Here is a 144,179-nt window from a genome sequence, read left to right as displayed (position 1 = left end):
TAAACTTCTTGATGACACTGCGCACGGAAGACACAGGAACATTCAGGTCTTTGGAGATGGACTTGTAGCCTTGAGATTGCTCATGCTTCCTCACAATTTGGTTTCTCAAGTCCTCAGTAGAGATGAGCGTTGTTCTACTCGAACTGTTCGCCAATCTCAAATTCGAGCTGTTTTGGGCGGTGTTCGAGCCGTTCGGCGAACACGAACAATTTGAGAAAAATTCGGCTGTTCGAGGTTATGTTCGATAACTGTTCGTGCACCAAAATCATAACTGGATTTTTTCTCAGTAATGATGAAAATTAATGTTAATACGCAGTTTGAGTGTACAGCGGGGTGGGGGGAGGGGCAGGGGATGGATCTCTGCAGGAACAATGAAGATCTCCATTTTTTTTTCTCTTTCCCGCATTTGCAGTGGGGAGGTGCAATCTGTCAGCCTATCAGCAGCGCACACACGGAGCGAAGTGCTTTTTTTCACACAAGCAAGGGCATGTGTCATTGGCAGTGTATGTCACATGTCCTTGCCCTATAAGACCAAGCCATTTTCCCCGTCGCCACCATTTTCTCACTGCTGCAGCTGCGTGTTAGACGGCACCGCTTTTGCTGTGTGCGCTATACCTTGTTAATTTCAAGCCAATTTTCGCACAAATCTACAGATAGCTTGGGAGTAGGGAATAGTTGTGATTGCAGTCCTTTTAAGGACTAGGTTACAGCATTTCCTACGACTTTTTTCAGGCAGGTCTGTGCTCTTAAATAGATAGATTGTGGGAGTAAAGACTAATTGTAATTGGAGTCCTTTTCAGGACTAGGTTACATCAGTTCCTATCAGTTTTTGCCAGGCAGGTCTGTGCCAGTGCTGTGCAAGTTTTTTTCACAGCATTTGGCTGAATCTAGCAAAGCTAATCCTTTTTGGCCTATTGCAGAGTGTGTTAGTCAGTGGAGTAGCCTATCTGTGTTGCAAGATATACCACCTGTGTATAGAATACCAATTTTTTTACTGCACCTAGTGAAGTAAAATCTTTTGGGCATAGCATCATTCTATTAGTCAATCTATACTGACCTCCATCAGGTTGCAAATTGAATATAATTTTTTTCTGCATCTAGCTCTGAAAAAATATTGGGCTTCTAGCTGTGTGTGGGACTTGTTCTATTAATCCATCTATACAGACCTCCATCAGGTTGCAAACTGAATATATTTTTTTCTGCATCTACTTCTGAAAAAATATTGGGCTTCTAGCTGTGTGTGGGACTTGTTCTATTAATCCATCTATACTGACCTCCATCAGGTTGCAAACTGAATATATTTTTTTCTGCATCTAGCTCTGAAAAAATATTGGGCTTCTAGCTGTGTGTGGGACTTGTTCTATTAATCCATCTATACAGACCTCCATCAGGTTGCAAACTGAATATATTTTTTTCTGCATCTACCTCTGAAAAAATATTGGGCTTCTAGCTGTGTGTGGGACTTGTTGTATTAGTCCATCTATACTGACCTCCATCAGGTTGCAAACTGAATATATTTTTTTCTGCATCTACCTCTGAAAAAATATTGGGCTTCTAGCTGTGTGTGGGACTTGTTCTATTAATCCATCTATACAGACCTCCATCAGGTTGCAAACTGAATATATTTTTTTCTGCATCTACCTCTGAAAAAATATTGGGCTTCTAGCTGTGTGTGGGACTTGTTCTATTAATCCATCTATACAGACCTCCATCAGGTTGCAAACTGAATATATTTTTTTCTGCATCTAGCTCTGAAAAAATATTGGGCTTCTAGCTGTGTGTGGGACTTGTTCTATTAATCCATCTATACAGACCTCCATCAGGTTGCAAACTGAATATATTTTTTTCTGGATCTACCTCTGAAAAAATATTGGGCTTCTAGCTGTGTGTGGGACTTGTTGTATTAGTCCATCTATACTGACCTCCATCAGGTTGCAAACTGAATATATTTTTTTCTGCATCTACCTCTGAAAAAATATTGGGCTTCTAGCTGTGTGTGGGACTTGTTCTATTAATCCATCTATACAGACCTCCATCAGGTTGCAAACTGAATATATTTTTTTCTGCATCTACTTCTGAAAAAATATTGGGCTTCTAGCTGTGTGTGGGACTTGTTCTATTAATCCATCTATACAGACCTCCATCAGGTTGCAAACTGAATATATTTTTTTCTGCATCTACCTCTGAAAAAATATTGGGCTTCTAGCTGTGTGTGGTTCTTGTTCTATTAATCCATCTATACAGACCTCCATCAGGTTGCAAACTGAATATATTTTTTCTGCATCTACCTCTGAAAAAATATTGGGCTTCTAGCTGTGTGTGGGACTTGTTGTATTAGTCCATCTATACTGACCTCCATCAGGTTGCAAACTGAATATATTTTTTTCTGCATCTACCTCTGAAAAAATATTGAGCTTCTAGCTGTGTGTGGGACTTGTTCTATTAATCCATCTATACAGACCTCCATCAGGTTGCAAACTGAATATATTTTTTTCTGCATCTACCTCTGAAAAAATATTGGGCTTCTAGCTGTGTGTGGGACTTGTTGTATTAGTCCATCTATACTGACCTCCATCAGGTTGCAAACTGAATATATTTTTTTCTGCATCTACCTCTGAAAAAATATTGGGCTTCTAGCTGTGTGTGGGACTTGTTGTATTAGTCCATCTATACTGACCTCCATCAGGTTGCAAACTGAATATATTTTTTTCTGCATCTACCTCTGAAAAAATATTGGGCTTCTAGCTGTGTGTGGGACTTGTTGTATTATTCCATCTATACTGACCTCCATCAGGTTGCAAACTGAATATATTTTTTTCTGCATCTACCTCTGAAAAAATATTGGGCTTCTAGCTGTGTGTGGGACTTGTTGTATTAGTCCATCTATACTGACCTCCATCAGGTTGCAAACTGAATATATTTTTTTCTGCATCTACCTCTGAAAAAATATTGAGCTTCTAGCTGTGTGTGGGACTTGTTCTATTAATCCATCTATACAGACCTCCATCAGGTTGCAAACTGAATATATTTTTTTCTGCATCTACCTCTGAAAAAATATTGGGCTTCTAGCTGTGTGTGGGACTTGTTGTATTAGTCCATCTATACTGACCTCCATCAGGTTGCAAACTGAATATATTTTTTTCTGCATCTACCTCTGAAACAATATTGGGCTTCTAGCTGTGTGTGGGACTTGTTGTATTAGTCCATCTATACTGACCTCCATCAGGTTGCAAACTGAATATATTTTTTTCTGCATCTACCTCTGAAAAAATATTGGGCTTCTAGCTGTGTGTGGGACTTGTTGTATTAGTCCATCTATACTGACCTCCATCAGGTTGCAAACTGAATATATTTTTTTCTGCATCTACCTCTGAAAAAATATTGGGCTTCTAGCTGTGTGTGGGACTTGTTCTATTAATCCATCTATACAGACCTCCATCAGGTTGCAAACTGAATATATTTTTTTCTGCATCTACCTCTGAAAAAATATTGGGCTTCTAGCTGTGTGTGGGACTTGTTCTATTAATCCATCTATACAGACCTCCATCAGGTTGCAAACTGAATATATTTTTTTCTGCATCTACCTCTGAAAAAATATTGGGCTTCTAGCTGTGTGTGGGACTTGTTCTATTAATCCATCTATACAGACCTCCATCAGGTTGCAAACTGAATATATTTTTTTCTGCATCTACCTCTGAAAAAATATTGGGCTTCTAGCTGTGTGTGGGACTTGTTGTATTAGTCCATCTATACTGACCTCCATCAGGTTGCAAACTGAATATATTTTTTTCTGCATCTACCTCTGAAAAAATATTGGGCTTCTAGCTGTGTGTGGGACTTGTTCTATTAATCCATCTATACAGACCTCCATCAGGTTGCAAATTGAATATAATTTTTTTCTGCATCTAACCCAGCCAATAGTTTTGGCCTAATACCACAGTTTGGCCACTCAGCTCTGCTCGGTTCCCATCCATTGTTTTTTTGTGCAAACAACTCCAGAGTTGTGAATTAGTTAACCACCAAAATGAGTGGAAAAAGGCCTGCTGCTGGTGGAAAGGGGAATAGGCGTGTTGGGAAGGGGAAAAAAGGTTGTGTCCGTGGGGTAGGTGTTAAAGCAACAGTAACATCTGCAGAAGAAAGACCATCTTCCAGCCAAACTAAAATGTCTACTTCGTTTAGAGGACAATGTGATAAGATCCCTTTCTTACGGCCACGCCAATCGCTACAAATTCCAGATGAGGCACAAAAACAGCAGGTGCTTCAACGGATATCAAGTGCTCCTTTAAGTGGGCTCTCCTCCACATCAACTTCAACATCACAAATACTCCAGTCCTCAAAGGTGTCACCCCAATCGCACTTGCTTCCTCACAGCTCCCAAATCTCCAGCTGCCCATCTGAGTATGAGGTAGAACAGATGGTTGAGTCTGCAGAGCTGTTTACTCATACTATAGCCTGGGAATCAGAGGTCGACTCCAGCACTTCTGTGAATCCAGACGAGGAAATGATCTGCACTGATGCCCAGAATCTTTATGAGTCGGATCCAGGACCAGACGCAGAAGGTTCTGACCATAATGTAGACCCTCATTCCCAAACTGTAACTCCTGTTGGTGGAGACAATGAGGAAGACGATGATAAGACTCAAATACCTGATTGGAGCGACAACTTTAGTTTTTTGTCAGGGCAGGAACAGGTTGGCTCTGAGGACGACGGGTGTGATAACGCACAGGGTGATGATGATGAGGTTGGAGATCCCACTTACTGTCAACCCACAGTCAGCCAAGAGATGAGGTCAGCAGAGGAGGTGGAGGAAGATGCTAGTGACGACGAGGTCAGGTTGCGCCTTCCTGGACAGAGACGTAGTACTGGAAGCACGTCAACAACTGCATCCTCAAACACAACTCTGCCTCTCACCACAAGTCGTGGTGGCTCTTCAGGTCGCATGGGTGCTAAGCCTTGCATAGCCTGGGCATTTTTTCAGATCGATAAAGATGACCCAACTCGTGTTATCTGTAACATTTGTCAGCAAAAGCTAAGTAGAGGCCAAAAAATACATAGTTTGAGTACTTCATGCATGAACCGGCACATGGACATGAAGCATAAGTTGCAGTGGGAAGCTCAGTGTGCTACAATGCGGCCTAGCCGGCCGGGCCAACCACCGTCTGCCATATCTTGTGCATCCGCGGCCTCTTCATCTTCTGTGACTGGGGGGACAGCAGTCACACCTGTTTTGGGGCGCAGACCTGCCACCTCTTTACCCGCAACAGCCAGCGTGATTGGCAGGTCATCATTTTCTTTGGAGGTGGTAACACCAGCTGGTGTTGAGCTCTGTCCGACATCGATAGCACCACCTTTGGATCAAGGCAACCTAACATGTCCGCCTGCATCTTCCTCACAGACCGGCAGTTTGCCGGGGACACCCTTATCAACCCCGTCTAAGCACAATAGCCAGCCCTCGGTCCCTCAGATGTGGACAAGTAAAAGACAATTTCCTCCTAGCCATGAGAAAGCTAAGAGGTTGAATTTCACCATCTGCAAGCTCTTGGCTACAGAAATGCTGCCTTTCCGCCTGGTGGACACAGAGGATTTTCGAGACCTTATGTCCGTCGCAGTGCCCCAGTACCAGATGCCCAGTCGGCACTACTTCTCAAAGAAAGGTGTGCCTGCGCTCCACCAGCATGTCGCACACAACATCACCGCTTCTTTGAGAAACTCTGTGTGTGACAGGGTGCATTTCACCACAGACACTTGGACGAGTAGGCATGGACAGGGGCGTTACATGTCGCTGACTGGGCACTGGGTAACTATGGTGACAGCAGGACAAGGGGCTGCTGTCCAAGTCTTGCCATTCCCACGAGTTGTGCGTCAATCCTCTTTATGTCAAAGTTCCTCCACTGCTTCTGCCTCCTCAACCTCCTCTCGGTCTTCCACCTGCACCCAAAGCCTGTCTGGTCATGCCACAAGCTTTCTAACTGCGCAGAAGGGATCCTGCACACCTCCTTACTATGCTGGCAGTAGGGCTCAACGTCATAAGGCGGTTTTTACATTGAAATGTCTGGGAAATGTGAGTCACACAGCTGAGGAGTTGTGGTCAGCTCTGGAGAACCAATTTCATGAATGGTTGTCTCTACTGGACCTGAAACCAGGGAAGGCCGTGTGCGACAATGCTGCAAACCTGGGTGCGGCCCTTCGCCGGGGCAATGTCACACACGTGCCTTGTATGGCTCACGTGTTGAACTGGTTGTCCAGCAATTTTTAGCCCACTATCCCAGACTAGATGGCCTTCTGCAGAGGGCACGGTCGCTGTGTGCTCACTTCCGCCGTTCGCATCCCGCAGCTGAGCGACTTACATCTCTACAGAAGTCGTTGGGCCTGCCACTTCACCGGCTAAAATGCGATGTGCCTACCCGGTGGAATTCAACTCTGCACATGTTGCAGCGACTGTGGCAGCACCGACAAGCCCTGGTGCAATACGTTCTGACGTATAGCCTGGGCCAACGAGATTCAGAGGTGGGGCAAATCACGCTGGAGGAGTGGTCTCAGATCAGGGACCTATGCACCCTTCTGCACAGTTTTGAAATGGCGACGAAGATGTTTAGTGCTGACGATGCCATTATCAGCATGACTATTCCGGTGATTTACATGCTGGAGCACATGTTAAACAGAATTCGGAGTCAGGTGGTGGCACAAGAGGAGGTGGAGGAAGTAGAGGAGGAGGAGTTGTATGCGGAAGGGCTAACATCTGCAAGGTCCAGACGGTCGGCAGCACCAAGGCGGCAGGCATGTGAGGGTGGGGGAGATGGTTTTACCAGGGCGCATGGTAGCAGCCAAACTAGTGAGGAAGGTGCAGGAGCCCAGGAAGAAGTGGAGGACGAACTGATGGAAGACTCATCAGATGAGGGAGACCTTGATCACATTTCTGTTGTGCGAGGTTGGGGGGAGAGGACAGAGGAAGGAAGCATGATTGTTACCTCGCCACCAACACAATAGGGACTTGGTGCTCCTGGATGCGCAACACACATGAGTGCCTTCTTGCTGCACTACCTGCAACATGACCCTCGAATTGTGAGAATTAGAAATAATCCTGACTACTGGGTTGCCACACTGTTAGATCCACGGTACAAAAGTAAATTTGCAGAAATTATTCCTGCCATAGAAAGGGATGCACGCATGCAGGAGTATCAGCAGAGACTGTTGCAGAATCTTACATGTGCTTTTCCACAAAATACCAGTGGTGCACGTAGTGAATCTCACAGTTCCAACTTGCCAACCGTGGGACCGTCAAGTGTTCAGCACTCAAACCGTAACAGAACCACAGTATCTGCTGGTAACATCAATTTTGCAGAATCATTTCACCACTTTTTTAGCCCATCCTTTGCAAGGCCACAGGAGACAAGAAGTCTGACACATAGTCAACGCCTAGAGACGATGGTACAGGAGTATCTCCAAGTAAACATTGAAGCCACGACTGTGTCACTGGACCCTTGCTCTTTTTGGGCTTCCAATCTGGATAAATGGCCGGAGCTAGCCACTTACGCCTTGGAGATCTTGTCATGCCCCGCAGCCAGCGTTCTGTCTGAACGTGTGTTCAGCGCTGCTGGTGGTGTGCTGACAGATAAGCGCACGCGGCTCTCCACTGATAATGTAGACAGACTCACGTTCATAAAGATGAACAAATCATGGATCCGAAATGACTTTTCTACCCCTGTGTCATCCTGGGGAGAGTAAAAGCTTGATGATTGGTTAAAATCACCCTATCAACCGTTTTAAGCTTTCAAATTACTAATCATGTTTATCTGTATCTTGGCTGGAAAATAATTTGGGCTTTGTAGCAGTGTGCAGCACTGATTCTATTAGGCCATCTATAATAAGCTCCACCAGATTTAAAATTACTAATCATGTTTATCTGTATCTTGACTGGAAAATAATTTGGGCTTTGTATCAGTGTGCAGCACTGATCCTATTAGGCCATCTATACTAAAGCTTCACCAGATTTAAAATTAATAATAATTTTTAGCTGCATCTAGCCCGGAAAATAATTTTGGGGCTCCGAGATGCGCAAGACACATAAGTGCCTTCTTGCTGCACTACCTGCAGCATGACCCTCATATTGTCAGAATTCGAAGTAATCATGACTACTGGGTTGCCACACTCTTAGATCCCCCAAACTTTTCGATCAACCTTTTCATTTTAATAAAGACCAAAAAAATGGTCATTTTTGAAATTATAAGCATTAGCAGGTTGTTAGAAACGGAAATCAAACAGTTTTCAACTCAAAACTTTATTCTAGGTGATGTTACATTTTCACATAGGACCCCTTGTTCGAAAGGAGCTTCTGAACTCTCTCGTCCATTGAATTTGTCAGGTTTTGGATGGTTTCTGCTTCAATTGTTTTGCATGAGGACAGAATACCCTCCCAGAGCTGTTGCTTAATGTGAACTGCCTCCCGCCATCATAGACACTCCTTTTAATGATGCTCCAAAGGTTCTGAATGGGGTAGAAGTCAGGGGAGCATGGGGGTCACACCATAAGTTTGTCCCCTTTTATGCCCATATCAGCCAGAGATGCAGATGTTTTATGTGCAGCATGAGATGGTGCATTATCATGCAGAAAAATGATCTTGCTGTGAAATACACGGTTCTTCTTCTTGAACCATGGCAGGAAGTGCTGTTTGAGAAAATCCACATACATTATGGAGTTCATCTTTAGCGCCTTCAGGGATCCTAAAGGGGCCGACAATCTCTCTCCCCATGATTCCAGCCCAAAACATTACTCCACCTCCTCCTTGTTGGCGCTGTAGCCGTGTTTGCGTGGGGTGTCCATCAACCAGCCATCCTCCACTCCATCCATCTGGACCATCAAGCGCTGCACGGCACTCATCCGTGAACAAAACAGTTTTGAAATCAGTCTTCATGTAATGTTTGGCCCACTGGAGCCGTTTCTGCTTGTGTGAAGTGGATAGAGGAGGTCGACAGGATGGCGTATGCACAGCTGCAAACCTCTGAAGGACCCTGCATCTTGTTGTTCGGGGGACGTTGGAGGCACAAGCAGCTTCAAAAACTTGTCTGCTGCTATGACAAGGCTTTTTTGCCGCTGCTCTTTCAACCTGACGTAATTGCCTGTAGGAAAGAGTCCTCAATTTGCCCTTATCAGCACGCACACGTGTGTACTGTGAATCAGCTACATACTTCTTGATTGCCAAGACACTTCATCCTGATCATCGCACAATGTTGATTGTAGTCATGCCTTGACCTAAACACTCCACAATTTGTTGCTTCTCAGCAGCCGACACATCCTTTTTCTTTCCCATTTTGGCAGAAAATGTAGGCTGCTTAATAATGTGAGAGAGCCTTCTTAAGTAGTCTTGCCTTTCATTGGACACACCTGCCAAACTAATTAGCACAGGTGTCTGCAATTGCTTACAGTGATATAAAGAGCCCTGACACACATCACCATCAATGAGTTTAACTGACAAACAAATTCTTCCCTTATCACTTCTAAACACTTTTTGCATAATAATTTGGAACGCAGTGTACATGTGCTTTTCCACAAAACACCAGTGGTTCACGTAGTGAATCTTACAGTTCTAACTTGCCAACCGTGGTCTGTATGGAGTTGTTCAATAAAGGGCCCAAAATTAAGATAACATAGATGGGAGAGGTCTCTATGAATAGGAATTCCTAAGTATTTGATACCCTGTGAGGGCCAGGCAAAGGGAAAGTTGGACTGGATGGAATCCTATATGGATTTGGGGAGGGAGACATCGAGGGCCTCAGACTTCGCTGCATTGATTTTAAAATTTGACCATGTAACAAAGTGATCTATTTCAGCCATAACAGCATGGATGGATATATGTGATTGAGTGATATATACTAGGACATCATCAGCAAATAGAGAGCACTTGTACTCGGTGCCTCCCACCTCAATCCACCTAATATTGGGGTTATGGCGAATTGATGAGAGCAGGTGCTCCGTCACTAGGATGTATAAGAGAGGGGACAGAGGACATCCCTGCCTTGTCCCATTGGTGATTGTGAAAGGTGATGAAAATGTTCTGACGCACCCCCTGGGCCTTGGGACACCCGGAGCAGGACCCTTTTTGGTGGATGCTGGTGGTTGTAGTCTTCGTGGCGGCGACCCGGTTCCGTGGCTCAGGGTGGTCAAACCAGTGGCGGAACTATTTATGTGGTTTTGACGTTTAAATGTCCGACTACGCCACCCGTGGATTGCGGTCAGAGTGAGCCGCCGCTACAGGGCAGACCGCTGAGGCTGGTGTTGTGGGTGCAGCAGAGCGTAGCATAACTCCCCACGGGAGGAGTATAGCCTCAGGGCAGTGTATGCGGAGGATGGGGGTGATGGTGCAGGGCAGCAGCAGTAACGACACGGAGTCAGTGATGCAGTTCAGGGCCTTTACTCACAGTTCTTATTATCCAGACCACGTCTGCAGGTAACGGCTGCCCACGTCGTACTGTGCTCACCAGGTGAGGGGCTCAGACAACTCCCAGATAACTTTGGAGCGCTTCACAGGACCCCCTTTGTGTGTCCTTTGTCTGGCCTTTCTTACCAACACTTCTGTCCGGCTGCCTCGGGCCTCCTCTTGGTAAACTTGGCGCCAGTTTCCCTGACCCTATGTGGTGCCTTCCTAGCGGGTGTAGCGAGGGGCTGCGCCACATAAAATGTCAGAGCCTCCGGTTTCTAGCTGAGGGTCTTTTCCTGCCTCCACTAGTTCGGGGACCGGTCTCCCCCTTTGGCCTGACCCCTCCACGCAGGTGGATTCGGGCGTGCGGTGGCGACTCGCCCGTCCGCACCCCTGGGATCCCTTCATTCCTCGTTCCTGGAGCCTTCTCCGCTCCTCTTCCTTCCTTCTCCCTCTTCCAGGCCTGGGCCTCTGTTACTAGGCCCACCTCCAGAGCAGAGCTCATGCAGAGCCCCTGCTCCCTGCCACTTCTGCTCAGACTTCTCTGCACTGAACTAAGATGGTGCCCACCTTTTATACTCCCTTCTCAATGCACCCAGGAACTGCTTCCTCCCTGCTCCTGCACTACAGGGTTCCCCTTCTTCAGTGTTCCCTCCCCCCACTCCAGCCAGGGACAGGGACTGTCGTGCCAATCTCAGGGGCATATTGGTCGCCCTGCCCCACGGCAATGTGGTGTAATGCATGCAGGTGTCGGGTCCTGATCCACACTCCATCCTTACCTGAGAGTGAGATATCAGATCTCTGGGTGAGGTGCAATACGTCTGTAGCAACCGAGCCCTCAGGGTGCTACAGTTCCATTTATCTTCAGCCTAGGTGACGTATTGTGATACAGGGCCGTGATTTTGGCTATAAAAGGGTCCCCTAGACCCCTACCCCAAGCTTTTTAAGAGAATCATATATGGCGTGCCAGGAGACTCTATGGAATGCTTTCTCAGCATCCAACGAGAGTATCTAATTACAAATTTTTAACTGCATCTAGCCCAGGAAATACTTTGTGCCTAGTAGCAGTGTCTGCTAGTCAGCGGATTATCCCGGCTGTTAAGCAAGCTACACCACCTGTAGTTTGGACACTTAATTTTTTCAAAGGAAATGCTTCGGGACCACGGGATACTCAGTGAAGAGCATCAGGAGGCACCCCAAGGCATAGGGGCTGGGACTGGCAGTAGGATGCCTTGCGGTGGACAGCCGAGCTCGATCCTTATAAAAGCTTTTTAACTGCAGCAGCTTTAGTGGACGCTACTGGAGCTGGAATTACGCGGCTGCTGGCATGAGACTTGCCCTCCAATAGATCCTTGTAAATGGATTTAAAGTGTATTCATTCAAATTAGAGAGACAATTTAAATTAAAAAGCTTAGAGCTGCCTCCACCACAGGGGGGCTCGCTCGACCCGCCAGCGGACAGGCACCAGTATTGGGAGAGGGGGGCTGGCCATCAGGGTTCACCGCGGCTCTGGCACAAACCCGGCGACACGGAGGTGGCACGGGCAGGAGCGGACTGGCCGTGTCGGCTTCTCACTTTTTGGATTTTAGAAGGGCATGACATGCCTATATCTGTGTCTCCCCCTCCTTTTACTCCTCCACCTCTTTTATTTTCGCATGACTATATGTACTTGTCATTTTTCCATGTGTTAGTTATGTCTTCTGAGCAGTTTGTCAGCTTTTGGACACCTTTGAAGGTGTTTTCTATGTGTTTCTATGTGTTTTTGTTTGCCTGCCATTGGTTTTAACGGTGTTCGAAGGTGTTCGACGAACACACGGGTGTTCGACAAACCGAACCGAACTCGAACACTACGGGGGTGGCTCAACACTAGTCCTCAGACAGTTCTTTGGTCTTCTTTCTTTTCTCCATGCTCAATATGGTACACACAAGGACACAGGACAGAGGTTGAGTCAACTTTAATCCATGTTAACTGGCAGCAAGTGTGATTTAGTTATTGCCAACACCTGTTAGGTGCCACAGGTAAGTTACAGATGCTGTTAATTACACGAATTAGAGAAGCATCACATGATTTTTCAAAGGGTGCCAATACTTTTGTCCACCCCCTTTTTTAGGTTTGGTATGGAATTATATCGAATTTGGCTTTAGGACAATTCTTTTTGTGTTTTTTTCATTGAAGACAAATTAAATGAAGAGAATAATAAGATTTATTGCCTTATAAATGGGGTTGGGACCATCAGTTGTGTTGTGCAGAAGTCTGATGGATACACAGCTGATAGTCCTACTGAATAGACTGTAGACTTCTTGTATTATGGCAAGAAAAAAGCAGCTAAGTAAAGAAAAACAAATGGCCATCATTACTTTAAGAAATGAAGGTCAGTCAGTCCAAAAAATTGGGAAAACTTTGAAAGTGTCCCCAAGTGCAGCTGCAAAAACCATCAAGTGCTACAAAGAATGTGGCTCACATGAGGACCGGCCCAGGAAAGGAAGACCAAGAGTCACCTCTGCTTCTGAGGCTAAGTTTATCCGTGTCACCAGCCTCAGAAATTGCAGGTTAACAGCAGCTCAGATTAGAGACCAGGTCAATGACACACAGAGTTCTAGCAGCAGACACATCTCTTCAACAACTGTTAAGAGGAGACTTTGTGCAGCAGGCCTTCATGGTAAAATAGCTGCTAGGAAACCACTGCTAAGGACAGGCAACAAGCAGAAGAGACTTGTTTGGGCTAAAGAACACAAGGAATGGACATTAGACCAGTGGAAATCTGTGCTTTTGTCTGATGAGTCCAAATTTGAGATCTTTGGTTCCAACCACCGTGTCTTTGTGCGAAGCAGAAAAGGTGAATGGATGGACTCTACATGCCTGGTTCCCACCGTGAAGCATGGGCCAACAAGTGCTAAGCTTCTCTGGGAACTCCTTCAAGATTGTTGGAAGACCATTTCCAGTGACTACCTCTTGAAGCTCATCAAGAGAATGCCAAGAGTGTGCAAAACAGTCATCAAAGCAAAAGGTGGCTACTTTGAAGAACCTAGAATATAAGACATAATTTCAGTTGTTTCACACTTTTTTGCTAAGTATATAACTCCACATGTGTTAATTAATAGATTTGATGCCTTCAGTGTAAATGTACAATTTTCAAAGTCATGAAAATACAGAAAAATCTTTAAATGAGAAGGTGTGTCCAAACTTTTGGTCTGTGCTGTACTCCTACCCAGGATGGATGGAGGGGCACATACATCTACCGAGGATGGATGGATGGAGAGGCATCTATGCCTTCCCAGGATGGATGGATGGCGGGGCATATACACATACCCAGGATGGATGGATGGGGCATATACACCTACCCAGGATGGATGCATGGATAGAGGGGAATATACTCCTACCGAGGATGGATGGATGAATGGAAAAGCATATACATCTACCCAGGATGGATGGCTAGCTAGAGGGGCATTTACACCTACCCAGGATGGATGGATGCAGGGGCATATACACCTACCCAGGATGGATGGATGCAGGGGCATATACACCTACCCAGGATGGATGGATGGAGGGGCATTTACACCTACCCAGGAGGGATGGATGGATGAAGGGGCATATACACCTACCCAGGATGCATGGATGGATGGAGGTGCATATACACCTACCCAGGATGGATGGATGGAGGTGCATATACACCTACCCAGGATGGATGGATGGAGGTGCATATACACCTACCCAGGATGGATGGATGGAGGTGCATATACACCTACCCAGGATGGATGGATGGAGGAGCATTTACACCTACCCTGGATGGATGGATGAAGGGGCATATACACCTACCCAAGATGGATGGATGCAGGGGCATATACACCTACCCAGGATGCATGGATGGATGGAGGGGCATATACACCTACCCAGGATGGATGGATGGAGGGGCATCTACACCCACCCAAGATGGGGACCTTATTCCATATACCAGGATGGGGCATATACAAGGATGAGGGGCATATACTGTAGGGCATATATTGGGCCATTACGCTGTAATGCAATATATAGGGCCATTGCGCTGTGGCTCACCATATGGTGTCATTACGCTTTGGCTCTTTTGATACCTGTGATACGTCTGACCTCATAGTATGTCCCCCCTTTTTACTCTTTTGAAGGAGGCTGTTTTACACTTGAAGCATATATGTGTTACAATCCATAACTAAATCGTGTATATTTTTTATTTTTCCTCTTTAGTGGTTAACTCTGGAATGAAGCACCGCTTTGTATTCATTTATATGAGATATTTTCATGTGCTGAGTGTCGGCTTATTTGTTACCCCCCCCTCTTTTTCTCAGATATGATTGTAATTTGATTTATCATGAGACGATGGATTTTCGTTTTTTATACAGTTCTTCCCATTTTTGTATTGTTTTAGATAAACCTTGATAAAGGCTGAGGCCGAAGTGTTGGTCATACATCTGTATAATGAACAATTTATTGTCTGAATAAATACCTTGATTTGCATCAATATCCATTGTGCCTAAAGGTTTTCTTTACTTTTTTATATAGTGTATGTAAACTTCTGGTTTCAACTGTGTGTATATATATATATATATTAAATATATATATAAAATAAGTATTTTTGCATGTGAGTTTTCTTATAATGTTTTTAAATAGAAGACCGTATTGCGATATCATTGAGATACAAATGTTTCTGTTGCGATCCTCAGCTCTACCTGAGAACACAATCTGCGTGGGACTGGGCCGAGTGGGGGGCATCTGGCCAACATATAGCGGCGGGCACTCTGCAGCAACTCAGCACTGTTGACTTTGGAGGTCCTCTTCATTCCCTGGTGGTCAGCGGCTGCATGCATCCCCTAGAACTGGATATGCGAAGACTGTTTGCTGTGGAGCCCTCTAGTTTCGATCAGATAAATGTGTAGGACAGCTCAACATATCTGTCATCATAGACAATCTGTGCCGAATCCGCACCCCTCACTGCTGAGCAGCTATCCTGTCTAGGTGGCAGCACACAGTGCTTTGTGTGTGTCCCATTGTGTTACTAGTGATACAGCAGTATACTAGGGATGCACCAACTCCACATTTGTATTAATATTACTCCAGATATGGATGAAACCCTCCAAGATGCAGGCTTTATTATACTACAGAATTTTGGTGCATCCATAATATATGCTCAAGCACTTTAATAGAAACCTGTTCCACCATGTCCATCCTTCACTACGTTACTGGTATTTATTTGGAAACACAGGGATATTCCAGGAAAACGTGTTTTATGCTTAATAAAAATAAACTGATCACATTTTCAAAGAATTTCCATTGGTGTTTATCTCCTTTTTGTATTTTACCTGTCTGGTTAATTCACACCTTTCATGTTTTTTCTACAACCAGTTAATGGGGTGGTCTCAGTTTCTTAAAGGGAGTCTGTCACCCCCAATACTCAAATCATTTATGGATTTGTATAGGAATCTTGGCCCCTATAAAAAAAATTATACTTTAGGTACAGATGATATTTTTATGCAAAAACAGCATTTACACCCCACGCTTAATTACCATTCTCTGACCCCTCCCCTTATGATGATTGACAGGACTGCCTATATTGAATCCTCAGCCCTGCACACACTGACACTGCAGGAGCTGAAAACTCAGTGTACGAGCTTGGGGGCATCCTCTGATCCCCTTGTCCAGTCTACAGTTGTCTCTTTCAGTGAGCAGAAACAAGCTTTTACTTAAAAATTGTAAGGCTCGATTTGAGTTTGCCAAAAGACATGTGGGAAACTCCCAAAATATATGGAGGAATGTGCTGTGGTCAGATGAGACCAAAATTGAACTTTTTGGCCACCAAGGTAAATGCTATGTCTGGCACCAAACCAACAGCTCATCACCCCAAGAACACCATCCCCACAGTGAAACATGGTGGTTGCAGTATCATGCTGTGGGTATGTTTTTCTGCAGCAGCCACCTCCATTATCTGAATGCAAGGAAGATTGTGAACTTGTGCTACTTGTGCAGTAACACTTTGTCATTTCTGCTCCATTCTGTCTTCAAGCACAGGGTTAACAATGCTCTGACTCCATATCCAGCTTCATGGCTTGATCATAGATGCTGGATCCTGATTCCCAAGAAAATCCCACCAACCCAAGATTGTGAAAGAAATGCACAAAACACTTTTAGTGAATGTTAAATAGACCAAATTTTATTACAAATCATATTATTTCATTCAGTGTCTGAAATTTAGAATCAGCCAATTGCTATGAAAAAGACACTGAAAATGGCAAACCTCCGACTCACGAAGAATCATCCGTCAGCACTCAGGAGAGGAAAACCCCCTGTGGAGGAAACCTCTAGGGAACCATGGCTGGAGGACTTGCCCATCCCTCGGGCTTAGAAGGATAGTGCCAACAAGTAACAGCAAATTGTACTAGAATTTGTACATTGTATCATATTTACAGTGAGACATAATATACATCCACTATAGATATGATAGCAGTGACATCACATAGTCACACAAGTTACACATTACATCATCAGAAAACAGACAGTAATGGAGAAGGTCAAAGTAGGTGCCCTGTGCGAGCACCATATGGAGAAGTCTAATGCGACATCTCCAGGCCGTACACATAAAGGTGAAGGCAACTAGTACCGGACGTGAGGGAGATCTGGCTGCAACATCTGTCACCCCATTGATCGCTAGGGTTAGTTTGATCTGGCTGGCTAGGCGGTATGGCTGATCTGGCTGGCTAGGCGATATGGCTGATCTGGCTGGCTAGGCGGTATGGCTGATCTGGCTGGCTAGGCCGTATCCCCTTCCTCCCTTACAGGTTGTGGAGTGATGAAGCTCCAGGTCTCCAGACACATCAAGTACGGTGCTTCATACGGCTGAATGACCTGTGGTTCCGGAATCATCTTCTATATCATAGATGTATGTGTTTATGACATCAGCACAGTTGCCGTAGTTACCACAGGTGTTCATTACTGGTGTTTCACTGGCTAGAAAGTCTCTCTCAGTGTTCCAAAGAATTAACCCTTGAATGACTGGCATTGTACATTTGTCCAGAATCCTGTAACATAATCTTGTCACTATGCAGGACCGTTATCAATATTATACTTTAAAATTGCCCTAAACAAAGTCTAATTAGTGAGCGCATCTACAGATTTGATGGGTAACAAGCACAATAATCCCCTTAAGCCCAACTAAATGCATAAATGTCCAATATGAGTACAGAGCAGTCCATACAGAATGGATGATATAGAGGGCAATACAGTTAGATAAAGAAGTAGAAAGCCAAACCAAGTAAATGTCTCCTGAGATCTCGGCTACTGAGGTCTCAATTGCGCATCTGCTGCCTCAGGCGGCCATTTGTGTAACACAAGCGATCGGAAGATCACAGCTTCTAGTCTGCTAAGGAGACTATTGAAGCAGGTAAAAAGTAAAAAAAAAAATATTTAAAAGTTCAAATCACCCCCCTTTTGCCCCATTCAAAATAAAACAATCAAAAACACACGTTTGGTATCGCCGCATTTAGAATCGCCCGATCTATCAATATATAAAAAGAATGACTTCGATCAGTAAACCGTATAACGAGAAAAAAAACAAAACTCCAGAATTAAGTTGTTTTGGTCGCCGCAACATTGCATTAAAATGTAATAACAGGCGATCATAACATCATATCTACACCAAAACGGTATCAATAAAAATGTCAGCTCAGTGCGCAAAAAATAACCCTTGACCCGGCTCTAGATCACGAAAAATGGAGACGCTACGGGTCTCGGAAAAATTATTTTTTTTTTTTTACAAGCTTTGAATTTTGATTTCACCACTTAAATAAAATAGAAGCTCCACATGTTTGGTAACTACGAACTCGTAATGACCTGGAGAATCATAATGGCAGGTCAGTGTTAGCATTTACTGAACATGGTAAAAAAAACTTTTGTGGAATTGCACTTTTTTTGCCATTTCACTGCACTTGGATATTTTTCCCATTTTCCAGTACACAATATGGTAAAATCAATGGTGGTGTTCAAAAGAATAACTCATCCCACAATAAAACAAGCCCTCACATGGCCATATTGACGGAGAAATAAAAAAGTTATGGCTCTGGGAAGAAGGGGAGCAAAACATGAAAGCGCAAAAACGGAAAAACCAGAGGTGATAAAGGGGTTAACTGGAATTTTCTGCCATGGACTCATTGGCAAATCTGAAATAAATATTTCTCGCTCCCTTATCAGGGTGTACACATATATCTTTGGCCTCATTCAGACGTCTGTTTTTCATGTTTGTGTCCTCTCCATATTTGTTACGGATAGATCACATACACAATATAATCTGTGGAGTCGTCCACATGTCATTTTTTTGTTGAAAACCGCGTAGTGTCCGTTTTTTATCCTAGTGGTTGATGAAAATTCTCCAGTCAGATCTATGGGTCCATGACATCGCTGACAGCTGGCATTGCCATCCATGTGCTGTCTGTGATAACACTGTCACCATAGGAGAAGCTTCTCAATTTATGGATTTATTTTGCATACAAGAAAAGCTGATGAAACGCTGAAGATAAAAACTGACCACTTTCAGACATTTTTTGCATATACGATAAGTCACTGACATCTGATTAAGGCCTAAGGCCCCGTTCACATGTCAGGTTTTAATCAGTGTTTTTTTTCTCATTTTCATCTGATTTTGCTCAGTGTGGCAGTTTTTATCCTCAGTGTGGCAATCGTCCACAAAAAATAGAGCTGTAAACCTGTGGCCGGTCTATAACGGAGCATATTCTACCTGTTAGAGAAATAACCAGACGTGAAAAGAGTCGTGTGCTATTCTTACAGGGAAGGGGCCACCATTTTATGTTTTGTATTAATAATTATGTAATCAATTATTTTTAATACAAAATTAAATGTCCCACTTTATTAGTTTTTTAGTTATTTATTTTTACATTGGCCACTGGGGGCTGCCATTTTTATTTGGGGTGTGTGTAAGAAGCGCTCTTACACACCTCATTTACGGCAGCCCTGGCCATAAGAGACAGTAGTCTGTCACCGACCCTATCTCTAATATTAGAGGCCGCTCTTCCTGCCTCTAGCTGTGACCTGGGCACGCCCCCTTGGCTGTTCAGGTCGCAGCCGTGGGAGGAGATTGCAGCCATCTTTGTGGAGCCTGCAGTGTAAGCTGTACATTCCCCCTGTCATCGCACGCACTGCTCAGTCAGAGCGTGCCATGACAGGAGCTGCCGGGGAGGAAATGCCTGGGAGTGGACGTCCCGAGTGAGTATCTGCGGCGGCGCCGTGCGGTGATCTCAGCCTCTCAGCTGTTATCACCGCCGACATCTTCAGGCAACACAGACACAGCGCTGCGTGGGAACGTGGAAGGTGAGTAGAAGCGTTTATTGTTTTGTTTTTTTTTTCCTTTGCATTGAATATATGGGGGCATAAACCCACCAGGATGGAGGAGGAGGCATAAACCCACCAGGATGGAGGAGGAGGCATATACCCACCAGGATGGAGGGGGCATATACCCACCAGGATGGAGGGGGCATATACCCACCAGGATTGAGGGGGCATAAACCCAACAGAATAGAGGAAGGGCGTATACCCACCAGGATGGATGGAGGGGGGGGGGCATATAAACCTACCCAGCATGGATGGATGGAGGGGCATATACACCTACCCAGGATGGATGGATGAGGGGGCATATAAGCCTACCAAGTATGGATGGATGGATGGAGGGGCATATACACCTACCCAGGATGGATGGATGGAAGGGCATATATACCTACCCCGAATGGATGGATTGGGGGGCATATACATCTAACCAGGATGGGGACCATATACCAAGATGTGGCCATATACAAGTATGGGGAGGGCATATACTGTGGGGCATATATAGGGCCATTACGCTGTAGAGCACTATATGGGGACACTACACTGTGGCTCACCATAAATATGGGAACAGAACCGAACTTACTACATAAATATGGGAACAGAACCGAGCTTACTACATAAATATGGGAACAGAACCGAGATTACTACATAAATATGGGAACAGAACCGAGATTACTACACAAATATGGGAACAGAACCGAGATTACTACATAAATATGGGAACAGAACCGAGCTTACTACATAAATATGGGAACAGAACCGAGCTTACTACATAAATATGGGAACAGGACCGAGCTTACTACATAAATATGGGAACAGAACCGAGATTACTACATAAATATGGGAACAGAACCGAGCTTACTACATAAATATGGGAACAGAACCGAGCTTACTACATAAATATGGGAACAGAACCGAGCTTACTACATAAATATGGAAACAGAACCGAACTTACTACATAAATATGGGAACAGAACCGAGCTTACTACATAATTATGGGAACAGAACTGAGCTTACTACATAATTATGGGAACAGAACCGAGCTTACTACATAAATATGGGAACAGAACCGAGCTTACTACATAAATATGGGAACAGAACCGAGCTTACTATACAAATATGGGAACAGAACCGAGCTTACTACATAAATATGGGAACAGAACCGATCTTACTACATAAATATGGGAACAGAACCGAGCTTACTACATAAATATGGGAACAGAACCGAGCTTACTACATAAATATGGGAACAGAACCGAGGTTACTACATAAATATGGGAACAGAACCGAGCTTACTACATAAATATGGGAACAGAACCGAGCTTACTACATAATTATGGGAACAGAACCGAGCTTACTACATAAATATGGGAACAGAACCGAGCTTACTACATAAATATGGGAACAGAACCGAGCATACTACATAATTATGGGAACAGAACCGAGCTTACTACATAAATATGGGAACAGAACCGAGCTTACTACATAAATATGGGAACAGAATCGAGCTTACTACATAAATATGGGAATAGAACCGAGCTTACTACATATTTATTGGAACAGAACCGAGCTCTCTACACAAATATGGGAACAGAACCAAGCTTACTACATAAATATGGGAACAGAACCGAGCTTATACATAAATATGGGAACAGAACCGAGCTTACTACATAAATATGGGAACAGAACCGAGATTACTACATAAATATGGGAACAGAACCGACATTACTACATAAATATGGGAACAGAACCGAGCTTGCTACATAAATATGGGAACAGAACCGAGATTACTACATAAATATGGGAACAGAACCGAGCTTACTGCATAAATATGGGAACAGAACCGAGCTTACTACATAAATATGGGAACAGAACCGAGCTTACTACATAAATATGGGAATAGAACCGAGCTTACTACATAATTATTGGAACAGAACCGAGCTTACTACACAAATATGAGAACAGAACCGAGCTTACTACATAAATATGGGAACAGAACCGAGCTTACTACATAAATATGGGAATAGAACCGAGCTTACTACACAAATATGGGAACAGAACCGAGCTTACTACATAAATATGGGAACAGAACCGAGATTACTACATAAATATGGGAACAGAACCGAGCTTACTACACAAATATGGGAACAGAACCGAGCTCTCTACACAAATATGGGAACAGAACCGAGATTACTACATAAATATGGGAACAGAACCGAGCTTACTACATAATTATGGGAACAGAACTGAGCTTACTACATAATTATGGGAACAGAACCGAGTTTACTACACAAATATGGGAACAGAACCGAGCTTACTACATAAATATGGGAACAGAACCGAGCTTACTACATAAATATGAGAACAGAACCGAGCTTACTACATAAATTTGGGAACAGAACCGAGCTTACTACATAAATATGGGAACAGAACCGAGCTTACTACATAAATATGGGAATAGAACCGAGCTTACTACACAAATATGGGAACAGAACCGAGCTTACTACATAAATATGAGAACAGAACCGAGCTTACTACATAAATTTGGGAACAGAACCGAGCTTACTACATAAATATGGGAACAGAACCGAGCTTACTACATAAATATGGGAATAGAACCGAGCTTACTACACAAATATGGGAACAGAACCGAGCTTACTACATAAATATGGGAACAGAACCGAGCTTAATACACAAATATGGGAAAAGAACCGAACTTACTACATAAATATGGGAACAGAACCGAGCTTACTACATAAATATGGGAACAGAACCGAGCTTACTACATAAATATGGGAATAGAACCGAGCTTACTACACAAATATGGGAACAGAACCGAGCTTACTACATAAATATGGGAACAGAACCGAGATTACTACATAAATATTGGAACAGAACCGAGCTTACTACATAAATATGGGAATAGAACCGAGCTTACTACACAAATATGGGAACAGAACCGAGCTTACTACATAAATATGGGAACAGAACCGAGCTTACTACACAAATATGGGAACAGAACCGAGCTTACTACATAAATATGGGAACAGAACCGAGATTACTACATAAATATGGGAACAGAACCGAGCTTACTACATAAATATGGGAACAGAACCGAGATTACTACATAAATATGGGAACAGAACCGAGCTTACTACATAAATATGGGAACAGAACCGAGCTTACTACATAAATATGGGAACAGAACCGAGCTTACTACACAAATATGGGAACAGAACCAAGCTTACTACATAAATATGGGAACAGAACCGAGATTACTACATAAATATGGGAACAGAACCGAGATTACTACATAAATATGGGAACAGAACCGAGCTTACTACATAAATATGGGAACAAAACCGAGCTTACTACATAAATATGGGAACAGAACCGAGCTTACTACATAAATATGGGAACAGAACCGAGCTTACTACATAAATATGGGAACAGAGCCGAGCTTACTACATAAATATGGGAATAGAACCGAGCTTACTACACAAATATGGGAAAAGAACCGAACTTACTACATAAATATGGGAACAGAACCGAGCTTACTACATAAATATGGGAACAGAACCGAGCTTACTACATAAATATGGGAATAGAACCGAGCTTACTACACAAATATGGGAACAGAACCGAGCTTACTACATAAATATGGGAACAGAACCGAGATTACTACATAAATATGGGAACAGAACCGAGCTTACTACACAAATATGGGAACAGAGCCGAGATTACTACATAAATATGGGAACAGAACCGAGCTTACTACATAAATATGGGAACAAAACCGAGCTTACTACATAAATATGGGAATAGAACCGAGCTTACTACATAAATATGGGAACAGAACCGAGCTTACTACATAAATATGGGAACAGAACCGAGCTTACTACATAAATATGGGAACAGAACCGAGATTACTACATAAATATGGGAACAGAACCGAGATTACTACATAAATATGGGAACAGAACCGAGCTTACTACATAAATATGGGAACAAAACCGAGCTTACTACATAAATATGGGAATAGAACCGAGCTTACTACATAAATATGGGAACAGAACCGAGCTTACTACATAAATATGGGAACAGAACCGAGCTTACTACATAAATATGGGAACAGAACCGAGCTTACTACATAAATATGGGAACAGAACCGAGCTTACTACATAAATATGGGAACAGAACCGAGATTACTACATAAATATGAGAACAGAACCGAGATTACTACATAAATATGGGAACAGAACCGAGCTTACTACATAAATATGGGAACAAAACCGAGCTTACTACATAAATATGGGAACAGAACCGAGCTTACTACATAAATATGGGAACAGAACCGAGCTTACTACATAAATATGGGAACAGAACCGAGCTTACTACATAAATATGGGAACAGAACCGAGCTTACTACATAAATATGGGAATAGAACCGAGATTACTACATAAATATGGGAACAGAACCGAGCTTACTACATAAATATGGGAACAGAACCGAGCTTACTACATAATTATGGGAACAGAACCGAGCTTACTACACAAATATGGGAACAGAACCGAGCTTACTACATAAATATGGGAACAGAACCGAGATTACTACATAAATATGGGAACAGAACCGAGCTTACTACATAAATATGGGAACAAAACCGAGCTTACTACATAAATATGGGAACAGAACCGAGCTTACTACATAAATATGGGAATAGAACCGAGCTTACTACACAAATATGGGAACAGAACCGAGCTTACTACATAAATATGGGAACAGAACCGAGCTTAATACACAAATATGGGAAAAGAACCGAACTTACTACATAAATATGGGAACAGAACCGAGCTTACTACATAAATATGGGAACAGAACCGAGCTTACTACATAAATATGGGAACAGAACCGAGCTTACTACATAAATATGGGAACAGAACCGAGCTTACTACATAAATATGGGAACAGAACCGAGATTACTACATAAATATGAGAACAGAACCGAGATTACTACATAAATATGGGAACAGAACCGAGCTTACTACATAAATATGGGAACAAAACCGAGCTTACTACATAAATATGGGAACAGAACCGAGCTTACTACATAAATATGGGAACAGAACCGAGCTTACTACATAAATATGGGAACAGAACCGAGCTTACTACATAAATATGGGAACAGAACCGAGCTTACTACATAAATATGGGAATAGAACCGAGATTACTACATAAATATGGGAACAGAACCGAGCTTACTACATAAATATGGGAACAGAACCGAGCTTACTACATAATTATGGGAACAGAACCGAGCTTACTACACAAATATGGGAACAGAACCGAGCTTACTACATAAATATGGGAACAGAACCGAGATTACTACATAAATATGGGAACAGAACCGAGCTTACTACATAAATATGGGAACAAAACCGAGCTTACTACATAAATATGGGAACAGAACCGAGCTTACTACATAAATATGGGAATAGAACCGAGCTTACTACACAAATATGGGAACAGAACCGAGCTTACTACATAAATATGGGAACAGAACCGAGCTTAATACACAAATATGGGAAAAGAACCGAACTTACTACATAAATATGGGAACAGAACCGAGCTTACTACATAAATATGGGAACAGAACCGAGCTTACTACATAAATATGGGAATAGAACCGAGCTTACTACACAAATATGGGAACAGAACCGAGCTTACTACATAAATATGGGAACAGAACCGAGATTACTACATAAATATTGGAACAGAACCGAGCTTACTACATAAATATGGGAATAGAACCGAGCTTACTACACAAATATGGGAACAGAACCGAGCTTACTACATAAATATGGGAACAGAACCGAGCTTACTACACAAATATGGGAACAGAACCGAGCTTACTACATAAATATGGGAACAGAACCGAGCTTACTACATAAATATGGGAACAGAACCGAGCTTACTACATAAATATGGGAACAGAACCGAGATTACTACATAAATATGGGAACAGAACCGAGCTTACTACATAAATATGGGAACAGAACCGAGCTTACTACATAAATATGGGAACAGAACCGAGCTTACTACACAAATATGGGAACAGAACCGAGCTTACTACATAAATATGGGAACAGAACCGAGATTACTACATAAATATGGGAACAGAACCGAGATTACTACATAAATATGGGAACAGAACCGAGCTTACTACATAAATATGGGAACAGAACCGAGCTTACTACATAAATATGGGAACAGAACCGAGCTTACTACATAAATATGGGAACAGAGCCGAGCTTACTACATAAATATGGGAACAGAACCGAGCTTAATACACAAATATGGGAAAAGAACCGAACTTACTACATAAATATGGGAACAGAACCGAGCTTACTACATAAATATGGGAACAGAACCGAGCTTACTACATAAATATGGGAATAGAACCGAGCTTACTACACAAATATGGGAACAGAACCGAGCTTACTACATAAATATGGGAACAGAACCGAGATTACTACATAAATATGGGAACAGAACCGAGCTTACTACACAAATATGGGAACAGAACCGAGCTTACTACATAAATATGGAAACAGAACCGAGATTACTACATAAATATGGGAACAGAACTGAGATTACTACATAAATATGGGAACAGAACCGAGCTTACTACATAAATATGGGAACAAAACCGAGCTTACTACATAAATATGGGAATAGAACCGAGCTTACTACATAAATATGGGATCAGAACCGAGCTTACTACATAAATATGGGAACAGAACCGAGCTTACTACATAAATATGGGAACAGAACCGAGCTTACTACATAAATATGGGAACAGAACCGAGCTTACTACATAAATATGGGAATAGAACCGAGATTACTACATAAATATGGGAACAGAACCGAGCTTACTACATAAATATGGGAACAGAACCGAGCTTACTACATAATTATGGGAACAGAACCGAGCTTACTACACAAATATGGGAACAGAACCGAGCTTACTACATAAATATGGGAACAGAACCGAGATTACTACATAAATATGGGAACAGAACCGAGATTACTACATAAATATGGGAACAGAACCGAGCTTACTACATAAATATGGGAACAAAACCGAGCTTACTACATAAATATGGGAACAGAACCGAGCTTACTACATAAATATGGGAACAGAACCGAGCTTACTACATAAATATGGGAACAGAACCGAGCTTACTACATGAATATGGGAACAGAACCGAGCTTACTACATAAATATGGGAACAGAACCGAGCTCACTACACAAATATGGGAACAGAACCGAGCTTACTACATAAATATGGGAACAGAACCGAGATTACTACATAAATATGGGAACAGAACCGAGATTACTACATAAATATGGGAACAGAACCGAGCTTACTACATAAATATGGGAACAGAACCGAGATTACTACATAAATATGGGAACAGAACCGAGCTTACTACATAAATATGGGAACAAAACCGAGCTTACTACATAAATATGGGAACAGAACCGAGCTTACTACATAAATATGGGAACAGAACCGAGCTTACTACATGAATATGGGAACAGAACCGAGCTTACTACATAAATATGGGAACAGAACCGAGCTTACTACATAAATATGGGAACAGAACCGAGATTACTACATAAATATGGGAACAGAACCGAGCTTACTACATAAATATGGGAACAGAACCGAGATTACTACATGAATATGGGAACAGAACCGAGATTACTACATAATTATGGGAACAGAACCGAGCTTACTACACAAATATGGGAACAGAACCGAGCTTACTACATAAATATGGGAACAGAATCGAGCTTACTACATAAATATGGGAACAGAACCGAGCTTACTACATAAATATGGGAACAGAACCGAGATTACTACATAAATATGGGAACAGAACCGAGCTTACTACATAAATATGGGAACAGAACCGAGCTTACTACATGAATATGGGAACAGAACCGAGCTTACTACATAAATATGGGAACAGAACCGAGCTTACTACATAAATATGGGAACAGAACCGAGCTTACTACATAAATATCGGAACAGAACCGAGCTTACTACATAAATATGGGAACAGAACCGAGCTTACTACATAAATATCGGAACAGAACCGAGCTGTTTCATCCAGAAAAGTGGGACGATTTCTTTCTCACTTGGTTTGTGATGTTACATGATTGCAATGTATCCGTAAAAATCAGATTTTTTTTTTTTTTGCAACCATAGACTTGAATGGGCGAGTCTCAACCGATATACTAAACTAGTGAACGCTGCCATTTTTTTCACATGCAGAATCTGTTAGTGAAAAAACATCGTTCATTTGCCCTGCCCCATTGAATAACATTGGTCGGAGTGTGATCTGCTTTTTCACGGACAGTACTCGGACAGAACATGCGTTGGTGTGCAGGACCCCTTAGAATCAGTGTCACATCTAATAAATGTCTCACACAACCAACCTCAGAGCCAACATTGCACAGTCAAGAGAAAAATATATCCACCACCATTGTAAAACATAAGAAAACAGTCCACTGAAACACCCTATCTATATATATAATCGTCTTATCCGTCTGTCTGTCTGTCTGTCTTTCTTTCTGTCTGTCCAGGAAATCCAGCGTTGCTGATTGGTCCGGCCGCGGCCAATCAGCGACGCGGGATTTCAGAAAAAGATGGCGGCCGTTAGCGGCTCATCTGACGGACGGAGGTCAGCGGCGATGCAGCAGGGAGATGAGGCGGCGCGAGGCGCTCATCTCCCCGCTGCTGGCAGCACAAGTACCCCGACAGGCGGCGCCGCTCACCTCCATGCTGCTAACGTCGGGAGATCAGCGGCTTGGCCCGCTGATCTCCGGAGGGCAAGTGTGAACAGAGGACCGGGGAGAGGTGCCGCCGGTCGGGATGCTTCTGCTGCGAGTAGCCGCTCATCTCCCGGCTTCTCGCAGCAGAAGGAGCCGCACAAGCAGCGCCGCTCCCCGGTCCTCACTAATACGACTCTGATTGGTCGCGGTCGACGCCCGCGACCAATCAGCGGAAAATTAAAACGCCGCTCTGCTGATTGGTTGCAGTCGCTGGCCGCGACCAATCAGCATTATTGGCGCCAAATTTAAACCAAGCTCTGCTGATTGGTCGCGACCGCCAGCTGCGACCAATCAGCGATATTGGCACCAAATTTAAACACCGCTCTGCTGATTGGTCGCGACCGCCAGCTTCAAACAATCAGCGATATTGGCGCCAAATTTAAACACCGCTCTGCTGATTGGTCGCGACCGCTATCTGCGACCAATCAGTGACATTGGCGCCAAATTTAAACACCGCTCTGCTGGTTGGTCGCGGTTGCCGGCCGCAACCAATCAGCATTATTGGCGCCAAATTTAAAATCCCGCTCTGCTGATTGGTCGCTAACACCGGCCGCGACCAATCGGCGATATTAGCGCCAAATTTAAATACCGTTTTGCGATTTTATCGCCAAATTTAAACAAGCTCTCCGGCCCTCACTAACACAGTTCGCTGGTTGGTCGCGGCCGCCACCCGCGACTAATCACCGATATTGCCGCCAAATTTAAACACCATTTTGCTGTTTGGTCGCGGTTGCCGGCCGCGACCAATCAGCGATTTTGGCGGCAAATTTAAACAATGTTCTACTGATTGCGCCCGGTCGGCCGCATACATATTCTAGAATACCCGATGCGTTAGAATCGGGCCACCATCTAGTGGTTTATATAAAGCGCAGATCCTGGTTTGTAAGGAACTTGGATATATTTAAAAACATGGCAGGAATCTAGAATAAAGGATTCTCCACATTACAATCGTAGCATCAGCCAAGTGAAGACATTTAGAAAAATACACAAAAAAGTCTTCAAAGGTAGCGCTCCGCAGACTGACTCCATCACACCAATAATACTTACATACAAACTATCAATCTATCATATTTGCCAGGTATACTGTACAGTATGTTTTGCTTCACTATACTTTTAAAAATAACCGTCTACCTGGCATGAATATGGTGAAACACAAGCAGGGCGTACTGTGCCCACCACAGTCCATGGCTCACCATCATGGCTCACCGCGCCTCTGATTACATCATTTGTCATTTTTCAAATGATCACGATCGGCCAAAGCCAGACCATAATGTCTGACCTTCTCATCTATTTTAGGAAGAGACGCGTGGAACTGATGTGCAAGACGCTGGACCCCTCTGCTTTTACTTGTGTCAGTAAGAGCTCATTCAGACGTCAGTTTTTCACCTACGAGTGCTATCATTCTTCTTCACGGATATTACTCGTACCTGTGATAGTCTATGGCGCTGTTCACATGTCAGTGATTTCTTGTGGACCGAGCAGTCTGTACAAAATCATGGAGACATGTCCGATATTGATCCAAGTGTCGGATTAAAATGGGCAAAATAAATCTGTGGGTCAGCGAAGAAAAAAAGAAAATGGGATGGCACTCGGATCCCATCACTGACTGATAGGAGAAGGTGGAGAAAACTGATGAAAATCACTGATGAAACGTGTAGGTTTTTCTAGTGTGTGAATAGAAACGTAGGCCTTGGTGTCATTCAGCACAGCTACAAACACGTTTATACAATGCAAGGTTGGAGTCCACCGCCTCTAGCACACAAACTCACAACAGTCCCCATACAATATCACCCTGGGGTGACACGAGCGTATGTCCTCTCCTGGGAGAGAATCGGGGCGATTATGCCAATGACAACTCTGCTGCGAGCGGGAGCCGAGCGTCAGTGCTCTGTGCTCCTATCGCTCGCATCAGAGGATCGCAGCACAGGTGCGGAGGAGAAGAAGAAAGTCATTCCTTCATCTCCTCCATTGCCTGTCTCGGCGTATATCGGACTGCACTGCGATGGCATCCGAGTGCAGTCCGATGTTTCACACGCACCCATAGACTTGTATGTGTGCGTGATCCCATTCTCGGATGCACTCGCAGCATGGTGTGATTGTTTTCTCATACTGAATCGGCGGCATGAGAAAATAATGGCTGATCTGCACTGCCCCATAGAATAACACTGGGCTGAGTGCTGTCTGATAACACATCACATAGCGCTCGGCCGTGTTATATGCTCGTGGGAGCGAGCCCTTTTACAAAGTGCGGTGCAAAAACATTTCTGTTTTACTTGGTCACTTATCAAGGCACAAAGAATTTTTTTAAAATTGAGAATGAATAGAGTGGAGGTGCGCGTGCTTGACCTCGGCTCCATTTGGATGGGACTCTTAATTAAATAAATTAATCAGATAGGTAAATGCCCAAAAAAGTTTTCATACAAATTTCACTTTTTTTTTCACCACTTTAATAAAAAATAAACTATACATGTTTGGTATCTGCATACTCGTACTGACCTGGGGAATCATATCGCCAGGTTAGTTTTACCATATAAAAAAAATGGTAAATAAAAAACCAAAAAAATTGTGGAACTGCATTTTTTTTGCAATTTCACTGCACTTAGAATTTTTTTCCCGTTTTCCAGTACACTATGTCGTAAAATCAATGCTGCCATTCAAAAGTACAACTCGTCCCACAAAAAACAAGCCTTCATACGGCTATGGGGACGGAAAAATAAAAAAATAGGGCACTTGGAAGAAGGGGAGAAAAAAACGAAAACGGAAAAGGTCCATGGCGTGAAGGGGTTGAATTTCATCCTAAATGTCTATCTCTTTAATGTAATAATTGAATCACTTTTCTAACATACTTTCAATAAAAATGTCCTACTGCTCATTCTCTACTGTTACTCCTGCTTTTTTAAAAAATTTTTTACTTCCATTCCAAAGTCCAAATCCCAAGTGCATGCTGGGATACTCAAACGGGACGTTATCAGGGGGCTTGGCTGCGGTCACTAGGGAATTTTTAATTCATGTATATTAGAAAAATGATTCTAATTATTAAATTAAAGGGGTTGTCCGGTCTTAGGCCACGGCCCCACTAAAAGTATTTGGTCAGTATTCGGTCAGTATTTTTTCTCAGGAGTGGGAGCCAAATCCAGGAGTGGGTGATAAATGCAGAATTGTTGCACTTGTTTCTATTATACCTTTTCTCTAAAAGATTAGCTGAATTTTTTCGTTTTTTCAAAATTTTTTACAAATCCTTTTTTTTTAGGGACCATTTCTCATTTTGAAGGTACTTTTAGGGGCTTTTATGTCAGAAAACGCCCAAAAGTGACCCCATTATAAAAACTGCACCCGTCAAGGTATTTACAAAGTTTAACTCTTTAGGTGACTCGCAGGAATTAACACAAATTGGAAGCCAAAAATTAAAAATTTGTATTTTCCCCACAAATGTTTTAGCCTCAAATTTTACATTTTCATAAGGTTAACAGGAAAAAATAGAGTCCACAATTTGTTGTGCAATTTCTCCTAAGCATGACAATACCCCATATGTGGTCAGAAACTACTATTTGGTCACACGACATGGCTAGGAAGGAAAGAAGCGCTATTTTAATTTTGGAACTCAATTTTGTCTGGAATAGATTGTAGATACCATATCACCTTTAAAGTGCCCCGGATATGCCAAAACAGCAGGAACCCCCTGACAAGTGTCCCCATTTTGCAATATAAACCAATCAAGGAATTCACCTAGGAATGTGGACAGCATATTGAACCCATAAGTGTTTCATAGAATTTTATAACATTAAAATGTGAAAATGAAAAATGACATTTTTTCTACAAAAATGTTGCTTTAGCCTCAAATTTTTCATTTTCACAAAGGTAACAGGAGAAAGTAGACTGTACAATTTGTTTTGCAATTTCTCCTGGGTACACAAATACCCCATATGTGGTGGAAAACTACTGTTTGCACGCATGGCAGGACTTGGAAGGGAAAGAGCACCATTTGACTTTTCTAGCACAAAATTGGCTGCAAAAGATAATGGATGCCATTTTGCATTTGCAAAGCCCCTGATGTGCCTAATCAGTGGAAACCGACCCACAAGTGAACCCATTTTGGAAACTACACCCTTCGAGAAACTTATCTAGAGGTGTGTTAAGCACCTTGAACCCGTAGGTGCTTCATTGAATTTTATAACGTTTAGCTGTGAAAAATAAAAAACACATTTTTCCCACAAAATTGTTGCTTTAGCCTAAAATTTTTCCTTTTCACATGGGTAACAGGAAAAAATGGCCCCCAAAATCTATTTTGCAATTTCTTTTGAGTACGTTCATACCCCATATGTGGTGGAAAATTACTATTTGGGCATACGATAGGGCTCAGAAGGGAAGGAGCACCAATTGTATTCTGGAGCACAATTTTGGCTGGAATAGATTGCAGATGCCATGTCACATTTGAAGACCCCAAACTTGCCACAACAGAAACACCCCCCCCTCCCCAAAGTGACGTCATTTTGAAAACTACACTTCTTGTAGAATTCATCTAGGGGTGTAGTGAGAATTTTAACCCTCAGGTGATTCACAGAATTGTATAACATTTGGCTGAGTCATTGGAAAATTACCGTATATACTCGAGTATAAGCCGATCCGAGTATAAGCCGAAGTACCTAATTTTACCACAAAAAAACTGGGAAAACTTATTGACTCGAGTATAAGCCTAGGGAGGGAAATGCAGCAGCTACTGGTAAATTTCCCCATCCTGGTGCTCATTGCTCCCTCATCCCCAATCCTGGTATGCATGGCCCCCTCATCTCCAATCCTGGTACGCATGGCCCCATCATCCCCAATCCTGATATGCATGGCCCCCTAATCCCCAATCCTGGTATGCATAGTCCCTCATCCCCAATCCTGGTATGCATATCCCCCAATCCTGGTATGCATGGCCTCCTCATCCCCCAATCCTGGTTTGTATGGCCTCCTCATCCCCTAATCCTGGTATGTATAGGACCCCTCATCCCCCAATCCTGCTATGCATGGTCCCCTCATCCCCAATCCTGGTATGCATGGTCCCCTCATCTCCAATCCTGGTATGCATGGTCCCCTCATCCCCAATCCTGGTATGCATATCCCCCAATCCTGGTATGCATGGCCTCCTCATCCCCCAATCCTGGTATGCATGGCCCCTTCATCCCCCAATCCTGGTATGTATGGCCTCCTCATCCCCCAATCCTGGTTTGTATGGCCTTCTCATCCCCCATTCCTGGTATGTATAGGACCCCTCATCCCCAATCCTGGTATGCATGTTCCCCTCATCCCCAATCCTGGTATGCATGGTCCCCTCATCCCCTATCCTGGTATGCATATCCCCCAATCCTGATATGCATGGCCTCCTCATCCCCCAATCCTGGTATGTATGGCCCCTTCATCCCCCAATCCTGGTATGCATGGCCTCCTCATCCCCCCAATCCTGGTATGTATAGGACCCCTCATCCCCCAATCCTGGTATGCATAGGACCCCTCATCCCCCAATCCTGGTATGCATGGTCCCCTCATCCCCAATCCTGGTATGCATGGTCCCCTCATCCCCAATCCTGGTATGCATGGTCTCCTCATCCCCAATCCTGGTATGCATATCCCCCAATCCTGATATGCATGGCCTCCTCATACTCCAATCCTGGTATGCATGGCCCCTTCATCCCCCAATCCTGGTATGCATGGCCTCCTCATCCCCCAATCCTGGTATGTACAGGACCCCTCATCCCCCAATCCTGGTATGCATAGGACCCCTCATCCCCCAATCCTGGTATGCATGGCCCTCCTCATACCCCAATCCTGGTATGTATGGCACCCCTCATCCTCCAATTCTGGTATGTATAGGACCCCTCATTCCAAAATCCTGGTATGCATGGCCCCCTCATCCCCCAATCCTGGTATGTATGGCCTTCTCATCCCTCAATCCTGGCATGTATGGCACTCCTCATACCCAAATCCTGGTATGTATGGCCTCCTCATCCCCCAATCCTAGTATGTATGGCACCCCTCATCCTCCAATTCTGGTATGTATAGGACCCCTCATTCCAAAATCCTGGTATGCATGGCCCCCTCATCCCCCAATCCTGGTATGTATGGCCTTCTAATCCCTCAATCCTGGTATGTATGGCACCCCTCATACCCAAATCCTGGTATGTATGGCCTCCTCATCCCCCAATCCTGGTATGCATGGCCTCCTCATCCCCCAATCCTGGTATGTATAGGACCCCTCATCCCCCAATCCTGGTATGCATAGGACCCCTCATGCCCCAATCCTGGTATGCATGGCCTCCTCATCCCCCGATCCGGGTATGTATGGCACCCCTCATCCTCCAATTCTGGTATGTATAGGACCCCTCATTCCGAAATCCTGGTATGCATGTCCCCCTCATCCCCCAATACTGATATGCATGGCCTCCTCATCCCCCAATCCTTGTATGTATGGCCTCCTCATCCCTCAATCCTGGTATGTATGGCACCTCTCATACCCAAATCCTGGTATGTATGGCACCTCATATCCCCCAATCCTGGTATGTATAGGACCCCTCATTCACCAATTCTAGTATGTATGGCCTCCTCATCCCCCAATCCTAGTATGTATGGCCCTCTCATCCCCCAATCCTGGTATGTATGGCCTCCTCATCCCCAAATCCTGGTTTGTATGGCCTCCTCATCCCCCATTCCTGGTATGTATAGGACCCCTCATCCCCCAATCCTGGTATGCATGGTCCCCTCATCTCCAATTCTGGTATGCATGGTTCCCTCCTCCCGAATCCTGGTATGCATTGTCCACTCATCGCCAATCCTGGTATGCATATCCCCCAATCCTGATATGCATGGCCTACTCATCCCCCAATCCTGGTATGCATGGCCCCTTCATCCCCCAATCCTGGTATGCATGGCCTCCTCATCCCCCAATCCTGATATGTATAGGACCCCTCATCCCCCAATCCTGGTATGCATAGGACCCCTCATCCCCCAATCCTGGTATGCATGGCCCGCCTCATCCCCCGATCCCCCGATTCGGGTATATATGGCACCCCTCATCCTCCAATTCTGGTATGTATAGGACCCCTCATTCCCAAATCCTGGTATGTATGGCCCCCTCATCCCCCAATCCTGATATGCATGGCCTCCTCATCCCCCAATCCTGGTATGTATGGCCTCCTCATCCCTCAATCCTGGTATGTATGGCACCCCTCATACCCAAATCCTGGTATGTATGGCACCTCATATCCCCCAATCCTGGTATGTATAGGACCCCTCATCCCCCAATCCTAGTATGTATGGCCTCCTCATCCCCCAATCCTAGTATGTATGACCCCCTCATCCCCCAATCCTGGTATGTATGGCCCCCTCATCCCCCAATCCTTGTATGTATGGCCCCATAACCGCACACATAAAAAAAATAAACACTTATACTCACCTCCCTTCCTCACCTCTGCTCCAGTGCTGCGTCCTGTTCTCCTGCTTCAGCTCATGTCAGCATCTGAGAGGGCATGGCATCACAGCCATGCACTCTCAGACGCTGATGTGAGCTGATGCCGGCATACTCACTCCTCTCCACGCCGGGACTATAGGCGTGGAGAAGAATGAATATGCATTCTCTTCAGTAGCGAGCACTGTCAGCAGGAGCCATGGCTCAGCGCTCCTCTGTGCCCGCTACTAAAGAGAATGAATATTCCCTCTTCTATTCATTTCCCTTCAGCAGCAGCCACACGAGGTAGCTGCAGCAGACGGCTACTGCATGTGCCCCACTCCGCCACCGCAACAATTTTTCGCACTAAAATGTTGCTTTGGTCCCAAGTTTTCAATTTTCATCAGGGATAATAGGAGAAAAAGCACCATACAATTTGTTGCTCAATTTCTCCTGAGTACCCCAATAAACCATATGTGATCAAAAACCACTTTTGAGGCACAGTGAAAAGCTCAGAAGGGAAGAAGTACCATTTTACTGGACTGGTTTGAGGGTGCCGTGTCACATTGGCAGAGCCCCTAAGGTGCCAGAACCCCTCCATAAGTGACTTCATTGTACAAACTACATCTCTCAATTAAGTCATCTAGGGGTGCAGAGATCATATTGACAAGACAGATGTATCACTGAATTTTGTACCATTGGGTGGTGAACAAAAAATATTCAATTTTTACCACAAAAATGTTGTTTTAGCTCCAGATTTTACATTTTCACATGGGAAAATGGGTAAAAACGGCACCAAAATTTGTCAATCAATTTCTGCTGAACGTGGAAATACCCCATATGCGGCTGTACAGTACTGCTCAGCCACACGGTGAGACTCAGTATTGAAGGAGCACTATTTGACTCTTGGAGAACAAATTATCATAGAATAGTTTGCAGACTGCATATACAGAGACCCTAAGTGCCAAAAGAGCAGAATCCCTCCTCAAGTGACCCCATTTTGGAAATTGCACCCCTTTGGGAATTTATCTACAGGTGTAGTGAAGATTTTGGCTCTATGAAAGTTTTTCAGAAAGCAGCAATGATTGTCGCTGAGTGAAAATTGCAAATTTTCCATTGTAGTGACCAGTATGTTGCAGTGCCCATACATTGTATTGCACATACATTGTGCACAGCTCGTGCTTCTGGAGACATGGACCCCATAAATTATGCAGGCTCTCATTGCTACAGAAATGCCAAAAATGTGGATGCTAAATGTGGTTTAGGTACACTGGGGCTCAGAAGGGAGAGGGACATTTAGGTTTGGGAGCGTCGAATTCGATGGATTTCTTTTGGAGGGCAAGGAGCCATAGCACTTTTCCAGAGCCTGTGCGCTACTAGTAACATGGAAGCCCCTATATTTTCATTGACAGATGATGAACCTGAATGGGGGCTTTTTTGTGGATGGAGTTGAAGCTTTTTTTGGGAACCTTTTTTCATAATATGTTGGACCACATTTATCCTGTGCTCTACGTTGAGCACTAACATCAGAGTTTCCATCTAAATCTCCAAATGACATGATGCAAATGCAGACTATAATGAGGCAGGAGAGTTACTCTGGACTTAGTCTTGCCTCTGTTCAGCAGTGTCCTTTTCAGAGGTGCACAAATCTGTGGCCGTCTTCACTTTAATTCTTAAAAATATGGACACCACCGGATCATAGGCCAGACGGCATCCACAGTGTCTCCATCTGCCTCATTACAGGGAATCTTCTGCCAGAGGCTCCGTCTGAGTCATGTACTTCAGAGATTTACATGGAAACCCCGGTGTAAGCGCTCAGCATAGAGCGCAGGATAAGGGCTCTTTCACACGTCAGTATGCCTGGTAAGAGTGGTAACATTTTCCACACGTACCGGAGACACTGACACACTGTGCACACATCAGTGTGTTTTCATGGACCGTGTGTTCGTGTGCTCTACATGGAGACAAGTCTGTTACTTTGCGGATACACGGTCCGCAAAAAGTACCACACGGATGACATCCGTGTGTCATCCGTGTGACACGTACTGGCGCCTGGGAATCAGCACTGCAGTTAGCGCTGTTCCCAAGCGCCGGTGCTGAACACTGCCCTCATCATGGTTCCCTGCCAGTGCTGCGATCAGCACCAGCAAGGGCAGTGATGAGGGTAGTGGTAGTCTTCTCCCTGTGTCCACCTGTGTAAAAATAAGAATAAAATAATAAAATCCATGTACTCACCTCTCCTTTGTGTCCCCACTGTAATTCATGTGACCGCTGCTGCAGAGGAGCCGGGGAGAATGAGCGGCTCCGGAGCTGCGCTCAGTGAGTGACAGAACACCGCTCCTGAATTGCAGCTCCGGAGCGGCTCATTCTCCCCGGATCCTCTGCAGCAGCAGTCGCTTGGATACAGCGGGGTACACCTAGGAGAGGTGAGTACATGGATTTTATTATTTTATTCTTATTTTTACACAGGTGGACACCAGGAGCAGACTAACACTAACCTCATCATAGTCCCTGCTGGTGCTGATTGCAGCGCCGGCAGGTATCCATGATGAGGGCAGTGTTCAGCACTGTCGCTTGGGAATAGCGCTACCTTTAGCGCTGATTTCCAGGCGCCTGTCTATGTGAACGTGATGCGGCACACGTGTGACACACGAATATCTCCGGTACCGTTTTTCCGGTACCAGAGACATGCGGACATGTGAAACCGGCCTTAATGTGAGCTGAGCCATAGTGTGATCTTTGGGAGGCAGAATAAACAAATAAACAGCAATTCAATAATTCTTTTTATCTATTTTTACGCTGTTCCTCGTGCGGTATAAGTGTTTAGACGGATTTTTTCTTCGGGTCGGTGTGATTACAGCGATTGAACAGTTTTCTATTGGAAAGCATGTAAAGACTGGTGGAAAGCATGGCAAGAAGCATGAAAGCTGTGATTAAAAATCATGGTTAGTCCACCAAATATTGATTTCTGAACTGTTCCTCAGTTAAAACATGAGTAATTTGAGGTCTGAAAGCACTGTTTCTTTTTTAGTATTTTGACGCTTTATCATTTTCTGCAAATAAATACTAACATTTTTAGCTTTGAATTTCGGAGACATGTTGTCAGTTGTTTATAGCAGTGGTCCCCAACCTTTTTTGCACCAGGGACCGGCTCGAAGCAAGATCATTTTTCCATGGCCCAGCAAGGAGGGGGTGGGGTGGGCGGGGCTTTGGTCATATGGGGGCGGGGTAATGGAGGGATTTGGAGTTTAGTGCATACTTATCATATAGTGTAGACCAGGTCCCCGCCAGGAGCTATGCCAGGAGCCCCACATAATGTGCTGTGCCAGGAGCCGCATCACTGAGGTCCCATCACGCCCTGCAGCAGGACAGGGCAGCTGTCCTGACAGCTGCTGTTCAGCTGCATTTACTTCATCACAGACTGTAGTGGGCCCCTGTGCAAGAAATTTTTGGGGGCCCCCCACCGCCCTTCATAAGGCAACAAAGTTATGTAGACATAACCCCCCCCATGTGCATCTCTCACCCCCCAATGTGCAGCTCACCCCCCGTGCATCTCTCATCCCCCTCCGTGCATCTCTCACCCCCCCGTGCATCTCTCATCCACCCCCCGTGCATCTCTCATCCACCCCCCGTGCATCTCTCATCCACCCCCCGTGCATCTCTCATCCCCCCCGTGCATCTCTCATCCACCCCCCGTGCATCTCTCATCCCCCCCGTGCATCTCTCATCCCCCCCGTGCATCTCTCATCCACCCCCCGTGCATCTCTCATCCCCCCCGTGCATCTCTCATCCCCCCCGTGCATCTCTCATCCACCCCCCGTGCATCTCTTATCCCCTCCGTGCATCTCTCATCCCCCCATGAATCTCTCATCCCCTCCGTGCATCTCTCATCCCCCTCCGTGCATCTCTCATCCACCCCCCGTGCATCTCTCATCCCCCCCGTGCATCTCTCATCCCCCCCGTGCATCTCTCATCCACCCCCCGTGCATCTCTCATCCCCTCCGTGCATCTCTCATCCCCCCCATGAATCTCTCATCCCCTCCGTGCATCTCTCATCCACCCCCGTGCATCTCTCATCCCCTCCGTGCATCTCTCATCCACCCCCCGTGCATCTCTCATCCCCTCCGTGCATCTCTCATCCCCTCCGTGCATCTCTCATCCCCCTCGTTCATCTCTCATCCCCCCCGTGCATCTCTCACCCCCCCGTGCATCTCTCATCTCTCCCCTCCCCCCATGTGCATCTCTCATCTCTCCCCTCCCCCCATGTGCATCTCTAATCTCTCCCCTCCCCCCATGTGCATCTCTCATATCTCCCCTCCCCCCCATGTGCATCTCTCATCTCTCCCCTCCCCCCCATGTGGATCTCTCATCTCTCCCCTCCCCCATGTGCATCTCTCATCTCTCCCCTCCCCCCATGTGCATCTCCCATTCCCCCCACTCCTAGTTAATTGTATTTAAAAAAAAATAAAACTTGTTATACTTACCCCCATGCGATCCCTGCAGAATCCTGGCGCTCGTCCAAATCGCTGACACCAGGTTCTCCTGCCTTCCGGTCATGTGACGGCGCCGGAAGTCAGAGGAATTATGAGATGTCCTGGACCCGGCGCTTTGCATGGGGCCTGGGGCCCCATGAGGAGAGAGACGCACAAGAGGGGGGCTCCGAGGGGGCTCCTACCGGCCGGGCCCCATACTGGAGTCAGGGCAGTCATGCCCTGATGGCGGCCCTGCTGGAGGGGGCCCCTCTCCCTCGGGGCCCCCGTTCAATGAACCGGCTGCACGGGCGGTAGTTCCGCCCCTGCTTCATCCTGCTTCAGGACCTGTGGTGACATCACAGTTATGTACCTTGATGTCATCACAGGTCCTCTACAGGTCTACCCTGCGGGAGTCTAGAACAGCGGACAGCATCCACCCCACACAGTGTGCTCTGAGCCACCGCAGACCAGAGCACACTGTCAATGTTTAGTGATTGTCTGTGGCGGTGCCGCGGACCGGCTGAAAAACCCCAACGGCCCGGTCCTGGTCCGCGGATCGGTGGTTGGGGACCCCTGGTTTATAGACTAAAACAACAATGTACATTTTACTCAAAAATATACCTATAAAGAGAAAAATCAGAGAAACTGAAAATTTTGCAGTGGCCTCTTAATTTTTGCCAGAGCTGTATATATATCTATCTGAACTAACAGTCCTTCTGAGGACTAATCCAGCTGCATATTTTCAGTGGTGAAGGTGATAGCAGGAGTTAGGCAGGAGGCAGACAGTGTATGTGGCAGACTGCAGTGCATATAGTGCAAGAGGGTCCATTGAACATCCTGTTAGTATAGGTATTACTCAACATATATATACAGTACAGACCAAAAGTTTGGACACACCTTCTCATTTAAAGATTTTTCTGTATTTTCATGACTTTGAAAATTGTACATTCACACTGAAGGCATCAAAACTATGAATTAACACATGTGGAATTATATACTTAACAAAAAAGTGTGAAACAACTGAAAATGTGTCTTATATTCTAGGTTCTTCAAAGTAGCCACCTTTTGCTTTGATGACTGCTTTGCACACTCTTGGTATTCTCTTGATGAGCTTCAAGAGGTAGTCACCGGAAATGGTTTTCACTTCACAGGTGTGTCCTGTCAGGTTTAATAAGTGGGATTTCTTGCCTTATAAATGGGCTTGGGATCATCAGTTGTGTTGTGCAGAAGTCTGGTGGATACACAGCTGATAGTCCTACTGAATAGACTGTTAGCTGCTTTTTTCTTGCCTTAATACAAATTCTAAGTAAAGAAAAACAAGTGGTCATCATTACTTTAAGAAATGAAGGTTAGTCAGTCCGAAAAATTGGGAAAACTTTGAAAGTGTCCCCAAGTGCAGTTGCAAAAACCATCAAGTGCTACAAAGAAACTGGCTCACATGAGGACCGCCCCAGGAAAGGAAGACCAAGAGTCACCTCTGCTTCTGAGGATAAGTTTATCCGAGTCACCAGTCTCAGAAATCGCAGGTTAACAGCAGCTCAGATTAGAGACCAGGTCAATGCCACACAGAGTTCTAGCAGCAGACACATCTCTACAACAACTGTTAAAAGGAGACTTTGTGCAGCAGGCCTTCATGGTAAAATAGCTGCTAGGAAACCACTGTTAAGGACAGGCAACAAGCAGAAGAGACTTGTTTGGGCTAAAGAACACAAGCAATGGACATTAGACCAGTGGAAATCTGTGCTTTGGTCTGATGAGTCCAAATTTGAGATCTTTGGTTCCAACCACCGTGTCTTTGTGCGACGCAGAAAAGGTGAACGGATGGACTCTACATGCCTAGTTCCCACCGTAAAGTATAGAGGAGGAGGTGTGATGGTGTGGGGGTGCTTTGCTGGTGACACTGTTGGGGATTTATTCAAAATTGAAGGCATACTGAACCAGCATGGCTACCACAGCATCTTGCAGCGGCATGCTATTCCATCCGGTTTGCGTTTAGTTGGACCATCATTTAGTTTTCAACAGGACAATGATCCCAAACACACATCCAGGCTGTGTAAGGGCTATTTGACCAAGAAGGAGAGTGATGGGGTGCTACGCCAGATGACCTGGCCTCCACAGTCACCAGACCTGAACCCAATCGAGATGGTTTGGAGTGAGGAGGACTGCAGAGTGAAGGCAAAAGGGCCAACAAGTGCTAAGCATCTCTGGGAACTCCTTCAAGATTGTTGGAAGACCATTTCCGGTGACTACCTCTTGAAGCTCATCTAGAGAATGCCAAGAGTGTGCAAAGCAGTCATCAAAGCAAAAGGTGGCTATTTTGAAGAACCTAGAATATAAGACATATTTTCAGTTGTTTCACACTTTTTTGTTAAGTATATAATTCCACGTGTTAATTCATAGTTTTGATGCCTTCGGTGTGAATGTACAATTTTCATAGTCAAGTAAATACAGAAAAATCTTTAAATGAGAAGGTGTGTCCAAACTTTTGGTCTGTACTGTACATATCCACCTAAACTAACAGTCCTTCTGAGGACTAATCCAGCTGCATATAATCAGTGCTAGACAGGAGTTAGGCAGGCAGGCAGTGTATGTGGCAGACTGCAGAGCATATAGCGCAAGAGGGTCTATTGAACGTCCTGTCTGCTGCTGCTGTAATAATTACAGATATTTGTAGACATTGCCCCAGATATCAGGGGCCAGGGCTATTTTTTTTTTTATCTTAATCCTGGTTATTTGCTTAAAAAGCAATCCAGAGTACACTATTTTTCTGCTCCATTTGCTTGTTAGCCCTGCAGAATACAGCCAGATCCGTTCCATATTTCAGCGATAAAAATCCAGAAATTTGAACTGAACATGGAAAATATCGGCCTCCTTTTACATTCTGTTGCAGTGTTTCGGTCAAGATATTCACAGTAGGTGTCTGTGAAGAATAGTATTAGTAAATTACAAGCCTGCTATTTAAAACCGTGGTTTTCTGTCAGACATATCATCTATACCAGTGTTCCAAAATCAGCCATTTCTTCCATTTTCATTTTGCTGCAGTGTGTCGGTCAAGCTATTCACACTAGGTCTCTGTGTAGAATAATATTAGTAAATTACAGGCCTATTATTTAAAACCGTGGTTCTCTGTCAGACGTATCACCTATAACAGTGTTCCAAAATCAGCTATTTCTTCCATTTTCATTTCGTTGCAGTGTGTCGGTCAAGCTATTCACACTAGGTCTCTGTGTAGAATAATATTAGTAAATTACAGGCCTGCTATTTAAAACCGTGGTTCTCTGTCAGACATATCACCTATAACAGTGTTCCAAAATCAGCCATTTCTGCCTTCCATTTCGTTGCCGTGTGTTGGTGAAGCTATTCACACTAGGTCTCTGTGTAGAATAATATTAGTAAATTACAGGCCTGCTATTTAAAACCGTGGTTCTTTATCAGACATATCATGTATAACTGCGTTCCTAAATCAGCCATTTCTCGTGAACGTGGAAAATATTGTCCTCCATTTAAAATGGGCAAGGTGCGTGGCAAGGGATGGGGAAGTGGACGTGATGGTGATGGTGCATGCACAGGCCGAGGACGTGGCCGTGGGAAGCTGAAATTGTGCCACAACAAACACCCACATCTTGTCGCTCCACCTTCCTGTCCCAATTGCTAAGGGACCGCAGAACACCACTATTGAACCCAGAGCAGTGTCAAAAGGTTGTTGGTTGGATAGCAGATAATGCTTCCAGTCACTTTGCCACCACCACCATCCTGTCTTCCACACAGTCAAGTCTCAGTAGCCGTAAGTCTGGAACGCATATTCCTCATCCTGATCCTCCTTCCTTCCTCCATGCCGAATGGATCCCACACTTGGACACTCAGAAGAGTTGTTCACTTTTCCATTTGCAGATTCGGGCCTATCGCTTGGCCAGCTTCAAGCGAGTCAAGAGGAGAAGGGTGTAGTAATACCCAAATATTGGAGCAGCCACGGTCAAACACAGGCAATGGTGGGAAAGTGCAATTACTGTCGCAAGAGGTGGATGATGATGATGATGAGACACAATTGCCAGAAAGTCAGGAGGAGGACCAGGGTGCGGAAGTGGAAGACAAGGTGGTTGATGATATAGTAACTGACCCAATCTGGCAGGGGGACATACAGAGCGAGGACAGCAGCACACAGGGGGAGGGAGGAGTAGCACGACAACAGACAGAAAGAAGCAGTGTGGTGGCCGCAGACACAAGGCGGGAGAGAACTCCTCGCAACGCCAGCATGACGGAAGTTGCCAGTACAACTGTTAGGTCTTCCTGAGTTTGGTTGTTTTTTAAAGACTCTGCAGATAACTCCAAAAAAGCCATTTGCACCACCTGCCAGACCAGCATCAACAGGGATAGCAAAACTAGCAACCTGACCACCACCAGCATGATCAGGCACATGACAGCAAAGCACACGACTAAGTGGGCCGAACCCCAGGGTCCAGAAACAGTGTCTACGGGTGACACCACTGCTTCTTCCGCTGTTGTGCGTGCACGCCAATCCCCTGTCCATGGGGCATGCGATGATGCCTCCCGCCCTGCACGTGTAGGTGCACACTCTCAACTAGCACCATCAGCAAGCATGTCCACTTCCTTGTCCCAGCGCAGCGTTCAGTTGTCCCTACCCCAATCCATGGAATGCAAGCACAAATAAGCAGCGTACGCCCCATAGGCCACACTGCTAAATTCACACATTTCACGAATGCTTACTCTAGAAATGTTGCCTTTTAAGCTCGTGTAGATGGAAGCTTTCCGCAACCTGATGGTGGCGGCCATCCCTTGGTACTCGGTCCCCAGCCGCCGCTATTTCTCCTGGTGTGCCGTCCCCACATTACATGAGCATGTGTCCCACAACATTAGCCGTGCCCTCAGCAACGCAGTTACTGGGAAAGTTCCCCTAACCACGAAGACTTGGACAAGTGCTTGTGGGCAAGGATGGTACATCTCACTGACAGTACACTGGGTTAATATAGTGGAAGCCGGGACCCAGTTGACCCTTTGTACAGAACACATCTTCCCGATGCCGAGGATTGCGGGACCTGGGTCAATCAGGGTTGCCCCCACATTCTACAGCTCCTGCGCCACCTCCTCCTTCTCCTCTTCAGCCTCCATCTCTGAAATGACCACATCAGTCTCAAGCTGGAAACACTGCAGTACTGCCTCGGCCAAGCGGCAACAGGCTGTGCTGAAGCTAATATGCGTAGGTGACAAACCGCAAAACGCTGAAGAGTTGTGGACAGCTCTGAAAGAGCAGGCAGATCTGTGGCTGACACCGCTGGCCCTACAGCCAGGCATGGTCGTGTGTGACAATGGTCGGAACCTGGTGGCAGCTCTGAGGCGAGGCGAGCTCACACACGCGTACCATGCTTGGCCTATGTGCTTAACCTCGTGGTTCAGCGGTTTCTCAAAACGTACCCAAATATGCCGGATCTGCTTTTTAAAATGCGTCACCCATGTGCCAGTTTTAGAAAGTCAGCTACAGCTTCCACCGCCCTTGCCGTACTTCAGCAGCGTTTGCAGCTTCCTGCTCACCTACTGATCTGTGATGTCCCCACACGTTGGAACTCTACATTGCAGATGTTGGGAAGTATTTGTGAGCAGACGAGGGCAGTTGTTAACTACCAGCATCAACAAGGCCGTCAGTATTCAGTTCAGACTCCACACATAAGACCTCAGGAGTGGACATGGATGTCAGACATATGTACCATCCTCCAAAACTTTGAGGACTCCACCAAGATGGTGAGCGGCGATGACGCCATAATTGGTCAGTCATCCTCTTGGTGAGGACATGGAAGTCTTGCCTGTTAGCAATCTGGCACACATGGCTGAGTTTATGCTACGCTGCCTTTCCCGTGATCCTTGCGTTGTCCAAATTTTGAGTGACAGTCCTTACTGGTTGGTGACACTTCTAGACCCACGCTACAAGGAGAACTTTCTGTCTCTTATTCCCTTGCAGGACAGGCCTAATGAAATGGTGCAGTCCGAGAAGGCTCTTGTTGCGGAATTATTTAAAAAATTCCCATCTGAAAACGCTGGCGGCAGAGGTCACAGTTCGTTGGACAGCCAAGGAGTACAAGCGAGAGACAAACAAATTCAATCCAGCAGAGGCAGGGGAACACTGTCAAAGTTCTGGGACAGTTTTCCCAGACCCTCCCATCTCACAGGTCCTGAGGCGCGGGGTACTCTCCCAAAGAGGGAAAAGTTTCGGAAGATGGTGAGGGAGTACCTTGCCGACCGTGCCAACGTAGTCCTTGATTCCTCTGTGCCTTATAATTATTGGGTATCCAAGCTGGACACGTGGCATGAACTGACTCTCTACTCCTTGGAGGTCCTGGCCTGCCCTGCCGCTGTCAACTGAAAATGCTGACAGGCTGACTCTTCTAAAAATGATCAAAGGCTGGTTTGGGCCAGACGTCTCAACACCACTGAATGATAGCAGCGTAACATAAACTCAAATACAGTGTCTTTTTTTTGGGAGGTCTAACTGTATTCCCATGCACCTCTGTCTTCACACCCAGACATGGGTATACGCTTCTTGATTTTGTCTATTTGCTCTTGTCCTCCTCCTTCTCCTCATCCTTCACATCCTCCTCCATATCACTACCATATCACCATATCTACGTCTCTTGCAAGGGGCATTGGAGTTCCTCCAAATTTTTGGCAGATGTTGCATTCACTGCATAGGCAAACAGTATGGGAGACCCAATTCCTAATAATGGGAACATTGTTTTCAGTAGGCCCTCCGACCTCTACGTCTCTTGCAAGGGGCATTGGAGTGCCTCCAAATTTTTGGCAGCCGTTGCATTCACTGCGTAGGCTTTCAGTATGGGAGACCCACTTCCTAATAATGGGAACATTGTTTTCAGGAGGCCCTCCAACCTCTATGTCTCTTACAAAGGGACACTGGAGTTCCTCCACATTTTTGGCAGCCGTTGCATTCACTGCATAGGCAAACAGTATGGGAGACCCACTTCCTAATCATAGGAACATTGATTTCAGGAGGCCCTCCAACCTCTACATCTCTTGCAAGGGGCATTGGAGTGCCTCGTAATTTTTGGCAGCCGTTGCATTCACTGCATACCCTATAACTGGATAGCAGGCCCTCTCCTTTCTAATGGCAACATGTCGTTACTGTGCCCAGCTCTATGTGTCTTTAAATTGTTAGTGCGGTTTTTCCTAAATTTGGCAGCTGTTGGACTCACTGCATACCCTATAACTGTATAGCAGATCCTTATCCTTTCTAATGGGAACATGTCATTACTGTGGCCCAGCTCTATGTGTCTTTAAATTGTTAGTGGGGTTTTTCCCAAATTTTGCCAGCCCTGGCAGTCACAGCATGGGCATTACCACTATAGGAGACCCACTCCTTTATAATGGGAACATTTTTTTAACTGAGACCCTCCTCTATGTCTCTTCAAAGGGGTATTGGGTTGCGTACAAATTTTTGGCAGCCCTTGCAGTCACTGCATACGCAATAACAGTATAGGAGACCCACTCTTTAATAATGGGAACAACAAAGCATAGCCAACTGCTGGCCCTTTAAGAATAGTAAGGCAGTAAAAACAGTGTTTGTGACTTTCACAATCCCTCCTTCATAAATGAAACAGGATGTGTCTGATGATATTTCACACACCACATGGCCAGATAAGGTTGTAAAATGTTGAAATGCCATTTCCCGGTGAATGCATTTGTCACGGTTGAAAGCAATGCAAAAGTGCAAAATGTTCCTTAACATATTTCCCAGGAAAATCCATTTTGGTTTAGTTTTTGGATGTTTTATTGTGAGTCCGTAAAAGTAGCGTAATACCTCTGACAACATTGTTGACATCATTGACCTGGGAGTCAGAGATGCTTCGAGGAGTCTTCCCCATGCTGTTCCCATTGTCGTTTGAGTACTGTTCCCATCGATTTGGGCAATTTTTAGGCCTTCTGCAGACCGACGGGGGGGGACCGGAAAAATGCTCGAGTTTCCCATAGACTTACATTGGTCTCGTTACTTGGACCGAGCACCCGAGTATTCCAATTTGCTCGACTCGAGCAACGAGCACCCGAGCATTTTAGTGCTCGCTCGTCACTAGTTTTCAGCTATACCATTTTTAATTCCATTCGACTTTTTGATCGTGTTTTATTCCACTCTTTGTTTGGTGGTAAGATGAAAAAGAATAGTTTTATTTTACAGTGTTCACTGAAGGCGTTAACTAATGTGACCGTTTTATAGGCCGTGGACGTGATGATAACAAATATGTGGACCTTTTTGGTTTATTTTAGTTTTCATATGAATATACCCATTTATTGATATAACATTATTTTAAGTTTTTTTCTGTTTATTTTTTGATTATTTTTTTTTTAAATATTTTTTCACATTCTTTTTTTTACTTTTTCATTTAGTCCCTCTATGGGACTAGCTTTTATTAGTATAATCGCTGTTATAAAGCATTGCAATGCACCAGCATTGCAATGAATTATACCTGTCAGTGTTACATTGATAGAAGCCTCTGAGACCATGCTCCTAGCTTGGTCTAAGCAGGCCACCGTCGCTGGGATACCTGGAGGCGCGGGTTGTCATGACAACAGGATCACTGACTAAGGGCGTAAGCCAGAAACGCGTCGAGATTGCATCTCCGCTATCATGGACTTTTATATATTCTAATATTTTGCACCAATAAAGTGAGAATTATTTTTTATTGGAGACTTTTCCCACTTTCTCCTTATGTACACTGGCCGTGAGTCACGGCATTGTGGGTCTGAGCCCAGAAGATATGAGCAGCAGGATGGATTAAATGCATGGTCAGGCATATATTGTTTTTTTCTAAAGAATTGTCAAATCAGTCAGTAAGGATTTAGGGCCCTTTTACATGGCGATATTTTGCATCAGTATTTGTTAACAGACGCCAGGAGTGGATCCAGGACACAGAAGAGGTGAGAGTGATTCAGTTATTATTTTTCTCTGTTTGTTCCTCTCTGGTTTTTAGCTTACAAATACTAATGTAAATTACTGCCCAAAATACTCACTGTGTGAATGAGGCGAGGAAGCTGCTTGTAATACTGTAATATAAGTCCTTATTCTGAGGATGAGCGCTCACTAGCAGGTGCTGTGCTGTAATGCTTATCTTCTCTGCTCCATCATACTCCCCAGAGCAGGGGCAACCCCTGGGGCTAAACTGCGGCCGGCAGATGTCAGACGTATCACTCAGTGATATGTGATGGAGCCCGACTCCCAAACAAAATGAATCAGACAGAAGCATACAAAATAAATACACAAAGCATTGCAATTAGGTGTCAAACGTTCTCAACTTTATTTAAATTTACATGACACCGAACCATCACCTATCAGGATAAAGAAGATTCTGTGTAGCCTCTGTTCCTATAGACCATCTTGCTCCTCCATCCATTGAAGACTACAGAAATTACAGGAATAGATGAGTAATCTGCTTATACTGCTGTAATACAATTCTTTTATCCAATGATGAGAGCATGCGTCCAGGAGTTGTGCTGTAATGTTTGTCTCCTCTTCACCATCATCATCAGAGCAGGGGCGACCCCTGGGGAAAAATGTGCTTACTGGGTTCTGTGTAGCTGGCAGATGTCCAGTCTTATGTGATAGACCCCGACCCCCAAACAAAGTTAATCAGACAGAAGCACACAAAATAAATGCACGAAGCATTGTAATTAGGTGTCAAATGGTCAAAATTTTATTTAAATTTACATGACACCGAAAATAGCACAACCCCCGACTCACGAAGAGTCACCCTCCAGCACTTAGGAGAGGAAAAACCCCCTGTGGAGGAAACCTCTTGGGAACCATGGCTGTAGGGCTGCCCATCCCTTGGGCTTAGAGAGTTAGTGCCGATATATAACAGATGTAACTGCAGAATTTTACAATTTGTACATTTTACCGGATTTATAGAGAACAACATGAATACAGACTATAAATGTGATAAACCGGATGTGGGAGAGATCTGGCTGCGATATCTGTCACCACATTGATTCATGGAGTGAATTTGATTGATCTGATTGGCCAGGTGGATGTATAATTTCTCCCTTACACATCCAGGTCCGCCTCTCAAAAAATTGGACATTTGGTTACAGTTCGTTATGCCTAATCCCTAATAGGATAAATAATCCCTCCCAATTTATCACCCATTAAAGTCATAGATCAGTCCATGAGCTCCCAAAGGAGAGCTGCTCTATATAGAGGGTAACAGAAGGGGATCCTGGTCTAGGGACCCCCTTTATTACCTTCCCATGCCCTAGGGGTGTCTAAAGCAGACAACCCCTTTCCCTGCTAGAACCTCCAAATTACACCAAGGTCGGCACATTACGTGGGATGGTCAAGCTCAAGGTCCTCAGGTGCATCAGTAATGGCACTGATCGTGGTAGCGCGGCATTCTTTTATGGAATCTTCTTTATGACACTTGTTTATGACCTCATAACAGTTGTCATGGTGACTACAGGGTCTATTACTGATGCAGGGCACAAGTATTAACCCTTTCATCATTTGGTAATTTGCTTTTGTTATAGAGGCAGATAACTGCACTTGTTACCAAGCAGGGGCCTTATCATTATGGCTTCCCTTAGGCACCATAAGAAATACAGATTACAAATTAAATGTGCAAGTTTGTCATGAGTGTTTTGCACTTTCTAGATCCATAGATTGGGCTTATAACTAGAACGTTACAAAGAAAAAAAAAGAGGAAATTACTTGTAAAATAATATTATTGGGAATTGCATTTCAAGCATTTTCCTAATGTGCATTCTACATAGTTACATAGGTTGAAAAAAGTTGGGGTGGACATTAACAGCTTGGGGCCCAAGTGCAAGAAATGTGTCCGAGCCCCCATCTTATTATGGCGACAAAGCTACAGATATACAGTATATATATATATATAAATATTTATATATATACAGTACAGACCAAAAGTTTGGACACACCTTCTCATTTAAAGATTTTTCTGTATTTTCATAACTATGAAAATTGTACATTCACACTGAAGGCATCAAAACTATGAATTAACACATGTGGAATTATATACTTAACAAAAAAGTGTGAAACAACTGAAAATATGTCTTATATTCTAGGCTCTTCAAAGTAGCCACCTTTTGCTTTGATGACTGCTTTGCACACTCTTGGCATTCTCTTGATGAGCTTCAAGAGGTAGTCACCGGAAATGGTCTTCCAACAATCTTGAAGGAGTTCCCAGAGATGCTTAGCACTTGTTGGCCCTTTTGCTTTCACTCTGCGGTCCAGCTCACCCCAAACCATCTCGATTGGGACTGCGGAGGCCAGGTCATCTGGTGTAGCACTCCATCACTCTCCATCTTGGTCAAATAGCCCTTACACAGCCTGGAGGTGTGTTTGGGGTCATTGTCCTGTTGAAAAATAAATGATGGTCCAACTAAACGCAAACCGGATGGAAAAGCATGCCGCTGCAAGATGCTGTGGTAGCCATTCTGTTTCAGTATGCCTTCAGTTTTGAATAAATCCCCAACAGTGTCACCAGCAAAGCACCACCACTCCATCACACCTCCTCCTCCATGCTTCACGGTGGGAACCAGGCATGTAGAGTCCATCCGTTCACCTTTTCTGCGTCGCAGAAAGACACGGTGGTTGGAACCAAAGATCTCAAATTTGGACTCATTAGACCTAAACACAGATTTCCACTGGTCTAATGTCCATTCCTTGTGTTCTTTAGCCCAAACAAGTCTCTTCTGCTTGTTGCCTGTCCTTAGCAGTGGTTTCCTAGCAGCTATTTTACCATGAAGGCCTGCTGCACAAAGTGTCCTCTTAACAGTTGTTGTAGAGATGTGTCTGCTGCTAGAACTCTGTGTGGCATTGACCTGGTCTCTAATCTGAGCTGCTGTTAACCTGCGATTTCTGAGGGTGGTGACTCGAATAAACTTATCCTCAGAAGCAGAGGTGACTCTTGGTCTTCCTTTCCTGGGGCGGTCCTCATGTGAGCCAGTTTCTTTGTAGCGCTTGATGGTTTTTGCAACCGCACTTGGGGACACTATCAAAGTTCGCCCAATTTTTCGCACTGACTGACCTTCATTTCTTAAAAGTAATGATGGCCCCTTGTTTTTCTTTACTTAGCTGTTTTTTTCGTGCCATAATACAAATTCTAACAGTCTATTCAGTAGGACTATCAGCTGTGCATCCACCAGACTTCTGCACAACACAACTGATGGTCCCATCCCCATTTATAAGGCAAGAAATCCCACTTATTAAACCTGACAGGGCACACCTGTGAAGTGAAAACCATTTCCGGTGACTACCTCTTGAAGCTCATCAAGAGAATGCCAAGAGTGTGCAAAGCAGTCATCAAAGCAAAGGTGGCTGCTTTGAAGAACCTAGAATATAAGACATATTTTCAGTTGTTTCACACTTTTTTGTTAAGTATATAATTCCACATGTGTTAATTCATAGTTTTGATGCCTTCAGTGTGAATGTACAATTTTCATAGTCATGAAAATACAGAAAAATCTTTAAATGAGAAGGTGTGTCCAAACTTTTGGTCTGTACTGTATATATATATATATATATATATATATATATATATATATACACATATATATATATATATATATATATATATACACATATATATATATATACTCACATACACAGTGGGGGAAATAAGTATTTGATCCCTTGCTGTTTTTGTAATTTTGCCCACTGACAAAGACATGAACAGTCTATAATTTTAAGGGTAGGTTAATTTTAACATTGAGAGATAGAATATCCCCCCCCAAAAAAAAAATCAAGAAAATCACATTGTATAAATTAGATAATTTTTTTTGCATTTTGCAGTGAGAAATAAGTATTTCATCCCCTACAAACCATTATGAGTTCTGGCTGCTACAGACCAGTTTGACGCTCCTAATCAACTCGTTACCTGCATTAAAGACAGCTGTCTTACATAGTCACCTGTATAAAAGACTCTTGTCCACAGACTCCATTAATCAGTCAGACTCTAACCTCTACAACATGGGCAAGACCAAAGAGATTTCTAAGGATGTAAGGGACAAGATCATAGACCTGCACAAAGCTGGAATGGGCTACAAAAACATAAGTAAAACGCTGGGTGAGAAGGAGAAAACTGTTGGTGCAATTGTAAGAAAATGAAAGAAATACAAAATGACTGTCAATCGACATCGATCTGGGGCACCATGCAAAATCTAACCTCGTGAGTTATCTTTGATCATGAGGAAGGTGAGAGATCAGCCTAAAACTACACGGGGGGAACTTGTTAATGATCTCCAGGCAGCTGGGACCACAGTCACCAAGGAAACCATTGGTAACACATTACGCCTTAAAGGTTTAAAATCCTGCAGTGCCCGCAAGGTCCCACTGCTCAAGAAGGCACATGTGCAGGCCCATCTGAAGTTTACCAATGAACACCTGGATGATTCTGTGAGTTATTGGGAGAAGGTGCTGTGGTCAGATGAGACAAAAATTGAGCTCTTTGGCATTAACTCAACTTGCCGTGTTTGGAGGAAGAAGAAGGAAGTACAACCCTAAGAACATCATTCCAACTGTGAAGCATGGTGGGGGAAACATACTTTGGGGGTGCTTTTCTGCAAAGGGGACATGACGACTGCACCGAATTGAAGGGAAGATGGCTGGCATCATGTATCGCGAGATTTTGGCCAACAACCTCCTTCCCTCAGTAAGAGCATTGAAGATAGGTCGTGGCTAGGTCTTCCGGCAAGGCAATGACCCAAAACATACAGCCAAAGCAACAAAGGAGTGGATCAAAAAGAAGCACAGTAAGGTCATGGAGTGGCCTAGCCAGTCTCCAGACCTTAATCCCATAGAAAACTTATGGAGGGAGTTAAAGCTCCGATTTGCCAAGCGACGACCTCAAAATCTTAATGATTTAGAGATGATCTGCAAAGAGGAGTGGACCAAAATTTCTCCCGACATGTGCGCAAACCTCATCATCAACTACAAAAACCGTCTGACTACTGTGCTTGCCAACATGTGTTTTACCACCAAGTATTAAGTGTGGTTTTCCAGAGGGAATGAAATACTTATTTCTCACAGCAAAATGCCAAAAAATTTATCTAATTTATAATATGGGATTTTATTGATTTTTTTTTGATATTCTATTTCTCAATGTTAAAATTAACCTACCCTTAAAATTATAGACTGTTCCTGTCTTTGTCAGTGGACAAATTAACAAAGACAGCAAGGGATCAAATAATTATTTCCCCCACCGTGTATATAACTTATATATATATATATATATACTAGATGGTGGCCCGATTCTAACGCATCGGGTATTCTAGAATATGTATGCGGCCGACTGGGAGCAATCAGTCAGCAGAGCGGTGGGTACTGGCAAGTCTCTGTTGCTGAGGAAGACCAGGAGAAGACAGCCTTCACCACCCCGATGGGATTATGCGAATTCAACAGCATGCCATTTGGACTCTGCAACGCACCCAGAACGTTCCAGAGGTTGATGGAGTGTTGCTTGGGACACCGGAACTTTGAGACAGTGCTGCTATACGTGGATGACGTTATCGTGTACTCGAGGACGTATGAACACCATCTAAAGCACCTGGCGGAGGTATTTAAGGCATTGTCCCGGCATGGGATGAAACTAAAACCTTCTAAGTGCCACCTGCTCAAACAGAAGGTTCAGTGCCTGGGACACGTAGTCAGCTCAGAGGGAGTAGCATCAGACCCGGAAAAGGTCACTGCCATCCAGAAGTGGCCTGAACCAAGGAACATCAAAGAGGCAAGTCAATTTCTGGGACTGGTCGGGTACTACAGGAAGTTCATTAAGGACCATACCAAAAAGGCAGCACCTCTACAAGATCTCCTGGTAGGACAGTCCAAAATAGGTAAAAGTACACATTCCAGTGGGGCAAAGAGCAGACTGAGTCCTTTGCATCAATGAAGGAAGTCCTAACCGGTGAGGAAATCCTGGCTTTCCCTGACTACAGCCAAACTTTCCTGTTGTACACCGACACCAGCAACGAGGGACTGGGAGCTGTGTTGTCCCAGAAGTAAAACGGCAGAGAAAAGGTCATTGCCTATGCCAGTAGGAAGCTTCGCCCTACTGAGAATTACAGTTCCTTCAAGCTGGAGTTCCTGGCCTTGGTCTGGGAAATCACTGAAAGATTCAAGCATTACCTAGCCTCAACTAAATTCACAGCCTTTACCGACAATAACCCCTTGACACACCTGGAGACAGCCAGGTTGGGAGCCATGGAACAGCGTTGGGTAGCCAGGTTGTCGAATTAATAGTTCACAATCAATTACCGGGCAGGTCACAAGAACACCAATGCTGATGCCCTATCAAGAATGTCCCACCAGTCGGACAGCGAGGATAAAGTGGATGACCTAGAAGAAATTGAATTACCTGCTTTCCACAGAAGCAGAATGGTCCACGAGCAACACGCCTCCAGAAGACGTCATGGTAAGACGCTAAATCCTTTACCTCATCACAGCTGGAAGGAGACCCAGGACAGTGACCCGGTTGTCAGCCTCATCAAAGGACTGACAATCCAAGAAGGTTCTCACCTGGAGAAGGATGCTCCTCTACAAGCCAAACATGTGTGGAATGAGAGAAGCCGGCTGTTCATCTACAGAGAAAAGCTGTGCAGAAGGTACAGTACAGACCAAAAGTTTGGACACACCTTCTCATTTAAAGATTTTTCTGTATTTTCATGAATATGAAAATTGTACATTCACACTGAAGGCATCAAAACTATGAATTAACACATGTGGAATTATATACTTAACAAAAAAGTGTGAAACAACTGAAAATATGTCTTATATTCTAGGTTCTTCAAAGTAGCCACCTTTTGCTTTGATGACTGCTTTGCACACTCCTGGCATTCGCTTGATGAGCTTCAAGAGGTAGTCACCGGAAATGGTTTTCACTTCACAGGTGTGCCCTGTCAGGTTTAATAAGTGGGATTTCTTGCCTTATAAATGGGGTTGGGACCATCAGTTGTGTTGTGCAGAAGTCTGGTGGATACACAGCTGATAGTCCTACTGAATAGACTGTTAGAATTTGTGCTACGGCAAGAAAAAAGCAGCTAAGTAAAGAAAAACTAGTGGCCTTCATTACTTTAAGAAATGAAGGTCAGTCAGTGCGAAAAATTGGGAAAACTTTGAAAGTGTCCCCAAGTGAAGTTGCAAAAACCATCAAGCGCTACAAAGAAACTGCCGCACATGAGGACTGCCCCAGAAAAGGAAGACCAAGAGTCACCTCTGCTTCTGAGGATAAGTTTATCCGAGTCACCACCCTCAGAAATCGCAGGTTAACAGCAGCTCAGATTAGAGACCAGGTCAATGCCACACAAAGTTCTAGCAGCAGACACATCTCTACAACAACTGTTAAGAGGAGACTTTGTGCAGCAGGCCTTCATGGTAAAATAGCTGCTAGGAAACCACTGCTAAGGACAGGCAACAAGCAGAAGAGACTTGTTTGGGCTAAAGAACACACGGAATGGACATTAGACCAGTGGAAATCTGTGCTCTGGTCTGATGAGTCCAAATTTGAGATCTTTGGTTCCAACCACCGTGTCTTTGTGCGACGCAGAAAAGGTGAACGGATGGACTCTACATGCCTGGTTCCCACCGTGAAGCATGGAGGAGGAGGTGTGATGGTGTGGGGGTGCTTTGCTGGTGACACTGTTGGGGATTTATTCAAAATTGAAAGCATACTGACTAGTGTTGAGCATTTCGATACTGAAATATCGGGTATCGACCGATATTCGCGGTATTGGAATTCCGTTACTGAGTTCCGATACTTTTACAATATCGGATACCGGAATCGGAAGTTCCAATAATGCAATGAGCCAGTGTGATTTTATTCAGCCAATGAGGATCCTAAGAAGTGTGGGCTCATCCTGCGGCATGTTAGGCATGTTAACTAATGGCATGGCTGTGATTGGCTGCTGAAATGATGTCATGATGCACTATAAAAGCTGCCGCCGCTGTTTTGGGCTCACTCTGCTGTGAATTCAGTTAGGGATAGGACGCTGTTGTTCTGAGGGACAGTTTTAGCTACCTATTTACTCTATTGTGCTTTACCCAAGCTACTTTATAAATCGCTGTGCCTTGCAGCGCTAGTGCACAGTGCTCTGTACTGTTCACAGTGCTCTGTACTGTTCACGGCTGTCTGCAAGGTCTCTGTGTGTGAGTGCAGCTCACGCTGTAGTGTGTGCTGCAGCCACGTCCGGTTGTAGTCTGCTCAGCGTGCGTCACTGCCTCATACATTGTCCTTTTTTGCTAATTGCTAATTTTTCCTTATTTCTCCTATTAGTGTGGTGGTTCCATCCGTATTCAGCTAGATTGGTTCGAAACACAATATATAGGAGTAGATAGAGGAGCCTTTCTGCTGCCTTGTGCCCTGCAGCCCTAGCCAGATTAGCTAATACTAACACCTATTTTTTGTAGCCTCATCTATTGCATTGTAGGTTACCTTCCTGCATTGTAATAGCTACAAAAAGTTTGTGATACTATCGGTATTACATCTTTGGGCACATCCAGTGTCTTTTTGTGACAAAAAAACCTAAATAAAGTTCACCAAACACTCCACTTTACAGTTGTGTAGGCCACATTAGCTCATATTAAAGTCTAGTCCACACTTTATAAAATTAGTGTTTCTTATACCTGTTAGCAGCTGTTCAGAAATAAGCACACTAAGCCCTTAGTACTTTTCTGCCTATCTTTATCAGTCTACCAAGATGAAGAAGGCAGGGAGTAAGGCATGTGGTCGTGGGCGTGCAGTTTCTGCAGGGAGAGGACGTGAGGATTCTGTGCCTGCAGGGAGAGGACGTGGGGATTCTGTGACTGCTGCGGGCACCAGTGACTCAGCATCCCCCAGTTTTACCAGGCAACAGTCCTTTATGCGCAGCTTTGTAGGAGGTCGCTCTACTCCACTGCTGCGGGAGGACCAAATTGAAGCAGTTTTCGGATGGATAGCAGCTAACGCATTGACTTCAATTAGTTCCAGATCCTCTCAGGTCCTGAGCACTGAAGAGCACCCATCTGTCTCTTCACCACCTGCCAAATTGCCCAGGCAGTCAGAGAGCCCTGGACAGGAGCCATCTCTACTTCTGTTCTCTGAATCTCTTGGCTTGGAAAGAGGGGGCCAGCCAAGCAGAATTCTAGAATTAGAAGAAGAGGTAGTATGAAGCTTTGTCTCTCTGAATCTGAAGAGGCGGGTAGGCCAGTGCCTATGGTCAGCACACCTCAGTACGCATCTGATGATGAGACTCAGGTGCCACTTTCTGGTGCGTACTGTGCTGTCGAGACTACCCATGAGAAGCAGTTGTCTGAAGAGGGTGGTGTAGATGATGAGGTCCTTGACCCATCATGGCGTGAGGGACAGGAAGGTGGTGGGAGCAATTAGAATCATAGAATCATAGAATGGTAGAGTTGGAAGGGACCTCCTGGGTCATCTGGTCCAACCCCCTGCTCAAAGCAGGATTCACTAAATCATCTCAGACAGATGTCTGTCCAGCCTCTGTTTGAAGACGTCCATTGAAGGGGAACTCACCACCTCTCGTGGCAGCCTGTTCCACTCATTAATCACCCTAACTGTCAAAAAGTTTTTTCTAATATCTAATCTGTGTCTCCTCCCATTTAGTTTCATCCCATTGCTTCTAGTCTTTCCTTGTGCAAATGAGAATAAAGATGATCCTTCTACAATGTGACAGCCCTTGACATATTTGTAGACAGCTATTAAGTCTCCTCTCAGTCTTCTTTTTTGCAAGCTAAACATTCCCAAATCCTGCAACCGTTCCTCATAGGACATGGTTTGCAGACCAGTCACCATTCTGGTCGCTCTTCTCTGAACTTGCTCCAGTTTGTCGATGTCTTTTTTAAAATGTGGTGCCCAAAACTGTACACAGTATTCCAGATGAGGTCTGACCAAAGAGGAGTAAAGACCGATAATGACTTCACGTGATCTAGACCAGAGGTCCCCAACCGCCGGTCCGCGGACCAGGACCGGGCCGTTGGGGTTTTTCAGCCGGTCCGCGGCGCCGCTGACCAGGGCCGACGTCAGCACCCGGGCAAATGCCGGGGCTCTGAGCAGGCAGAGGGGCCCACTGGCGGTCGCGCACCCCGCTGGGCTATGGGCGGAGGAGAGCGGTGTCAGCGCCCGCCCTTCTCTGCCGCTTGCTCAGGGCCCCGGCAGCCCGATACTTACCTCTCCCCGTGCCTCCGCAGATCAGCTGTCTTCCTGCTCTGCGCTCCCTGTGACGTCTCAGGTCAGAGGGCGCGGTGACGTCTTTACACCGCGCCCTCCCCTGAGCCGTCACAGGGAGCGCTGAGCGGGAAGAAACGACAACGCTGGAGTTCGGAGCCGAGCAGCGGACAGCAGGTAGCAGGTGAGGAGAAGGGAGGTGAGTATTTGATTTTTTTTTTTTTTTTTTTTTAATGTATGGAGGCATGGGGCAGTATAAAGAGGGGAGGGGGGGCATCCTGCTTGGGGCATTATAAAGAGGAGGGGTGACAGCCTGCATGGGGCATTATAAAGAGGGGGGGATTCCTGCTTGGGGCATTATAAAGAGGAGGGGTGACAGCCTGCATGGGGCATTATAAGGTGGGGACCAGCCTGCATGGGGCATTATAAGGTGGGGAACAGCCTGCACGGGGCATTATAAAGAGAGGGGGGGACATCCTGCATGGGGCAGTATAAAGAGGAGGGGTGACAGCCTGCATGGGGCATTATAAAGAGGGGGGGTGACAGCCTGCATGGGGCATTATAAAGAGGGGGGGTGACAGCCTGCATGGGGCAGTATAAAGAGGAGGGGTGACAGCCTGCATGGGGCAGTATAAAGAGGAGGGGTGACAGCCTGCATGGGGCATTATAAAGAGGGGGGGCAGCCTGTATGGGGCATTATGTGGGGGGTAACAGCCTGCATGGAGCATTAAAAGGGGGGGGCCTGTATGGGGCACTATGTGGGGGGGAACAGCCTGCATGGAGCATTATAAGGGGGGGGGGGCAGCCTGTATGGGGCATTATGTGGGGGTAACAGCCTGCATGGAGCATTAAAAGGGAGGGGCCTGTATGGGGCATTATGTGGAGGGTAACAGCCTGCATGGAGCATTATAAGGGGGGGACAGCCTGTATGGGGCATTATGTGGGGGGTAACAGCCTGCATGCAGCATTATAAGGGGACCGGTATCCTGTATGGAGCGTTATATGGGGGCCAGTATCCTGTATGGAGCGTTATATGGGGGCCAGTATTCTGTATGGAGCCTTATATGGGAGCCAGTATTCCGTATGGGGTCTTATATGGGGGCCAGTATTCCATATGGGGCCTTATATGGGGGCAAGTATTCCGTATGGAGCCTTATATGGGGGCCACTATTCTGTGTGGAGCGATTCACCGGTTTCTGAGCTATTGTAGAATTTACAATAGATATCACTCATGAAGTGAAATCTTTGCATTGTACTATATATATATATATTTCTCCGCCGTATCTCTGCATCATGAATCGTGGTATGTGTTAAAGGGGCCCACTGAGACTCTTTCGCCCGGGGCCCAGAAAAACCTGGAGCCGGCCCTGCCGCTGACAGCTAGCTCCGCGGCCCTGCGCCTGGTCAGAACTCGCTCTGTGTGGATTTATAATGTTTTCTGCCATAGCCGTGGCAGCTCGCAGCTCCCGGCAGAGAACATTATGCAGGACGGGGTGGGGCGTCGGGCGGGTCTTAGTGACGCAGCCCTCCACAGCACAGCATGGTACCTGTTGTACGTCACGGGGCGGGTCTTAGTGACGCGGCCCTCCTGCACAGCATGGTGTGTTCCTGACGGGGTGGGGCGGCAGGCTCTCCTCACTGACACGCCCCCGGCAGAACATGTTATGTGGGGCGTGCTGGGGCAGCAGACTGGCTTCAGTGACGCGGCTCCCGGTACCGGTGTTCAGTGTGTAGCGCTGCTAAGCAGCACCGCTGTATACACTGACGCTCAATGTACAATGCTGCTACTTAGCAGCGCTGTACACCGAGGTCCCGCCAGCATCCTCCCCATACAGCTCCACCCCTCCATAACCCCACCCCCATATGACCAAAGCCCCGCCCCCACCCCCACCGGGCCATGGAAAACTGGTCTTGCTTAAAGCCGGTCCCTGATGCAAAAAAGGTTGGGGACCTCTGATCTAGACTGTATGCTTCTGTTAATACATCCCAGAATTGTATTTGCCTTTTTTGCTGCTGCATCACACTGTTGACTCATGTTCAGTCTATGATCTATTAGTATACCTAAGTCTTTTTCACATGTACTGTTGCTTAGCTCTATTCCTCCCATTCTGTATATGCTTTTTTCATTTTTATTGCCCAGATGTAGTACTTTGCATTTTTCCCTGTTAAAAAACATTCTGTTGGTTGCTGCCCACTGCTCCAGTTTATTTAGGTCTTTTTGAATCCTCTCTCTCTCTTCTCTAGTATTAGCTACCCCTCCTAGCTTTGTGTCATCAGCAAATTTAATCAGTTTACCCTCAATTCCTTCATCTAAATCATTGATGAAGATGTTGAACAATACAGGTCCCAGGACAGAGCCCTGTGGTACCCCACTTGAGACATTCATCCAGCTGGATGTGAAGCCATTTACAACCACCCTTTGAGTCCGATCACTAAGCCAGTTATGAATCCACCTAACAGTTGCCTGGTCCATTGCATACTTGGTCATTTTTTCAATAAGGATGGTGTGAGATACTTTGTCAAATGCTTTGCTGAAGTCAAGATATACTATATCTACAGCATTTCCCTGATCCACCCAGTCAGTGATTCTGTCATAGAAGGAAATTAAGTTAGTCTGACATGACTTGTTAGTTACAAACCCATGCTGACTCTGGTTAATCACTTCATTCTTATCCAGGTACTTACATACATGTTGTTTAATAATTTGTTCAAAGATCTTTCCTGGTATAGAAGTCAGACTCACCGGCCTATAGTTCCCTGGGTCCACCTTCTTCCCCTTTTTGAAGATAGGAACAACATTTGCTCTTCTCCAGTCTTCTGGGACTTCTCCTGTTCTCCAAGAATTTTCAAAGATTATGGAGAGTGGTTCTAAAATTTCTTCTACGATCTCCTTCAGTACTCTGGGGTGTAATTCATCTGGACCTGGAGACTTGAACTCATTTATGTTAGCTAAATATTCCTTCACAATCTTTCTGTTTACAGATAACTTGGATTCTTCTATTCCTTTAAAAGGACAGTGAAGATCAGTTGATGTTACATTTTCTTTCTGAGAGAAAACAGATGCAAAATAGGAATTAAAAAGTTCGGCCTTCTCAACATCCTGTCTTACCATTTCTCCATTTTCATCCTGTAAAAATCCTATAGCATCTTTGACTTTTCTTTTACTTTTGACATACCCCCAAAATCCTTTTTTATTGCTTTTGACATCTCTTGCAAGCCTTAATTCATTGTCAGCTTTAGCTAACCTGATACGTGCCCTGCAGGATCTGCAGACTGCATTATAATCTTCTTTAGATATGCCTCCCTCTTTCCATTTAATAAACATTTCTTTCTTTCTTTTTAGCATGTGTTTAAGTTCTGTGTTCATCCATCCTGGTTTCCTTAAATGCTTCCCATTCTTCCTACTTTTCGGGATTGTTAACAATTGTGCTTTGAGAATCTCATTTTTAAAAATTTCCCATCCTTCCTGGACATTTTTGTCCTTAAGGACATCCAGCCATTGGATCCCTCCTATTCTCTTTCTGAGTCTCTTAAAATCTGCCTTTCTAAAATCTAACCTTGAAGTTTGAGTCTTCACATGTCTTCCTCCTCTAGTTATCCAAAATTCTATAATAGCATGATCGCTGCCTCCTAGGGTCCCAGCCACCTTTACCTCCTCAACCATTTCCTCCCTGTTTATAAGGATTAGATCCAAAGTAGCAGATCCCCTTGTTTTCTCCCCTACCTTTTGGAAGATAAAGTTGTCAGCAAGAGAGGATAAGAATTTGCTTGACCTGTTAGTTTTACTTGAGAGAGATTCCCAACAAATGTCTGGATAGTTGAAATCTCCCATGAACACTACGTCATATTTTTTGGAGAACTTGGTCATTTGATACATAAAGAGTTCATCCATATCTTCAGCTTGCCCAGGTGGCCTGTAGTAAATGCCTACAATGGTGTCCTTTCCGTTGTTCTCTCCTTGTATTCTTACCCAAAATTCTGAGGAAGAGATTCCCCTAACAGCCCAAAAAGGAGGGAGAGGGAGGGGGCAGACTTGGTTGCCTGTAGCCTCCACTTCGGCACCCATTAGGAGCATGCCTCTTCCAAAATCCAAAATGGGCGCTCCCAAGACTTGCAGTGCCTGGTTCTTTTTTGACACAGTTGCAGATGACATTTGCTTTGTCAAATGCAAGCTGTGTAATCAGAAGGTGAAAAGAGGGAAAAGTGTCAGCAACCTCAATACCATAAATATGTGGAAACATGTGCGGACCAAGCACGTGGTGGAGTTACAAAAACACACTGAAGACCTAGGCCAACCTACAGCGCCACCTACTACCTCTTCAGCTCGTGTTGTAGCCTCTTCCTCCAGCTCACACACAGCTGGTTCGGCTTCCTCAAAGGGGCGCCATGGAAGAACCTCTGGCACTGTTGTACAGAGACACAGTGTCATTCCACCCACAGCACCACGTTCCCTGTCATCCTCACACTCCCAGGCCAGTCTACAGCCATCGTTAGCACAGGCATGGGAGAAAAGGCGCCCATACTCGGCAAACCACCCCCGAGCACAGGCTCTGAATGCTGGCATTGCAAAACTACTGGCCCTTGAAATGCTATCATTCAGGCTGGTGGAGACTGACACCTTCCGTAACTTCATGGCATTGGCAGTCCCACAATACAAAGTGCTCAGCCGCTTTTATTTCAGCAGGCAAGCCGTCCCTGCCCTGCAACAGAATGTGGAGGGAAAAATTAAACATGCGCTACAAAATGCCGTCAGTAGCAAGGTCCACCTGACCACCGATGCGTGGACCAGTAAGCATGGACAGGGACGATACCTTTCCCTCTCTGCCCATTGGGTAAATGTTGTGGAGCCGGGTACAGATCTTGAGAGTGGCACTGTACGTGTTCTGCCAACTCCAAGGATTGCAGGAATCCAGTCTGTACACATTGACTCCTACTCATACTCCAGTTCCTCTGAATCAGCGCTGCAGGAGCCGTCACGGTCTACCTCCATATCGACCCATGAACGGTTGGCCAAACGTCAACAGGCCGTATTGAAATTAATTTCTTTGGGGAATCAAAGCCACACAGCGCAGGAGCTCTGGAATGCCATCAAGCAGCAGAGCGACGTGTGGTTTGTGCCAGCGATTCTCCAGCCAGGCATGGTAGTGTGTGACAATGGCCGAAATCTGGTGGCAGCTCTGGGCCTAGGCAACCTCACTCACATCCCATGTGTGGCACATGTGCTCAACTTGGTCGTGCAGAGTTTTTTGAGGGACTATCCGGATCTTGATGCACTGCTGCACAAGCTCCGCATAGAGTGAGCTCACTTGCGGCGTTCCAGCAACGCAAGATCGCGCATTGCAGCTCTGCAGCGCCGATTACGCCTTCCGGAACATCGCATCATATGTGACCTACCCACCAGGTGGAATTCACATTACATATGTTGGAGAGGTTGTGTAAGCAGCAGGCATCAGTAATGGAGTACCAGTTGCAGCAGGCGCAAACAAGTCGCAGTGCGCGCCGTTCACACTTCACCACCACTGAGTGGGCCTCTATGAAGGACATCTGCCACGTTTTGCGTGCCTTCGATTATTCCACGCGGATGGCGAGTGCAGATGATGCACTAGTGAGCATGACTATCCCCATTATCTGCCTGCTTGAAAAAACACTGCAAGCAGTAAGGGAGGAGGTTTTGGAAGAGGTGGAGGATGAGGAGTCACAAATGCCATCTACTTCTGTACATTCTGCGCAACGTGATGCCTCACAAAGGCCTAGGCAGGGGACACTTTGTGAGGAGGATGAGGAGGAGTCAATGGAGGAAGAAGACATCTGTCCAGAGGAGAGAGGAACACAATGCTCTAGTAGTCAGTATCTAGAGCGAGGGTGGGGTGATGCAGAGCAGGCAGAGATCACGTCTCAAGCAGGGGACAGTGTTTCTTGGCCAGTTGGCAGTCTGCAGCACATGGTTGATTTCATGCTGCAGTGCCTGAGAAACAACCGAAGCATCGCCCATATTCTCAACACGGCTGATTATTGGGTGTCCACCCTCCTAGATCCTCGCTACCGGGAGAACTTACAAAGCCTCATAACACCGTTGAACCGGGACCGTAAAATGCGGGAGTACCAAGACACACTGGTGCATTCCATCATGTTCTCCATTCCAACCGAGAGCAGTGCTGCTAGTGCTTTACAAAGCAGCTCAGTGCGTCGAGGCAGTGGAGGAAGCTCTGCACAAAGAGGGAGCAGAAGCAGCGCCTCAGCACAAGGCAAGACCAGTATGGCCCAAATGTGGCAAAGTTTTGTGTCCCCGCCGCCACAAATGTCTACACCATCACAGACGGCTCCAGTCAGCAGGAGGCAACGTTTCCGTCAGATGGTGACAGACTACATGTCTTGCCCTCTCAGTGTACTCCCAGACGGCTCTTCCCCCTTCAAGTTTTGGGTCTCTAAGCTGGATACATGGCCAGAGCTTAGCCAGTATGCATTGGAGGTGCTGGCTTGCCCTGCTGCTAGTGTATTATCAGAACGCGTCTTTAGTGGTGTACTAACAGACCGTCACATGCGCCTATCCTCCGATAACGTTGACCGGCTTACTTTTCTGAAAATGAGCAAGGCCTGGATCTCGCATGAATTTGCCAGTCCCCTTCCAGAATAAATAATTGGTTGGCAACAGTATCCAGGTCATCTGTTGTGTTCATGTTTCTACCACCTGAACTGTAATCCCTGAGCTCCAACACCGCCTGTTGCTGCTCAGAAGTGCCGTCTGCACAGTCAATACTTGGTCCAGTGTTATTGGGGTTCAGTAACGTCAGCTGATCCCCTGCTGTGTGTCCGGCAAATTCTCCTGCTCTGTCCACATCCACTCTGCTACTAATTTAAAACTTGCTCCAATTACACCTCTGGCTCCTCTGTTTTCAGTATTATCCCTGAGCTCCAACACCGCCAGTTGCTGCTCAGAAGTGCCGTCTGCACAGTCAACGCTTGGTCCAGTGTTATTGGGGTTCAGTAACGTCGGCTGATCCCCTGCTGTGTGTCCGGCAAATTCTCCTGCTCTGTCCACATTGTCACTACTACTGATTTTAAAGTTGCTCCAATTAGGCCTCTGTCTGGCTCCTCTCTGTTTTCATTATTTACCCTGGGCTCCAATACCGCCAGTTGCTGCCCAGAAGTGCCGTCTGCACAGTCAACACTTGGTCCAGTGTTATTGGGGTTCAGTAACGTCAGCTGATCCCCTGCTGTGTGTCCGGCAATTTCTCCTGCTCTGTCCACATTGTCACTACTACTGATTTTAAAGTTGCTCCAATTAGGCCTCTTTCTGGCTCCTCTCTGTTTTCAGTATTTACCCTGGGCTCCAACACCGCCAGTTGCTGCTCAGAAGTGCCGTCTGCACAGTCAACGCTTGGTCCAGTGTTATTGGGGTTCAGTAACGTCAGATGATCCCCTGCTGTGTGTCCGGCAATTTCTCCTGCTCTGTCCACATCCACTCTGCTACTAATTTAAAACTTGCTCCAATTACACCTCTAGCTCCACTGTTTTCAGTATTTACCCTGGGCTCCAACACCGCCAGTTGCTGCTCAGAAGTGCCGTCTGCACAGTCAACGCTTGGTCCAGTGTTCTTGGGGTTCAGTAATGTCAGCTGATCCCCTGCTGTGTGTCCGGCAATTTATCCTGCTCTGTCCACATCCACTCTACTACTAATTTAAAACTTGCTCCAATTAGGCCTCTGGCTCCACTTTGTTTTTAGTATTTACCCTGGGTTCCAGCACCGCCAGCTGTTTCCCAGCAGTGTCTTTGGCACGGGTACTCCCTCCTGCCCAGCCTGGTTCCAGCACGCCATCTGTTTCCAGGTAGTGTCAACGTCACTTTGCCTCCAATACGTTGTCCTGTTGTGTTGCGGTCGGGTTAGCCGACTCTATGGTGCCTGCAGTTTAGGTGACTCCTATGTGGGTTGCGGGATCTAGCAATGAAGGCTGGTTCCATAATGCCAATAGGACAAGTACCCCCTGTAGGACTGTGGGTTTCGGTAACTCCGGCCGGCTCGCGGCCTTGCAACTTTTTTTTACATAGGTACCTTCTGCTACCCATCCGCTTTCCAGTACCGTCAGCTGGTTCTCGGCAGTGCCTTTGGCTTAGGTGCCTCCTTCGCGGTATCCAAGTTCCACCAACGTCTGCTGGTCCTTGGTAGTGCTTTCTGGCACAGGTACCTCCTGCTTAGTAACCGAGTTCCAGTACCGTCAGCTGGTCTTCGGTAGTTCCATTGGCTCTTGTACCTTCTGCTACCCATCCGGGTTCCAGTACCATCAGCTGGTTCTCGGCAGTTCCTCAGCCTTCTTGTACCTTCTGCTACATTTCCAAGTTCAAGCTTTTTGAAATGGTTTTTGGTAATCACTCTGGATCTCGCTGACGACGACCCTGAAGACGACGACCCTGAAGACCACCTCGAAGAAGACAAGGACCCTGAAGACGACGACCCTGAAGACCACCCCAAAGAAGACGAGGACCCCGAAGACGATGACCCTGAAGATGACGACCCTGAAGACCACCCCGAAGAAGACGAGGACTCCGAAGACAACGACCCTGAAGACCACCCCGAAGAAGACGATGAGTCTGAAGACGACGACCCTGAAGACCACCCCGAAGAAGACGAGGACCCCGAAGACGACGACCCTGAAGACCACCCCGAAGAAGACAACGAGCCTGAAGACGACGACCCTGAAGACGACGACCCTGAAGACGACGACCCTGAAGACCACCCCGAAGAAGGCGAGGACCCCGAAGACAATGACCCTGAAGACGACGACCCTGAAGACCACCCCGAAGAAGATGAGGACCCCGAAGACGATGACCCTGAAGACCACCCCAAAGAAGACCAAGAAGATGACCCTGAAGAAGATGACCAAGACGACATAGAACAAGAAGACAACCACCAAGATACAGAAGAGCAAGAAACAGAAGACCAAGAAGCAGAAGAACAAGAAGATGCAGAACAAAAAGCAGAACATTAAGCATAAGACTAAAAATCAGAGCAAAATATATTATCTAAATTATAAGCAGGAGAAGACTAAGCAGTGTATGGGGGTGAGTCCGTTCCTCCTCGTGGTGCCCCTGGAAAAGACCTGCTGCTGCAGGCCAAACTGAACGCGGACAAGTCGGTGAGCAGGAAGCTGCAAACTCTGCTGAAGCACGGCAAGTGTGGCGGAAGCTGTAGCTGACTTTCTAAAATGAGCACACATGCGGCGCACTTTGACAAGCAGATGTGACAGATCTTGGTAGGTTTGAGAAACCGCTGAACCATGAGGTTAAGCACATGGGCCAGGCATGGTACGTGTGTGAGCTCGCCTTGCTTCAGAGCCACCACCAGGTTCCGGCCATTGTCACACATGACCATGCCTGGCTGTAGGTTCAGCGGTGTCAGCCACAGATATGCCTGCTCTTTCAGAGCTGTCCACAACTCTAAAGCGGTGTGCGGTTTGTCACCTAAGCATATTAGCTTCAGCACAACCTGTTGGCGCTTGACTGAGGCAGTGTTGCAGTGCTTCCAGCTTCTAACTGATGTGGTCATTTTGGAGATAGAGGCTGAAGAGGAGGAGGAGGTGCAGGAGCTGTAGAAAGTGGGAGCAACCCTGATTGACCCAGGGCCCGCAATCCTCAGCGTCAGGAGGACGTGCTCCGTCCCAAGGTCCGACTGGGTCCCGGCTTCCACTATATTAACCCAGTGTGCCGTCAGCGAGATGTACTGTCCCTGCCCACAAGCACTTGTCGACGTGTCCGTGGTTAGGTGGACTTTCCCTGTAACTGCGTTGTTGAGGGCATGGCCAATGTTGTGGGACACGTGCTCGTGTAATGCGGGGACGGCACACCTGGAGAAATAGTGGTGGCTGGGAACAGAGTAACGAGAGACAGCCGCCGCCATCAGGTTGCGGAAAGCTTCCGTCTCCACAAGCCTAAAAGGCAATATATTGAGTGCAAGCATTTGCAAAATGTGTGAATTTAGTACTGTGGCCTGTGGGGCGTTGACTGCATATTTGCGCTTGCATTCCAAGGACTGGAGTAGGGACAACTGAACACTGCGCTGGGACAAGGACGTGGATGTGCTTGCTGATGGTGCTAGTTGAGAGTGTGCAATGATACGTGCAGGGCGTGAGGCATCTCGCATTTGCCATGGTCAGGGGATTGGCGTGCACGAAAAACAGCGGAAAAAGCAGTGGTGTCACCCACAGACACTGTTTATGGACCCTGGGGTTCGTCCCACTTAGTCGGGTGCTTTGCTGCCATGTGCTTGATCATTCTGGTGGTGGTCAGGCTGCTAGTTTTGCTACCCCTGCTGATACTGGCCTGGCAGGTGGTGCAAATGGCCTTTTGGGGTTATCCGCAGAGTCTTTAAAAACCAACTAGACTCGGGAAGACCTAACAGTTGTACTGGCAACTTTCGTCGTATTGGCGTTTGCGAGGAACGCTTTCTCGCCTTGTGTCTACGGCCACCACACTGCTTCTTCCTGCCTGTTGTGGTGCTATGCCTTCCTCCCCCTGTGTGCTTCTGTCCTTGCTCTGCATGTCCCTCTGCCAGGTTGGGTCAGTTACTATATCATCCACCACCTCGTCTTCCACTTCCCCTCCCTGGTCCTCCTCCTGACTTTCTGGCAATTGTGTCTCATCATCATTCACCTCTTGTGACAGTAATTGCACTTTCCCACCATTGCCTTTGTGGCACGCCAGGGGTCCGGTTGCATTGCCTCCCTCACAAGGGGTGATGCCATGCCTTGAAGCAAGGGGGGGTCCCCTAATCATGTTTACCGGCATACAACACTTTCCTGGCTCCAGACCAGGAAGGGGAGCTCTTCCCCTTAGCAACTGGAATCTGGAGGTGGGGTTAGTAGTAGTGAGTTGAGAGGAGTGGAAGACAGGACAGCGACGAGGAAGGACCTGGGGAGTGGAGCTGTAAACCAGCTCACCCCAGAGGGAAGCGCAGAAGAACCGGACACCGCAGTCAGAGGTTGTGGGGCACTGAAGGCCCAGCATCAGAAACCGGAGGGCAGGAGACTGCAGGTCTCCTGGCCCCATCAGACGCCCCGAGGCTCAGCAGGACCATAGGACCCAGCACCACCACATGGGAGTGACACTCCAAGAAGGCCCGAGCTGCCTGCCATACGGGTGAGGAACAGACGTTTTACTCAGGGACGAAGGCCGCAGCATATCTACAAGCAGCAGGGCCAAAGAGATTAGCGCAGAGGGAATGCCTACAACTTCACCTGGCGAGGTGGATTCCCAACTTGCTTCCAGGCCGCCCGGACCTCTACTACCAGCTAGTTCCCTTGTCCTGGTCTGCTTAACAAACGGCAAGTAAAGATAAGAGGAAACTGCCATTAAGCTATGGACTGGTCATTATCTGCGCCATCACCTGCATTACACTGCACTAACCACATCTACCCTATAGTATCACTACATCCTGCCCTGGAGCTAAGCTCTGCCTGTGGAGAGCTGAACCAACTCTGCTGCGTGACCATCAGCTCCAGGGGATCTGCACCGCAGCGGCGGCCCCATATAGCCACATACCACAGGTGTCGTCGCGAACATTATCTCTATAAAAACTTTATTACCTTTTACTTTTCCCATTTTATTGACCGCCCTGGGTCACGGACCGGGTCACTGCCACTGTGACATCCCCCAGCATCGACCGGCCCGGCTACCGAGTACCCCACGGCCCAGGGGGCGCGTCACCTTCGTGTGACCGTGGCTGCTCAAATATTTGGGCATCGCTACACGCGTTCTCTTCTTGACTCGCTTGAAGCTGGCTGGGCGAGAGCCCCGAATCTACAAATGGAAAAGTGAACAGCTCTTCTGAGGGTCCAAGTGTGGGATCAGTTGTCTCCGGGCACTCGGCATGGTGGAAGGAAGGAGGATCAGGGTGAGGAATATGCAGTCCAGACTCACGGCTACTGAGACTTGACAGTGTGGAAGACAGGATGGTGGTGGCGGATAAATGACTGGAAGCATTATCTGCTATCCAACCAACAACCTTTTGACACTGCTCTATGTTCAATAGTGGGGTTCTGCGGTCCCCTATTAATTGGGAATGGAAGGTCGAGCGACAAGATGTGGGTGTTTGTTGTGGCACAATTTCAGCTTCCCACGGCCACGTCCTCGGCCTGTGCATGCACCATCACCATCACGTCCACTTCCCTGTCCCTTGCCACGCACCTTGCCCATTTTAAATGGAGGACAATATTTTCCATGTTCACTAGAAATGGCTGATTTAGGAACGCAGTTATATGTGATACGTCTGATAAAGAACCACGGTTTTAAATAATAGGCCTGTAATTTACTAATACTATTCTACACAGACAACTAGTGTGAATAGCTTGACCGACACACTGCAATGAAATGGAAGGCAGAAATGGCTGATTTTGGAACACTGTTATAGGTGATATGTCTGACAGAGAACCATGGTAATAAATAATAGGCCTGTAATTTAGTAATCTGTATGGCATTGCCTGTTCAGCAGTTGTCTTTAGTTTATGCCATACACCAAAGACAACTGCTTAACAGACAATGCCATACACCAAAGACAACTGCTTAACAGGCAATGCCATACACCAAAGACAACTGCTTAACAGACAATGCCATACACCAAAGACAACTGCTTAACATACACTGCCATGCACCAAAGACAACTGCTTAACAGACAATGCCATACACTAAAGACAACTGCTTAACAGACACTGCCATACACCAAAGACAACTGCTTAACAGGTAATGCCATACACCAAAGACAACTGCTTAACAAACAATGCCATACACCAAAGACAACTGCTTAACAAACAATGCCATACACCAAAGACAACTGCTTAACAGGCAATGCCATACACCAAAGACAACTGCTTAACAGGCAATGCCATACACCAAAGACAACTGCTTAACAGGCAGTGCCATAAACCAAAGACAACTGCTTAACAGACAATGCCATACACCAAAGACAACTGCTTAACAGACAATGCCATACACCAAAGACAACTGCTTAACAGACACTGCCATGCACCAAAGACAACTGCATAACAGACAATGCCATACACTAAAGACAACTGCTTAACAGACACTGCCATACACCAAAGACAACTGCTTAACAGGTAATGCCATACACCAAAGACAACTGCTTAACAAACAATGCCATACACCAAAGACAACTGCTTAACAAACAATGCCATACACCAAAGACAACTGCTTAACAGGCAATGCCATACACCAAAGACAACTGCTTAACAGGCAATGCCATACACCAAAGACAACTGCTTAACAGGCAATGCCATAAACCAAAGACAACTGCTTAACAGACAATGCCATACACCAAAGACAACTGCTTAACAGACAATGCCATACACCAAAGACAACTGCTTAACAGACAGTGCCATACATCAAATACAACTGCTTAACAGGCAATGCCAAACACCAAAGACAACTGCTTAACAGGCAATGCCATACACTAAAGACAACTGCTTAACAGGCAATGCCATACACTAAAGACAACTGCTTAACAGTCAATGCCATACACTAAAGACAACTGCTTAACAGGCAATGCCATACACTAAAGACAACTGCTTAACAGGCAATGCCATACACCGAAGACAACTGCTTAACATGCAATGCCATACACCAAAGACAACTGCTTAACAGACAATGCCATACACCGAAGACAACTGCTTAACAGGCAATGCCATACACCGAAGACAAATGCTTAACAGACAGTGCCATACACTAAAGACAACTGCTTAACAGGCAATGCCATACACTAAAGACAACTGCTTAACAGGCAATGCCATACACCGAAGACAACTGCTTAACAGGCAATGCCATACACCAAAGACAACTGCTTAACAGGCAATGCCATACACCAAAGACAAATGCTTAACAGGGAATGCCATACACCAAAGACAACTGCTTAACAGACAGTGCCATACACTAAAGACAACTGCTTAACAGGCAATGCCATACACTAAAGACAACTGCTTAACAGGCAATGCCATACACTAAAGACAACTGCTTAACAGACAATGCCATACACCAAAGACAACTGCTTAACAGGCAATGCCATACACCAAAGACAACTGCTTAACAGACAATGCCATACACCAAAGACAACTGCTTAACAGACACTGCCATACACCAAAGACAACTGCTTAACAGACAATGCCATACACTAAAGACAACTGCTTAACAGACACTGCCATACACTAAAGACAACTGCTTAACAGACACTGCCATACACCAAAGACAACTGCTTAACAGGTAATGCCATACACCAAAGACAACTGCTTAACAAACAATGCCATACACCAAAGACAACTGCTTAACAAACAATGCCATACACCAAAGACAACTGCTTAACAGGCAATGCCATACACCAAAGACAACTGCTTAACAGGCAATGCCATACACCAAAGACAACTGCTTAACAGGCAATGCCATAAACCAAAGACAACTGCTTAACAGACAATGCCATACACCAAAGACAACTGCTTAACAGACAATGCCATACACCAAAGACAACTGCTTAACAGACAGTGCCATACACTAAAGAAAACTGCTTAACAGGCAATGCCATACACTAAAGACAACTGCTTAACAGGCAATGCCATACACTAAAGACAACTGCTTAACAGGCAATGCCATACACTAAAGACAACTGCTTAACAGTCAATGCCATACACTAAAGACAACTGCTTAACAGGCAATGCCATACACTAAAGACAACTGCTTAACAGGCAATGCCATAAACCAAAGACAACTGCTTAACAGACAATGCCATACACCAAAGACAACTGCTTAACAGACAATGCCATACACCAAAGACAACTGCTTAACAGACAGTGCCATACATCAAATACAACTGCTTAACAGGCAATGCCAAACACCAAAGACAACTGCTTAACAGGCAATGCCATACACTAAAGACAACTGCTTAACAGGCAATGCCATACACTAAAGACAACTGCTTAACAGTCAATGCCATACACTAAAGACAACTGCTTAACAGGCAATGCCATACACTAAAGACAACTGCTTAACAGGCAATGCCATACACCGAAGACAACTGCTTAACATGCAATGCCATACACCAAAGACAACTGCTTAACAGACAATGCCATACACCGAAGACAACTGCTTAACAGGCAATGCCATACACCGAAGACAAATGCTTAACAGACAGTGCCATACACTAAAGACAACTGCTTAACAGGCAATGCCATACACTAAAGACAACTGCTTAACAGGCAATGCCATACACCGAAGACAACTGCTTAACAGGCAATGCCATACACCAAAGACAACTGCTTAACAGGCAATGCCATACACCAAAGACAAATGCTTAACAGGGAATGCCATACACCAAAGACAACTGCTTAACAGACAGTGCCATACACTAAAGACAACTGCTTAACAGGCAATGCCATACACTAAAGACAACTGCTTAACAGGCAATGCCATACACTAAAGACAACTGCTTAACAGACAATGCCATACACCAAAGACAACTGCTTAACAGGCAATGCCATACACCAAAGACAACTGCTTAACAGACAATGCCATACACCAAAGACAACTGCTTAACAGACACTGCCATACACCAAAGACAACTGCTTAACAGACAATGCCATACACTAAAGACAACTGCTTAACAGACACTGCCATACACTAAAGACAACTGCTTAACAGACACTGCCATACACCAAAGACAACTGCTTAACAGGTAATGCCATACACCAAAGACAACTGCTTAACAAACAATGCCATACACCAAAGACAACTGCTTAACAAACAATGCCATACACCAAAGACAACTGCTTAACAGGCAATGCCATACACCAAAGACAACTGCTTAACAGGCAATGCCATACACCAAAGACAACTGCTTAACAGGCAATGCCATAAACCAAAGACAACTGCTTAACAGACAATGCCATACACCAAAGACAACTGCTTAACAGACAATGCCATACACCAAAGACAACTGCTTAACAGACAGTGCCATACACTAAAGACAACTGCTTAACAGGCAATGCCATACACTAAAGACAACTGCTTAACAGGCAATGCCATACACTAAAGACAACTGCTTAACAGGCAATGCCATACACTAAAGACAACTGCTTAACAGTCAATGCCATACACTAAAGACAACTGCTTAACAGGCAATGCCATACACTAAAGACAACTGCTTAACAGACAATGCCATACACCGAAGACAACTGCTTAACAGGCAATGCCATAGACCGAAGACAAATGCTTAACAGACAGTGCCATACACTAAAGACAACTGCTTAACAGGCAATGCCATACACTAAAGACAACTGCTTAACAGGCAATGCCATACACCGAAGACAACTGCTTAACAGGCAATGCCATACACCGAAGACAACTGCTTAACAGACAGTGCCATACACTAAAGACAACTGCTTAACAGGCAATGCCATACACTAAAGACAACTGCTTAACAGGCAATGCCATACACTAAAGACAACTGCTTAACAGGCAATGCCATACACCGAAGACAACTGCTTAACATGCAATGCCATACACCAAAGACAACTGCTTAACAGACAATGCCATACACCAAAGACAACTGCTTAACAGACAATGCCATACACCAAAGACAACTGCTTAACAGGCAATGCCATACACCAAAGACAACTGCTTAACAGGCAATGCCATACACCAAAGATAACTGCTTAACAGACAATGCCATACACCAAAGACAACTGCTTAACAGACAATGCCATACACCAAAGACAACTGCTTAACAGACAATGCCATACACCAAAGACAACTGCTTAACAGGCAATGCCATACACCAAAGACAACTGCTTAACAGACAATGCCATACACCAAAGACAACTGCTTAACAGACAATGCCATACACCAAAGACAACTGCTCAACAGACAATGCCATACACCAAAGACAACTGCTTAACAGGCAATGCCATACACCAAAGACAACTGCTTAACAGACAGTGCCATACACCAAAGACAACTGCTTAACAGACAATGCCATACACCAAAGACAACTGCTTAACAGGCAATGCCATACACCAAAGATAAATGCTTAACAGACAATGCCATACACCAAAGACAACTGCTTAACAGACAATGCCATACACCAAAGACAACTGCTTAACAGGCAATGCCATACACCAAAGATAAATGCTTAACAGGCAATGCCATACATCAAAGACAACTGCTTAACAGACAATGCCGTACACCAAAGACAACTGCTTAAAAGACAATGCCATACACTAAAGACAACTGCTTAACAGGCAATGCCATACACTAAAGACAACTGCTTAACAGGCAATGCCATACACTAAAGACAACTGCTTAACAGGCAATGCCATACATTAAAGACAACTGCTTAACAGGGAATGCCATACACTAAAGACAACTGCTTAACAGGCAATGCCATACACCGAAGACAACTGCTTAACAGACAATGCCATACACCAAAGACAACTGCTTAACAGACAATGCCATATACCAAAGACAACTGCTTAAGAGACAATGCCATACACCAAAGACAACTGATTAACAGACAATGCCATACACCAAAGACAACTGCTTAACAGGCAATGCCATATACCAAAGACAACTTCTTAACAGACAATGCCATACACCAAAGACAACTGCTTAACATGCAATGCCATATACCAAAGACAACTGCTTAAGAGACAATGCCATACACTAAAGACAACTGCTTAACAGGCAATGCCATACACCAAAGACAACTGCTTAACAGGCAATGCCATACACCAAAGACAACTGCTTAAGAGACAATGCCATACACCAAAGACAACTGCTTAACAGACACTGCCATACACCAAAGACAACTGCTTAACAGGCAATGCCATACACCAAAGACAACTGCTTAACACGTAACGCCATGCAACAAAGACAACTGCTTAACAGACAATGCCATACACCGAAGACAACTGCTTAACAGACACTGCCATACACCAAGGACAACTGCTTAACAGGCAATGCCATACACCAAAGACAACTGCTTAACAGACAATGCCATACGCCAAAGACAACTGCTTAACAGACACATCCATACACCAAAGACAACAGCTTAACAGGCAACGCCATGCACCAAAGACAACTGCTTAACAGGCAATGCCATACACCAAAGACAACTGCTTAACAGGCAATGCCATGCACCAAAGACAACTGCTTAACAGACAATGCCATACACCAAAGACAACTGCTTAACAGACAATGCCATACACCAAAGACAACTGCTTAACAGGCAACGCCATACACCAAAGACAACTGCTTAACAGGCAATGCCATGCACCAAAAACAACTGCTTAACAGACAATGCCATACACCAAAGACAACTGCTTAACAGACAATGCCATACACCAAAGACAACTGCTTAACAGGCAACGCCATACACCAAAGACAACTGCTTAACAGGCAACGCCATACACCAAAGACAACTGCTTAAGACAATGCCATACACTAAAGACAACTGCTTAACAGGCAATGCCATACACCAAAGACAACTGCTTAACAGACAATGCCATACACAAAAGACAACTGCTTAACAGACAATGCCATGCACCAAAGACAACTGCTTAACAGACAATGCCATACACCAAAGACAACTGCTTAACAGACAATGCCATACACCAAAGACAACTGCTTAACAAACAATGCCATACATCAAAGACAACTGCTTAACAGACAATGCCGTACACCAAAGACAACTGCTTAACAGACAGTGACATACACTAAAGACAACTGCTTAACAGGCAATGCCATACACTAAAGACAACTGCTTAACAGGCAATGCCATACACTAAAGACAACTGCTTAACAGGCAATTCCATACACTAAAGACAACTGCTTAACAGGGAATGCCATACACTAAAGACAACTGCTTAACAGGCAATGCCATACACCGAAGACAACTGCTTAACAGACAATGCCATACACCAAAGACAACTGCTTAACAGACAATGCCATACACCAAAGACAACTGCTTAACAGGCAATGCCATACACCAAAGACAACTGCTTAACAGACAATGCCATACACCAAAGACAACTGCTTAACAGACAATGCCATACACCAAAGACAACTGCTTAAGAGACAATGCCATACACCAAAGACAACTGATTAACAGACACTGCCATACACCAAAGACAACTGCTTAACATGCAATGCCATATACCAAAGACAACTTCTTAACAGACAATGCCATACACCAAAGACAACTGCTTAACATGCAATGCCATATACCAAAGACAACTGCTTAAGAGACAATGCCATACACCAAAGACAACTGCTTAACAGGCAATGCCATACACCAAAGACAACTGCTTAAGAGACAATGCCATACACCAAAGACAACTGCTTAACAGACACTGCCATACACCAAAGACAACTGCTTAACAGGCAATGCCATACACCAAAGACAACTGCTTAACACGTAACGCCATGCAACAAAGACAACTGCTTAACAGACAATGCCATACACCGAAGACAACTGCTTAACAGACACTGCCATACACCAAGGACAACTGCTTAACAGGCAATGCCATACACCAAAGACAACTGCTTAACAGACAATGCCATACGCCAAAGACAACTGCTTAACAGACACATCCATACACCAAAGACAACAGCTTAACAGGCAACGCCATGCACCAAAGACAACTGCTTAACAGGCAATGCCATACACCAAAGATAACTGCTTAACAGGCAATGCCATGCACCAAAGACAACTGCTTAACAGACAATGCCATACACCAAAGACAACTGCTTAACAGACAATGCCATACACCAAAGACAACTGCTTAACAGGCAACGCCATACACCAAAGACAACTGCTTAACAGGCAATGCCATGCACCAAAGACAACTGCTTAACAGACAATGCCATACACCAAAGACAACTGCTTAACAGACAATGCCATACACCAAAGACAACTGCTTAACAGGCAATGCCATGCACCAAAGACAACTGCTTAACAGACAATGCCATACACCAAAGACAACTGCTTAACAGGCAATGCCATGCACCAAAGACAACTGCTTAACAGACAATGCCATACACCAAAGACAACTGCTTAACAGACAATGCCATACACCAAAGACAACTGCTTAACAGACAATGCCATACACCAAAGACAACTGCTTAACAGACAATGCCATACACCAAAGACAACTGCTTAACAGACAATGCCATACACCAAAGACAACTGCTTAACAGACAATGCCATACACCAAAGACACCTGCTTAACAGACAATGCCATACACCAAAGACAACTGCTTAACAGGCAATGCCATGCACCAAAGACAACTGCTTAACAGACAATGCCATACACCAAAGACAACTGCTTAACAGACAATGCCATACACCAAAGACAACTGCTTAACAGGCAACGCCATACACCAAAGACAACTGCTTAACAGGCAATGCCATGCACCAAAGACAACTGCTTAACAGACAATGCCATACACCAAAGACAACTGCTTAACAGGCAACGCCATACACCAAAGACAACTGCTTAACAGGCAACGCCATACACCAAAGACAACTGCTTAAGACAATGCCATACACTAAAGACAACTGCTTAACAGACAATGCCATACACCAAAGACAACTGCTTAACAGACAATGCCATACACCAAAGACAACTGCTTAACAGACAATGCCATACACCAAAGATAACTGCTTAGCAAACAATGCCATACACCAAAGACAACTGCTTAACAGACAAAGCCATGCACCAAAGACAACTGCTTAACAGACAATGCCATACACCAAAGACAACTGCTTAACAGACAATGCCATACACTAAAGACAACTGCTTAACAGACAATGCCATACACTAAAGACAACTGCTTGACAGGCAATGCCATACACAAAAGACAACTGCTTAACAGACAATGCCATGCACCAAAGACAACTGCTTAACAGACAATGCCATACACCAAAGATAACTGCTTAACAAACAATGCCATACACCAAAGACAACTGCTTAACAGACAATGCCATACACCAAAGACAACTGCTTAACAGACCATATCATACACCAAAGACAGCTGCTTAACAGACAATGACATACACCAAAGACAACTGCTTAACAGACAAAGCCATGCACCAAAGATAACTGCTTAACAGACCATATCATACACCAAAGATAACTGCTTAACAAACAATGCCATACACCAAAGACAACTGCTTAACAGACAAACCCATGCACCAAAGACAACTGCTTAACAGACAATGCCATACACCAAAGACAACTGCTTAACAGACAATGCCATACACCAAAGACAACTGCTTAACAGACAATGCCATACACAAAAGACAACTGCTTAACAGACAATGCCATGCACCAAAGACAACTGCTTAACAGACAATGCCATACACCAAAGATAACTGCTTAACAGACAATGCCATTCACCAAAGACAACTGCTTAACAGGCAATGGCATACACCAAAGACAACTGCTTAACAGACAACGCCATACACTAAAGACAACTGCTTAACAGACAATGCCATACACCAAAGACAACTGCTTAACAGACAATGCCATACACCAAAGACAACTGCTTAACAGGCAATGCCATACACCAAAGACAACTGCTTAACAGACAATGCCATACACCAAAGACAACTGCTTAACAGACAATGCCATACACCAAAGACAACTGCTTAACAGGCAATGCCATACACCAAAGACAACTGCTTAACAGGCAATGCCATACACCAAAGACAACTGCTTAACAGGCAATGCCATACACCAAAGACAACTGCTTAACAGACAATGCCATACACCAAAGACAACTGCTTAACAGACAATGCCATACACCAAAGACAATTGCTTAACAGGCAATGCCATACACCAAAGACAACTGCTTAACAGGCAATGCCATACACCAAATACAACTGCTTAACAGACAATGCCATACACCAAAGGCCACTGCTTAACAGACAATGCCATACACCAAAGACAACTGATTAACAGACAATGCCATACACCAAAGACAACTGCTTAACAGACAACGCCATAAACTAAAGACAACTGCTTACCAGACAACGCCATAAACTAAAGACAACTGCTTAGCAGACAATGCCATACACCAAAGACAACTGCTTAACAGGCAATGCCATACACCAAAGACAACTGCTTAACAGGCAATGCCATACACCAAAGACAACTGCTTAACAGACAATGCCATACACCAAAGACAACTGCTTAACAGACACTGCCATACACCAAAGACAACTGCTTAACAGACAATGCCATACACCAAAGACAACTGCTTAACAGACACTGCCATACACCAAAGATTACTGATTAACAGGCAATGCCATACACTATAGACAACTGCTTAACATGCAATGCCATACACCAAAGACAACTGCTTAACAGACAATGCCATACACCAAAGACAACTGCTTAACAGGCAATGCCATACACCAAAGACAACTGCTTAACAGACAATGCCATACACCAAAGACAACTGCTTAACAGACAATGCCATAGACCAAAGACAACTGCTTAACAGGCAATGCCATACACCAAAGATAACTGCTTAACAGACAATGCCATACACCAAAGATAACTGCTTAACAGGCAATGCCATACACCAAAGACAACTGCTTAACAGGCAATGCCATACACCAAAGATAACTGCTTAACAGACAATGCCATACACCAAAGACAACTGCTTAACAGACAATGCCATACACCAAAGACAACTGCTTAACAGGCAATGCCATATACCAAAGACAACTGCTTAAGAGACAATGCCATACACCAAAGACAACTGATTAACAGACACTGCCATACACCAAAGACAACTGCTTAACAGGCAATGCCATACACCAAAGACAACTGCTTAAGAGACAATGCCATACACTAAAGACAACTGCTTAACAGGCAATGCCATACACCAAAGACAACTGCTTAACAGGCAATGCCATACACCAAAGACAACTGCTTAAGAGATAATGCCATACACCAAAGACAACTGCTTAACAGACACTGCCATACACCAAAGACAACTGCTTAACAGGCAGTGCCATACACTATAGACAACTGCTTAACAGGCAATGCCATACACCAAAGACAACTGCTTAAGAGACAATGCCATACACCAAAGACAACTGATTAACAGACACTGCCATACACCAAAGACAACTGCTTAACAGTCAATGCCATACACAAAAGACAACTGCTTAACAGACAATGCCATACACCAAAGACAACTTCTTATCAGACAATGCCATACACCAAAGACAACTGCTTAAGAGACAATGCCATACACCAAAGACAACTGCTTAAGAGACAATGCCATACACCAAAGACAACTGCTTAACAGACACTGCCATACACCAAAGACAACTGTTTAACAGACACTGCCATACACCAAAGACAACTGCTTAACAGGCAATGCCATACACCAAAGACAACTGCTTAACAGGCAATGCCATACACCAAAGACAACTGCTTAAGAGACAATGCCATACACCAAAGACAACTGCTTAACAGACACTGCCATACACCAAAAACAACTGCTTAACAGACACTGCCATACACCAAAGACAACTGCTTAACAGGCAATGCCATACACCAAAGACAACTGCTTAACAGACACTGCCATACACCAAAGACAACTGCTTAACAGGCAATGCCATACACCAAAGACAACTGCTTAACAGGCAATGCCATACACCAAAAACAACTGCTTAACAGGCAATGCCATACACCAAAGATAACTGCTTAACAGACAATGCCATACACGAAAGACAACTGCTTAACAGACAATGCCATACACCAAAGACAACTACTTAACAGGCAATGCCATATACCAAAGACAATTGCTTAAGAGACAATGCCATACACCAAAGACAACTTCTTAACAGACAATGCCATACACCAAAGACAACTGCTTAACATGCAATGCCATATACCAAAGACAACTGCTTAAGAGACAATGCCATACACTAAAGACAACTGCTTAACAGGCAATGCCATACACCAAAGACAACTGCTTAACAGGCAATGCCATACACCAAAGACAACTGCTTGATAGGCAATGCCATACACCAAAGACAACTGCTTAACAGACAATGCCATACACCAAAGACAACTGCTTAACAGACACTGCCATACACCAAAGACAACTGCTTAACAGGCAATGCCATACACCAAAGACAACTGCTTAACAGACAATGCCATACACCAAAGACAACTGCTTAACAAACACTGCCATACACCAAAGACAACTGCTTAACAGACAATGCCATACACCAAAGACAACTGCTTAACAGACAATGCCATACACCAAAGACAACTGCTTAACAGGCAATGCCATACACCAAAAACAACTGCTTAACAGGCAATGCCATACACCAAAGATAACTGCTTAACAGACAATGCCATACACCAAAGACAACTGCTTAACAGACAATGCCATACACCAAAGACAACTACTTAACAGGCAATGCCATATACCAAAGACAATTGCTTAAGAGACAATGCCATACACCAAAGACAACTTCTTAACAGACAATGCCATACACCAAAGACAACTGCTTAACATGCAATGCCATATACCAAAGACAACTGCTTAAGAGACAATGCCATACACTAAAGAAAACTGCTTAACAGGCAACGCCATGCACCAAAGGCAACTGCTTAACAGGCAGTGCCATACACCAAAGACAACTGCTTAATAGGCAATGCCATACACCAAAGACAACTGCTTAACAGACAATGCCATACACCAAAGACAACTGCTTAACAGACACTGCCATACACCAAAGACAACTGCTTAACAGACAATGCCATACACCAAAGACAACTGCTTAACAGACACTGCCATACACCAAACATTACTGCTTAACAGGCAATGCCATACACCAAAGACAACTGCTTAACAGACACTGCCATACACCAAAGACAACTGCTTAACAGGCAATGCCATACACTATAGACAACTGCTTAACATGCAATGCCATACACCAAAGACAACTGCTTAACAGACAATGCCATACACCAAAGACAACTGCTTAACAGGCAATGCCATACACCAAAGACAACTGCTTAACAGGCAATGCCATACACCAAAGATAACTGCTTAACAGACAATGCCATACACCAAAGACAACTGCTTAACAGACAATGCCATACACCAAAGACAACTGCTTAACAGGCAATGCCATATACCAAAGACAACTGCTTAAGAGACAATGCCATACACCAAGGACAACTGAATAACAGACACTGTCATACACCAAAGACAACTGCTTAACAGACAATGCCATACACCAAAGACAACTGCTTAAGAGACAATGCCATACACCAAAGACAACTGATTAACAGACACTGCCATACACCAAAGACAACTGCTTAACAGGCAATGCCATACACCAAAGACAACTGCTTAAGAGACAATGCCATACACTAAAGACAACTGCTTAACAGGCAATGCCATACACCAAAGACAACTGCTTAACAGGCAATGCCATACACCAAAGACAACTGCTTAAGAGACAATGCCATACACCAAAGACAACTGCTTAACAGACACTGCCATACACCAAAGACAACTGCTTAACAGGCAATGCCATACACCAAAGACAACTGCTTAACAGACACTGCCATACACCAAAGACAACTGCTTAACAGGCAATGCCATACACCAAAGACAACTGCTTAACAGGCAATGCCATACACCAAAGATAACTGCTTAACAGACAATGCCATACACCAAAGACAACTGCTTAACAGACAATGCCATACACCAAAGACAACTGCTTAACAGGCAATGCCATATACCAAAGACAACTGCTTAAGAGACAATGCCATACACTAAAGACAACTGCTTAACAGGCAATGCCATACACCAAAGACAACTGCTTAACAGGCAATGCCATACACCAAAGACAACTGCTTAAGAGACAATGCCATACACTAAAGACAACTGCTTAAGAGACAATGCCATACACCAAAGACAACTGCTTAACAGACAATGCCATACACTAAAGACAACTGCTTAACAGGCAATGCCATACACCAAAGACAACTGCTTAACAGGCAATGCCATACACCAAAGACAACTGCTTAACAGACAATGCCATACACTAAAGACAACTGCTTAACAGGCAATGCCATACACCAAAGACAACTGCTTAACAGGCAATGCCATACACCAAAGACAACTGCTTAACAGGCAATGCCATACACCAAAGACAACTGCTTAAGAGACAATGCCATACACCAAAGACAACTGCTTAACAGACAATGCCATACACTAAAGACAACTGCTTAACAGGCAATGCCATACACCAAAGACAACTGCTTAACAGGCAATGCCATACACCAAAGACAACTGCTTAAGACAATGCCATACACTAAAGACAACTGCTTAACAGGCAATGCCATATACCAAAGACAACTGCTTAACAGACAATGCCATACACAAAAGACAACTGCTTAACAGACAATGCCATACACCAAAGACAACTGCATAACAGACAATGCCATACACCAAAGACAACTGCTTAACAGACAATGCCATACACCAAAGACAACTGCTTAACAGACAATGCCATACACCAAAGACAACTGCTTAACAGACAAAGCCATGCACCAAAGACAACTGCTTAACAGACAATGCCATACACAAAAGACAACTGCTTAACAGACAATGCCATGCACCAAAGACAACTGCTTAACAGACAATGCCATACACCAAAGATAACTGCTTAACAGACAATGCCATGCACCAAAGACAACTGCTTAACAGACAATGCCATGCACCAAAGATAACTGCTTAACAGACAATGCCATACACCAAAGACAACTGCTTAACAGGCAACGCCATACACTAAAGACAACTGCTTAACAGACAATGCCATACACCAAAGACAACTGCTTAACAGACAATGCCATACACCAAAGACAACTGCTTAACAGACAATACCATACACCAAAGACAACTGCTTAACAGGCAATGCCATACACCAAAGACAACTGCTTAACAGGCAATGCCATACACCAAAGACAACTGCTTAACAGGCAATGCCATACACCAAAGACAACTGCTTAACAGACAATGCCATACACCAAAGACAACTGCTTAACAGACAATGCCATACACCAAAGACAACTGCTTAACAGGCAATGCCATACACCAAAGACAACTGCTTAACAGGCAATGCCATACACCAAAGACAACTGCTTAACAGACAATGCCATACACCAAAGACCACTGCTTAACAGACAATGCCATACACCAAAGACAACTGCTTAACAGACAATGCCATACACCAAAGACAATTGCTTAACAGACAATGCCATAAACTAAAGACAACTGCTTAACAGACAACGCCATAAATTAAAGACAACTGCTTAGCAGACAATGCCATACACCAAAGACAACTGCTTAACAGGCAATGCCATACACCAAAGACAACTGCTTAATAGGCAATGCCATACACCAAAGACAACTGCTTAACAGACAATGCCATACACCAAAGACAACTGCTTAACAGACACTGCCATACACCAAAGACAACTACTTAACAGACAATGCCATACACCAAAGACAACTGCTTAACAGACACTGCCATACACCAAAGATTACTGCTTAACAGGCAATGCCATACACCAAAGACAACTGCTTAACAGACACTGCCATACACCAAAGACAACTGCTTAACAGACACTGCCATACACCAAACACAACTGCTTAACAGGCAATGCTATACATTATAGACAACTGCTTAACATGCAATGCCATACACCAAAGACAACTGCTTAACAGACAATGCCATACACCAAAGACAACTGCTTAACAGGCAATGCCATACACCAAAGACAACTGCTTAACAGGCAATGCCATACACCAAAGATAACTGCTTAACAGACAATGCCATACACCAAAGACAACTGCTTAACAGACAATGCCATACACCAAAAACAACTGCTTAACAGGCAATGCCATATACCAAAGACAACTGCTTAAGAGACAATGCCATACACCAAAGACAACTGATTAACAGACAATGCCATACACCAAAGACAACTGCTTAACAGGCAATGCCATATACCAAAGACAACTTCTTAACAGACAATTCCATACACCAAAGACAACTGCTTAACAGGCAATGCCATATACCAAAGACAACTTCTTAACAGACAATGCCATACACCAAAGACAACTGCTTAACATGCAATGCCATATACCAAAGACAACTGCTTAAGAGACAATGCCATACACTAAAGACAACTGCATAACAGGCAATGCCATACAACAAAGACAACTGCTTAACAGACAATGCCATACACCAAAGACAACTGCTTAACAGACAATGCCATACACCAAAGACAACTGCTTAACAGGCAACGCCATACACCAAAGACAACTGCTTAACAGGCAATGCCATACACCAAAGACAACTGCTTAACAGACAACGCCATAAACTAAAGACAACTGCATAAGACAATGCCATACACTAAAGACAACTGCTTAACAGGCAATGCCATACACCAAAGACAACTGCTTAACAGGCAACGCCATACACCAAAGACAACTGCTTAATACAATGCCATACACTAAAGACAACTGCTTAAGACAATGCCATACACTAAAGACAACTGCTTAACAGGCAACGCCATACACCAAAGACAACTGCTTAACAGGCAACGCCATACACCAAAGACAACTGCTTAATACAATGCCATACACTAAAGACAACTGCTTAAGACAATGCCATACACCAAAGACAACTGGTTAACAGACAATGCCATACACCAAAGACAACTGCTTAACAGGCAATGCCATACACCAAAGACAACTGCTTAACAGACAATGCCATACACCAAAGACAACTGCTTAACAGGCAACGCCATACACCAAAGACAACTGCTTAACAGACAATGCCATACACCAAAGACAACTGCTTAACAGGCAATGCCATACACTAAAGACAACTGCTTAACAGACACTGCCATACACCAAAGACAACTGCTTAACAGGCAACGCCATACACCAAAGACAACTGCTTAACAGACAATGCCATACACCAAAGACAACTGCTTAACAGACACAGCCATACACCAAAGACAACAGCTTAACAGGCAACGCCATGCACCAAAGACAACTGCTTAACAGGCAATGCCATACACCAAAGACAACTGCTTAACAGGCAACGCCATACACCAAAGACAACTGCTTAACAGACAATGCCATACACCAAAGACAACTGCTTAACAGACACAGCCATACACCAAAGACAACAGCTTAACAGGCAACGCCATGCACCAAAGACAACTGCTTAACCGCAATGCCATACACCAAAGACAACTGCTTAACAGGCAATGACATGCACCAAAGACAATTGCTTAACAGACAATGCCATACACCAAAGACAACTGCTTAACAGACAATGCCATACACCAAAGACAACTGCTTAACAGGCAACGCCATACACCAAAGACAACTGCTTAACAGGCAATGCCATACACCAAAGACAACTGCTTAACAGACAACGCCATAAACTAAAGACAACTGCTTAACAGACAATGCCATACACCAAAGACAACTGCTTAACAGGCAATGCCATACACTAAAGACAACTGCTTAAGACAATGCCATACACTAAAGACAACTGCTTAACAGGCAATGCCATACACCAAAGACAACTGCTTAACAGGCAACGCCATACACCAAAGTCAACTGCTTAAGACAATGCCATACACTAAAGACAACTGCTTAACAGGCAATGCCATACACCAAAGACAACTGCTTAACAGGCAACGCCATACACCAAAGACAACTGCTTAATACAATGCCATACACTAAAGACAACTGCTTAAGACAATGCCATACACTAAAGACAACTGCTTAACAGGCAACGCCATACACCAAAGACAACTGCTTAACAGGCAACGCCATACACCAAAGACAACTGCTTAATACAATGCCATACACTAAAGACAACTGCTTAAGACAATGCCATACACCAAAGACAACTGCTTAACAGACAATGTCATACACCAAAGACAACTGATTAACAGACAATGCCATACAACAAAGACAACTGCTTAACAGGCAATGCCATACACCAAAGACAACTGCTTAACAGACAATGCCATACACCAAAGACAACTGCTTAACAGGCAATGCCATACACCAAAGACAACTGGTTAACAGACAATGCCATACAACAAAGACAACTGCTTAACAGACAATGCCATACACTAAAGACAACTGCTTAACAGACAATGCCATACACCAAAGACAACTGCTTAAGAGACAATGCCATACACCAAAGACAACTGATTAACAGACAATGCCATACACCAAAGACAACTGCTTAACAGGCACTGCCATATACCAAAGACAACTTCTTAACAGACAATGCCATACACCAAAGACAACTGCTTAACAGGCAATGCCATATACCAAAGACAACTTCTTAACAGACAATGCCATACACCAAAGACAACTGCTTAACATGCAATGCCATATACCAAAGACAACTGCTTAAGAGACAATGCCATACACTAAAGACAACTGCATAACAGGCAATGCCATACAACAAAGACAACTGCTTAACAGGCAATGCCATACACCAAAGACAACTGCTTAAGAGACAATGCCATACACCAAAGACAACTGCTTAACAGACACTGCCATACACCAAAGACAACTGCTTAACAGGCAACGCCATACACCAAAGACAACTGCTTAATACAATGCCATACACTAAAGACAACTGCTTAAGACAATGCCATACACCAAAGACAACTGCTTAACAGACAATGCCATACACCAAAGCCAACTGATTAACAGACAATGCCATACAACAAAGACAACTGCTTAACAGGCAATGCCATACACCAAAGACAACTGCTTAACAGACAATGCCATACACCAAAGACAACTGCTTAACAGGCAATGCCATACACCAAAGACAACTGGTTAACAGACAATGCCATACAACAAAGACAACTGCTTAACAGACAATGCCATACACTAAAGACAACTGCTTAACAGACAATGCCATACACCAAAGACAACTGCTTAACAGGCAATGCCATACACCAAAGACAACTGCTTAACAGGCAATGCCATACACCAAAGACAACTGCTTAACAGACAATGCCATACACAAAAGACAACTGCTTAACAGACAATGCCATACACCAAAGACAACTGCTTAACAGACAATGCCATACAACAAAGACAACTGCTTAACAGGCAATGCCATGCACCAAAGACAACTGCTTAACAGACAATGCCATACAACAAAGACAACTGCTTAACAGGCAATGCCATACACCAAAGACAACTGCTTAAGACAATGCCATACACTAAAGACAACTGCTTAACAGGCAATGCCATACACCAAAGACAACTGCTTAACAGGCAACGCCATACACCAAAGACAACTGCTTAATACAATGCCATACACTAAAGACAACTGCTTAAGACAATGCCATACACTAAAGACAACTGCTTAACAGGCAACGCCATACACCAAAGACAACTGCTTAACAGGCAACGCCATACACCAAAGACAACTGCTTAATACAATGCCATACACTAAAGACAACTGCTTAAGACAATGCCATACACCAAAGCAATTGCTTAACAGACAATGTCATACACCAAAGACAACTGATTAACAGACAATGCCATACAACAAAGACAACTGCTTAACAGGCAATGCCATACACCAAAGACAACTGCTTAACAGACAATGCCATACACCAAAGACAACTGCTTAACAGACAATGTCATACACCAAAGACAACTGCTTAACAGACAATGTCATACACCAAAGACAACTGCTTAACAGACAATGCCATACACCAAAGACAACTGCTTAACAGGCAATGCCATACACCAAAGACAACTGGTTAACAGACAATGCCATACAACAAAGACAACTGCTTAACAGACAATGCCATACACTAAAGACAACTGCTTAACAGACAATGCCATACACCAAAGACAACTGCTTAAGAGACAATGCCATACACCAAAGACAACTGATTAACAGACAATGCCATACACCAAAGACAACTGCTTAACAGGCACTGCCATATACCAAAGACAACTTCTTAACAGACAATGCCATACACCAAGGACAACTGCTTAACAGGCAATGCCATATACCAAAGACAACTTCTTAACAGACAATGCCATACACCAAAGACAACTGCTTAACATGCAATGCCATATACCAAAGACAACTGCTTAAGAGACAATGCCATACACTAAAGACAACTGCATAACAGGCAATGCCATACAACAAAGACAACTGCTTAACAGGCAATGCCATACACCAAAGACAACTGCTTAACAGACAATGCCATACACCAAAGACAACTGCTTAACAGACACTGCCATACACCAAAGACAACTGCTTAACAGGCAACGCCATACACCAAAGACAACTGCTTAATACAATGCCATACACTAAAGACAACTGCTTAAGACAATGCCATACACCAAAGACAACTGCTTAACAGACAATGCCATACACCAAAGACAACTGATTAACAGACAATGCCATACAACAAAGACAACTGCTTAACAGGCAATGCCATACACCAAAGACAACTGCTTAACAGACAATGCCATACACCAAAGACAACTGCTTAACAGACAATGCCATACAACAAAGACAACTGCTTAACAGGCAATGCCATGCACCAAAGACAACTGCTTAACAGACAATGCCATACAACAAAGACAACTGCTTAACAGACAATGCCATACACCAAAGACAACTGCTTAACAGACAATGCCATACACAAAAGACAACTGCTTAACATGCAATGCCATGCACCAAAGACAACTGCTTAACAGACAATGCCATACAACAAAGACAACTGCTTAACAGACAATGCCATACACCAAAGACAACTGCTTAACAGACAATGCCATACACCAAAGACAACTGCTTAACAGACAAAGCCATGCACCAAAGACAACTGCTTAACAGACAATGCCATACACCAAAGACAACTGCTTAACAGACAATGCCATACACCAAAGACAACTGCTTAACAGACAATGCCATACACAAAAGACAACTGCTTAACAGACAATGCCATGCACCAAAGACAACTGCTTAACAGACAATGCCATACACCAAAGATAACTGCTTAACAGACAATGCCATACACCAAAGACAACTGCTTAACAGGCAATGGCATACACCAAAGACAACTGCTTAACAGACAACGCCATACACTAAAGACAACTGCTTAACAGACAATGCCATACACCAAAGACAACTGCTTAACAGACAATGCCATACACCAAAGACAACTGCTTAACAGGCAATGCCATACACCAAAGACAACTGCTTAACAGACAATGCCATACACCAAAGACAACTGCTTAACAGGCAATGCCATACACCAAAGACAACTGCTTAACAGGCAATGCCATACACTAAAGACAACTGCTTAACAGGCAATGCCATACACCAAAGACAACTGCTTAACAGACAATGCCATACACCAAAGACAACTGCTTAACAGACAATGCTATACACCAAAGACAACTGCTTAACAGACACTGCTATACACCAAAGACAACTGCTTAACAGACAACGCCATAAACTAAAGACAACTGTTTAACAGAAAACGCCATAAACTAAAGACAACTGCTTAGCAGACAATGCCATGCACCAAAGACAACTGCTTAACAGACAATGCCATACACCAAAGACAACTGCTTAACAGGCAATGCCATACACCAAAGACAACTGCTTAACAGGCAATGCCATACACCAAAGACAACTGCTTAACAGACAATGCCATACACCAAAGACAACTGCTTAACAGACAATGCCATACACCAAAGACAACTGTTTAACAGACAATGCCATAAACTAAAGACAACTGCTTAGCAGACAATGCCATACACCAAAGACAACTGCTTAACAGACAATGCCATACACCAAAGACAACTGCTTAACAGGCAATGCCATACACCAAAGACAACTGCTTAACAGGCAATGCCATACACCAAAGACAACTGCTTAACAGACAATGCCATACACCAAAGACAACTGCTTAACAGACAACGCCATAAACTAAAGACAACTGTTTAACAGACAACGCCATAAACTAAAGACAACTGCTTAACAGACAATGCCATACACCAAAGACAACTGCTTAACAGGCAATGCCATGCACCAAAGACAACTGCTTAACAGACAATGCCATACACCAAAGACAACTGCTTAATAGGCAATGCCATACACCAAAGACAACTGCTTAACAGACAATGCCATACACGAAAGACAACTGCTTAACAGACACTGCCATACACCAAAGACAACTGCTTAACAGACAATGCCATACACGAAAGACAACTGCTTAACAGACACTGCCATACACCAAAGACAACTGCTTAACAGACAATGCCATACACCAAAGACAACTGCTTAACAGACACTGCCATACACCAAAGATTACTGCTTAACAGGCAATGCCATACACCAAAGACAACTGCTTAATAGGCAATGCCATACACCAAAGACAACTGCTTAACAGACAATGCCATACACGAAAGACAACTGCTTAACAGACACTGCCATACACCAAAGACAACTGCTTAACAGACACTGCCATACACCAAAGACAACTGTTTAACATACACTGCCATACACCAAAGACAACTGCTTAACAGGCAATGCCATACACTATAGACAACTGCTTAACAGGCAATGCCATACACAAAAGACAACTGCTTAACAGACAATGCCATGCAGCAAATACAACTGCTTAACAGACACTGCCATACAGCAAAGACAACTGCTTAACAGGCAATGCCATACACCAAAGACAACTGCTTAACAGGCAATGCCATACACCAAAGACAACTGCTTAACAGACAATGCCATACACCAAAGACAACTGCTTAACAGACAGTGCCATACACTAAAGACAACTGCTTAACAGACAATGCCATACACCAAAGACAACTGCTTAACAGACAGTGCCATACACTAAAGACAACTGCTTAACAGACAATGCCATACACCAAAGACAACTGCTTAACAGACACTACCGTACACCAAAGATGACTGCTTAACAGGCAATGCCATACACCAAAGACAACTGCTTAACAGACAATGCCATACACCAAAGACAACTGCTTAACAGACAATGCCATACACCAAAGACAACTGCTTAACAGACAATGCCATACACCAAAGACAACTGCTTAACAGACAATGTCATACACCAAAGACAACTGCTTAACAGACAGTGCCATACACTAAAGACAACTGCTTAACAGACAATGCCATACACCAAAGACAACTGCTTAACAGACAGTGCCATACAATAAAGACAACTGCTTAACAGACAATGCCATACACCAAAGACAACTGCTTAACAGGCAATGCCATACACCAAAGACAACTGCTTAATAGGCAATGCCATACACCAAAGAAAACTGCTTAACAGACAACGCCATACACGAAAGACAACTGCTTAACAGACACTGCCATACACCAAAGACAACTGCTTAACAGACAATGCCATACACGAAAGACAACTGCTTAACAGACACTGCCATACACCAAAGACAACTGCTTAACAGACAATGCCATACACCAAAGAGAACTGCTTAACAGACACTGCCATACACCAAAGATTACTGCTTAACAGGCAATGCCATACACCAAAGACAACTGCTTAACAGACACTGCCATACAACAAAGACAACTGCTTAACAGGCAATGCCATACACCAAAGACAACTGCTTAACAGACAATGCCATACACCAAAGACAACTGCTTAACAGGCAATGCCATACACCAAAGACAACTGGTTAACAGACAATGCCATACAACAAAGACAACTGCTTAACAGACAATGCCATACACTAAAGACAACTGCTTAACAGACAATGCCATACACCAAAGACAACTGCTTAACAGGCAATGCCATACACCAAAGACAACTGCTTAACAGGCAATGCCATACACCAAAGACAACTGCTTAACAGACAATGCCATACACAAAAGACAACTGCTTAACAGACAATGCCATACACCAAAGACAACTGCTTAACAGACAATGCCATACAACAAAGACAACTGCTTAACAGGCAATGCCATGCACCAAAGACAACTGCTTAACAGACAATGCCATACAACAAAGACAACTGCTTAACAGACAATGCCATACACCAAAGACAACTGCTTAACAGACAATGCCATACACAAAAGACAACTGCTTAACAGGCAATGCCATGCACCAAAGACAACTGCTTAACAGACAATGCCATACAACAAAGACAACTGCTTAACAGACAATGCCATACACCAAAGACAACTGCTTAACAGACAATGCCATACACCAAAGACAACTGCTTAACAGACAAAGCCATGCACCAAAGACAACTGCTTAACAGACAATGCCATACACCAAAGACAACTGCTTAACAGACAATGCCATACACCAAAGACAACTGCTTAACAGACAATGCCATACACAAAAGACAACTGCTTAACAGACAATGCCATGCACCAAAGACAACTGCTTAACAGACAATGCCATACACCAAAGATAACTGCTTAACAGACAATGCCATACACCAAAGACAACTGCTTAACAGGCAATGGCATACACCAAAGACAACTGCTTAACAGACAACGCCATACACTAAAGACAACTGCTTAACAGACAATGCCATACACCAAAGACAACTGCTTAACAGACAATGCCATACACCAAAGACAACTGCTTAACAGGCAATGCCATACACCAAAGACAACTGCTTAACAGACAATGCCATACACCAAAGACAACTGCTTAACAGGCAATGCCATACACCAAAGACAACTGCTTAACAGGCAATGCCATACACTAAAGACAACTGCTTAACAGGCAATGCCATACACCAAAGACAACTGCTTAACAGACAATGTCATACACCAAAGACAACTGCTTAACAGACACTGCTATACACCAAAGACAACTGCTTAACAGACAACGCCATAAACTAAAGACAACTGTTTAACAGACAACGCCATAAACTAAAGACAACTGCTTAGCAGACAATGCCATGCACCAAAGACAACTGCTTAACAGACAATGCCATACACCAAAGACAACTGCTTAACAGGCAATGCCATACACCAAAGACAACTGCTTAACAGGCAATGCCATACACCAAAGACAACTGCTTAACAGACAATGCCATACACCAAAGACAACTGCTTAAAAGACAATGCCATACACCAAAGACAACTGTTTAACAGACAATGCCATAAACTAAAGACAACTGCTTAGCAGACAATGCCATACACCAAAGACAACTGCTTAACAGACAATGCCATACACCAAAGACAACTGCTTAACAGGCAATGCCATACACCAAAGACAACTGCTTAACAGGCAATGCCATACACCAAAGACAACTGCTTAACAGACAATGCCATACACCAAAGACAACTGCTTAACAGACAACGCCATAAACTAAAGACAACTGTTTAACAGACAACGCCATAAACTAAAGACACCTGCTTAACAGACAATGCCATGCACCAAAGACAACTGCTTAACAGACAATGCCATACACCAAAGACAACTGCTTAATAGGCAATGCCATACACCAAAGACAACTGCTTAACAGACAATGCCATACACGAAAGACAACTGCTTAACAGACACTGCCATACACCAAAGACAACTGCTTAACAGACAATGCCATACACGAAAGACAACTGCTTAACAGACACTGCCATACACCAAAGACAACTGCTTAACAGACAATGCCATACACCAAAGACAACTGCTTAACAGACACTGCCATACACCAAAGATTACTGCTTAACAGGCAATGCCATACACCAAAGACAACTGCTTAATAGGCAATGCCATACACCAAAGACAACTGCTTAACAGACAATGCCATACACGAAAGACAACTGCTTAACAGACACTGCCATACACCAAAGACAACTGCTTAACAGACACTGCCATACACCAAAGACAACTGTTTAACATACACTGCCATACACCAAAGACAACTGCTTAACAGGCAATGCCATACACTATAGACAACTGCTTAACAGGCAATGCCATACACAAAAGACAACTGCTTAACAGACAATGCCATGCAGCAAATACAACTGCTTAACAGACACTGCCATACAGCAAAGACAACTGCTTAACAGGCAATGCCATACACCAAAGACAACTGCTTAACAGGCAATGCTATACACCAAAGACAACTGCTTAACAGACAATGCCATACACCAAAGACAACTGCTTAACAGACAGTGCCATACACTAAAGACAACTGCTTAACAGACAATGCCATACACCAAAGACAACTGCTTAACAGACAGTGCCATACACTAAAGACAACTGCTTAACAGACAATGCCATACACCAAAGACAACTGCTTAACAGACTCTACCGTACACCAAAGATGACTGCTTAACAGGCAATGCCATACACCAAAGACAACTGCTTAACAGACAATGCCATACACCAAAGACAACTGCTTAACAGACAATGCCATACACCAAAGACAACTGCTTAACAGACAATGCCATACACCAAAGACAACTGCTTAACAGACAATGTCATACACCAAAGACAACTGCTTAACAGACAGTGCCATACACTAAAGACAACTGCTTAACAGACAATGCCATACACCAAAGACAACTGCTTAACAGACAGTGCCATACAATAAAGACAACTGCTTAACAGACAATGCCATACACCAAAGACAACTGCTTAACAGGCAATGCCATACACCAAAGACAACTGCTTAATAGGCAATGCCATACACCAAAGACAACTGCTTAACAGACAACGCCATACACGAAAGACAACTGCTTAACAGACACTGCCATACACCAAAGACAACTGCTTAACAGACAATGCCATACACGAAAGACAACTGCTTAACAGACACTGCCATACACCAAAGACAACTGCTTAACAGACAATGCCATACACCAAAGAGAACTGCTTAACAGACACTGCCATACACCAAAGATTACTGCTTAACAGGCAATGCCATACACCAAAGACAACTGCTTAACAGACACTGCCATACACCAAAGATTACTGCATAACAGGCAATGCCATACACCAAAGACAACTGCTTAACAGACAATGCCATACACCAAAGACAACTGCTTAACAGACACTGCCATACACCAAAGACAACTGCTTAACAGACAGTGCCATTCACTAAAGACAACTGCTTAACAGGTAATGCCATACACTAAAGACAACAGCTTAGCAGACAATGACATACACCAAAGACAACTGCTTAACAGGCAATGCCATACACTAAAGACAACAGCTTAGCAGACAATGACATACACCAAAGACAACTGCTTAACAGGCAATGCCATACACCAAAGACAACTGCTTAACAGGCAATGACATACACTAAAGACAACTGCTTAACAGGCAATGCCATACACTAAAGACAACAGCTTAGCAGACAATGACATACACCAAAGACAACTGCTTAACAGGCAATGCCATACACCAAAGACAACTGCTTAACAGACAATGCCATACACCAAAGACAACTGCTTAACAGGCAATGCCATACACCAAAGACAACTGCTTAACAGACAATGCCATAAACTAAAGACAACTGCTTAACAGACAATGCCATACACCAAATACAACTGCTTAACAGACAATGCCATACACTAAAGACAACTGCTTAACAGGCAATGCCATACACCAAAGACAACTGCTTAACAGGCAATGCCATACACCAAAGACAACTGCTTAACAGACAATGCCATACACCAAAGACAACTGCTTAATAGACAATGCCATACACCAAAGACAACTGCTTAACAGACACTGAAAAACACCAAAGACAACTGCTTAACAGGCAATGCCATACACCAAAGACAACTGCTTAACAGACAACGCCATAAACTAAAGACAACTGCTTAGCAGACAATGCCATACACCAAAGACAACTGCTTAACAGGCAATGCCATACACCAAAGACAACTGCTTAATAGGCAATGCCATACACCAAAGACAACTGCTTAACAGACAATGCCATACATGAAAGACAACTGCTTAACAGACAATGCCATACACCAAAGACAACTGCTTAACAGGCAATACCATACACCAAAGACAACTGCTTAACAGACACTGCCATACACCAAAGACAACTGCTTAACAGACAATGCCATACACCAAAGACAACTGCTTAACAGACAATGGCATACACGAAAGACAACTGCTTAACAGACACTACCATACACCAAAGACAACTGCTTAACAGGCAATGCCATACACTAAAGACAACTGCTTAACAGGCAATGCCATACACCAAAGACAACTGCTTAACAGACACTGCCATACACCAAAGACAACTGCTTAACAGACAATGCCATACACCAATGACAACTGCTTAACAGACAATGGTATACACTAAAGACAACTGCTTAACAGGCAATGCCATACACCAAAGATTACTGCTTAACAGGCAATGCCATACACCAAAGACAACTGCTTAACAGACAATGCCATACACCAAAGACAACTGCTTAACAGACAATGCCATACTCCAAAGACAACTGCTTAACATACAATGCCATACACCAAAGACAACTGCTTAACAGGCAATGCCATACACCAAAGACAACTGCTTAACAGGCAATGCCATACACCAAAGACAACTGCTTAACAGGCAATGCCATACACTAAAGACAACTGCTTAACAGGCAATGCCATACACAAAAGACAACTGCTTAACAGACAATGCCATGCAGCAAATACAACTGCTTTACAGACACTGCCATACACCAAAGACAACTGCTTAACAGGCAATGCCATACACCAAAGACAACTGCTTAACAGACACTACCGTACACCAAAGATGACTGCTTAACAGGCAATGCCATACACCAAAGACAACTGCTTAACAGACAATGCCATACACCAAAGACAACTGCTTAACAGACAATGCCATACACCAAATACAACTGCTTAACAGACAATGCCATACACTAAAGACAACTGCTTAACAGGCAATGCCATACACCAAAGACAACTGCTTAACAGGCAATGCCATACACCAAAGACAACTGCTTAACAGACAATGCCATACACCAAAGACAACTGCTTAACAGACAATGCCATACACCAAAGACAACTGCTTAACAGACACTACCGTACACCAAAGATGACTGCTTAACAGACAATGCCATACACCAAAGACAACTGCTTAACAGACAATACCATACACCAAATACAACTGCTTAACAGACAATGCCATACACTAAAGACAACTGCTTAACAGGCAATGCCATACACCAAAGACAACTGCTTAACAGGCAATGCCATACACCAAAGACAACTGCTTAACAGACAATGCCATGCACCAAAGACAACTGCTTAACAGACAATACCATACACCAAAGACAACTGCTTAACAGACAACGCCATACACCAAAGACAACTGCTTAACAGACAATGCCATACACTAAAGACAACTGCTTAACAGACAATGCCATACACCAAAGACAACTGCTTAACAGACAATGCCATACACTAAAGACAACTGCTTAACAGGCAATGCCATACACCAAAGACAACTGCTTAACAGGCAATGCCATACACCAAAGACAACTGCTTAACAGACAATGCCATACACCAAAGACAACTGCTTAACAGACAATGCCATACACCAAAGACAACTGCTTAACAGACAATGCCATACACCAAAGACAACTGCTTAACAGACAATGCCATACACCAAAGACAACTGCTTAACAGACAACGCCATACACCAAAGACAACTGCTTAACAGACAACGCCATAAACTAAAGACAACTGCTTAGCAGACAATGACATACACCAAAGACAACTGCTTAACAGGCAATGCCATACACCAAAGAAAACTGCTTAACAGGCAATGTCATACACTAAAGACAACTGCTTAACAGGCAATGCCATACACTGAAGACAACTGCTCAACAGGCAATGCCATACACCAAAGACAACTGCTTAACAGACAACGCCATAAACTAAAGACAACTGCTTAACAGACAACGTCATACACCAAAGACAACTGCTTAACAGACAACGCCATAAACTAAAGACAACTGCTTAGCAGACAATGACATACACCAAAGACAACTGCTTAACAGGCAGTGCCATACACCAAAGACAACTGCTTAACAGGCAATGCCATACACCAAAGACAACTGCTTAACAGGCAATGACATACACCAAAGACAACTGCTTAACAGACACTCAAATACACCAAAGACAACTGCTTAACAGGCAATGCCATACACGAAAGACAACTGCTTAACAGACACTGCCATACACCAAAGACAACTGCTTAACAGACAATGCCATACACCAAAGACAACTGCTTAACAGACAATGCCATAAACTAAAGACAACTGCTTAACAGGCAATGCCATACACCAAAGACAACTGCTTAACAGACAATGCCATACACCAAAGACAACTGTTTAACAGACACTCAAATACACCAAAGACAACTGCTTAACAGGCAATGCCATACACGAAATACAACTGCTTAACAGACACTGCCATACACCAAAGACAACTGCTTAACAGACAATGCCATACACCAAAGACAACTGCTTAACAGACAATGCCATACACCAAATACAACTGCTTAACAGACAATGCCATACACTAAAGACAACTGCTTAACAGGCAATGCCATACACCAAAGACAACTGCTTAACAGGCAATGCCATAAACCAAAGACAACTGCTTAACAGACAATGCCATACACCAAAGACAACTGCTTAACAGACAATGCCATACACTAAAGACAACTGCTTAACAGACAATGCCATACACCAAAGACAACTGCTTAACAGACAATGCCATACACCAAAGACAACTGCTTAACAGACAATGCCATACACCAAAGACAACTGCTTAACAGACAATGCCATACACCAAAGACAACTGCTTAACAGACACTACCGTACACCAAAGATTACTGCTTAACAGGCAATGCCATACACCAAAGACAACTGCTTAACAGACAATGCCATACACCAAAGACAACTGCTTAACAGACAATGCCATACAACAAAGACAACTGCTTAACAAGCAATGCCATACACGAAAGACAACTGCTTAACAGGCAATGCCATACACCAAAGACAACTGCTTAACAGGCAATGCCATACACCAAAGACAACTGCTTAACAGACAACGCCATAAACTAAAGACAACTGCTTAGCAGACAATGCCAAAAACTAAAGACAACTGCTTAACAGGCAATGCCATACACCAAAGACAACTGCTTAACAGACAATGCCATACACTAAAGACAACTGCTTAACAGGCAATGCCATACACCAAAGACAACTGCTTAACAGGCAATGCCATACACCAAAGACAACTGCTTAACAGACAATGCCATACACCAAAGACAACTGCTTAACAGACAATGCCATACACCAAAGACAACTGCTTAACAGACAATGCCATACACCAAAGACAACTGCTTAACAGACAACGCCATACACCAAAGACAACTGCTTAACAGACAACGCCATAAACTAAAGACAACTGCTTAGCAGACAATGACATACACGAAAGACAACTGCTTAACAGGCAATGCCATACACCAAAGACAACTGCTTAACAGGCAATGACATACACTAAAGACAACTGCTTAACAGGCAATGCCATACACCAAAGACAACTGCTTAACAGGCAATGCCATACACCAAAGACAACTGCTTAACAGGCAATGCCATACACCAAAGACAACTGCTTAACAGACAATGCCATAAACTAAAGACAACTGCTTAACAGGCAATGCCATACACCAAAGACAACTGCTTAACAGACAATGCCATACACCAAAGACAACTGCTTAACAGACTCTGAAATACACCAAAGACAACTGCTTAACAGGCAACGCCATAAACTAAAGACAACTGCTTAGCAGACAATGCCAAAAACTAAAGACAACTGCTTAACAGGCAATGCCATACACCAAAGACAACTGCTTAACAGACAATGCCATACACCAAAGACAACTGCTTTACAGACAATGCCATACACCAAAGACAACTGCTTAACAGACAATGCCATACACCAAAGACAACTGCTTAACAGGCAATGCCATACACCAAAGACAACTGTTTAACAGACACTGCCATACACCAAAGACAACTGCTTAACAGGCAATGCCATACACTATAGACAACTGCTTAACAGGCAATGCCATACACAAAAGACAACTGCTTAACAGACAGTGCCATACACCAAAGACAACTGCTTAACAGACAATGCCATACACCAAAGACAACTGCTTAACAGACAATGCCATACACCAAAGACATCTGCTTTACAGACAATGCCATACACCAAAGACAACTGCTTAACAGACACTGCCATACACCAAAGACAACTGCTTAACAGGCAATGCCATACACCAAAGACAACTGCTTAACAGACAATGCCATACACCAAAGACAACTGCTTAACAGACAATGCTATACACCAAAGACAACTGCTTAACAGACAACGCCATAAACTAAAGACAACTGCTTAACAGACAAAGCCATAAACTAAAGACAACTGCTTAGCAGACAATGCCATGCACCAAAGACAACTGCTTAACAGAAAATGCCATACACCAAAGACAACTGCTTAACAGGCAATGCCATACACCAAAGACAACTGCTTAATAGGCAATGCCATACACCAAAGACAACTGCTTAACAGACAATGCCATACACGAAAGACAACTGCTTAACAGACACTGCCATACACCAAAGACAACTGCTTAACAGACAATGCCATACACCAAAGACAACTGCTTAACAGACACTGCCATACACCAAAGATTACTGCTTAACAGGCAATGCCATACACCAAAGACAACTGCTTAACAGACACTGCCATACACCAAAGACAACTGTTTAACAGACACTGCCATACACCAAAGACAACTGCTTAACAGGCAATGCCATACACTATAGACAACTGCTTAACAGGCAATGCCATACACAAAAGACAACTGCTTAACAGACAATGCCATGCAGCAAATACAACTGCTTAACAGACAATGCCATACACTAAAGACAACTGCTTAACAGGCAATGCCATACACTAAAGACAACTGCTTAACAGACAATGCCATACAGCAAAGACAACTGCTTAACAGACAATGCCATACACCAAAGACAACTGCTTAAAAGACAATGCCATACACCAAAGACAACTGCTTAACAGACACTACCGTACACCAAAGATGACTGCTTAACAGGCAATGCCATACACCAAAGACAACTGCTTAACAGACAATGCCATACACCAAATACAACTGGTTAACAGACAATGCCATACACTAAAGACAACTGCTTAACAGGCAATGCCATAAACCAAAGACAACTGCTTAACAGGCAATGCCATACACCCTCGACAACTGCTTAACAGACAATGCCATACACCAAAGACAACTGCTTAACAGACAATGCCATACACCAAAGACAACTGCTTAACAGACAATGCCATACACCAAAGACAACTGCTTAACAGACAACGCCATACACCAAAGACAACTGCTTAACAGACAACGCCATAAACTAAAGACAACAGCTTAGCAGACAATGACATACACCAAAGACAACTGCTTAACAGGCAATGCCATACACCAAAGACAACTGCTTAACAGGCAATGACATACACTAAAGACAACTGCTTAACAGGCAATGCCATACACCAAAGACAACTGCTTAACAGGCAATGCCATACACTGAAGACAACTGCTCAACAGGCAATACCATACACCAAAGACAACTGCTTAACAGGCAATGCCATACACCAAAGACAACTGCTTAACAGACAATGCCATAAACTAAAGACAACTGCTTAACAGGCACTGCCATACACCAAAGACAACTGCTTAACAGACAATGCCATACACCAAAGACAACTGCTTAACAGACACTGAAAAACACCAAAGACAACTGCTTAACAGACAACGCCATAAACTAAAGACAACTGCTTAGCAGACAACGCCATACACCAAAGACAACTGCTTAACAGGCAATGCCATACACCAAAGACAACTGCTTAACATTCAATGCCATACACCAAAGACAACTGCTTAACAGACAATGCCATACACGAAAGACAACTGCTTAACAGACACTGACATACACCAAAGACCACTGCTTAACAGACAATGCCATACACCAAAGACAACTGCTTAACAGACACTGCCATACACCAAAGATTACTGCTTAACAGGCAATGCCATACACCAAAGACAACTGCTTAACAGACACTGCCATACACCAAAGACAACTGCTTAACAGACACTGCCATACACCAAAGACAACTGCTTAACAGGCAATGCCATACACTATAGACAACTGCTTAACAGGCAATGCCATACACAAAAGACAACTGCTTAACAGACAATGCCATGCAGCAAATACAACTGCTTAACAGACACTGCCATACACCAAAGACAACTGCTTAACAGGCAATGCCATACACCAAAGACAAGTGCTTAACAGACAATGCCATACCCCAAAGACAACTGCTTAACAGACACTACCGTACACCAAAGATGACTGCTTAACAGGCAACGCCATACACCAAAGACAACTGCTTAACAGACAACACCATACACCAAAGACAACTGCTTAACAGACACTGCCATACACCAAAGACAACTGCTTAACAGACACTGCCATACACCAAAGACAACTGCTTAACAGACAACGCCATACACCAAATACAACTGCTTAACAGACACTGCCATACACCAAAGACAACTGCTTAACAGACACTGCCATACACCAAAGACAACTGCTTAACAGACACTGCCATACACCAAAGACAACTGCTTAACAGGCAATGCCATACACCAAAGACAACTGCTGAACAGACACTGCCATACACCAAAGACAACTGCTTAACAGGCAATGCCATACACCAAAGACAACTGCTTAACAGACAATGACATACACCAAAGACAACTGCTTAACAGGCAATGCCATACACCAAAGACAACTGCTTAACAGACACTGCCATACACCAAAGACAACTGCTTAACAGGCAATGCCATACACCAAAGACAACTGCTTAACAGACAATGCCATACACCAAAGACAACTGCTTAACAGACACTGCCATACACCAAAGATTACTGCTTAACAGGCAATGCCATACACCAAAGACAACTGCTTAACAGACACTGCCATACACCAAAGACAACTGCTTAACAGACACTGCCATACACCAAAGACAACTGCTTAACAGGCAATGCCATACACTATAGACAACTGCTTAACAGGCAATGCCATACACAAAAGACAACTGCTTAACAGACAATGCCATACACCAAAGACAACTGCTTAACAGACAATGGCATACACTAAAGACAACTGCTTAACAGACAATGCCAAACACCAAAGACAACTGCTTAACAGGCAATGCCATACACCAAAGACAAGTGCTTAACAGACAATGCCATACACCAAAGACAACTGCTTAACAGGCAATGCCATACACCAAAGACAAGTGCTTAACAGACAATGCCATACACCAAAGACAACTGCTTAACAGACACTACCGTACACCAAAGATGACTGATTAACAGGCAATGCCATACACCAAAGACAACTGCTTAACAGACACTGCCATACACCAAAGACAACTGCTTAACAGACACTGCCATACACCAAAGACAACTGCTTAACAGGCAATGCCATACACCAAAGACAACTGCTTAACAGACAATGCCATACACCAAAGACAACTGCTTAACAGGCAATGCCATACACCAAAGACAACTGCTTAACAGACAATGCCATACACCAAAGACAACTGCTTAACAGGCAATGCCATACACCAAAGACAACTGCTTAACAGACAATGCCATACACCAAAGACAACTGCTTAACAGGCAATGCCATACACCAAAGACAACTGCTTAACAGACAATGACATACACTAAAGACAACTGCTTAACAGGCAATGCCATACACCAAAGACAACTGCTTAACAGACAATGCCATACACCAAAGACAACTGCTTAACAGGCAATGCCATACACCAAAGACAACTGCTTAACAGACACTGCCATACACCAAAGACAACTGCTTAACAGACACTGCCATACACCAAAGACAACTGCTTAACAGGCAATGCCATACACCAAAGACAACTGCTTAACAGACACTGCCATACACCAAAGACAACTGCTTAACAGGCAATGCCATACACCAAAGACAACTGCTTAACAGACACTGCCATACACCAAAGACAACTGCTTAACAGGCAATGCCATACACTAAAGAGAACTGCTTAACAGACACTGCCATACACCAAAGACAACTGCTTAACAGGCAATGCCATACACCAAAGACAACTGCTTAACAGACACTGCCATACACCAAAGACAACTGCTTAACAGGCAATGCCATACACCAAAGACAACTGCTTAACAGACAATGCCATACACCAAAGACAACTGCTAAACAGACACTACCGTACACCAAAGAAGACTGCTTAACAGGCAATGCCATACACCAAAGACAACTGCTTAACAGACAATGCCATACACCAAAGACAACTGCTTAACAGACAATGCCATACACCAAAGACAACTGCTTAACAGACAACGCCATACACCAAAGACAACTGCTTAACAGACAACGCCATAAACTAAAGACAACTGCTTAACAGACAATGCCATACACCAAAGACAACTGCTTAACAGACAACGCCATACACCAAAGACAACTGCTTAACAGACAACGCCATAAACTAAAGACAACTGCTTAACAGACAACGCCATAAACTAAAGACAACTGCTTAACAGACAATGCCATACACCAAAGACAACTGCTTAACAGACAATGCCATACACCAAAGACAACTGCTTAACAGACAATGCCATACACCAAAGACAACTGCTTAACAGGCAATGCCATACACCAAAGACAACTGCTTAACAGACAATGACATACACCAAAGACAACTGGTTAACAGGCAATGGCATACACCAAAGACAACTGCTTAACAGGCAATGACATACACTAAAGACAACTGCTTAACAGGCAATGCCATACACTGAAGACAACTGCTCAACAGGCAATGCCATACACCAAAGACAACTGCTTAACAGGCAATGCCATAAACTAAAGACAACTGCTTAACAGGCAATGCCATACACCAAAGACAACTGATTAACAGACAATGCCATACACCAAAGACAACTGCTTAACAGACACTCAAATACACCAAAGACAACTGCTTAACAGGCAACGCCATAAACTAAAGACAACTGCTTAGCAGACAATGCCAAAAACTAAAGACAACTGCTTAACAGGCAATGCCATACACCAAAGACAACTGCTTAACAGAAAATGCCATACACCAAAGACAACTGCTTAACAGACAACGCCATACACCAAAGACAACTGCTTAACAGACAACGCCATAAACTAAAGACAACTGCTTAACAGACAATGCCATACACCAAAGACAACTGCTTAACAGACAACGCCATACACCAAAGACAACTGCTTAACAGACAACGCCATAAATTAAAGACAGCTGCTTAACAGACAATGCCATACACCAAAGACAACTGCTTAACAGACAACGCCATACACCAAAGACAACTGCTTAACAGACAACGCCATAAACTAAAGACAACTGCTTAACAGACAACGCCATAAACTAAAGACAACTGCTTAACAGACAATGCCATACACCAAAGACAACTGCTTAACAGACAATGCCATACACCAAAGACAACTGCTTAACAGGCAATGCCATACACCAAAGACAACTGCTTAACAGACAATGACATACACCAAAGACAACTGGTTAACAGGCAATGGCATACACCAAAGACAACTGCTTAACAGGCAATGACATACACTAAAGACAACTGCTTAACAGGCAATGCCATACACTGAAGACAACTGCTCAACAGGCAATGCCATACACCAAAGACAACTGCTTAACAGGCAATGCCATAAACTAAAGACAACTGCTTAACAGGCAATGCCATACACCAAAGACAACTGATTAACAGACAATGCCATACACCAAAGACAACTGCTTAACAGACACTCAAATACACCAAAGACAACTGCTTAACAGGCAACGCCATAAACTAAAGACAACTGCTTAGCAGACAATGCCAAAAACTAAAGACAACTGCTTAACAGGCAATGCCATACACCAAAGACAACTGCTTAACAGAAAATGCCATACACCAAAGACAACTGCTTAACAGACAATGCCATACACCAAAGACAACTGCTTAACAGACAATGCCATACACTAAAGACAACTGCTTAACAGACAATGCCATAAACTAAAGACAACTGCTTAACAGGCAATGCCATACACCAAAGACAACTGATTAACAGACAATGCCATACACCAAAGACAACTGCTTAACAGACACTCAAATACACCAAAGACAACTGCTTAACAGGCAACGCCATAAACTAAAGACAACTGCTTAGCAGACAATGCCAAAAACTAAAGACAACTGCTTAACAGGCAATGCCATACACCAAAGACAACTGCTTAACAGAAAATGCCATACACCAAAGACAACTGCTTAACAGACCATGCCATACACCAAAGACAACTGCTTAACAGACAATGCCATACACCAAAGACAACTGCTTAACAGACAATGCCATACACCAAAGACAACTGCTTAACAGGCAATGCCATACAGCAAAGACAACTGCTTAACAGGCAATGCCATACACTAAAGACAACTGCTTAACAGGCAATGCCATACAGCAAAGACAACTGCTTAACAGGCAATGCCATACACCAAAGACAACTGCTTAACAGGCAATGCCATACAGCAAAGACAACTGCTTAACAGGCAATGCCATACACCAAAGACAACTGCTTAACAGACACTGCCATACACCAAAGACAACTGCTTAACAGGCAATGCCATACACTATAGACAACTGCTTAACAGGCAATGCCATACACAAAAGACAGCTGCTTAACAGACAATGCCATGCACCAAATACAACTGCTTAACAGACACTGCCATACACCAAAGATTACTGCTTAACAGGCAATGCCATACACCAAAGACAACTGCTTAACAGACAATGCCATACACCAAAGACAACTGCTTAACAGACAATGCCATACACCAAAGACAACTGCTTAACAGACAATGCCATACACCAAAGACAACTGCTTAACACACAATGCCATACACCAAAGACAACTGCTTAACAGACACTGCCATACACCAAAGACAACTGCTTAACAGGCAATGCCATACACCAAAGACAACTGCTTAACAGACAATGCCATACACCAAACACAACTGCTTAACAGACAATGGCATACACTAAAGACCACTGCTTAACAGGCAATGCCATACACCAAAGACAACTGCTTAACAGACAATGCCATACACCAAAGACAACTGCTTAACAGGCAATGCCATACACCAAAGACAACTGCTTAACAGGCAACGCCATAAACTAAAGACAACTGCTTAGCAGACAATGCCAAAAACTAAAGACAACTGCTTAACAGGCAATGCCATACACCAAAGACAACTGCTTAACAGACAATGCCATACACTAAAGACAACTGCTTAACAGGCAATGCCATACACCAAAGACAACTGCTTAACAGGCAATGCCATACACCAAAGACAACTGCTTAACAGACAATGACATACACTAAAGACAACTGCTTAACAGGCAATGCCATACACCAAAGACAACTGCTTAACAGACAATGCCATACACCAAAGACAACTGCTTAACAGACAATGCCATACACCAAAGACAACTGCTTAACAGGCAATGCCATACACCAAAGACAACTGCTTAACAGACACTGCCATACACCAAAGACAACTGCTTAACAGACACTGCCATACACCAAAGACAACTGCTTAACAGGCAATGCCATACACCAAAGACAACTGCTTAACAGACGCTGCCATACACCAAAGACAACTGCTTAACAGGCAGTGCCATACACCAAAGACAACTGCTTAACAGACACTGCCATACACCAAAGACAACTGCTTAACAGGCAATGCCATACACTAAAGACAACTGCTTAACAGACAATGCCATACACCAAATACAACTGCTTAACAGGCAATGCCATACACCAAAGACAACTGCTTAACAGACACTGCCATACACCAAAGACAACTGCTTAACAGGCAATGCCATACACCAAAGACAACTGCTTAACAGACAATGCCATACACCAAAGACAACTGCTTAACGCACACTACCGTACACCAAAGATGACTGCTTAACAGGCAATGCCATACACCAAAGACAACTGCTTAACAGACAATGCCATACACCAAAGACAACTGCTTAACAGACAATGAAATACACCAAAGACAACTGCTTAACAGACAACGCCATACACCAAAGACAACTGCTTAACAGACAACGCCATAAACTAAAGACAACTGCTTAACAGACAATGCCATACACCAAAGACAACTGCTTAACAGACAACGCCATACACCAAAGACAACTGCTTAACAGACAACGCCATAAACTAAAGACAACTGATTAACAGACAACGCCATAAACTAAAGACAACTGCTTAACAGACAATGCCATACACCAAAGACAACTGCTTAACAGACAATGCCATACACCAAAGACAACTGCTTAACAGACAATGCCATACACCAAAGACAACTGCTTAACAGGCAATGCCATACACCAAAGACAACTGCTTAACAGACAATGACATACACCAAAGACAACTGGTTAACAGGCAATGCCATACACCAAAGACAACTGCTTAACAGGCAATGACATACACTAAAGACAACTGCTTAACAGGCAATGCCATACACTGAAGACAACTGCTCAACAGGCAATGCCATACACCAAAGACAACTGCTTAACAGGCAATGCCATACACCAAAGACAACTGCTTAACAGACAATGCCATAAACTAAAGACAACTGCTTAACAGGCAATGCCATACACCAAAGACAACTGATTAACAGACAATGCCATACACCAAAGACAACTGCTTAACAGACACTCAAATACACCAAAGACAACTGCTTAACAGGCAACGCCATAAACTAAAGACAACTGCTTAGCAGACAATGCCAAAAACTAAAGACAACTGCTTAACAGGCAATGCCATACACCAAAGACAACTGCTTAACAGAAAATGCCATACACCAAAGACAACTGCTTAACAGACAATGCCATACACCAAAGACAACTGCTTAACAGACAATGCCATACACCAAAGACAACTGCTTAACAGGCAATGCCATACACCAAAGACAACTGCTTAACAGACACTGCCATACACCAAAGACAACTGCTTAACAGGCAATGCCATACACTATAGACAACTGCTTAACAGGCAATGCCATACACAAAAGACAACTGCTTAACAGACAATGCCATACACCAAAGACAACTGCTTAACAGACAATGCCATGCACCAAATACAACTGCTTAACAGACACTGCCATACACCAAAGATTACTGCTTAACAGGCAATGCCATACACCAAAGACAACTGCTTAACAGACAATGCCATACACCAAAGACAACTGCTTAACAGACAATGCCATACACCAAAGACAACTGCTTAACAGACAATGCCATACACCAAAGACAACTGCTTAACACACAATGCCATACACCAAAGACAACTGCTTAACAGACACTGCCATACACCAAAGACAACTGTTTAACAGACACTGCCATACACCAAAGACAACTGCTTAACAGGCAATGCCATACACTATAGACAACAGCTTAACAGGCAATGCCATACACCAAAGACAACTGCTTAACACACAATGCCATACACCAAAGACAACTGCTTAACAGACACTGCCATACACCAAAGACAGCTGTTTAACAGACACTGCCATACACAAAAGACAACTGCTTAACAGACAATGCCATGCAGCAAATACAACTGCTTAACAGACAATGCCATACACTAAAGACAACTGCTTAACAGGCAATGCCATACACTAAAGACAACTGCTTAACAGACAATGCCATACAGCAAAGACAACTGCTTAACAGACAATGCCATACACCAAAGACAACTGCTTAAAAGACAATGCCATACACCAAAGACAACTGCTTAACAGACACTACCGTACACCAAAGATGACTGCTTAACAGGCAATGCCATACACCAAAGACAACTGCTTAACAGGCAATGCCATACACCCTCGACAACTGCTTAACAGACAATGCCATACACCAAAGACAACTGCTTAACAGACAATGCCATACACCAAAGACAACTGCTTAACAGACAATGCCATACACCAAAGACAACTGCTTAACAGACAACGCCATACACCAAAGACAACTGCTTAACAGACAACGCCATAAACTAAAGACAACAGCTTAGCAGACAATGACATACACCAAAGACAACTGCTTAACAGGCAATGCCATACACCAAAGACAACTGCTTAACAGGCAATGCCATACACTGAAGACAACTGCTCAACAGGCAATACCATACACCAAAGACAACTGCTTAACAGGCAATGCCATACACCAAAGACAACTGCTTAACAGACAATGCCATAAACTAAAGACAACTGCTTAACAGGCAATGCCATACACCAAAGACAACTGCTTAACAGACAATGCCATACACCAAAGACAACTGCTTAACAGACACTGAAAAACACCAAAGACAACTGCTTAACAGACAACGCCATAAACTAAAGACAACTGCTTAACAGGCAATGCCATACACCAAAGACAACTGCTTAACAGACAATGCCATACACCAAAGACAACTGCTTAACAGGCAATGCCATACACCAAAGACAACTGCTTAACAGACAATGCCATACACCAAAGACAACTGCTTAACAGACAATGCCAAACACGAAGGACAACTGCTTAACAGACACTGCCATACACCAAAGACAACTGCTTAACAGACACTGCCATACACCAAAGACAACTGCTTAACAGGCAATGCCATACACCAAAGACAACTGCTTAACAGACAATGCCATACACCAAAGACAACTGCTTAACGCACACTACCGTACACCAAAGATGACTGCTTAACAGGCAATGCCATACACCAAAGACAACTGCTTAACAGACAATGCCATACACCAAAGACAACTGCTTAACAGACAATGAAATACACCAAAGACAACTGCTTAACAGACAACGCCATACACCAAAGACAACTGCTTAACAGACAACGCCATAAACTAAAGACAACTGCTTAACAGACAATGCCATACACCAAAGACAACTGCTTAACAGACAACGCCATACACCAAAGACAACTGCTTAACAGACAACGCCATAAACTAAAGACAACTGATTAACAGACAACGCCATAAACTAAAGACAACTGCTTAACAGACAATGCCATACACCAAAGACAACTGCTTAACAGACAATGCCATACACCAAAGACAACTGCTTAACAGACAATGCCATACACCAAAGACAACTGCCTAACAGGCAATGCCATACACCAAAGACAACTGCTTAACAGACAATGACATACACCAAAGACAACTGGTTAACAGGCAATGCCATACACCAAAGACAACTGCTTAACAGGCAATGACATACACTAAAGACAACTGCTTAACAGGCAATGCCATACACTGAAGACAACTGCTCAACAGGCAATGCCATACACCAAAGACAACTGCTTAACAGGCAATGCCATACACCAAAGACAACTGCTTAACAGACAATGCCATAAACTAAAGACAACTGCTTAACAGGCAATGCCACACACCAAAGACAACTGATTAACAGACAATGCCATGCACCAAAGACAACTGCTTAACAGACACTCAAATACACCAAAGACAACTGCTTAACAGGCAACGCCATAAACTAAAGACAACTGCTTAGCAGACAATGCCAAAAACTAAAGACAACTGCTTAACAGGCAATGCCATACACCAAAGACAACTGCTTAACAGAAAATGCCATACACCAAAGACAACTGCTTAACAGACAATGCCATACACCAAAGACAACTGCTTAACAGACAATGCCATACACCAAAGACAACTGCTTAACAGGCAATGCCATACACCAAAGACAACTGCTTAACAGACACTGCCATACACCAAAGACAACTGCTTAACAGGCAATGCCATACACTATAGACAACTGCTTAACAGGCAATGCCATACACAAAAGACAACTGCTTAACAGACAATGCCATACACCAAAGACAACTGCTTAACAGACAATGCCATGCACCAAATACAACTGCTTAACAGACACTGCCATACACCAAAGATTACTGCTTAACAGGCAATGCCATACACCAAAGACAACTGCTTAACAGACAATGCCATACACCAAAGACAACTGCTTAACAGACAATGCCATACACCAAAGACAACTGCTTAACAGACAATGCCATACACCAAAGACAACTGCTTAACACACAATGCCATACACCAAAGACAACTGCTTAACAGACACTGCCATACACCAAAGACATCTGTTTAACAGACACTGCCATACACCAAAGACAACTGCTTAACAGGCAATGCCATACACTATAGACAACAGCTTAACAGGCAATGCCATACACCAAAGACAACTGCTTAACACACAATGCCATACACCAAAGACAACTGCTTAACAGACACTGCCATACACCAAAGACAGCTGTTTAACAGACACTGCCATACACAAAAGACAACTGCTTAACAGACAATGCCATGCAGCAAATACAACTGCTTAACAGACAATGCCATACACTAAAGACAACTGCTTAACAGGCAATGCCATACACTAAAGACAACTGCTTAACAGACAATGCCATACAGCAAAGACAACTGCTTAACAGACAATGCCATACACCAAAGACAACTGCTTAAAAGACAATGCCATACACCAAAGACAACTGCTTAACAGACACTACCGTACACCAAAGATGACTGCTTAACAGGCAATGCCATACACCAAAGACAACTGCTTAACAGGCAATGCCATACACCCTCGACAACTGCTTAACAGACAATGCCATACACCAAAGACAACTGCTTAACAGACAATGCCATACACCAAAGACAACTGCTTAACAGACAATGCCATACACCAAAGACAACTGCTTAACAGACAACGCCATACACCAAAGACAACTGCTTAACAGACAACGCCATAAACTAAAGACAACAGCTTAGCAGACAATGACATACACCAAAGACAACTGCTTAACAGGCAATGCCATACACCAAAGACAACTGCTTAACAGGCAATGCCATACACTGAAGACAACTGCTCAACAGGCAATACCATACACCAAAGACAACTGCTTAACAGGCAATGCCATACACCAAAGACAACTGCTTAACAGACAATGCCATAAACTAAAGACAACTGCTTAACAGGCAATGCCATACACCAAAGACAACTGCTTAACAGACAATGCCATACACCAAAGACAACTGCTTAACAGACACTGAAAAACACCAAAGACAACTGCTTAACAGACAACGCCATAAACTAAAGACAACTGCTTAACAGGCAATGCCATACACCAAAGACAACTGCTTAACAGACAATGCCATACACCAAAGACAACTGCTTAACAGGCAATGCCATACACCAAAGACAACTGCTTAACAGACAATGCCATACACCAAAGACAACTGCTTAACAGACAATGCCAAACACGAAGGACAACTGCTTAACAGACACTGCCATACACCAAAGACAACTGCTTAACAGACACTGCCATACACCAAAGATTACTGCTTAACAGGCAATGCCATACACCAAAGACAACTGCTTAACAGACACTGCCATACACCAAAGACAACTGCTTAACAGACACTGCCATACACCAAAGACAACTGCTTAACAGGCAATGCCATACACTATAGACAACTGCTTAACAGGCAATGCCATACACAAAAGACAACTGCTTAACAGACAATGCCATGCAGCAAATACAACTGCTTAACAGACAATGCCATACACCAAAGACAACTGCTTAACAGGCAATGCCATACACCAAAGACAAGTGCTTAACAGACAATGCCATACACCAAAGACAACTGCTTAACAGACACTACCGTACACCAAAGATGACTGCTTAACAGGCAACGCCATACACCAAAGACAACTGCTTAACAGACAACGCCATAGACCAAAGACAACTGCTTAACAGACACTGCCATACACCAAAGACAACTGCTTAACAGACACTGCCATACACCAAAGACAACTGCTTAACAGACAACGCCATACACCAAAGACAACTGCTTAACAGACACTGCCATACACCAAAGACAACTGCTGAACAGACACTGCCATACACCAAAGACAACTGCTTAACAGGCAATGCCATACACCAAAGACAACTGCTTAACAGAAAATGCCATACAGCAAAGACAACTGCTTAACAGACAATGCCATACACCAAAGACAACTGCTTAAAAGACAATGCCATACACCAAAGACAACTGCTTAACAGACACTACCGTACACCAAAGATGACTGCTTAACAGGCAATGCCATACACCAAAGACAACTGCTTAACAGACAATGCCATACACCAAATACAACTGGTTAACAGACAATGCCATACACTAAAGACAACTGCTTAACAGGCAATGCCATACACCAAAGACAACTGCTTAACAGGCAATGCCATACACCCTCGACAACTGCTTAACAGACAATGCCATACACCAAAGACAACTGCTTAACAGACAATGCCATACACCAAAGACAACTGCTTAACAGACAATGCCATACACCAAAGACAACTGCTTAACAGACAACGCCATACACCAAAGACAACTGCTTAACAGACAACGCCATAAACTAAAGACAACAGCTTAGCAGACAATGACATACACCAAAGACAACTGCTTAACAGGCAATGCCATACACCAAAGACAACTGCTTAACAGGCAATGACATACACTAAAGACAACTGCTTAACAGGCAATGCCATACACTGAAGACAACTGCTCAACAGGCAATACCATACACCAAAGACAACTGCTTAACAGGCAATGCCATACACCAAAGACAACTGCTTAACAGACAATGCCATAAACTAAAGACAACTGCTTAACAGGCAATGCCATACACCAAAGACAACTGCTTAACAGACAATGCCATACACCAAAGACAACTGCTTAACAGACACTGAAAAACACCAAAGACAACTGCTTAACAGACAACGCCATAAACTAAAGACAACTGCTTAGCAGACAACGCCATACACCAAAGACAACTGCTTAACAGGCAATGCCATACACCAAAGACAACTGCTTAACAGACAATGCCATACACCAAAGACAACTGCTTAACAGACACTGCCATACACCAAAGACAACTGCTTAACAGACACTGCCATACACCAAAGATTACTGCTTAACAGGCAATGCCATACACCAAAGACAACTGCTTAACAGACACTGCCATACACCAAAGACAACTGCTTAACAGACACTGCCATACACCAAAGACAACTGCTTAACAGGCAATGCCATACACTATAGACAACTGCTTAACAGGCAATGCCATACACAAAAGACAACTGCTTAACAGACAATGCCATGCAGCAAATTCAACTGCTTAACAGACAATGCCATACACCAAAGACAACTGCTTAACAGGCAATGCCATACACCAAAGACAAGTGCTTAACAGACAATGCCATACACCAAAGACAACTGCTTAACAGACACTACCGTACACCAAAGATGACTGCTTAACAGGCAACGCCATACACCAAAGACAACTGCTTAACAGACAACGCCATACACCAAAGACAACTGCTTAACAGACACTGCCATACACCAAAGACAACTGCTTAACAGACACTGCCATACACCAAAGACAACTGCTTAACAGACAACGCCATACACCAAAGACAACTGCTTAACAGACACTGCCATACACCAAAGACAACTGCTTAACAGACACTGCCATACACCAAAGACAACTGCTTAACAGACACTGCCATACACCAAAGACAACTGCTTAACAGGCAATGCCATACACCAAAGACAACTGCTGAACAGACACTGCCATACACCAAAGACAACTGCTTAACAGGCAATGCCATACACCAAAGACAACTGCTTAACAGACAATGACATACACTAAAGACAACTGCTTAACAGGCAATGCCATACACCAAAGACAACTGCTTAACAGACACTGCCATACACCAAAGACAACTGCTTAACAGGCAATGCCATACACCAAAGACAACTGCTTAACAGACAATGCCATACACCAAAGACAACTGCTTAACAGACACTGCCATACACCAAAGATTACTGCTTAACAGGCAATGCCATACACCAAAGACAACTGCTTAACAGACACTGCCATACACCAAAGACAACTGCTTAACAGACACTGCCATACACCAAAGACAACTGCTTAACAGGCAATGCCATACACTATAGACAACTGCTTAACAGGCAATGCCATATACAAAAGACAACTCCTTAACAGACAATGCCATACACCAAAGACAACTGCTTAACAGACAATGGCATACACTAAAGACAACTGCTTAACAGACAATGCCAAACACCAAAGACAACTGCTTAACAGGCAATGCCATACACCAAAGACAAGTGCTTAACAGACAATGCCATACACCAAAGACAACTGCTTAACAGGCAATGCCATACACCAAAGACAACTGCTTAACAGACACTGCCATACACCAAAGACAACTGCTTAACAGACACTGCCATACACCAAAGACAACTGCTTAACAGGCAATGCCATACACCAAAGACAACTGCTTAACAGACAATGCCATACACCAAAGACAACTGCTTAACAGGCAATGCCATACACCAAAGACAACTGCTTAACAGACAATGCCATACACCAAAGACAACTGCTTAACAGGCAATGCCATACACCAAAGACAACTGCTTAACAGACAATGCCATACACCAAAGACAACTGCTTAACAGGCAATGCCATACACCAAAGACAACTGCTTAACAGACAATGACATACACTAAAGACAACTACTTAACAGGCAATGCCATACACCAAAGACAACTGCTTAACAGACAATGCCATACACCAAAGACAACTGCTTAACAGGCAATGCCATACACCAAAGACAACTGCTTAACAGACACTGCCATACACCAAAGACAACTGCTTAACAGACACTGCCATACACCAAAGACAACTGCTTAACAGGCAATGCCATACACCAAAGACAACTGCTTAACAGACACTGCCATACACCAAAGACAACTGCTTAACAGGCAATGCCATACAACAAAGACAACTGCTTAACAGACACTGCCATACACCAAAGACAACTGCTTAACAGGCAATGCCATACACTAAAGACAACTGCTTAACAGACAATGCCATACACCAAATACAACTGCTTAACAGGCAATGCCATACACCAAAGACAACTGCTTAACAGACACTGCCATACACCAAAGACAACTGCTTAACAGGCAATGCCATACACCAAAGACAACTGCTTAACAGACAATGCCATACACCAAAGACAACTGCTTAACAGACACTACCGTACACCAAAGATGACTGTTTAACAGGCAATGCCATACACCAAAGACAACTGCTTAACAGACAATGCCATACACCAAAGACAACTGCTTAACAGACAATGCCATACACCAAAGACAACTGCTTAACAGACAACGCCATACACCAAAGACAACTGCTTAACAGACAACGCCATAAACTAAAGACAACTGCTTAACAGACAATGCCATACACCAAAGACAACTGCTTAACAGACAACGCCATACAAAAAAGACAACTGCTTAACAGACACCGCCATAAACTAAAGACAACTGCTTAACAGACAACGCCATAAACTAAAGACAACTGCTTAACAGACAATGCCATACACCAAAGACAACTGCTTAACAGACAATGCCATACACCAAAGACAACTGCTTAACAGACAATGCCATACACCAAAGACAACTGCTTAACAGGCAATGCCATACACCAAAGACAACTGCTTAACAGACAATGACATACACCAAAGACAACTGGTTAACAGGCAATGGCATACACCAAAGACAACTGCTTAACAGGCAATGACATACACTAAAGACAACTGCTTAACAGGCAATGCCATACACTGAAGACAACTGCTCAACAGGCAATGCCATATACCAAAGACAACTGCTTAACAGGCAATGCCATAAACTAAAGACAACTGCTTAACAGGCAATGCCATACACCAAAGACAACTGATTAACAGACAATGCCATACACCAAAGACAACTGCTTAACAGACACTCAAATACACCAAAGACAACTGCTTAACAGACACTCAAATACACCAAAGACAACTGCTTAACAGGCAACGCCATAAACTAAAGACAACTGCTTAGCAGACAATGCCAAAAACTAAAGACAACTGCTTAACAGGCAATGCCATACACCAAAGACAACTGCTTAACAGAAAATGCCATACACCAAAGACAACTGCTTAACAGACAATGCAATACACCAAAGACAACTGCTTAACAGACAATGCCATACACTAAAGACAACTGCTTAACAGACAATGCCATAAACTAAAGACAACTGCTTAACAGGCAATGCCATACACCAAAGACAACTGATTAACAGACACTCAAATACACCAAAGACAACTGCTTAACAGGCAACGCCATAAACTAAAGACAACTGCTTAGCAGACAATGCCAAAAACTAAAGACAACTGCTTAACAGGCAATGCCATACACCAAAGACAACTGCTTAACAGAAAATGCCATACACCAAAGACAACTGCTTAACAGACAATGCCATACACCAAAGACAACTGCTTAACAGACAATGCCATACACTAAAGACAACTGCTTAACAGACAATGCCATAAACTAAAGACAACTGCTTAACAGGCAATGCCATACACCAAAGACAACTGATTAACAGACACTCAAATACACCAAAGACAACTGCTTAACAGGCAACGCCATAAACTAAAGACAACTGCTTAGCAGACAATGCCAAAAACTAAAGACAACTGCTTAACAGGCAATGCCATACACCAAAGACAACTGCTTAACAGAAAATGCCATACACCAAAGACAACTGCTTAACAGACAATGCCATACACCAAAGACAACTGCTTAACAGACAATGCCATACACCAAAGACAACTGCTTAACAGGCAATGCCATACACCAAAGACAACTGCTTAACAGACACTGCCATACACCAAAGACAACTGCTTAACAGGCAATGCCATACACTATAGACAACTGCTTAACAGGCAATGCCATACACAAAAGACAACTGCTTAACAGACAATGCCATGCACCAAATACAACTGCTTAACAGACACTGCCATACACCAAAGATTACTGCTTAACAGGCAATGCCATACACCAAAGACAACTGCTTAACAGACAATGCCATACACCAAAGACAACTGCTTAACAGACAATGCCATACACCAAAGACAACTGCTTAACAGACAATGCCATACACCAAAGACAACTGCTTAACACACAATGCCATACACCAAAGACAACTGCTTAACAGACACTGCCATACACCAAAGACAACTGCTTAACAGGCAATGCCATACACCAAAGACAACTGCTTAACAGACAATGCCATACACCAAACACAACTGCTTAACAGACAATGCCATACACCAAAGACAACTGCTTAACAGACACTGCCATACACCAAAGACAACTGCTTAACAGGCAATGCCATACACCAAAGACAACTGCTTAACAGGCAATGCCATACACCAAAGACAACTGCTTAACAGACAATGCCATACACCAAAGACAACTGCTTAACAGGCAATGCCATACACCAAAGACAACTGCTTAACAGGCAACGCCATAAACTAAAGACAACTGCTTAGCAGACAATGCCAAAAACTAAAGACAACTGCTTAACAGGCAATGCCATACACCAAAGACAACTGCTTAACAGACAATGCCAAAAACTAAAGACAACTGCTTAACAGGCAATGCCATACACCAAAGACAACTGCTTAACAGGCAATGCCATACACCAAAGACAACTGCTTAACAGACAATGACATACACTAAAGACAACTGCTTAACAGGCAATGCCATACACCAAAGACAACTGCTTAACAGACACTGCCATACACCAAAGACAACTGCTTAACAGACACTGCCATACACCAAAGACAACTGCTTAACAGGCAATGCCATACACCAAAGACAACTGCTTAACAGACACTGCCATACACCAAAGACAACTGCTTAACAGGCAATGCCATACACCAAAGACAACTGCTTAACAGACACTGCCATACACCAAAGACAACTGCTTAACAGGCAATGAAATACACTAAAGACAACTGCTTAACAGACAATGCCATACACCAAATACAACTGCTTAACAGGCAATGCCATACACCAAAGACAACTGCTTAACAGACACTGCCATACACCAAAGACAACTGCTTAACAGGCAATGCCATACACCAAAGACAACTGCTTAACAGACAATGCCATACACCAAAGACAACTGCTTAACAGACACTACCGTACACCAAAGATGACTGCTTAACAGGCAATGCCATACACCAAAGACAACTGCTTAACAGACAATGCCATACACCAAAGACAACTGCTTAACAGACAATGCCATACACCAAAGACAACTGCTTAACAGACAACGCCATACACCAAAGACAACTGCTTAACAGACAACGCCATACACCAAAGACAACTGCTTAACAGACAACGCCATAAACTAAAGACAACTGCTTAACAGACAACGCCATAAACTAAAGACAACTGCTTAACAGACAATGCCATACACCAAAGACAACTGCTTAACAGACAATGCCATACACCAAAGACAACTGCTTAACAGACAATGCCATACACCAAAGACAACTGCTTAACAGGCAATGCCATACACCAAAGACAACTGCTTAACAGACAATGACATACACCAAAGACAACTGGTTAACAGGCAATGCCATACACCAAAGACAACTGCTTAACAGGCAATGACATACACTAAAGACAACTGCTTAACAGGCAATGCCATACACTGAAGACAACTGCTCAACAGGCAATGCCATACACCAAAGACAACTGCTTAACAGGCAATGCCATACACCAAAGACAACTGCTTAACATACAATGCCATAAACTACAGACAACTGCTTAACAGGCAATGCCATACACCAAAGACAACTGATTAACAGACAATGCCATACACCAAAGACAACTGCTTAACAGACACTCAAATACACCAAAGACAACTGCTTAACAGGCAACGCCATAAACTAAAGACAACTGCTTAGCAGACAATGCCAAAAACTAAAGACAACTGCTTAACAGGCAATGCCATACACCAAAGACAACTGCTTAACAGAAAATGCCATACACCAAAGACAACTGCTTAACAGACAATGCCATACACCAAAGACAACTGCTTAACAGACAATGCCATACACCAAAGACAACTCCTTAACAGGCAATGCCATACACCAAAGACAACTGCTTAACAGACACTGCCATACACCAAAGACAACTGCTTAACAGGCAATGCCATACACCAAAGACAACTGCTTAACAGACAATGCCATACACCAAAGACAACTGCTTAACAGGCAATGCCCTACACCAAAGACAACTGCTTATCAGACACTGCCATACACCAAAGACAACTGATTAACAGACAATGCCATACACCAAAGACAACTGCTTAACAGGCAATGCCATACACCAAAGACAACTGATTAACAGACAATGCCATACACCAAAGACAACTGCTTAACAGACACTCAAATACACCAAAGACAACTGCTTAACAGGCAACGCCATAAACTAAAGACAACTGCTTAGCAGACAATGCCAAAAACTAAAGACAACTGCTTAACAGGCAATGCCATACACCAAAGAAAACTGCTTAACAGAAAATGCCATACACCAAAGACAACTGCTTAACAGACAATGCCATACACCAAAGACAACTGCTTAACAGACAATGCCATACACCAAAGACAACTGCTTAACATGCAATGCCATACACCAAAGACAACTGCTTAACAGACACTGCCATACACCAAAGACAACTGCTTAACAGGCAATGCCATACACTATAGACAACTGCTTAACAGGCAATGCCATACACAAAAGACAACTGCTTAACAGACAATGCCATGCACCAAATACAACTGCTTAACAGACACTGCCATACACCAAAGATTACTGCTTAACAGGCAATGCCATACACCAAAGACAACTGCCTAACAGACAATGCCATACACCAAAGACAACTGCTTAACAGACAATGCCATACACCAAAGACAACTGCTTAACAGACAATGCCATACACCAAAGACAACTGCTTAACAGACAATGCCATACACCAAAGACAACTGCTTAACACACAATGCCATACACCAAAGACAACTGCTTAACAGACACTGCCATACACCAAAGACAACTGCTTAACACTCAATGCCATACACCAAAGACAACTGCTTAACAGACAATGCCATACACCAAACACAACTGCTTAACAGACAATGGCATACACTAAAGACAACTGCTTAACAGGCAATGCCATACACCAAAGACAACTGCTTAACAGACAATGCCATACACCAAAGACAACTGCTTAACAGGCAATGCCATACACCAAAGACAACTGCTTAACAGGCAACGCCATAAACTAAAGACAACTGCTTAACAGGCAATGCCATACACCAAAGACAACTGCTTAACAGACAATGCCATACACTAAAGACAACTGCTTAACAGGCAATGCCATACACCAAATACAACTGCTTAACAGGCAATGCCATACACCAAAGACAACTGCTTAACAGACAATGCCATACACCAAAGACAACTGCTTAACAGACAATGCCATACACTAAAGACAACTGCTTAACAGACAATGCCATACACCAAAGACAACTGCTTAACAGGCAATGCCATACACCAAAGACAACTGCTTAACAGACAATGCCATACAACAAAGACAACTGCTTAACAGACAATGCCATACACCAAAGACAACTGCTTAACAGACAATGCCATACACCAAAGACAACTGCTTAACAGACAATGCCATACACCAAAGACAACTGCTTAACAGACAACGCCATACACCAAAGACAACTGCTTAACAGACAACGCCATAAACTAAAGACAACTGCTTAGCAGACAATGACATACACCAAAGACAACTGCTTAACAGGCAATGCCATACACCAAAGACAACTGCTTAACAGGCAATGACATACACTAAAGACAACTTCTTAACAGGCAATGCCATACACTGAAGACAACTGCTCAACAGGCAATGCCATACACCAAAGACAACTGCTTAACAGACAATGCTATACACCAAAGACAACTGCTTAACAGGCAATGCCATACACCAAAGACAACTGCTTAACAGGCAATGCCATACACCAAAGACAACTGCTCAACAGGCAATGCCATACACCAAAGACAACTGCTTAACAGACAATGCTATACACCAAAGACAACTGCTTAACAGGCAATGCCATACACCAAAGACAACTGCTTAGCAGACAATGACATACACCAAAGACAACTGCTTAACAGGCAGTGCCATACACCAAAGACAACTGCTTAACAGGCAATGACATACACTAAAGACAACTGCTTAACAGGCAATGCCATACACTGAAGACAACTGCTCAACAGGCAATGCCATACACCAAAGACAACTGCTTAACAGGCAATGCCATACACCAAAGACAACTGCTTAACAGGCAATGCCATACACCAAAGACAACTGCTTAACAGACAATGCCATACACCAAAGACAACTGCTTAACAGACACTGAAATACACCAAAGACAACTGCTTAACAGGCAACGCCATAAACTAAAGACAACTGCTTAGCAGACGATGCCAAAAACTAAAGACAACTGCTTAACAGGCAATGCCATACACAAAAGACAACTGCTTAACAGACAATGCCATACACCAAAGACAACTGCTTAACAGGCAATGCCATACACCAAAGACAACTGCTTAACAGACAATGCCATACACCAAAGACAACTGCTTAACAGACAATGCCATACACCAAAGACAACTGCTTAACAGACAATGCCATACACCAAAGACAACTGCTTAACAGACAATGCCATACACCAAAGACAACGGCTTAACAGGCAATGCCATACACCAAAGACAACTGCTTAACAGACACTGCCATACACCAAAGACAACTGCTTAACAGGCAATGCCATACACTATAGACAACTGCTTAACAGGCAATGCCATACACAAAAGACAACTGCTTAACAGACAATGCCATGCACCAAATACAACTGCTTAACAGACAATGCCATACACCAAAGACAACTGCTTAACAGGCAATGCCATACACCAAAGACAACTGCTTAACAGACAATGCCATACACCAAAGACAACTGCTTAACAGACAATGCCATACACCAAAGACAACTGCTTAACAGACAATGCCATACACCAAAGACAACTGCTTAACAGACAATGCCATACACCAAAGACAACTGCTTAACAGACAATGCCATACACCAAAGGCAACTGCTTAACAGACAATGCCATACACCAAAGACAACTGCTTAACATGCAATGCCATACACCAAAGACAACTGCTTAACAGACATTGCCATACACCAAAGACAACTGCTTAACAGACAATGCCATACACCAAAGACAACTGCTTAACAGACAATGCCATACACCAAAGGCAACTGCTTAACAGACAATGCCATACACCAAAGACAACTGCTTAACAGGCAATGCCATACACCAAAGACAACTGCTTAACAGACACTGCCATACACCAAAGACAACTGCTTAACAGACAATGCCATGCACCAAAGACAACTGCTTAACAGACAACGCCATACACCAAAGAAAACTGCTTAACAGACAACGCCATAAACTAAAGACAACTGCTTAGCAGACAATGACATACACCAAAGACAACTGCTTAACAGGCAATGCCATACACCAAATACAACTGCTTAACAGACAATGCCATACACCAAAGGCAACTGCTTAACAGACAATGCCATACACCAAAGACAACTGCTTAACAGACAATGCCATACACCAAAGGCAACTGCTTAACAGACAACGCCATACACCAAAGACAACTGCTTAACAGACAACGCCATACACCAAAGAAAACTGCTTAACAGACAACGCCATAAACTAAAGACAGCTGCTTAGCAGACAATGACATACACCAAAGACAACTGCTTAACAGGCAATGCCATACACCAAAGACAACTGCTTAACAAGCAATGCCATACACCAAAGACAACTGCTTAACAGACAATGCCATAAACTAAAGACAACTGCTTAACAGGCAATGCCATACACTAAAGACAACTGCTTAACAGACAATGCCATACACCAAAGACAACTGCTTAACAGACAATGCCATACACTAAAGACAACTGCTTAACAGGCAATGCCATACACTAAAGACAACTGCTTAACAGGCAATGCCATACACTAAAGACAACTGCTTAACAGGCAATGCCATAAACTAAAGACAACTGCTTAACATGCAAAGCCATACACCAAAGACAACTGCTTAACAGACAATGCCATACACCAAAGACAACTGCTTAACAGACAATGCCATACACCAAAGACAACTGCTTAACATGCAATGCCATACACCAAAGACAACTGCTTAACAGACAATGCCATACACCAAAGACAACTGCTTAACAGACAATGCCATACACCAAAGACAACTGCTTAACAGGCAATGCCATACACCAAAGACAACTGCTTAACAGACAATGCCATACACCAAAGACAACTGCTTAACAGGCAATGCCATACACCAAAGACAACTGCTTAACAGGCAATGCCATACACCAAAGACAACTGCTTAACAGGCAATGCCATAAACCAAAGACAACTGCTTAACAGACAATGCCATACACCAAAGACAACTGCTTAACAGACAATGCCATACACCAAAGACAACTGCTTAACAGGCAATGCCATACACTAAAGACAACTGCTTAACAGGCAATGCCATACACCAAAGACAACTGCTAAACAGACAATGCCATACACCGAAGACAACTGCTTAACAGGCAATGCCATACACCGAAGACAACTGCTTAACAGACAGTGCCATACACTAAAGACAACTGCTTAACAGGCAATGGCATTCACCAAAGACAACTGCTTAACAGACAATGCCATACACCAAAGACAACTGCTTAACAGGCAATGCCATACACTGAAGACAACTGCTTAACAGGCAATGCCATACACTAAAGACAACTGCTTAACAGGCAATGCCATACACTAAAGACAACTGCTTAACAGGCAATGCCATACACTAAAGACAACTGCTTAACATGCAATGCCATACACCAAAGACAACTGCTTAACAGACACTGCAATACACCAAAGACAACTGCTTAACAGACAATGCCATACACCAAAGACAACTGCTTAACAGGCAATGCCATACACCAAAGACAACTGCTTAACAGACAATGCCATACACCAAAGACAACTGCTTAACAGACAATGCCATACACCAAAGACAACTGCTTAACAGGCAATGCCATACACTAAAGACAACTGCTTAACAGGCAATACCATAAACTAAAGACAACTGCTTAACAGACAATGCCATACACTAAAGACAACTGCTTAACAGGCAATGCCATACACTAAAGACAACTGCTTAACAGGCAATGCCATACACTAAAGACAACTGCTTAACATGCAATGCCATACACCAAAGACAACTGCTTAACAGACAATGCCATACACCAAAGACAACTGCTTAACAGACAATGCCATACACCAAAGACAACTGCTTAACAGACAATGCCATACACCAAAGACAACTGCTTAACATGCAATGCCATACACCAAAGACAACTGCTTAACAGACAATGCCATACACCAAAGACAACTGCTTAACAGGCAATGCCATACACCAAAGACAACTGCTTAACAGGCAATGCCATATACCAAAGACAACTGCTTAACAGACAATGCCATACACCAAAGACAACTGCTTAACAGACAATGCCATACACCGAAGACAACTGCTTAACATGCAATGCCATACACCAAAGACAACTGCTTAACAGACAATGCCATACACCAAAGACAACTGCTTAACAGGCAATGCCATACACCAAAGACAACTGCTTAACAGGCAATGCCATACACCAAAGACAACTGCTTAACAGGCAATGCCATAAACCAAAGACAACTGCTTAACAGACACTGCCATACACCAAAGACAACTGCTTAACAGACAACGCCATGCACCAAAGACAACTGCTTAACAGACACTGCTATACACCAAAGACAACTGCTTAACAGACAATGCCATACAGCAAAGACAACTGCTTAACAGACAATGCCATACACCAAAGACAACTGCTTAACAGACAATGCCATACACCAAAGACAACTGCTTAACAGACAATGACATACACCAAAGACAACTGCTTAACAGACAATGCCATACACTAAAGACAACTGCTTAACAGGCAATGCCATACACTAAAGACAACTGCTTAACAGGCAATGCCATACACTAAAGACAACTGCTTAACATGCAATGCCATACACCAAAGACAACTGCTTAACAGACACTGCCATACACCAAAGACAACTGCTTAACAGACAATGCCATACACCAAAGACAACTGCTTAACAGGCAATGCCATACACCAAAGACAACTGCTTAACAGATAATGCCATACACCAAAGACAACTGCTTAACAGACAATGCCATACACCAAAGACAACTGCTTAACAGGCAATGCCATACACTAAAGACAACTGCTTAACAGGCAATGCCATACACTAAAGACAACTGCTTAACAGGCAATGCCATACACTAAAGACAACTGCTTAACATGCAATGCCATACACCAAAGACAACTGCTTAACAGACAATGCCATACACCAAAGACAACTGCTTAACAGACAATGCCATACACCAAAGACAACTGCTTAACAGACAATGCCATACACCAAAGACAACTGCTTAACATGCAATGCCATACACCAAAGACAACTGCTTAACAGACAATGCCATACACCAAAGACAACTGCTTAACAGGCAATGCCATACACCAAAGACAACTGCTTAACAGGCAATGCCATACACCAAAGATAACTGCTTAACAGACAATGCCATACACCAAAGACAACTGCTTAACAGACAATGCCATACACCAAAGACAACTGCTTAACAGACAATGCCATACACCGAAGACAACTGCTTAACATGCAATGCCATACACCAAAGACAACTGCTTAACATGCAATGCCATACACCAAAGACAACTGATTAACAGACAATGCCATACACCAAAGACAACTGCTTAACAGGCAATGCCATACACCAAAGACAACTGCTTAACAGGCAAAGCCATACACCAAAGATAACTGCTTAACAGACAATGCCATACACCAAAGACAACTGCTTAACAGACAATGCCATACACCGAAGACAACTGCTTAACATGCAATGCCATACACCAAAGACAACTGCTTAACAGACAATGCCATACACCAAAGACAACTGCTTAACAGACAATGCCATACACCAAAGACAACTGCTTAACAGGCAATGCCATACACCAAAGACAACTGCTTAACAGGCAATGCCATACACCAAAGACAACTGCTTAACAGACACTGCCATACACCAAAGACAACTGCTTAACAGGCAATGCCATACACCAAAGACAACTGCTTAACAGACAATGCCATACACCAAATACAACTGTTTAACAGACAATGCCATACACCAAAGACAACTGCTTAACAGGCAATGCCATACATCAAAGACAACTGCTTAACAGACAATGCCATACACCAAAGACAACTGCTTAACAGGCAATGCCATACACCAAAGACAACTGCTTAACAGGCAACGCCATAAACTAAAGACAACTGCTTAGCAGACAATGCCAAAAACTAAAGACAACTGCTTAACAGACAATGCCATACACCAAAGACAACTGCTTAACAGACAATGCCATACACCAAAGACAACTGCTTAACAGACAATGCCATACACCAAAGACAACTGCTTAACAGACAATGCCATACACCAAAGACAACTGCTTAACAGGCAATGCCATACACCGAAGACAACTGCTTAACAGGCAATGCCATACACCGAAGACAACTGCTTAACATGCAATGCCATACACCGAAGACAACTGCTTAACAGACAATGCCATACACCGAAGACAACTGCTTAACAGGCAATGCCATACACCGAAGACAACTGCTTAACAGACAGTGCCATACACTAAAGACAACTGCTTAACAGGCAATGCAATACACTAAAGACAACTGCTTAACAGGCAATGCCATACACTAAAGACAACTGCTTAACAGGCAATGCCATACACTAAAGACAACTGCTTAACAGGCAATGCCATACACTAAAGACAACTGCTTAACAGGCAATGCCATACACTAAAGACAACTGCTTAACAGGCAATGCCATACACCAAAGACAACTGCTTAACAGACAATGCCATACCCCAAAGACAACTGCTTAACAGGCAATGCCATGCACCAAAGACAACTGCTTAACAGGCAATGCCATACACCAAAGATAACTGCTTAACAGACAATGTCATACACCAAAGACAACTGCTTAACAGACAATGCCATACACCAAAGACAACTGCTTAACAGACAATGCCATACACCGAAGACAACTGCTTAACATGCAATGCCATACACCAAAGACAACTGCTTAACAGACAATGCCATACACCAAAGACAACTGCTTAACAGACAATGCCATTCACCAAAGACAACTGCTTAACAGGCAATGCCATACACCAAAGACAACTGCTTAACAGGCAATGACATACACCAAAGACAACTGCTTAACAGACACTGCCATACACCAAAGACAACTGCTTAACAGGCAATGCCATACACCAAAGACAACTGCTTAACAGACAATGCCATACACCAAAGACAACTGTTTAACAGGCAATGCCATACACCAAAGACAACTGCTTGACAGGCAACGCCATAAACTAAAGACAACTGCTTAGCAGACAATGCCAAAAACTAAAGACAACTGCTTAACAGACAATGCCATACACCAAAGACAACTGCTTAACAGACAATGCCATACACCAAAGACAACTGCTTAACAGGCAATGCCATACACCAAAGACAACTGCTTAACAGGCAATGCCATACACCAAAGACAACTGCTTAACAGACACTGCCATACACCATAGACAACTGCTTAACAGGCAATGCCATACACTATAGACAACTGCTTAACAGACAATGCCATACACCAAAGGCAACTGCTTAACAGACAATGCCATGCACCAAATACAACTGCTTAACAGACAATGCCATACACCAAAGACAACTGCTTAACAGGCAATGCCATACACCAAAGACAACTGCTTAACAGACAATGCCATACACCAAAGACAACTGCTTAACAGACAATGCCATACACCAAAGACAACTGCTTAACAGACAATGCCATACACCAAAGGCAACTGCTTAACAGACAATGCCATACACCAAAGACAACTGCTTAACAGACAACGCCATACACCAAAGACAACTGCTTAACAGACAACGCCATACACCAAAGACAACTGCTTAACAGACAATGCCATAAACTAAAGACAACTGCTTAACAGGCAATGCCATACACCAAAGACAACTGCTTATCAGGCAACGCCATAAACTAAAGACAACTGCTTAGCAGACAATGCCAAAAACTAAAGACAACTGCTTAACAGACAATGCCATACACCAAAGACAACTGCTTAACATACAATGCCATACACCAAAGACAACTGCTTAACAGGCAATGCCATACACTATAGACAACTGCTTAACAGACCCTGCCATACACCAAAGACAACTGCTTAACAGACAATGCCATAAACTAAAGACAACTGCTTAACAGGCAATGCCATACACCAAAGACAACTGCTTATCAGGCAACGCCATAAACTAAAGACAACTGCTTAGCAGACAATGCCAAAAACTAAAGACAACTGCTTAACAGACAATGCCATACACCAAAGACAACTGCTTAACAGACAATGCCATACACCAAAGACAACTGCTTAACAGACAACGCCATACACCAAAGACAACTGCTTAACAGACAACGCGATAAACTAAAGACAACTGCTTAGCAGACAATGACATACACCAAAGACAACTGCTTAACAGGCAATGCCATATACCAAAGACAACTGCTTAACAAGCAATGCCATACACCAAAGACAACTGCTTAACAGACAATGCCATAAACTAAAGACAACTGCTTAACAGGCAATGCCATACACCAAAGACAACTGCTTATCAGGCAACGCCAAAAACTAAAGACAACTGCTTAGCAGACAATGCCAAAAACTAAAGACAACTGCTTAACAGACAATGCCATACACCAAAGACAACTGCTTAACAGACAATGCCATACACCAAAGACAACTGCTTAACAGACACTGCCATACACCAAAGACAACTGCTTAACAGGCAATGCCATACACTATAGACAACTGCTTAACAGACCCTGCCATACACCAAAGACAACTGCTTAACAGACAATGCCATAAACTAAAGACAACTGCTTAACAGGCAATGCCATACACCAAAGACAACTGCTTATCAGGCAACGCCATAAACTAAAGACAACTGCTTAGCAGACAATGCCAAAAACTAAAGACAACTGCTTAACAGACAATGCCATACACCAAAGACAACTGCTTAACAAACAATGCCATACACCAAAGACAACTGCTTAACAGGCAATGCCATACACCAAAGACAACTGCTTAACAGGCAATGCCATACACCAAAGACAACTGCTTAACAGGCAATGCCATACACCAAAGACAACAGCTTAACAGGCAATGCCATACACCAAAGACAACTGCTTAACAGGCAATGCCATACACCAAAGACAACTGCTTAACAGACAATGCCATACACCAAAGGCAACTGCTTAACAGACAGTGCCATACACTAAAGACAACTGCTTAACAGGCAATGCCATACACTAAAGACAACTGCTTAACAGGCAATGCCATACACTAAAGACAACTGCTTAACAGGCAATGCCATACACTAAAGACAACTGCTTAACAGGTAATGCCATACACTAAAGACAACTGCTTAACAGGCAATGCCATACACCGAAGACAACTGCTTAACATGCAATGCTATACACCAAAGACAACTGCTTAACAGACAATGCCATACACCGAAGACAACTGCTTAACAGGCAATGCCATACACCGAAGACAACTGCTTAACAGGCAATGCCATACACTAAAGACAACTGCTTAACAGGCAATGCCATACACTAAAGACAACTGCTTAACAGGCAATGCCATACACTAAAGACAACTGCTTAACAGGCAATGCCATACACTAAAGACAACTGCTTAACAGGCAATGCCATAAACTAAAGACAACTGCTTAACAGACAATGCCATACACTAAAGACAACTGCTTAACAGGCAATGCCATACACTAAAGACAACTGCTTAACAGGCAATGCCATACACTAAAGACAACTGCTTAACATGCAATGCCATACACCAAAGACAACTGCTTAACAGACAATGCCATACACCAAAGACAACTGCTTAACAGACAATGCCATACACCAAAGACAACTGCTTAACAGACAATGCCATACACCAAAGACAACTGCTTAACATGCAATGCCATACACCAAAGACAACTGCTTAACAGACAATGCCATACACCAAAGACAACTGCTTAACAGGCAATGCCATACACCAAAGACAACTGCTTAACAGGCAATGCCATATACCAAAGACAACTGCTTAACAGACAATGCCATACACCAAAGACAACTGCTTAACAGACAATGCCATACACCGAAGACAACTGCTTAACATGCAATGCCATACACCAAAGACAACTGCTTAACAGACAATGCCATACACCAAAGACAACTGCTTAACAGGCAATGCCATACACCAAAGACAACTGCTTAACAGGCAATGCCATACACCAAAGACAACTGCTTAACAGGCAATGCCATAAACCAAAGACAACTGCTTAACAGACACTGCCATACACCAAAGACAACTGCTTAACAGACAACGCCATGCACCAAAGACAACTGCTTAACAGACACTGCTATACACCAAAGACAACTGCTTAACAGACAATGCCATACAGCAAAGACAACTGCTTAACAGACAATGCCATACACCAAAGACAACTGCTTAACAGACAATGCCATACACCAAAGACAACTGCTTAACAGACAATGACATACACCAAAGACAACTGCTTAACAGACAATGCCATACACTAAAGACAACTGCTTAACAGGCAATGCCATACACTAAAGACAACTGCTTAACAGGCAATGCCATACACTAAAGACAACTGCTTAACATGCAATGCCATACACCAAAGACAACTGCTTAACAGACACTGCCATACACCAAAGACAACTGCTTAACAGACAATGCCATACACCAAAGACAACTGCTTAACAGGCAATGCCATACACCAAAGACAACTGCTTAACAGATAATGCCATACACCAAAGACAACTGCTTAACAGACAATGCCATACACCAAAGACAACTGCTTAACAGGCAATGCCATACACTAAAGACAACTGCTTAACAGGCAATGCCATACACTAAAGACAACTGCTTAACAGGCAATGCCATACACTAAAGACAACTGCTTAACATGCAATGCCATACACCAAAGACAACTGCTTAACAGACAATGCCATACACCAAAGACAACTGCTTAACAGACAATGCCATACACCAAAGACAACTGCTTAACAGACAATGCCATACACCAAAGACAACTGCTTAACATGCAATGCCATACACCAAAGACAACTGCTTAACAGACAATGCCATACACCAAAGACAACTGCTTAACAGGCAATGCCATACACCAAAGACAACTGCTTAACAGGCAATGCCATACACCAAAGATAACTGCTTAACAGACAATGCCATACACCAAAGACAACTGCTTAACAGACAATGCCATACACCAAAGACAACTGCTTAACAGACAATGCCATACACCGAAGACAACTGCTTAACATGCAATGCCATACACCAAAGACAACTGCTTAACATGCAATGCCATACACCAAAGACAACTGATTAACAGACAATGCCATACACCAAAGACAACTGCTTAACAGGCAATGCCATACACCAAAGACAACTGCTTAACAGGCAAAGCCATACACCAAAGATAACTGCTTAACAGACAATGCCATACACCAAAGACAACTGCTTAACAGACAATGCCATACACCAAAGACAACTGCTTAACAGACAATGCCATACACCGAAGACAACTGCTTAACATGCAATGCCATACACCAAAGACAACTGCTTAACAGACAATGCCATACACCAAAGACAACTGCTTAACAGACAATGCCATACACCAAAGACAACTGCTTAACAGGCAATGCCATACACCAAAGACAACTGCTTAACAGGCAATGCCATACACCAAAGACAACTGCTTAACAGACACTGCCATACACCAAAGACAACTGCTTAACAGGCAATGCCATACACCAAAGACAACTGCTTAACAGACAATGCCATACACCAAATACAACTGTTTAACAGACAATGCCATACACCAAAGACAACTGCTTAACAGGCAATGCCATACATCAAAGACAACTGCTTAACAGACAATGCCATACACCAAAGACAACTGCTTAACAGGCAATGCCATACACCAAAGACAACTGCTTAACAGGCAACGCCATAAACTAAAGACAACTGCTTAGCAGACAATGCCAAAAACTAAAGACAACTGCTTAACAGACAATGCCATACACCAAAGACAACTGCTTAACAGACAATGCCATACACCAAAGACAACTGCTTAACAGACAATGCCATACACCAAAGACAACTGCTTAACAGACAATGCCATACACCAAAGACAACTGCTTAACAGGCAATGCCATACACCGAAGACAACTGCTTAACAGGCAATGCCATACACCGAAGACAACTGCTTAACATGCAATGCCATACACCGAAGACAACTGCTTAACAGACAATGCCATACACCGAAGACAACTGCTTAACAGGCAATGCCATACACCGAAGACAACTGCTTAACAGACAGTGCCATACACTAAAGACAACTGCTTAACAGGCAATGCAATACACTAAAGACAACTGCTTAACAGGCAATGCCATACACTAAAGACAACTGCTTAACAGGCAATGCCATACACTAAAGACAACTGCTTAACAGGCAATGCCATACACTAAAGACAACTGCTTAACAGGCAATGCCATACACTAAAGACAACTGCTTAACAGGCAATGCCATACACCGAAGACAACTGCTTAACATGCAATGCCATACACCAAAGACAACTGCTTAACAGACAATGCCATACACCAAAGACAACTGCTTAACAGACAATGCCATACCCCAAAGACAACTGCTTAACAGGCAATGCCATGCACCAAAGACAACTGCTTAACAGGCAATGCCATACACCAAAGATAACTGCTTAACAGACAATGTCATACACCAAAGACAACTGCTTAACAGACAATGCCATACACCAAAGACAACTGCTTAACAGACAATGCCATACACCGAAGACAACTGCTTAACATGCAATGCCATACACCAAAGACAACTGCTTAACAGACAATGCCATACACCAAAGACAACTGCTTAACAGACAATGCCATTCACCAAAGACAACTGCTTAACAGGCAATGCCATACACCAAAGACAACTGCTTAACAGGCAATGACATACACCAAAGACAACTGCTTAACAGACACTGCCATACACCAAAGACAACTGCTTAACAGGCAATGCCATACACCAAAGACAACTGCTTAACAGACAATGCCATACACCAAAGACAACTGTTTAACAGGCAATGCCATACACCAAAGACAACTGCTTAACAGGCAACGCCATAAACTAAAGACAACTGCTTAGCAGACAATGCCAAAAACTAAAGACAACTGCTTAACAGACAATGCCATACACCAAAGACAACTGCTTAACAGACAATGCCATACACCAAAGACAACTGCTTAACAGGCAATGCCATACACCAAAGACAACTGCTTAACAGGCAATGCCATACACCAAAGACAACTGCTTAACAGACACTGCCATACACCATAGACAACTGCTTAACAGGCAATGCCATACACTATAGACAACTGCTTAACAGACAATGCCATACACCAAAGGCAACTGCTTAACAGACAATGCCATGCACCAAATACAACTGCTTAACAGACAATGCCATACACCAAAGACAACTGCTTAACAGGCAATGCCATACACCAAAGACAACTGCTTAACAGACAATGCCATACACCAAAGACAACTGCTTAACAGACAATGCCATACACCAAAGACAACTGCTTAACAGACAATGCCATACACCAAAGGCAACTGCTTAACAGACAATGCCATACACCAAAGACAACTGCTTAACAGACAACGCCATACACCAAAGACAACTGCTTAACAGACAACGCCATACACCAAAGACAACTGCTTAACAGACAATGCCATAAACTAAAGACAACTGCTTAACAGGCAATGCCATACACCAAAGACAACTGCTTATCAGGCAACGCCATAAACTAAAGACAACTGCTTAGCAGACAATGCCAAAAACTAAAGACAACTGCTTAACAGACAATGCCATACACCAAAGACAACTGCTTAACATACAATGCCATACACCAAAGACAACTGCTTAACAGGCAATGCCATACACTATAGACAACTGCTTAACAGACCCTGCCATACACCAAAGACAACTGCTTAACAGACAATGCCATAAACTAAAGACAACTGCTTAACAGGCAATGCCATACACCAAAGACAACTGCTTATCAGGCAACGCCATAAACTAAAGACAACTGCTTAGCAGACAATGCCAAAAACTAAAGACAACTGCTTAACAGACAATGCCATACACCAAAGACAACTGCTTAACAGACAATGCCATACACCAAAGACAACTGCTTAACAGACAACGCCATACACCAAAGACAACTGCTTAACAGACAACGCGATAAACTAAAGACAACTGCTTAGCAGACAATGACATACACCAAAGACAACTGCTTAACAGGCAATGCCATATACCAAAGACAACTGCTTAACAAGCAATGCCATACACCAAAGACAACTGCTTAACAGACAATGCCATAAACTAAAGACAACTGCTTAACAGGCAATGCCATACACCAAAGACAACTGCTTATCAGGCAACGCCAAAAACTAAAGACAACTGCTTAGCAGACAATGCCAAAAACTAAAGACAACTGCTTAACAGACAATGCCATACACCAAAGACAACTGCTTAACAGACAATGCCATACACCAAAGACAACTGCTTAACAGACACTGCCATACACCAAAGACAACTGCTTAACAGGCAATGCCATACACTATAGACAACTGCTTAACAGACCCTGCCATACACCAAAGACAACTGCTTAACAGACAATGCCATAAACTAAAGACAACTGCTTAACAGGCAATGCCATACACCAAAGACAACTGCTTATCAGGCAACGCCATAAACTAAAGACAACTGCTTAGCAGACAATGCCAAAAACTAAAGACAACTGCTTAACAGACAATGCCATACACCAAAGACAACTGCTTAACAAACAATGCCATACACCAAAGACAACTGCTTAACAGGCAATGCCATACACCAAAGACAACTGCTTAACAGGCAATGCCATACACCAAAGACAACTGCTTAACAGGCAATGCCATACACCAAAGACAACAGCTTAACAGGCAATGCCATACACCAAAGACAACTGCTTAACAGGCAATGCCATACACCAAAGACAACTGCTTAACAGACAATGCCATACACCAAAGGCAACTGCTTAACAGACAGTGCCATACACTAAAGACAACTGCTTAACAGGCAATGCCATACACTAAAGACAACTGCTTAACAGGCAATGCCATACACTAAAGACAACTGCTTAACAGGCAATGCCATACACTAAAGACAACTGCTTAACAGGTAATGCCATACACTAAAGACAACTGCTTAACAGGCAATGCCATACACCGAAGACAACTGCTTAACATGCAATGCTATACACCAAAGACAACTGCTTAACAGACAATGCCATACACCGAAGACAACTGCTTAACAGGCAATGCCATACACCGAAGACAACTGCTTAACAGGCAATGCCATACACTAAAGACAACTGCTTAACAGGCAATGCCATACACTAAAGACAACTGCTTAACAGGCAATGCCATACACTAAAGACAACTGCTTAACAGGCAATGCCATACACTAAAGACAACTGCTTAACAGGCAATGCCATACACCGAAGACAACTGCTTAACAGGCAATGCCATACACCAAAGACAACTGCTTAACAGACAATGCCATACACCAAAGACAACTGCTTAACAGACAATGCCATACACCAAAGACAACTGCTTAACAGACAATGCTATACACCAAAGACAACTGCTTAACAGACAATGCCATACACCAAAGACAACTGCTTAACAGGCAATGCTATACACCAAAGACAACTGCTTAACAGACAATGCCATACACCAAAGACAACTGCTTAACAGACAATGCTATACACCAAAGACAACTGCTTAACAGACAATGCCATACACCAAAGACAACTGCTTAACAGACAATGCCATACACCAAAGACAACTGCTTAACAGGCAATGCCATACACCAAAGACAACTGCTTAACAGGCAATGCCATACACCAAAGATAACTGCTTAACAGACAATGCCATACACCAAAGACAACTGCTTAACAGACAATGCCATACACCAAAGACAACTTGTTAACAGACAATGCCATACACCAAAGACAACTGCTTAACAGACAATGCCATACACCAAAGACAACTGCTTAACAGGCAATGCCATACACCAAAGACAACTGCTTAACAGACAATGCCATACACCAAAGACAACTGCTTAACAGGCAATGCCATACACCAAAGATAACTGCTTAACAGACAATGCCATACACCAAAGACAACTGCTTAACAGACAATGCCATACACCAAAGACAACTGCTCAAGAGACAATGCCATACACCAAAGACAACTGCTTAACAGGCAATGCCATACAACAAAGACAACTGCTTAACAGACAGTGCCATACACTAAAGACAACTGCTTAACAGGCAATGCCATACACCAAAGATAAATGCTTAACAGACAATGCCATACATCAAAGACAACTGCTTAACAGACAATGCCGTACACCAAAGACAACTGCTTAACAGACAGTGCCATACACTAAAGACAACTGCTTAACAGGCAATGCCATACACTAAAGACAACTGCTTAACAGGCAATGCCATACACTAAAGACAACTGCTTAACAGGCAATGCCATACACTAAAGACAACTGCTTAACAGGCAATGCCATACACCAAAGACAACTGCTTAACAGACAATGCCATACACCAAAGACAACTGCTTAACAGACAATGCCATACACCAAAGACAACTGCTTAACAGGCAATGCCATACACCAAAGATAAATGCTTAACAGACAATGCCATACATCAAAGACAACTGCTTAACAGACAATGCCGTACACCAAAGACAACTGCTTAACAGACAGTGCCATACACTAAAGAAAACTGCTTAACAGGCAATGCCATACACTAAAGACAACTGCTTAACAGGCAATGCCATACACTAAAGACAACTGCTTAACAGGCAATGCCATACACTAAAGACAACTGCTTAACAGGCAATGCCATACACCAAAGACAACTGCTTAACAGACAATGCCATACACCAAAGACAACTGCTTAACAGACAATGCCATACACCAAAGACAACTGCTTAACAGGCAATGCCATATACCAAAGACAACTGCTTAAGAGACAATGCCATACACCAAAGACAACTGATTAACAGACACTGCCATACACCAAAGACAACTGCTTAACAGGCAATGCCATATACCAAAGACAACTGCTTAACAGACAATGCCGTACACCAAAGACAACTGCTTAACAGGCAATGCCATATACCAAAGACAACTTCTTAACAGACAATGCCATACACCAAAGACAACTGCTTAACATGCAATGCCATATACCAAAGACAACTGCTTAAGAGACAATGCCATACACTAAAGACAACTGCTTAACAGGCAATGCCATACACCAAAGACAACTGCTTAACAGGCAATGCCATACACCAAAGACAACTGCTTAAGAGACAATGCCATACACCAAAGACAACTGCTTAAC

This window comes from Phyllobates terribilis, unplaced genomic scaffold (assembly GCF_046119375.1).
Source record: "Phyllobates terribilis strain yellow unplaced genomic scaffold, ASM4611937v1 Scaffold_52__1_contigs__length_9100884, whole genome shotgun sequence".
In the NCBI taxonomy this organism is placed as follows: Eukaryota; Metazoa; Chordata; class Amphibia; order Anura; family Dendrobatidae; genus Phyllobates; species Phyllobates terribilis.
The sequence above is the reverse complement of the archived record's forward strand: the minus strand, read 5'-3'. Positions refer to the sequence as shown.